Source organism: Vombatus ursinus, unplaced genomic scaffold, assembly GCF_900497805.2.
Source record: "Vombatus ursinus unplaced genomic scaffold, bare-nosed wombat genome assembly UNPS02014813.1, whole genome shotgun sequence".
NCBI lineage: Eukaryota > Metazoa > Chordata > Mammalia > Diprotodontia > Vombatidae > Vombatus > Vombatus ursinus.
The window spans coordinates 9,191,007-9,335,185 of record NW_020954591.1 but is presented as its reverse complement, the minus strand read 5'-3'; the positions used below and the strand labels follow the sequence as shown (position 1 = coordinate 9,335,185).

The 144,179-nt window shown below is 39.7% G+C and overlaps 2 protein-coding genes across 2 annotated transcripts; both read left to right on the top strand.

Annotated features, from left to right (window-relative positions):
* The first annotated feature begins 33,262 nt into the window (after window positions 1-33,262).
* MEDAG (mesenteric estrogen dependent adipogenesis) lies at window positions 33,263-66,867 on the top strand. The gene is made up of 5 exons (XM_027877561.1): window positions 33,263-34,163; window positions 53,931-54,040; window positions 60,467-60,579; window positions 62,324-62,609; window positions 64,472-66,867. Exons 1-5 carry the CDS (start codon window positions 33,850-33,852, stop codon window positions 64,603-64,605), a joined length of 957 nt encoding a protein of 318 aa, XP_027733362.1. The 5' UTR covers window positions 33,263-33,849; the 3' UTR covers window positions 64,606-66,867.
* A 16,288-nt stretch (window positions 66,868-83,155) lies between these two features.
* Window positions 83,156-114,904, top strand: TEX26 (testis expressed 26). Its single transcript, XM_027877600.1, has 8 exons — window positions 83,156-83,174; window positions 86,884-86,979; window positions 99,244-99,328; window positions 100,546-100,711; window positions 104,291-104,447; window positions 107,250-107,426; window positions 111,757-111,918; window positions 114,843-114,904. The coding sequence occupies exons 1-8, from the start codon at window positions 83,156-83,158 to the stop codon at window positions 114,902-114,904; spliced, it is 924 nt and encodes a 307-aa protein (XP_027733401.1).
* Window positions 114,905-144,179: the final 29,275 nt, after the last annotated feature.

Below are 144,179 nucleotides of genomic sequence, written 5' to 3'. Positions count from 1 at the left end.
ATAACCTCATTTGGGGTTTTGTTGGCAAAGATACTGGAATGGTTTACCATTTCCTTCTCCAGCTCATTTTACAGATGAGGGAACTGAGGCAAAAAGGGTTAAGTGTCTTACCCAGGTCACACAGTAAGTGTCTGAGGCCAGATTTGAACTCTGTTCATCCCGACTCCAGCACCAGCACTCTATCCACTGGACCACCTAGCTGCCCCATAGTGGGTCTTCTAGACTAGTTTAACTGCCTCCATGAGGGGGCCGCAAAGAACACACCTCATCTGCATTCCCCTGGCTGTTTCTGTTCTCTATTGCATTATTAGGAACATAGATTTAGAATAGAAAGGTACTTCAGAAACCATCTAGTCCCATTCCATCATTTTGTAGATGAAGAAGCTGAAATTCCAAGGGGGTTAAGCCATTTGCCTAAGGTAACACAAGTATTAAGTAGTAGAGCTAGGATTTGAATCCAGTTCTCCTTCCAAAGCACCACACCACTGCCCTTGCATTTTTTTGTATTCCAGAGTATTGGATGGTCACTTTGTAGATTTAGGGATATGAAATTTTGCCTAATACATATGGCTCTATTTACTATCTGTCAAGTGTCTATGAGCAGTAGTGTGGATGTAAGTCTGTTGTCAGTTACACATTCATCATAGGTACCTTTAATGAAAAGAGCTACCCACTGCTTTCTGGAGCAAGATCACAATGCAGCAGCATGTGTACTTGGCTCTGGTCATTGCACTAGGTCACACTCTGACAGTAAGTTAGGAAAGGAGTGTACTCCATACTCTAGGAGTTTATTGTGGATACATTAGTACACTCTTAGCACTTAATAACAGTAGATAAAGAAAATCTATGCCCTTTAGGACCAAGATAATTTGGCCCTTTTTTTGTTTGTTTTAAATATGGGAGTAGGCACCAAAAAAATAAAAAATAGTAGCAGGCAAGAAGTAACTCATTTCACAGGGACCTTAGCTTCTCACTTGAGGACTGACCAGAAAACCAAGGAAATTGATTGAGGTTTACATTTGTCAATAATGTATCAATGGAAGATCTAGAATAAGGTGGATCCAAGTAACCTAAGTAGGGTAGCTAGGTGGTCCAGTGGATAGAGCCCTGGGTTTGGAGTCAGGAAGACTCATCATAAGTTCAAATCCAGCCTCAGACTCTTACTGTGTGACCCTAGACAAGTCATTTAACTCTGTTCATTTCAGTTCCTCAACTGTAAAATGAGCTGGAGAAGGAAATGACATTATCTTTGCCAAGAAAACCCCAAATGGGGTCATGAGGAGTTGGCCACGACTGAAATGATTGAACAACAACAAGTATCTAACTCTGGCCCCATGTCATAGGACAACCAAAAGGGACTCAGTACTTTTATTACAACAATAAAAAGATACACCAAGTAGTTAAAAGCTTGGCAGCCCCTTCTCCCCACTCCTAATGCACTATAAATAGCTGGCAGAGGAAGAAAAGAAGGGTAGAAAAGAGTAGGAGGGAAGAGGTTGGCTATCTGCTTTCCCTTGTTAGTGTGTCCCATACTTCTGCACTTCTGGGTTCTCTATCCTAGGAATGCCCTCTCTTCTCTCCCTTCTCTAGACCCTCCTTCCTTATTCCTCCTTTCTCCTACCTATATATTTTTCTATCCATCTTTTGAGGTCCAACTCTAATGTCACCTTTTCCATTACCAGAATTTGTAATGACTTTCCCATTCCTAAGATTTTCCATTGCATTTTGTTTTCCATTCTGTCTCATCCTGGAACTTTCCTCAGCTCCTGAAACCTCTTTGCCCTGGAACGTCCAACTATACCTTAAGCTTCTCAGTCTAGACTATCCCTCTGTAAGGCCTGTCCTTTTCTTCCATTGGTGAATTCCTCCTGGAGACTCCATTTTTGTGGTCTTCCTTTCTCTCCCTTACCTGTCCCTGGCTTCTGGACTTCAAAACTGTATCTCTGAGCTGGGTACCTTAATCCCATCCCTTTCTGCAGTTCCTCTTCCCTACCCTAAATTTTCAGCTTCATTTTGTGTGTTATTTTGTGTCAAATTCATTAGCATATAAGCTCACTGAGGGCAGGAACTGTCTTTCTTTTTGCTTGTATTTGTATCCCCAGCACTTAGCATAGTGCCTGGCACATATTAAGTTCTTAATAGAGGCTTGTTTCCTTCTTCTCTTCACCTCTTTTAGGCACTGCTTCAATGGACCAATATATAGATATGGGCTAAACGAAGGTTCCTTGAGGGCAGGGACAGTTTCATTTTTGTCTTTGTATTTTTAGTGCCTAATATAGTTCCAGGTACATAGTGGGTGATTAATAAATTCTTATTAAATTGAATTGGGTACTCCCTCGTGTATTGTAATGGATAGAGTCAGAAAGATCTGTTTGGACATCACCCTTAGACACTTGAGAAGTTACTCTCTGAGCCTCAGTTTTCTCATTTACATTTTATGCTTCTCAGAATATATTTATATACTTGTGGCAGTGGGAGTGGGAGGTGGGGAGGAGGAGAAACAAGAAAGTGAATGTTTGGTAAGCAAGAAAACTAGTTACACCATCTTGAATAGCGTCCCTGGAGGGTGGATGACAGGATTCATTCCCAATTAATGCCCTCAGCTCCACCCCCAGTGGGGGCTGAGTTTCTTTTAAATTTGTAGGGGAAGAATAAAGGGACTGAAGGTGCCGAAGCAACAGAAGAACTACCTCTAGCCCTTGTCCCGCAGGGACTGATTTAGGCTCATTTTGTGCCTAGGGTTTGGTCTATGTCCACTTGATCTTTCTCTACCTTTGGGAAGTTATAAAATATACATCAGTAATATCTCTTATTTCTTGCAGCCTTTAAATCCTGCCAGGGGATACCTCCTAACTTCAGTAAGTTTATCAATTCCTCTCCCTAGTTAGCTCATCTCCCATTTGCTTCTCTCTTTGCTCCATTTAACCCCCAAATACAAGTGCGTGTACATGCGCACACACACACACACACATCAATATGGTCATGAACAGCAACGTGGTCTTTGAGAAAAGAGTTTCTTTTGAGTCATGTGATGAAACAGAAAGCAAACAGATAATGAATAAGGATTGGTAAAGCAGATTCATTTTTGCCTAGGGAGAGAAATAGAAGGTGGGAGGGCAGTGGTAGAAGGCGGAAGTGGGCACTCTATATCCTCTTCTGGCTTCCATTCAGCCTCTATCACAGAGTCTGTTACTGGATTCACAAAATTCTCTTCTCTATTCCTGTAGCATCATCATTTAAATTGCATTGGCATAGAGGCCACATCAGGGGTGGATGGCCACTCCTGCCTGCTCACATCATCTCTTCTGCTTTCTCATTGGCTTGGAGATGTAGCTTCTCTCTGCTGCTGAAGCTCCAGGCAACCTCTCCTCAGCACACTCACTTAATTCTCACATTTTGAAAGATTTCTGCTCTCCCCTTTCCTTAAGATGAGGGGAAGGGAGACCTTCTCCTCAGATATAGTCACAACCTCTAAAAGGTAAAGGACAGCAAGGATTTCTGTTCTAACCCATTGACATCTCAGTGTCCATTTCAAAACCATCCTCAAAGAGGGTGCTGAATATAAAATAGAGTTAATGATACCTATCAGCAATATGGTTACTAGAAACAAATGAGAATGCAGGTAGCAAGTATGCCTCTCTTAGGGCCCAGCCTACTACACTGCTCTTCAGTAGTCCAGGGGAACCTGAAGTGTTTGTTTTAGGTATCTCTCCTTTATTGCCATCAATGTAATTCCCCACTGCCTATGTTCTCCCATTTGTTGGGGGGGAGGGGCAATAAACTAGCACCTCACCTCCATTTAACCACTTAACATCAATTAGCTTTTGTGAAGAGATTTTTTTACTTCAAAGATGTAGTGAGAATAAATCTACTGACATTTCCCCTAATAACTCTGGAGCATGCACTTAACACTATCTTTGTCTCTAGTGGTGCTGACCCAAAACTTAGCCTGGCTCTTACGTAGCACTGGTCCCACCAAGCCCACATCCAGATGTGGCATGATTGCTGGATGAATCTTTCTGCTGGGCTGAAGGCTTGAAGAGATGGCTTCTTGTTCTTTGGGTTGGAGCATCAATTCTAGTCTGGCAGTAATACCTGGCCTGGATTCCAACTCCAGACCAATTCAGACATTCTCCTCTTTGCACTTATAATAGAAAAGAATGAAGAAAAGGTCAAGGTCAGAGGCTTGTTTTTCAGGGCCATATGTTCTCAGAGGGGAAAAGGTCCTGACACCTTTCATCTTAGAGTACAGTTTCTCACTGGATACCATCAGTGGAGTCACCATGCTTCTCCTTGTAAACTTTAAAGTGTTTATATCTGAATATCAAGTATTTATCAACATCATTATCATTTTATTTTTTCATTTCATTCATAGGAAGACCATCCCAGGTACTGGGAGCCTTTTTCTAGACCTTGTGCTATTATGCAGATACCAGTGGAGTACCTGGATTGTCCATATTTCTGCAACATGACTGACTCACTTTTTTTAGCCATACATCCATCTCTGTGACATCATACTTTATACTGCTTCTACTGAATAAGTTTTCATTGGTAATATGTTGCAGCCTCTTCATGTCCACTATGTGCTTTTCCATTGTATATTGGATGACCCACCACTTTAATTCTTCAGAGAGAGATGTTATTCTATGCCTTGAGGCCAAACAATCATCAGAAGAACTTTGATTTTAACAAGGACCTTTGTATCAGGAAGAAATGAGGGGTCATTAAGAGCATTATGCAATTTTCCAAAGGTAATCCATCCTGCTGTCACTCTTTTTATTCAATTTTGGCTCCAGTGCATTGTACATCCACAGTGTGTGTCCTAGATATATGTACTGATGGACCAGTTGTGTTCATTGAACTACATATCATAGTCTGAGCAATACGCATTCCTTAGCTTTTTTTTTTCTTTTTGGTGAGGCAATTGGAGTTAAGTGACTTGCCCAGAGTTACACAGCTAGTGAGTGTTTCATGTCTGAGCCTGGATTTGAACTGAGGTCCTCCTAACTTTAGGGCCGCTACTTTATCCACTGTACCACTTAGCTGCTCCCATTCCTTAGCTTTTTAGTTTCTCTCAAGTAAATAGGTCAAACTCTTCTGTGTGATTATGGACTTCATTTAGGAGGTTCTGCAGTGTTTTGGAGCTCAATGTGATCAGTACAATGTCATTTGCAAATAAGAACATCTGGATGATGTGACTGTCTATAGGGAATCCTCCCTTCATTTGAACTCTTTGCTGGACCTCCCTATGATGGTGGCAAGTAATGCCAGCAACACAGCTCTCCCTGTTTTATGTCTCACTATGAATAACTAGCAGGCCATTGGGAAAAAATAAACTCTGCAATTACATTTTTCAAAGAATCTTGTGTGATTTGGAAATGTTTCATGTACTTATATATTATTTTGTATTTGATAGGATGTATATTTGTGTATTATATTGTAGATGTATCATACTCTCTCTCCTAAACTGTAAGACAGAGATTACAGCTTTTGAAATTTTGTATCACCCTCAACTCTTAGCACAGAACTTGAATACTTTGACACTTAATAATTTTTAAAAATTGAATTGAAATTAAAAAAGGTTGATTGAGTCATTTTGGGAAATTTTGGTACTCTACTGACTTAGGCATGAGGGCCAATATGACTCATTATATGTTAGTCACATTTACTTTTTACTACTTCTAATAACACAAATATACCCTTAGAAAGGAAGTGGCTAACTAATGGAAAGAGGGAAAATGCAGAACATGGGGTACTTTTCTGAGACTCAAGATTTCTCACACAAAATTCAATCATTGCTGCTTAATGAGGGTGGAATTCAGTGCCTTCTTTTATTTATTTTCACTCATTTAATTGACTAGTTTTCATCCCAGGGAATGAGAAAAGTTTCAGTGCAAGTCCTTGAATGCCATTTCAGATGTCTCATATTGCCTGTAATGTCCTTCATGGCCTTGAGCAAATTAACAATAAAAGAGATGGATTGTTCTTGGCTTATTCAGCAGGTTCTAAGTACCTTTCATGAGGTTTATAAACACCATCCAAATGTCCATATAATTTCTTGATTTCTATCTCATAAATGAGGTACCTTTTCTGCTGCACGTGATCTTCCTGAGTTTTAAGGGTCAGTCTCCACCAGGCATCAGTATCATTTTTCATGTTGAGTGCCAAGCCAGTCATCAGGATGAAGGGCAAACAGGATGGTAATTGTGCTCTGGTAGCAGGGGCAGAAGGTTCTCAGCCATCAGAATGGGCCATAATTTGCTCCTAACACTCTAGCGGAGACAGAGAAAGCTTGGTGGGTCTGAGTGGGGACATGTGAATCTGAGTGGACTGTCCCAGCTGAGCAGAGATCAGAGGGCTGTGGAACCAGAAAACAGCTGACATGCATACACATTTCAAAGCTGGCAATGCATGTCACATACATATTTTCATGGAGCCTCACAATAACCATGTGAAGTAAGTATTACAGGCATTTTTATCCCCATTTCACAGATGAGAATACTAAAGCTCAGAGAGGTTCCAGTTGTAAATCTATGATAATATGACTCCAAGTACAGTATAAAATCTACAAAACCATGATCATAGGAGCATGGATTCAGAGAAAGAGGGGACCTTAGAGGACATGTAGTCCAATTACCTCATTTTACAGAAAAGGAAACTGAGGCCCAGAGAAAAAAATGACTTGTCCAAAGTCACAGAGGTAGCAAGCAAGTGGAAGGACTCAGATTTTAACCTTGGCCTTCTCATAATCCATACTTTCATGACAAAAGAAATAGTTATGTGTTATAATCTGGTGGAAGACTGCAAATGTTGAGCATTGTAGTATTCCGGCTTAGGGTTCACATAATAGGGGAGTGCGCGCGCGCGCATGTGTGTGTGTGTGTGTATGTGTACACTTTGCCCATGTGGGGTATGTAAATCCACGTAGGTCTGTCTAGTTGTGGTTCATAGGGAGGAATGAACAGATACCTCTAGAGTGTCTTTTGCCTACCCTTCTCCAAGTGAGACTGATTCCTGCCAGGTGGAGAGGCAAGAGTTTGGGCGAAAGGCTGGTCCCTCTGCTCTACTTAAAGAAAAGGGGTACTGGGCTAGTATTATAGCTATCTGCTCCACTACATATTGTTAGTCTAAGGGGCATAATTTTTAGGTTCAAGCTGAGCTCTTGATCACCATCCCTTAACAGGAAAAGGATACCTCCAAACTATATATTCAAGGCTTGATTCCCTTCCTATCAAATGCTAGTTATTTAATGAACATGTGTAGCAAATAGCAAATAAATTAATTTATACAAGCCTATAGCAAACAGAAATCAGAAAAGTTATACAGATGAGAACATACCAGACAATACACAATGTAAAGGAACTCTCCTACTGAGAATGAGATACCTAAGCTGAAAAGAAGAGAAGAGGAGAGAAGAGAAGAAAAGAGAAGGGGAGGAGACTGAAGGAAAGGGGGAAGTGTGTACAAGAGAGAGGGAGAGAGAGAGAGAGAGAGAGAGAGAGAGAGAGAGAGAGAGAGAGAGAGAGAGAGAGAGAGAGAGAGACTCAGATCTCACTCACCCAAGGGGAAATTCCCCAAAGTCTCTATTGTAGGAAGCTAGAGGTAGGGACCTGATCAAAGTGCCAGCTCCCCACATGTCAGCTTCTTCCCAGGCTTTGTCTGGAAACATGTATCTTCTCTTTCAAAGATGGAAGCCAGAAGACCAAGATCTCTCTTCTCCCAAGCTCTTGACAATACCACCCCTCACTCAGGTGAGGAAATTCAGTAATCAATCTCTACCAGTGAGGAGAATCTTATGCAAATGAGCATGGAACTACCTACATAGGCATTATGTTTATAGTATATAACATTAAAAAAAATTTATCTTAATTATCGGGTATTTTAGGGTCATTAAATTTATACAGCACTTCAATAATTGTTGTTGAACCTCCTGGAGCTGGAATTCTATTTTTTATGAGTCATATAAATTCGGTTTGGAGGGTAGGGTGTGTCACACTAAGGTAGTGTGCCACAAATATACACAAATCACATCTTTATCCTACGAATCTTACAAACCCAGCCTTACATGTAAGAGATGAGTTGGTGCAAGATCATAGGATTTTTTTTAAATCTAGAAGAGATCTTAGACATCATATAGTCCAACTATTTTATTTTATAGGTGAGGAAATTGTCAGAAAGATAAACTTAGTCAATCAGTCAACAAAAATTTATTAAGACTTGCTAGATGCTAGGCCCTGTGCTAAGCTCTAGGGATACAAAGAAAGGCATAAACATGGTTCCTGCCTTCAAGGAGCTTACATTCTAAAATTCAGGAGGCAACATGAAAATGACTAGGTACATGCAATCCATTTGTAGAGTAATCTCAAAAGGGAAAGCAGTAGCAGTTACAGGGACAGGTCAAGGCCTTCTGCAGAAGGTGGGATTTGAACTATCTTGAAGGAAGCAAGAGAAACTAAGAGGCAGAGGTGAAGAGGGAGAGTATTTTGGACTTGAGTGACAGCCAGGGCAAAGGCACAGGAATAGGAACATGGAACTTCATAGCCGGGGCACAGAAAGTTGGTCAGTGTAGCTGGATCATAGAGTAAATGGAGGGAAGCAAAGTATAACATTGGAAAGGTAGGAAGCGGCCAGGTTGTAAAGAGTTTTAAATGTCAAACAGAGGATTTTGTACTTGGAGGTAGTAGGGAGCCCCAGGACTTTATTGAGTGGAGGGTAGAGGGGAACAGGTCAGCCCTGCCCTTTAGGTACAGCCGAATGGAGGCTGGATTAGAATGGGAAGAGATTTGATGCAGAGAAACTGATCAGGGGCTACTTCAATAGTCCAGGTAAGAAGTGATGAAATTCTGCACCAGAGTGGCTATTTTGTGGGTGAAGAAAGGAGGATATAATACGTGAAGCATTGTAAAGGAACGAAACAACACAATTTGGCAAGGCATTCCGGGTATCGTTGAGAGTGAGGAATCTAGGACGACACCACTGTTGCCAGGCCTGGTGATGGACAGCATAAGAAGGGGCCCTTCTTAATTAGGACGGGGTTTGAGAGGGAACAGAAGGCACTCAAGGCTTCCCACTTCATAGCCTGATTTCTCACCAGAGGCCATGATCAAGGGAATCACTGATCCAAGTGAAGAGAGAGAGAGAAATGGTAGAAGCCAGCTAGGCTTTTTGAATGCCTCTGAAGCCAGTTAAAGAATCTCTTATTTACCACATGGATAGCCAGCTGGAACCAGTTACAGAATGTCTACACATGCTTCACAGTGTCTCCAAGGTATTTCCCTCACATGTTAACATATTATCATGACTTTCCCAGAATCAGGCTTTCTTTCCATTCTCTCTCTCTCTCTCTCTCTCTCTCTCTCTCTCTCTCTCTCTCTCTTTCTCACTCTCTCTCACTCTTTCTGTGTCTCTCTCTGTCTCTTATTGCTTAAGCTGATTAAGCTGATGCAATCTGTGCATGCATAAGACCCTGCTTACATTAGAGAGGAGGCAGTTTGTAGACAGAGAAGGTGGTAAATAGTGCAAAGACTGCAAAGAGGTCAAGATAGATAAGGACTGAGAAAAGGCTGATTTGGCAACTGTGGAATCATTGAAAACTTTGGAGAGTGTGGTTTCAGGTGAATTATAAGTCCAGAAGCTAGATTGCAGAGAGTTTAGAGAGTGAGAAAAGAGGAAGAGGAGGTATTTACTACAGATGGCTTTCCTAAGCTGGTTAGTAGAGAAGGGGAGGTGATAGCTATCAGTGATGGTTGGATCAAGTGAGGGATTTTTTAAGGATTGGGGAGATGTGTGCATGATTGTAAGCAGTAAGGAAGAAGCCAGTAGATAGAGAGGGACTGAAGATAAGAGCGAGAGGGGTGATCATAGTAGGTGCAATATACTGGAGAAGGCAGGAGGGAGCAAGGGTGCATATAAAGGATCTGGCCAAGATCACATGAAGTAGTAAGCAACAGCGACAAGAATCAAACCTATGTCCTCTGATTCCAAATCCAGTGCTCTTTCCACTACACTTACTTAGATGACAGATAAGACACAATTCTCCTTAAGTTCCCAGATATCAACAGAGTGTGAAGGATAATAAAAAAATTGATTCAAATGACCTTCGCAAGAGGAGTGAGTGGCCAGAAATGAACAGGGTGGGATTATTATTATTATTTTTTACCTTTTTCTTTTCCTATAACTTCATACACCAAAATAGAGTTCAAATGGAACTGAGACTCAGTTTTCCTAAGTCCCAACCCTTTGCTTAGAAGATTAAGTCAATGCTGATTCTTTCATTGTTTACTGTGATGAGAGGAGTAGCATGTGCTTTTAATTCTCATTTCTTTCTGAATGTTCTGTGCCTGATGATTTTTCTAAAGGGATTACTGGGTGAGGCCCAGTGTTCCAAAGAACTGAAGCCACACCAGGAGCTCATCAGCCACCATGTGGAGATGTTTCACTTTACAGTATGATCAATGTAAATAGCATTGTCATTTCTGTTCATTTTTTTTCTACAATTCCCAGAGGTGGTCTCAGTGTTGGAAAAATATTCAAATAATTTTTGGCTCTCGAAGTTCCAACAACAATTAAAAAGACCTCAAAATAGTACTATCTTTGATGATTCTCAAACCAGAAAGAAAACATGCTGAGTTTTCTTTTGGAAAATTTACATCTAGTGCAAGATTTTGGCAGTTTAGAATTATGCCAGGCAGACTATTGTAAATGGAAAAGACAATGTGAATGAAGGACAGAAGTCATGTCTGGCAAGATGACAGTTCTTGAATTATAGCAGGACCTAGCTGTAATTGCATTTCATCTTGGAGAGGTAATCATACTGAGAATATTTCCTCCCTCCCTCCATGTTTAACCCTTCTCATCTAATCCAAACACATTACTAAGATCTACAAAATGTCTAATTTGGAAGAAATTTCATAGGTTTCCTAGTTTCCTAGGCAGCTAGGTGGCACAGTGGATAGAGCACCAGACTTGCAGTCAGGAAGACTCATCTTCTCAAGTTCAATGTGGCCTCAGACACTTGCTAGCTGTATGACTGGGCAAGTCACTTACCCCTGTTTGCCTCAGTTTCCTCACCTGTAAAATGAACTGGAGAAGGAAATGACAAACCACTCCAGTTTCTTTGCCCAGAAAACCCCAAATGGGGTCACAAAGAGTTAGACACGACTGAATAACAACAACAACAACAGTTTCCTATATTGTTCTACTCTTGGGAAGTTAGATAATATGGTGAATAGAATCCTGGACTTAGGAAGACTTGAGTTTGAATCCTGCCACAGACACTTATTAATTGTGTGACCCTGGCCAAGTTATTTATATTCTTTCAGTATCAGTTTTTCAATCTGCAAAATTAGGACAATAATAACATCTATTTCACAGGGTTGTTGTGAGGACCAAAAGAGATACTCCATGTAAATTGATTTACAAACCTTAAAGCATGATATAAATGTTTTGTTATTATTATTATTATTATTATTATTATTATTATTATTATTATTACTAGCAAGAGTCACTTTTATATATCCATAACAGATTGGGATCTTTCTTGAATAATGCTTTGGCTTCATTATGTGATATATTTAAAATCTTAGAGGTAGCTTTATTTACCATGTTTAATTAAAAACTTTTACCTTGAGCTTCAAGCCTCCATCAACCTTCTACCCAACCATTTTCATCCTGTCTTCCACATATCATCATCAATCATCATCATTGTCATTATTAATAAAGAGGGTTCATATCTCTGGAAGGTTCCTGAGGTCAGTGTTTCCCTCAGTGCCTACCATAGTATTAGACACAATAGGGGTCTAATAAATGTTGAATGTTGAACCAGTCTATTAATGAATGAAAGAATATCCTCATCCTGTATTCTGACTGGGCAAAATTCCTTGCTCCTCTCCACATGCATCTCCTACTAGTGCCAAATTCACATGGCATACCTCTCAGCTAAAGCATCCTTATCTCTAGTCATCTTGATTCTAAAGAATATTCAAGAAATTAGTTCAAATTACAGCAAATGTCATGGAAATGGATTTGTAGGCTACTGAGGGGGTGGGGAATGTTTGTTCAAACAGGGAGGAAGTAGTGAGCTTTGGAGGGAAAGAGCTCACATCCAATGACATAAACAGGAAGTGAAATCAGTAAATTTTTCCATTTTAGTTCAGTCATGATTAAAGTTGTTTGGATTTAGTTCAGTGAGGTTGTAATATGAAGTGATCAGGACATGGAAAAACAGCCTTAGATTTCTGGGGTTTTATTTTCCAGCTCATTCCAAGTTTAGATTGCAGGAAGCTTCAAGATCACAAAAGTGGTTCTGTCACAGCCCTAGGACCAAAGTTCTGGCCCATTCTGTAGTTCGGGGTCTAGTTTAAGAGTTCAGTTTGGGATACTTAGATTTCTCTTTAACTGAATTAAATGAGCTGAGTAACAAAGTCACAAAATAATCTCCACCATTGACTTAGTTTGTAAATGACCATTTGAACACCAATCCTTCCTCAGCTCCCCAGTGCCCAGAAGCCATAGTAACGTGAGTAGTGAAGTCTACTTATCCATATTGCTCCTCAGGGTCCTCCTATGTTCTTTGCAGTGTGTAAAATGGCCACAAAGAACTATAGGGATATTACTAGAAAATAATTAGATGGTAGGAAAGCTATTTTGGTGAAATGTGAATCTTACACATAACTTTTGTGTCAGGGGTGCTTACAACATGGCAGGTCCAGGTTCCCTTTAGGGGATTTCTTATAGTTAAAACTTAGAAAATCTGGTAAAACCATGGTAAAATCTGGTAACACCACTCAGAGTGCTGACACTGATTTCTCTTGGAAAAATTGCATTTCATCAAGCTAAAGAAAGGAAAGTTTTATTGAAATGTTTTAAAATAATAACAACAAAATAGCACTCTTGGCAGAACTCTTGGGAAATAAATAGAAAAGTTCAATTGAGCAGAGACTCAGCCACTTAGATTCAGAAATAGGAAGATTCCTTTTCCTTACCTGTTGCTCAAAGCACCTGTCACCATGTGCAACATGACACAGTTCCCATGAGGCCTGTAGTTCTTCAAACTCCCAGAAGGAAGACTCAAAACTTATCTCCATTCATGATTTTGGGACTCCTTTGTTCTGTCTATTAGTCCTTCCTAAAATATGATGCCCAGAGTTAAGCATAATCCCCTAGATATAGTTTGATTAGGAAGGAGAACAGTGGGATTATCACCTTCTTAGTCCTGGATGCTCTGCTTCTCTTAAAGCAATGAATGATTACATTAGTCTTTTTGGTTGATAACATCTGATGATAGATTCATTTTGAGCTTTTGGCTCACTAAACACCCATAGATCTTTTTCATATGAACTGTTGTCAAGTTGTATCTCCTTATTACTATACTTTGAAAGTTTTTTTAACTCAAGCATAGAAATTTATATTGATCCCACCAAAGGGATATAGCAAGGATTTTTACTAGTAAAAATGCAGAATCAGTCAGGATTTTTTTTTGTTGGCAGATATACATAATAAAGGCAGGAAAGCAGACCAGCAGGGTGGCTATTGACCTTCCTTTCTTTGCTTAGCTTCATACTTGATTGGATAATTTATATGTCACTTTAGAGAAGATTTGGGGAGTGAAATGAGCTCCATATCAGAGTTCTTTGGAGTATTTTTTTGCAAAGCCTCCCCAAAATGAGTTTTGAGATGCAGCTTACTTATAATGGGTTATAAGTCAAATAGTTGTCTTGTAAAGTGAACCCCTAGACACAGGGAGCAAAAAAAAAAAAAAAAGATTTCCTTGTAGCCTAGGGTTATTGTCTCACTTTTTTTCCATGCTTCCTTACCTGGTTATAGTAGCTTATAGTTTATATTATGATTAAAATCTATCAGCTTAATGAATTTATCAAGGAGAGGTATTGGTTTTAGTAACTATTCTCTGGAAAAAAAAGAGCTGAAATGGAGAAAATGGACACCTGAAGAGATAAAGTCCAGAGACTGTCAGCGGAGAGAAGCTTAGGGACCAGGAGAGACATGTAATCAATTAATCTATGCAGAGAGCAAAGACACTACAACCAATGAAGAACATAAGAGAGTAATGTAATTAATAGGTACTTTGGAAGCGTTGTAGTGTTACAGTTGGGAATTGCCTGGCCATCCATATGCACTGGCCAAACATGGCTACCATGTGTGTGTCCTCCACATATATTTCCTGGGTGCATAGATTCTAGGTATATAACTCTTCATAAATGTTCCCTGGCCACATATATTCCTAATGGATGTGCCCTCCAAGCATGTTCCTTGATCATATATATTCTTTCCATGCCTTCTTTCCTGTGGTGATGCTTGCCTGTCTACTCCCCTCTGCTAGTGATATGATAACCTTTGATATAGCCCAGTTTCACAAGTAGGAATCTTCTTTTGTTACTTCATTTGCTATCCCATTTGAATGTGTTTTATTCAAACTGTTTCCTCTGACTGACTGGTAAAAATACAGCAATTGATGTATCTAATATATCAAATCATCTAGAACCTAGGATAGCTTTTTGGGAGAATTCACCTATAAAACACAATTGTATTAGACTTGGACCATTATTATAATCTTGAGATCTTTGGGGCTCGTGGCTCTGTCAAACATACTTTTGCTATCTTTTTCAGAGTTCTTTCACATGCAAATCAAACAAGTATGCCTCCATCTTTGCCCTCACAAGTCATTTGTGAAAAGTTTAACAGCACAGGATCGAGGACAGATCTCTGTGGTACTCTGTCAGAGACCTGTAAGTGGAAATTGGCCTATTCATGACTGTTCTTTTGGTCAGGTCATCCAATGCATTCTGAATCTCATTTGGACTCATATTCCAGTCCCAGAAATGCTTCATGAAGAAGTACAAATGGCACCAAAGAGGACAATGATGAGAAAAGTATTAGACCGAACTAAGTGTAGACTGAGGAGGTCTGCACGGGAGGCATCAGAATTCCAAGGCTACTTGGGATTGATTCTCCAAGTATCTGAAGAAGGGAAAGACGCTAAAAGTGTAGGAATAACTTCAGACCTTATTATTACCCCAAAAGACAAGTAAGAGAATATCAATAATTACTGACCCATATACTTACTTTCCAGTCTATATGAAATTTTAATGAGAGTAATCTACACACTCATTAAAGGTATCCTTGACAAGGATACTTATTAGAAGGGAATAGCAGGGCTCTCACAAGTGTGATTTGACAATAGGCCATATCTTAACTATAACACAATTGATAAATGTGTCAAAAATACAAGATGTCATATGGTTTATTATTGGTTGACCATAAAAAGAGCATTTGATTCAAGAGATCAAAACATGACCATAAGGCACTCCTTCAATGATGTATTTCCTATCATATGTCAAAATTATACATGATTCCTTGAAAGATGTAATAAAGGGATAACCTTGTTTGATGACCCTCTGTCACTAATATCAAACGAAGTGTGAAGTAAGGAGAGGTATAGCAAAGATGTTTGTCACTGTCAGGAAAGACTCTAGAGCAGAGTTCAAGTTAAAGAGGAATTCTCTAGAGCCAGTGGTCTTCCAGATGTTTCTGTCTGAGGAAGACATGGTACTGATTACATCAAGTCCCAAAATGTTCAGGGCCTTCCAAATGAGATTATAATTCTTCAAAAGAGTTTGGCCTGAAATTCACACAGGAAAAACTAAGTAGATGAATAATGATGACTGTCTAGACTCTGACGTGCAATTAGATGGAAAACCTATAGAGCTCACCTATCACTATCGATATTAGATATTATCTTAGGCACTAAAAATTCATAATGAGTTGAGTACAGAATTATACAGGAGGAGAGTTGCCTGGATCGCCTTGGGGAAATTGCAATGTTCTTTCAATGACCCCAAGTTTAGTCCTAAAACAAAGACTTTTTAATATGCATGTTTTTTGAGTGGCATATTTGACTGGGAGTCATGTTATGCTCTGGTCTCCAAGGACCTGAAGCTGATAAACACCCAAATAGTAATGGAGAAAATTGGGAAGTACAATGTAGGAATGAGCTAGTTGCAACATATTATAAGCCAGGAATAACAAAGAAGAAGAGTTGTAAATGATTCCATCAAATATATGTATAATCAAAAAAGAGGTTGAGTAGGTCATGTGGCAGGAGTTAAGCATAAGCATTGGATAGCCTACATCCTCCACTGGTATCCGCAGGATAACAGAAGAATTTGAGGCAAATTGGATGTGTTCCTTGTGGTGAACTTGTAGGAAAACATAGATAAGAGTTTATGGGATGGGAAGGTATAGATGGGTTAAAATCAGCATCATTCAGTATGCCCATGTCCATGAAAACAGAGCCATTTGACTATTCTGAATATTTGAGTAAATCTTTTACACGGCTTCTATGTTTATTCTGGGGGTATAAAGACTGTTCTGTATGCTATAAATATTGTTACCTTGAATACTTGTACAGGAACTGGGGGACCTGGAAGCCTAGACATGAGCTACACCAAGCCATATTCTGAGATTTCCCAGAGAAAACACTGAGTTGAAGCAAAAGGAGTCAAAGACACAGTAGATACAATTCCTTTCCACTGCCCTTCCAGCAAGTCCTGTCTTCCTTCGGAGATCTACCTATGCACTTCCTCAGATGTGTAGCATACTAAAAGGCAGCTAGATGGTGCAGCGGATATTGTGTTCCTCCTGAAGTCAGGAAGACCTGAGCTCAAATCCAGCCTCAGACACTTATGAGCTTGCCTCAGTTTCTTCAACTGTAAAATAATAGTACCTACCTTTCAGAATTGTTTTGAGGAATAAATGCAATAATATTTGTAAAGTGCCATTGCCTGGCACATAGTAGGCGCTATATAAATGCTTACTTCCCATACTCCCGATCATTGTATGATTTGAACCAGAGGTATCTCTCTGCCTGCAACACTCCAAGGCACCATTAAAATGTAGCTGGGAAATATTTAACAAAATAAATAAAAATACAATAGAACATAGTGTTAATATATATGACTTCCTAAGTCAATATTTGGCCCAGAGGTATCGCTAAGTTCAATTGACCCATTTCTATTTGACTTTGACACCCCTGGTTTGGACTGTTTTCAGAAGAGAAATTAACTTGTGGTTTCTAGAGATGCAGCTTCCTCAACATTCTAGTGAATCTATTTTTATCCCTAGAAACTCATACAGGTATCTGATTTGATGAAGCTAACCTGAAGCCTTGGAATCCCCAGAAAGAAAATGCTCTTAGGATTGCCAAAAGATAACCTACCTTCCCATCAGACCTGTACTGTCTAAATATCTAATAGTAACAATGGAGACAAAGGTCAGGTCCTTTGTTCCCCCACATCATGGTTTATAAGAGAAATGACATGGCGTAGTGGACAGGACTGTCCTTAGAGTCAGGCTCAAGTCCAGTCTGTGACACATACTAGCTGAGTGAACCTGGATAAGTCACAGCAGCCTCTCAGAGACCCTCAGGAAACTCTCTTAGGCTTGTAAGTTGCAGAGTGGTTGCTGATCTGTAATGGTAGAGGGAGTTGACTCATTGGGACTTCCCTAGACCAGGGAAATCACTGGTTAAAAAAGAACTTGATCTCTTGTTTCCCCTTCAACTCTGGGCACCACAGAGACAGTCTCTACTTAGGAACTCCCCTTTTTGCTAGTGAAATCACTATGGGTTTCTGTGGAAGACTGGCAGGTAAATACTCTTCATTACCCTTCCCAACCAGAAAGGGGCAGGAACAGAATCCTTGTGGACCTCTCCTATCTCCATCTGTTAGGGCTGACTGGAATGGTACCTTCTCTGTAGCCCTCTTCCTCTCATTTCCCCCAGATTTTTTCTGCATGGAAGATTAGGGGAGAATTTAGCCTGGGGTGGAGAGGGCACCTTCACACCTGGCTCTCCCAGGGAGCCACACCTGGCTTATAATGTAACAGGCTTACTTATATCCAGAGGGAGAAAGAAAATTCCCAGGTTCCAAAGGTTTTGCCTTTGGTGAGAGTTATGGAGTTATTAATAGAAACATAAAAATCAACATCAGCTTGATCACCTATGGGTGACATTTAAGCTACCCAGAGGTTCACACAGCATGTGATTAAAGACATACACAGAAAACAATTGAGGTCAGATCATATTGTTTATCTAGAGAAAACAATATTAAACACCATTACAACCTTTTTTTTTTAAGCTAAAAAGGAACAGAAAGCTTTGGGTTTAAATCTCCATCTAAAAGGAAAGAGAGAAGAGAGGGGAGAGAAACTGAGTGGAGAAAGAAGACTCTTCTTTGGCCACTTGGAGTCATTGGGGAGGAGGGGAGAAGAGGGGAAGGAAATTCACTACCTACAGAGGCTGATTTCTACTCTGGCTGCCATCATCTCCTTCTGGAGGAAGATGACACTGACCACCCCAGGGATGCCCAGATGCTCTTGACCCCATTCAAACTTCCTTTCCTTCAGTTTGCCTGTTGCCTTAGCACTCTCTACCCATTGCTACTCCCATCTTTTGGGGAAGTGAAATACTGCCTCTGTTGTTCAGCACCCACCTTTTCAGTGTTCCCTGGGGTTGCATAATCTAAAATTATGCAATCCCTCAATCCAATTTCCTGGGCTAGGAAAAGGAACAGTACTACAAGCTCTGGAATTTTTGAGGATCTAGCCAGAAAGGGACCACTAAACCATACTTAAGGATTCTTGCCTGCTGCATATTGACTTTGAAAAACCATACATTAGCATTACCTATGTTCTGTGATATTTTTATTTATTTTGTTAAATATTTCCAAATTACATTTTTTTTTTTGGCAATTGGGATTAAGTGACTTGCCCAGGGTCACACAGCTAGTAAGTGTCAAGTGTTTGGTCTGAGGCTGGATTTGAACTCAGGTCCTCCTGACTTCAGGGTTGGTTCTCTATCCACTGCACCACTTAGCTGTCCCTGTCCCAATTACAGTTTAATCTGGCTCTGTTGGCACTAGAGAGTATTGTGGGCTTCATGACACTTCTGGTCTAGACCATTCCCCATTCTCACAAGGAAAGAAAGAATCTGTCCCAAAGGTATGTTATATAACAATGCTGGATTTCCAAACTTTCAGATGTGATGGAAATAAAGGCAGTCCTCAAGAATTCTTCCTTCTCTATCTAGAAGGCTGCATTCTGGAATTTGGGATCTAAGAGTTCTCCCCTTGGTCCATGTAGGTGAGAGCATACACAACTCTTATGTGCCTCAACCCCAAGACAGCCATGAGCAATTCACAGTGTTTGGGGATTGGGCTTATCCTCTTTAGGACTGATGTGGGCTGTTAACTCTATTTTCTCTGGCTCATTCTCTAGAAAAGAAAAAGGGGCAAAATGAGGCACAAGTCTGCAATGAAGAAGAACTTTTATGAGCATAAGACAAAATGGTAGCTCTGACCCATAATAATCTAAGCCAATAAGAGATCCATAACCATCAAGACTCACTCACCCATCCTCAGTGATAAATAATTGTTCTCTATAATCCAGTGGCTCTGGCCTTCCTGCTATTCCTTGTACAAAACACACCATGCCCTTATACTGGCTGTCTCCCATTCTTAGAGTGATTTCTCTCTTCACTTCTGTGCCTCCTGGCTTCCCCGAATTCCTCCAAGTTCAAATTCTATTCTCTCTAAGAGGGCTTTCTTTCCCATTTCTAATATCTTCTCTCTGAGATTACCTCCCATTTACACTGTACATATCTTATAGATACATAATTGTTGGCATATTGTCTTCCCCATTAAAATGTGACCTCCTCAAAGCCAAGGACCATGTTTTTTAGTTTCTTTGGAACGCCACTTCTTAGTGGTGCCTGGTACATGGAAAATGCTGAATAAATGTTAGTTGACTAACTGATTTTAAGTTAGGCATATTATCTTGTTTGAGTCTCACAACCTGTATGAGGTAGGTACTACTGGTAATTTTCCCCATTTTACAAATGAAGATGATGAGGATTGCTGAGGTTAAGTGGATTGCCCATGAACATGAAACCACTAAGAGTTAGAAGTAGGATTTGAGCCCAGGTCATCCTGACCCCGAGTCCAGCACTCTGTCCTAGCCAAGTTGCCTTGTTCAACAAATGACAAAGCACCTAGATTTCTTCCTAATTATCTCACTTAAATTCCAAAAAATCTCTAAGGTGACTTGATGGGATTATTCAAATCATTCTAGGCCATTACAAACTGTACCTAAAGGGTTGGTTTGGGAAATTGTGCCCTCTCCCAGTTCTTTAGAATATAATCCACATTAGTGACTTTAAAGATAAGAATAAAGGCAAGGTCTCTGGACCAGCTGCATAAGTAGTTTCCCGCTGACATGTGCCTGTTAGGAGATGCCTGCTTAGATACTCTTAGCTAGTGCTGGGCTCTGAGTCAACAAGGCCTGATTTCAAATCTGGCCTCAGACATTTAGTAGTTGTATGATCCTAGGCCTACCACTGCTTCAGTTTCCTCAACTAAAAAATAGGGATAATAATAGGGTTGTCCTGGGAGTATTTAGAGGGAATGCCTGAGAAAGGATTATGAAAATTTGTAGACTGAAGTTCTTTTACTTAACTGTAGTTAATTTTGAAGCTAGTTTAATTGGTTATGTTGATGCTTAATGTTAAGGCAGACCTTCCTCTGATCCTGTACCATCCAACTTCTATCTATACCAACACAAAGCATTTTCCACCTTCAGCTGCTAGCCTGATCTCCCACCCCCTGGTGGAGACTCTCTGGTGTGAAGAGGACCAACTTTCCCTTGGACTTCAGGCCTTCCCTCTCCTGCTGTTCCTGTCTCTTAGAGAAGAGGAAGAGGAAAGACGATAGAGAGCAGGACTTTCATCTCTTGCGGTGCCATTCTCTGCTTAATCTCCAGTCTTTGGAGGGATGAAGAGTAGTGAAACTGGGCCTCCCATCTGACCACGTGCTTTCCATCTTCTGCCAGGCTTATCCTGCCTGATCTCAAGCCTCCTCTGGAAAGAGGAGTGGTGCCATCTACTCAAAGATGAACTTTTTCACAGCTGGTCATACCCTAACCACCTATAGGTCATCATTCAAACCTCTTTCCCGTTCCCTTTGTTCCTGTCCCACTCAACCCTCCTACCCCAAAGTTCCTATCAGATGCCATAAATCTCTCCACTGTGCCCTCTGGAATGCCTCTTCCAAGGCAACAATCTACTCTACATCCTAAATCTTTTCCTCTCTCATTTCTTCCACCTTCTATCAATCACTGAAACCTAGCTCCCCTCTGATGACATAGCCTTCCAGGCCACCCTTTCCAGTATTGGCTGTACCTTCACTCATTCCCCTTGGCTTACTGGTTGAGATGGGGAATTGGAATACTCCTCGCTCCTCATTGCTTACTTCCAGTTTTTTCCCCTGCCTCCATCACTCAGTAACCTCTCCTCCTTTGAGGTTTTTATTATTCATGTCTATCATCTATTCAAAAGCCTGGTAGCTGTTGCCTACAGAATTCTAGCTGACTCCCCTCCTAAATGAATTTGGTACCTGGCTCATAATTTTTCTTTCCTCTCTAACCCCTGCCCTCATACTAGGAGACTTCAATATATTTATTGACTCTCCCTCAAATACCCTAACCATTCAATTCTTCAACCTACTCACTTCCCATGACCTACTCCTCCACACCCCCTCAGTCATAAATAAAAATATTTATACCCTTGATCTTGCCATTATCCACAAATGTACCACCTCCATGTTCAAGAATCTTGAAATCCCTTTATCTGAACATAATCTACTGGCTTTTTATCTCTCTTACTGCCTTCCCATACCAAACTCAGTTCTTTATCCACACCAAGACCCTCCGTCCCACAATCCTCTCCCAGACTGTCATGCCCACACTAGCCACTCTCTCATCTTTTCCTCATCTTGAGCCTTTGATAAATCAGTTTAACTTTCCATTGTCCTCTTTCTTTTGAATCCCTGTCCTTTTATCGTGATGTTTGTCGATCTGATCAAGGCCTTTGATACTGTCAGTCATGAAGGCTTACAGATAATCATGTCAAAATTTGGTTGCCCAGAGAAGTTCATCAGTACTGTAAGTCAGTTCCACAATGGCATGCTTGCCTGGGTTCTGGGTAATGGATGATGCTCTCGTGCTTTCTCAGTCACTAGTGGAGTGAAACCAGGCTGGGTGCTTGCTCCTATGCTTTTTAGCATGATATTTTCAGCCATGTTGTCAAATGCCTTCAATGAAGATGAACATGGCATCAAGGTCAGCTGCCACACTGATGGAAAATTATTTAACTTGAAAAGGCTACAAGCCAAGGCTAAAGTGGAGAGAGAGTTGGCACGTGATTTTTTGTTTGCAAATGATTGTGCACTCAATGCAGCCTCTGACGCTGAGATGCAACAAAGTATGGATTGATTCTCTGCTACTTTGCTGTGCTAATTTTGGCCTAACAATTAACACTAAGAAAATACAGATGCTCCACCAGCTGGCACCACACCATCCATATGTGGAACCATTGTTTACATCAAATGGAGAAGTTTTGAATACTGTGGATAAATTCACTTACCTTGGCAGTATACTTCCCAGGGATGTACACATTGGCAGTGAAGTTGACGCATGCATTGTCAGAGCTAGCTCAGTGTTTGGGGAACTGAAGGAAAGTGTAGGAGAGAGGAGATAATGGACTGACTACCAAACTGAAGGTCTACAGAGCTGTCATGCTGGTCTCATTATTGAATGCCTGTGAAACCTGCTTGGTATACTTACCAGTACCATGCCAGGAAACTGAATTGCTTCTATTTGAATTGTCTGAGGATGATTCTGAACATCACCTGGCAGGATAAGATACCAGACACTGAGGTCCTTTCTCAAACTAAACTGCCAGACATTCAAACTCAGACTCACAAATGCCCTTTACTCTCCTCTGGTACTCCATCACCCTGGTACCACCCTCATCACCTCAAACTTAGACTCCTGAAATAGCGTGCTGATGGGTCTGCCTGCCTCAAATCTCTTCCCACTCCAACCCATCCACTTGCTTTCCTGAAGTATAAGTCTGGCCATATCCCTCCCATAAACTCCCTATCATATCCAGTATCACCCGTTTGATATCCAAAGCTCTTCATAACCTAGCATCCTCCACCCCTACCCCACCTTACTAATCTTCTTATACTTTACTCCCTCCCATGTACTTTCTAATCCAGCTACACCAGCCTCCTTACTATTCCATGAACAAGGCACTCCATCTCTCCACTCCAGATATTTTCTCTGGCTGCGCCCCATGCCTGGAATACTCTCCTTTCTCCTCTCTGTCTATCAGTTTCCCTGGCCTCCTTTAAGTCCCAATGAAAATCCCATCTTCTACAGGGAGGCTTTTCTAACTTCTTTTTACTCAAGTGCCTTTCCTCTTTCAATTATTTCTATTTTTTCCTTTATATAGCTTGTTTATACATATTTATTTGCTTCTTGTCTCCCCCATCACTTTGTGAGTTCCTTGAGTACAGGAGCTGTCTTTTACCTCTTTTTGTCTCCCCAGTGCTTGGCATGGTGCCAGGCACATAGTGGGTGCTTAATAATTTTTATTGACTGACTAATATATATATTTTTAAGGATTCACAGGTCTTCTGAGAAACTCTCCTTTGTGTTCTCTTCTTAGTATATACAAAGATGGGCTTAAACCCGGGAAGGTTTTGTCTGTCATACACATATAATAAGGACAAAAATATGGCTAAGGAAGGGGAAGACTATGACCTTGCCTCCTGTATTTTAGTCTTGTTTCTTTCCTCCTCCCACTGATTTTCCTAAGAGAGAAATAGAGTTTTGGAGTGGAGAAACTGGGGGACCTGAACCCCAGAGATCTTAGCAATTGGCTGAAGGATAAGACTATGAGGATAATGACTGGTTGTAGTTTAGCTACTGTAAATTAAACAGAGAGGTTTTCATAGACTTTCTAGCCTCAAGCTAGTGAGAGAAATATTAATAACCTTTCTAATGAAAGCCTCAACAACCAGGAAATTCTGCTCAAATAATAGAATTAAGCCCAAACTAGTTAGCCAGGAGAAACTCTGCTCTATATTCCAAAGAGCTTGGCACTTGAAGCGAAGAATCTCCTTCTGGGGAGGAAAGTCTTTTTCACCCTTTGTGGGAAAGAGCCAGGAAGGGGTTTTCCCCTTGGAAAGTTTTTTCCCCCTAGTCAGATGGCTAAGTGTGATAAGAGTTTCAGCTTTCTAAGAGACATGTTGCATGGAAAGCCTTGGGCTTTAAACTAAAAGAGTATGACAGAGCCTACTCTTCCTTTTATGAGGAAGGGATAGCACCTTAGCAAAAAAATTCTAGCTAAAAGCAGAAGCTGGAAATGAAGAGAAGCTCTATAACAATGTTTCTGTGGTTAACGTGCCCTGCAGTGGTCAAAAATGACTAACAGTGACCCTGGGGCCAGTGGAGCAACCCTGAATGACAGCTATGTAAGATCAATAGAGAGCAATGCTTCATAGCAACCATGCATCCATGTAGACTAAATGTCTGTTGAAGATTATACATCTGGAAATGATGATTAATATAAGAGCTGTAATATAAATATATGCCTATATTTATGTCTGTTTATCTCTCTATCTCTCTATCTCTCTATCTCTCTCTCTATCTATCTCTCTATCTATCTATCTATCTATCCATCTATGAGTGTATGTATATAGTGTGTATGTAACACCAGAGACAAAAAGATTTCTCATATTTCTATCTTAAACCCTCTTTTTTTCTTACTCCAACTTTATCAAGGGCTCTCTCCCCTGTAAGGGAGGTCTTTCACATTTTTTCTCCATTCTTTTCCTTTTTTGTCCCAAAGATAGATGAGGGAATAGGAGGGAACTGGGGCTCTTATCTCTGAATTTCTCTTCTGAAATTCCACTTCATTTTTCAGGTTATCAGCATTAACTTGAAGATTCCTTGGGCTATTTTGTCACAAAAACAAATCATACATTGTCTCATGATGAAAAAAAAAGAAATAAAATTTGAAGTGATTTCAAAAATGCTTTTAAAAATAGAGGTCATAGTGCCTCTGTACTCTTCCCTGGTTAGACATCTTCCAGAGTATGGTGTTCACTTCTAGGGATAACAGTTTTAGAAGAACCTTGATAAGTTGCAGAGCATCCAGAGGAAGGCAATCAGAATGGTGAAGGGTCTTAAGTCCATGTTATATAAAAATCAGTTGGTAAAACTGGGGATATTTAGCTTTGAGAAGGTACTGGTGGTGGTGACAGTGGAATGACAGCTATCTTGAAGCATTTGGAGGGCTATCATCAATCAACCAACCAAACAACGAGCGTTTATTAAATGTTCGTTATGTACCAGGTGCACTGGTAGGACTATCATGTGGAAAAAGACTTTGATTTGTTTTCTTGGCCCCAGAGGGCAGAACCAAGTATAATGGATAAAAATGATAAAGAAGCAACTTAAGAGTAGATGTCAGGAAAAGCTTTCTAACCATTAGAGTTGTGTGAAAGTAGGATGGGTTGCCACAGGAGAGAGATGGGTTTTCTTTCTTTTCTTTTTCTTTTCTTCCCCTCCACTTCCACTTTTTGGGGAGACAATCAGGGTTAAGTGACTTGCCCAGGGTCACACAGACAGTAAGTGTCTGAAGCCAGATTTGAACTCAAATTCTCCTGACTCTAGGGCTAGCTGCTCTATCCACTGCACTATCTAGCTGCCGCCTTTGGGGGTTTTCAAGCAAAAGTTGGATGAGTACTTGTCAGTATATTTTAGTGGGGATAGCTTTTTACAGAGCAGTTGGACTAGAAGGTTTCTGGGATCCTGTTCCGATATAAAACTCTATGACTCTGATCCTTCTTTGGGTCTTCCTTGTGCTCTTTGATGCCTCTGCCCCTCATAGCACCCCATATGACATAGCACCACTTATGACAAAAGCCCCAGATGCTAAGGACAGTAAAACTGATATTTCTTAGACCTCTGCTGGGGGATCAAGAGGAAGGAGAAATGAATAGGATGATGATTTGGAGATGAATGGGTTTAGGATGAGGAATGATAGAAACTACTTAACTCCCATTTTGTTTAAATGTGTAATTGAAAAAGAAGATGGCCTAGTCACAGAGAAATAATTAGGGTTGACTAATGCAGAACTCAAAATCTTGATTAAGATCCTCTCAACAATTTAAGGGGACCTTCCTCTTCTTCATGGAGGAGGCTAGGTGGTAAAGTGGATAGAGTGCTGGGCCAGAAGTCAGGAAGACTTGAGTTACATTAGTACCTCATACACTTAACTAGCTACATGACCTGGGCAAGTTACTTAACCTCTTTCTGCCTCAGTTTCCTCAACTATAAAATAGGAATAATAATATAACCTGTTTCCTAAGGATCAAATTGTTGTGAGGATCAAATAAAATCATATTTGTAAAGTACTTAGCAGAGTTCCTGACACAGAGTAGGTGCTTAATAAATGCTTATTTTCTCCTTCCTTCCTTCCTTCCTTCCTTCCTTCCTTCCTTCCTTCCTTCCTTCTTTCCTTCCATTTTTCCTTTCTTTCTTCCATCTGTGAACTTACAGGATGACACATTCAAGAATACCATAGATTGGGCAGGCATGTTGGAAGGTGGGGTGGGGAAGATGTGAACTGAATTGTTGGAGGGAGTACCCACATGGATGAGATCATAGATCCATTTGGATATTTCTTCTATATCAAAGAATGATCTTCACATTCTCACAAGAGAATATATATGGTTAGCAGAGAGCTGAAATTGAAAAGGAGAAATGGGTCCAAGTCCTGTGAGATAGTGGAAAGAGGGCTAGATGTGGAACCAGAGGACCAGAGTTTGAATCATGGCTCTGCTTCTTAGTACCTAAGTGAACTTGGGCAAATTGCCTGACGTCTCTGGGGTTTGTTTCCTCATCTGTAGAAGGAGGGTGATTGGCCTAGCTGATCTCAGAATTCTCTTCTGCAATAATAAAATCAACAGAAATCGTATGATTATCTCAATAGATGCCTTTGGCAAAATACAACACCCATTCCTATTAAAAAATACTAGTGAGCATGGGAATAAATGGAACTTGCCTTAAAATGAGAAGCAATACTTATCTAAAACCATCAGCAAGCATTGCCTTTGATGAGGATAAGCTAGAAGGTCTCTCAATACAATCAGTGATGAAGCAAGGATGCCTTTCATCACCTCTTTTATTTAATATTGTACGAGAAATGTTAGCTGTAGCAATAAAGGAAGAAAAAGAAATTGAAGGAATTAGAACAGGCAAGAAGAAAACAAAACTATCACTCTTTGCAGATGATATGATGTTATACTTAGAGGATCCTAGAGAATCACTAAAAAACTACTTGAAATTACTAATAACTTTAGCAAAGTTGCAGGATACAAAATAAACTCACATAAATCATCAACATTTCTATATATTACCAACAAAGTCCAGCGGCAAGAGATAGAAAGCCTTACCAGATCTCAAACTGTATTATAAAGCACTAATTATCAAAACAATCTGGGACTGGCTAAGAAACAGTGGTGGATCAGTGGAATAGATTAGGTACAAATTACATTATAGTTAATGACCATAGTAATCTAGTATATGATAAACCCAAAGATCTAAGCTTTTGGAACAAAAACTCATTATTTGACAAAAACTATTGGGAAAGCTGGAAAACAGTTTGGCAGAAACCAGGTATAGACCAACATCTCACACTATATATCAAGATAAGGTCAAAATGGACACATGATTTACACATTAAAGGTGATACCATAAGCAAATTAGGAGAGCATGGAAGAGTTTATGTCAGATTTATGGATAAAGGAAATATTTAGGACCAAAGAAAGTATAGACAGCATTGCAAAATGTAAAATAGATAATTTTGACTCTATAAAATTAAAAAGTTTTTGCACAAACAAAACCAATGCAAACAAAATTATAAATAAAGCAGAAAACTGGGGAAAATTTTTTCCAGCAAGTATCTCTGATAAAAACCTCATTTCTTAAGTATATAGAGAACTGAGTCACATTTGCAAAATTACAAGTCATTCCCCAATTGATAAATGGTCAAAGGATATGAACAGACAGTTTTCAGACAAAGAAATCAAAGCTATCTGTAGCCATATGAACAAAATGCTCTAAATCACTGTTGATTAGAGAAAGGCAAATTAAAAAAGCTCTGCGGTACTACTTCACACCTATCAGATTGGCTAATAAGTCAAAAAAGGAAAGTGATAAATGTTGGAGGAGATGTGGGAAAACTGGGACACTAATGCACTGTTGGAGAGTTGTGAACTGATCCAACCATTTTGGAAACAATTTGGAACTATGCCCAAAGGCACATAAAACTGTGTGTACTTGTTGATCCAGCAACACCACTGCTAGGTCTATATCTCAGAGACATCCAAAAAAAGGGAAAAGGACCTATTTGTACAAAAATATTTATAGCAGCTTTTTTTGTGGTAGCTAAGAATTGGAAATCAAGGGGATGCTCATCAATTGGGGAATGGCTAAACAAGCTGTGGTATATGATTGTAATGGAATATTATTGTGCCATAAGGAATGATGAGCACGTAGATTTCAGAAAAAACCTGGAAAGACTTATATCACCTAATGTAAAGTGAAGTGAAAAGAACCGGGAGAACATTGTACACAGTAACAGCAATATTGTTCGATGAAGAACTGTGAATGACTTAGCTATTCTCAACAATACAAAGATCCAAGACAATCCTAAAGGATTAATGATGAAGCATATTTTCTGCCTCCAGAGGAAGAACTGATATTGTCTGAATATAGACTGAAGCATGCTATTTTTCACTTTCTTTCTTTCATTCTTTTTCTTTTATTCGAGTCTTCTTGTACAAAATGACTAATATGGAAATCTTTTATGTGTTGCACATGTATAACCTACAGCCGATTACTTACCATCTGAGGGGGCAGGGCAGGGGAGGGAAGGATGGAATTTGGAACTCAAAACTTTTAAAAAAATGTTAAAAAATTGTTTTAACATGTAAGTGGGGGGAAATTTTATATATATATACATATAGAAGAATATAATATATAATATAATAAAGAATATATTAGAGAACATAATAAATATAAACGAGAAAATCTTAATAATTCAGATTAAACTTAAAAGTATGTTGTGGAGGAAAAAAAGAATTCTCTTCTGGCTCTCAATCTATGATTCCAAAAGGGGAAAGCACATTGGTTGAGATTAAACCATCAGGCCCATATGTCCTTCTGAAGATACTAAAATCACTAGTGGATGTAGCAGATGGGATTGCTGAGCTTCTCTGTTACGATGTGAAAAATCATGGAAGGCAGGAGCTATGGGACTGAGGACAGGAATATCAATGTAGTGGGGGGAGAGAGGTGCTACGGACCACAGATACAGAAAAGCGTGTGTGTGTGTGTGTGTGTGTGTGTGTGTGTGTGTGTGTGTTGTAGCTTTCTAGAGACTCCTTGCATGGCATTGGGTTGGGGGACAATTGCACTGATGCTTCTGATAGGGCTGTAGTGAGCCACGTGGCTTAAGGAAAACCAACCAAAGAACTGAGCTGGTATGTCTGATAAAATTGACTTATGTGCCAATTGGGAGACAGAGGCAAGTGGAGAGATGGTATATGGAAGATAATTTTGGAAGATCACTCTGCCTCTGTGGCCTGTTCCTCCCTTTCCTTCCTCTATGGGTTCCACTACTGATTCTCCATTAAGTCATTCAGATTCCTTCTTTGCTCTCCCTGTCAAAGTTCCTTTATGTATTGCCTTTCTCCATTAGAATGGAGGCTCTTTGAGAGCTGGGATTGTCTTTCCATTTGCTTGTACCATGTTTCACTGCATAATCATCCACTTCATAATCATCACATCCTGTTTTTTTCACTCCAAAAATTGGTTTATAACCTTTCATCACATAATTGTCACATGGTATAATTCCATTGGTCACGCAGCTTAAAAGGTAAACTTGTCAGTATATTTCTGAAAGCTGATTTTTGTGGTTTGTTTAGAGCGCTGCAGTAGTAATGGTATTGTCACTCAACCCAATGAAGAGCCATAGGTGCAAATGGTCGGGGAGGCAAAGCTGCCACGGGCAAGTCACATGATATAGTAAGACTTGCATCTTCGCAATTTTAACATATATTCACAAGTATTCCATGTATCCTAATCATGCATCAAAGACAGTTTAGTAATAAATGATTTTTATGTAATAATGGCATAATTTTTTAAAAGCTTCACATAATGGTCTCACCCCACTTTTTTGTGGAAAAAATTTGGCATAGATTTTACTATGACAATTATATGGTGAAATATGGTAATGTGTATTCCTGGTGCTCAGCACGGTACCTGGCACATCGTAAGCATTTAACAAATGCTTGTTGGCTTGTTGACTTGGGAGTCAGTAGGGGCAGAGGCCAAATGAGATTGGAGGTGTGCCTAAGCATCATAGACTGCTGATTTTGTGGTTTTTATCCTTTCTTGGTGGCCTTCATGAGGAATGGGCATCAGAGGAAGTGTGGAGTGTGTACGTCTGGTTATTGTATATGTTTCAAACCAGGATGTTTACCACTAGGGAGGTAGTATATCTGTAACTCTGGGAGGGGTCATGATGAGAAGATCAGATATGGCAGATCTGCTGTGCTATTTCCCTGAGAATGAGTGAATAAATTGAATAAGTGCCAGTACATGCTAGTATTTGTGCTAGGCACAGGAGATACCAACACAAAATTAACTCAACATTTGCCCTTAGGAAGTTTTTTATTCCATAGGCGTATATAGAACAGATAGAGGAGTAGGAGTCAGGGAAGAGAATTTGGGTCTGGGTCACAGACACTCTGAACGGAGGTGTAGAGGAGCAGATTGTCATGGCCTTTCCAGGAGCAATGACAGCACAAGATTGGACTACTGTTCCCAGGAGCAACAACAATTGGTGAAAAGCAGGGAGTAGAGATGGGCAAACAGTAGGAGGGCAAATAAGATGCCTGCCCTGCCCAGGGTAGACTCTGCTTTCCAGTTGGAGAGAACACTCTCCCTGAACCACTCCCTTGTCCTAAAGACCTGTCCACGGCAAGATCAAAGCACTCTGTTTTTTCAGATGTCAGGTCTTCAGAAAGAGCAAATTTTCCAGAAAAGGAGTGGAAAGGTATTCTTCACACTGGAGGTTGGTGAGCTTAATGTTGATTCCTGGCCAAAGTCTAGAATGCATTATTAAAGTTTTGGGAATCCCAAGGAGCCAGGATGAATCCATCATTGGAATTGGGCCAGACTAACCTCATTTCCTTTTTGTGACAGAGTTTCTAAATTGGTAGATGAGCTGGACACTGCAGACAGAGTATGTCTGGATCACAGCAAGGCATTTGAAAAAGTCTTACTATATCTTTGTGGACAAGATTTAGAAGTGTGGACTGAATCATAATGGAGTTAAGTGGGTACAGAACTGAATGAAAGGCCAGACCCAAAGTTGATGAGTGTAGTTCAGTTACATTGAATTTCAGGTGATTGCAGAAGCTACAAGTCAAACATTCAGCAGGCAGCTGGATAGCTTAGTTTATCCCACTCTGCCTTTCTTTCTATACTTACCGAATTAATGCAATGAGTTTGTTTAAGGATTAAATCTCTGCCTCTGATACATACAGATTTGTGACACTTAAACTCTCAGTGATCTAGGCAATTCCCTAAGACTTTAAGTTAAAGAAAAGGTGCTGATCCATTGGTAGAAAGGGTTTTTTCACCAGCAAGTTCTCTATACCAATGAAATCCTATTCTGAGTCCCTGTCCCAGTTCCTGTCCATATTAACGAGCATGTTAATGCCCAGCTGCTGCAGTTATTATTTATTACAAGGAAGTTGCAGCTGGGCTTAATCACTGTGTAGGAAGATGTAACACTGAGGAGAGGGACATGTGCTCTTAGAACTACATTTACTATTGCCATCTCCCATGATAACAAATGTGGAGCTGTGGAAAGAGCACTATATTTGAAGTCAGAAGAACTGAGTTGGAATCCCAGCTCTGCTACTACCCATGTTACCTTAAGCAAATCAAAGAATCTCTTTGGGCTTCAATTTCCTCACCCAGGATTCCTTCCAGTTCTAAATCTATGATCCTCTGTAAATTTTAAGAGGATGATTTTAGAGCTTTCTTTCTGCATCATAAAGAATGACTTCCAGTCAAACAAAGGAGCTCCCGAGAAATGATCCCTTTCCTCCTCTGATCTCATAGGACTTTATACTACTTGTTTGTACTTAACTCATTTAATTTTGTAATTTATAGTTATGAGTGCATGTCTTATCACCACTAATAGATTATATACTGATTGAGATCAGATATGGAGCTCTATATTACCTTGAGTATACTTAAATATGTTCGCTGTCTCTCTAGATTGAATAAAAGTCCCTTGAGGGCAGGGATCCTTTCATTTCAGTGACTAGCACAATGCCTGGCACATTGTAAGTGCTTTATAATTAGCTATTTGATTGATTGATCTTTTCCAATGCCTAGGCATTTACTAAATATTTATTGAATTACTTCTATATCAGCAAAATTGCTAGTGAGGGGCTTAGGAACAGTAAAGGGTTTGGAATTAGTTTCTTTCATGCCACCTACATTTCAGCCAGATTGGTTTACTTGAGGTTCAGGGCTCAGGGCATTCCATTTCCCATCTCTTTAATTTCCCATCTCTTTCGGATGCCTAGAATGGATGTCTTCTATAACTCTCGCGACTCCACTATTCCTTTAAATTCGGCTCAAATGCTGCTTTCTACAAGTGGCCCCCCCTCTCCCTCATAGAGAGTGCAGACACTTTGTATCTGTTCTGTGTTTGATTTTAGGCATACATGTTGTTTTCCTCAATAGAATATAAGCTCCTTGAGGGCAGGAACTGTTTCCTAATTGTCTTTCTTTGTGTCCCCAGAGCGTAGTACAAAGCCTGACACGGTCAGTGTTTGTTGAATGAATGAGAGGGTGACTTGTGTGTGGGAATGTCGTTTATTTGTTTCAGTGAAAGAAAGTTTCACAGATGAGAACTGAATCTGGGTCAGGGTGTGAACGTGAAGCCAGGGCCCGGGAGAAAAGGAGGAATGAGTGGAAAACAAACTTTTCGGCCAGAACTGAACGAGCTTGGCTCCCAGCAAGGAGAAAAGGCAGAAATCCGATTGGGACTGAATGAAGTAAATGAGCAATGGGGGAGAAGTTTGCGGAGGGAAGCGGGAAAGGGAGCAAGTTGGTGGCGAGCATTGCACCAATCATCGTTATGGGGGCGTGGTTACTTGGGTTCAGGCCAGCTGGAAAGACTCTGCCTCCTCCCGCCCGCCAAAGTCCAGATGCCTGAGCTGTGGTGCATTGGACCCGGGGGAGGCTTAGTCTCTTGAAGCCAGGGGTGGGGCCCTAAAATCTTGGGATGCTAAACTGCGGACAGGGCTTAGATGAATAACCCTTGGCAGAAAGCACGTATTGCGAGGTCAGCTTGTGCCAGGTCATAAGACCATGATAACTTGGAATCACAACATTTAGGGTCCTGCCTGTGGGCTGGGCAGGGACAAGGGGGCCGAGCTTAGCAGGGATAAAAGGACATCGTTAAGCCCCGGTCTCCTTTTTTTCCCTTCTAACTGGGCAGTTGCTTTGCGAGGAGAGGGCCAGTCTGAGGGGGTGGAGGCAGGCAGCATCTCAGCAGTGGCCAGGGAGACAGCCCAGGAGAGGCTAAGCATATCACCAAAGGACTAGAGGAGCCAGATTAATACCCCAAGACCAAGACTCCAGGAATTGAGAGCTCATCCACTTTAGATCAGGGGCAGGAAGAAAGGGGAGGGGAGACAGGGTGGGAACTAGAGAGCAAAGGGAGAACTAGATAGACTTTTATTCCCGCTGGGAATTCCTGCTGCAGGGCTCGTGCTTGGCTAGGGCGGTGGTGAGCTCTTTTAGGTACACAGAGGGGCTCGGGGTGAAAAGCGAGCAATGGCCCTGGCAGGGTGTGTGCAGCCGGCCGACTGGAGTGGGGTAGAGGAGGGCCCCCAGCCAGCCCGGCCCAGCTTGACCTCCATCTCTTCTGGGGAGCTGCGCAGCCTGTGGACCTGTGACTGCGAGCTGGCCCTGCTGCCCGTGCAGCAGCTGCTGCACATGCAGCCCAGCTTCTTCCAGTTGCGGGGAGACCAGCTCCTGGTCCTGGGGCCTAGGCCTCAGGAGGCCCCACGTGGGGGGTTCAACGTCTTCTGCGACGGCTTCGTGCGCCTGGACCGTCAACTCTACAGAGTCAGCAACTACTTAAAGAGGTGGGTGACTGAGTCTGGATACCTCCATCCCATCTTTGCTTCCCCAGAACCCTGAACCCCCTGGTTTCCAAAAGAACCTGGGCTCGCCTCTCTATTCTCCCTTCTCAGCTATCGAGGCTGAGCCATCCCTACCCTCCTGCAGCTTCTAAACCTCATGATTTCTTGCTTTGCCCAGCAGCGGATGTGCATCTCTTTTCTCCCAATAACAATTACTGTATTTTGCATTGCATTTTCGCAGGTGCAGGTCGAAGGCCCTCGGGAAAGCACTAATTCTGTGGTTTGGAAAATTGGGTTGGGTATGCGACCCAGCACTGGGGCCCCCCTCGTCCAAATCGCTGAACAAATAGACTCCTTGGGACTGGATCTGTAACTGGGATTGCTGGGATCAAAAGGAGTGAGCTCCTTTGGGGGAAGCATAGGCTTCCTATGAAATAGAAATACCTATCCTCTGCTTTAGGCCTGGGGAACCCTACGGAAATCTAAACTGCCCAGAATTTGGCCTAAGGGGAGAAGACATCAATGTTGATTCTGTGAACCAGGGCTTTCACAGGGAGCATATAGAAGTGGAATTTTGCTGTGTATAGTAAAGTAAACTCAAACCTTGTCAGCTCACTAGAAATTTACAATTTAAACAAACAACCAAGGACGGGCAGGAAGCAGTTGGACAGATGACTGACTAAATAGTGATCAGTGAATAGAATGGTTTATTATGGTTCAGAAATAGCAAGAGCTCTTTTCTAAGACAGAAAGGGCACCTTTGTATTCCTTGCCTCTGACAAATACTGGCTGTGTGATCCTGGCTAAGTCACTTAATGTCTCTGTTCCAGGCAATTCACTAAATCGCTGAGAAGCTGCTGAACAGCATTGGCAGAAGGATTTCCTCAAGGGGAGGGTGGGAACTAATGAAATCCAAGGTTCAGTCCTTGTCCTATTAAAAGCAATAGCAGAATGCATGGTCAGTGAACTGTGAAATGAAGAATAAATTGCTTGAGTAGTATGCTAGAATAGAATGGTGGAAGAAATTCATTCCAATTTAACATAAATTTATTCAGCACCTACTATGTGCCAGGCATGGAGGAGACAAAGACAAAAAGGAATTGGTTTCTGTCCTGAAAGGGCTTACGGTTTATTGAGGGAAATTACATGTACACAGATAAGTAAATGCAAAATGTAAAGAGAATAAATATAAATTGTGTGCAGAATAACTGGGGGGTGGGAAGGAAAGAAAACACTAACAGCTAGGGGAATCAGGAAAGTTCTCTTCTAGGAGATGGCAGTATAGCTAGGCCTTGAATGGAGGAGGGGTGGAAATAGGGACTCCATGGGAGGCAGAGCATTGCAGGTATGAGATAGAGGAAGAAGAGACTGTGCAAACATCAAGCCTTCTTCCACTTAGGAAACTCATTTTTACTGAAAAGGAAGGATTTTGAAATTCTAACCAATGGAAAAGAGGGTGCTTGGTGAGCTGGGAAGTGGAGAGCATTCTAAGGATCCTAGGCTACTAACAAAGAAAATTCAAGAGTAAGATGAAGGGGATGCTGAATTGTTTTGCCTCCATGCACTGAAAATGGGCCATGTTGGAATTCTGGCTCAGAAACAGTGAAGTCGCTTTCATAAGAAGTCAGTGCCTAGAGCAGGCCTAGGATGTGCATAAACTTTGGCTAGCCCCCTCCGTGACCTTAGAGGGAGTGACCACCTACCACTAACATGAGTCACTCTTCAGATAGAAATGAATGATTGTGTTGGCTCTTCTGACTAGATAAATGTTTCCTGACACATGAACATTTTTTTTATCACTGACCTATCTCTGAGTGATATTATGGTGATTGGTACTTGCAAAGAGCTATGCATGGTTCTCTCTGAAGAACCTACAATGTTAGTCTTTTAAAATAAGTTCTCCCTCCTCATATTTGTTATTTTGTCTCACTTCTGGTAAGTTCTTGTTTTTCAAAATTTTTCTTCCTGTCTCAGGAACATCTAAATTCACCTCCCAAGCATAAAACATGCTCTTCCTCCTCCCTTTCCTCCTCCTCCTTCCCCTCTTCTTTCTCCTTCCTCCTCCTCCCCCTTCTTCCTCCTTCTTTTCCTTCCTTTCTCCTCCCCTCCCCCTCCTGCTCCTCCTCTTCTCCTTTCCCTAGTCCTCTTCCCTCTCCCCCTTCCTCCTCCCTCTCCTCTTTTATTTTCTTCCTCTTCTTTCCCTTCCCATTCATCCTCCCCTTCCTCTTCTTTTTCCTCTTCCACTACCAAAGATCAGCACCAGCTTTGTACCTTACAGTCTTAGAGCAGAGGTTTTTAACCTTGTTTCTGTCACGAGCCCCATTGGCAGTATGACAAAACTTACAGACCCCTTCTCAGAATCATGTTTTAAAGCATAAAATGAAACCAGGTTACAAAGGAAACCAATTATATTGAAATACAGACCCAAATGGTAAAATCCCCAAGTTGATAGATCCCTGAAATCTATCTACAGACCTGTAGGGGGTTTATGGACCCTAGGTTAAGAACTTATGGAGTTACCTGAGGAACTGTTAAGTGACTTGCCCAGCGTCCCATGGCCAGTGTGTGCCAAAGATGGTACTTGAACACAGGTCTTCCAAAAGCTGGCTTCCAAAAGCTTCCAAAGCTGGCTGTCTAGTCACTACGCCATGCTGTCTCCAAAATGGGTTGGTAATTTGTCCAAGCTACCCCAGATAGTTTGATTATAGGGCTGGACCTAGAACCCAAGTTCTTTGGATTTAGTCCCATGTTTTCTTGGCAATATTCTGTACTGATCCCTGTAGCTTTAAGGGCATTCCTTGGGCAATACCTACCACTGTACCACAGGCAAAATCTACATTTAGCCATGCTTTCCAAAACCTAAAAACATAGATAGGGAATTTCTTTGGCTGGGGCAGCTGTTGTAAAATCTGCCTAAAATATGGACAAAGTTCTACCATTTTTGTTGAATTGATTTAACATTTCAACACCTTAACCTGCTTATGCTTAACCCTATTACAGCCATGAGGTGTGGAAGAATTATGCCATAGTCATAAGGTCAGTAACATAATCAGGACTGAGAGAGCAGGAGAGCAGCTTCGGGCATTGAGTGAAAGCCCTAATAATAAAAAGCTTCTTCCAGCTGCTACAACTCTACAAAGAGAGGTAAAGTCATGAGGAGACACACACACACACACACACACACACACAGAGAGGCAGAGAAAGAGAGAGATAGACAGTCAATGCACATTCACAATGGTGGGAGTGATGATGGTGGTAGAAGAGGGAGAGGGAAGGAGAGAGAGAGGGAGAGAAAGAGAGAGAGAGAGAGAGAGAGAGAGAGAGAGAGAGTATGCTTAGGATACAAGTAGGACAAAAGGGGTAGAGTAGCTATACAATAAAGAGTTAGCACATTCTCCTTCAAACCCCCCTCACCTGTTCAGTTAGTTTCCAAATCTTATTAACTCTATATCTATAGCCTCTATCATGTTTGTCCCCTTCTTCCTATTTAAATAGCCGTCATGCTCATAGGGCCCTTATCAGGTGGGCTATCGCAATGGCTTCCTAATTGGTTTCCTTACTTCCAATCTCTCCCCTTTCCAATCCATCTTCCACATAGCTGCTAAAGGTAATTCTCCTAAAAAACAAGTCTGACCATGTCATTTTCCAGCTCAAGAAGCTTCAGAAGCTCCCTGTTGCCTGTAGGGAAAAATCCAAAATCTCTTTGGCATTTAAAGCTTTTTACAATTTGGATCCACTCTATTTTCCTAGATATGTCACTCTGCTTCATGCAATGTCCAGCCAAATTGGCCAAATTGGTATTCTCGAAACCCAGTATTCTATCTCCTGCTTTTGTGTAGATTTGCAGAGGCTGGAATGTACTCTACCTTCATCTCTTAGAATCCTTTGCTTCCTTTGAGGCTCAACTCATGAAGGCACTCATACAGGAGGCCTTTTCTGATCCCTGTAGGTCAGGGGTGCTTAACCTGGGATCCATGGATAGATTTCAAGGGGCCCATGAACTTAGATGGGAAAAAGTTACATCTCTTATTTTCACTAACTTCTAATGGAAATTGACCACTTCCTTCAATTATTAATGCAGGCAACAAATATTTTTTTCGGAGAAGAGGTCCATAGGTTTCACCATACTTCCAGAGGGGTTCATGACACACACACACAAAAGTTAAGAACCCTTGCTCTCTTCTTCCTCAAATTATATTGTAATTATATATCTCTATAAATGTTACATCCTTCAGTAGAATGTAAATGCTTTTAGGGCAGGCATTGTTTTGTTTTCTATTTAGTCTTGTGTGTCCAGCAGCTGGCACACTAACCTGAACATAATAAGTGCTTAATGTTTGGTGATTGAATTGAACTTAAAAGTTGGTTTAAACATGATATAAACACAATAGAATTATTCTTTCATTTAAAGCTGCCTTGGGAGGTTGAAGAAGGACCTGTGTTCCCTTTGCATTTACTTTGCTCCGTATTTATTTGTATATACTTCTTATTAGCCCTGCCACATTATAAATTACTGAAAGTCAATGACCACCAAGGATCTAAGTACACCCTTACTGCATATTTATTAAATGAGTGAATGAATGAAATGAATGACTGTGATAATGGCACAAACCACTGGTGAAGATCTTTAGGTATGAAAACTGTCCCAGATGATGATGGAGTGGAGAGAAGGGGACAGGCAAGAGAGATGTTGTAGAAGTAGAATTGATAAGATTCAACAATGATTGCATAAAGGGGAGGGATAACTTAAAATTTGTAAATCCGGGACTGGAAAAATGGTGATGTCTTCAAAAGATATAGGAAAGTTAGGAAGAGAAAGTTTGACAGGAAAGAGAATGAGTTCTATTTGGGGTGCATTTGATTTGTTTTCTCCCATTTTATTTTTTCTCAATTACATGCACATTTTTTAACATTCATTTTTAAAAATTTTGAGCTCCAAATTTTCTCCCTCCCTTCTCTTCATCCCTACTCCTTGAGAAAATAAGCAATTTGATACAGATTTTACCTGTGCAGTCATGCAAAACATATTAGCTATGTTTTGAAAGAAAGCACAGACTAAAAAAAAAAAAAACCAAGAAAAATAAAGAAAGTTAAAAAAAGTGTGCTTCAATCTGCATTCAAACTCTATCAGTTCTTTCTCTGGAGATGGATAGTATTTTTCAGCATAAGTCCTTTGGAATTGTCTTGGATCATTGTATTGCTGAGAATAGCTAAGTCATTCACAGTTGACTATTGTACAACATTGCTGTTAATATGTGCAAAGTTCTCCTGGTTCTGCTTCACTTCACTTGGGTGCATTGATTTTAATATGTCTACAGGACATAGATTTGGAAATGTCCAGTTGGCAATTAGAGACACAAAACCGGAGCTCAGGAGGGATTTAGGGATAGAGATACACATGCGCTAGAGGTGGTTATTGAACTCATGGGAACTAATGAGGTTGTCAAGAGAGAAGCTAGAAGAGGATTCAGGACATATTCCTGGGGTGCACCCACATGTTGGGGACAGGACTTGTATGCTGATCTAGCAAAAGAGCTTCTGAAGAGTGACCAAACAGGTAGGAGGAAAATCAGGAGACATCAGTGTCATGAAATCCCAGGGAGGAGAGGATAGTCAACAGTGTCAGAGATTACAGAGTAGTCTACAGGAAGATGAGAAATAAGAAGATTTTTGACAATTAAGAGGTCATTGATAACTTTGGAGAGATCAGTTGAGTGGTGATGATAAGAGTCCATCACAATCATATACCACAACTTACTCAGCCATTCCCCAACTGATGGGCATCTCTTCAATTTCCAAAAGAATTGCCTTGTTGCAGTGAGGACTCAATTGAGACTAGATACCATGACTTTGTAAGGGCTCCAGTCATCAAGGTTGTGAGACTTCACATGTTCAATGACATGTGAATAAAAACAAGAAGGAAAATGGCAGAGCTAATTGGGCTAATTGGGTATTAGGGTTTGGTAAGGAATGAGTGCTGATTGATAGCTTGATCAGGCAAGGGATTTGAGAATAGAGAACAGTGTATAGCTGAACTCTGGGTTCAAGATTAGGAAGAGAGGAAAATGAAGCCAGAGCAAAAGTGATGGCCCAAGAAAGCAGAAACAATGGTTGGAGGGACTGGTGGTCATGGTCAGGATAAGAAATAGGTTGAGGGGGTGCAGCTAGGTGGTGCAATGGATAGAGCTCTGGCCTTGGAGCCAGGAGGACCTGAGTTCAAATTCAGTCTCAGACACTTGACACTTACTAGCTGTGTGACCCTGGGCAAGTCACTTAATCCCAATTGCCTCACCAAAAAAAAAAAAGCAAAAAAAAAAAGAAATAGGTTGAGGAGAAGTGAGGCACAGGGTAGGATGAAATGGTATCTATGGTCAGATAGAGAAATGTGAGTTAGTAATATCACTCATTATTATTTTCGAAGAATCTAAATAAGCACCACAAGGATAATCATTCCCTTTTTGTAGCTTCTTTCTTTAGTATTAAGGATAGAATGTTGGTCTCGGAGCCATAGAGATCTGGGTTTGCATTCTGCTTCTAACGCTAGTTGTGTGAACCTGGATGAATTAATTAGACCTCAGTTTCTTTATCTGTAAAATGGGGACATTAATAGCTCTTCCCCTGCAGAGTTGGTGTGGGTATAAAGGTGAGCTATGATTTTTAACTTCTCAGGGTCATATGGAGTACGCAGAAGCTTTTATTTCTCTAGATTATCTTGGAGATGTCACAGAGCCTGAAAGATACAGCCTTGAGGAGGTGACCTTGTTAAGTATTCTTCGTTTGTTGGAATTATAATGAAGTTCTCCTGTTTAATTCATCTGTACCTTTTAATCACTGTCTTGCCCAGGTGTTTTCCTGTAACTATGACAAGATGAAGTAGGAAATGATAGAAGGGGTGTGTGTGTGTGTGTGTGTGTGTGTGTGTGTAACTTCCACCTTCTCATCCTCCAGATGTTACCTTATAACCTGTTAAGTCACCAGCACATTTTGTCCAGAGCCCCCCAAAGCACAGGCATAGTTTTGGTCAATGGAACGTGTTATTAGTAGCAAAGAGGTTAGGGTTGAGTTGATGCTTGAAGGAGTGAACCTTGTTATATACTTATTCAGTTCCTTGAAGGCAGGGAGGGACTGGGGCTGCTTTCATTTTTGCATTCCTCATGCCCTGTCCCCTCGCTGTACATGATATATTCTCTGTGGTGGTGGTGCTCACTGAGGAAATCTGAATCACAGAGTGAGACAGCAGGAGTGATTTAGTCAGCCCTATTTGCATTACTTTTTACCAGGTGCAGATTTTAAAATTCGCTTGAAGGAGTTTGACCTAACTATTGTGATAAAAATTATCTGAGGGATCTATTAGGTATTGCTGCCAATCACTGAATCAACACAGAAATAATTATCTGCAGATTTCATTTACACTCAGAGTGCAGGCTCATCTGTAAAAAAAGTCAAGAGAGCCTAGAGCATTAGCTTCTGCAACCTTAATATAGAGTGAGAATACGTAAGCAGAATAGAAAATGGTAATTTTATAGAAAGCAAGAGGGGAAGATAAGGGTATACATGTCTGGAAACAAGTAAAGGGCGGGGTGAGGGGTGGTGGGGAAGATAAGGACACTCACCATCTGGTCAGAACAGGAGCTTTGGTTTCTTTCCCTGTCTTGATTTTGCAGGCAGTGTGACCTTTGAGCTTCCAGGAGCAACGTCTAGAAGCTCAAAATAGACACTGGGGCAATGTTCTGTTCTTATCATAACAATGGCAAGAAGGCAGAGCCAGAATTTCCTTCCCATCACAGTCTTTCTCTTATCACAATGCAGTGAGAGGCCACCAGAGCCACAGACAGACATTCTCTTGTCACACTATCCACACAGGAAAAAATAAGCGGATGAAGAAAATGTATTGTTCTGTGTGCTCCAGCAACACATATGCCAAAAAAGAATATCTGTTGTCTAGAACGGGATATGCATTTGCAGCAACAACCCTAATAGCATTGTTCTCTCAGTAAATCTTGAACAGATAGCTTAGAAAGACAGGGGACTGGGCCCAGAGTTGAAGAGGTCTTTGTTAGGGGTCTGACTGGCCTTTGAGAAATTGCTACTCCCTAAAGCAAGGTCTTTCATTTGTATCATTGATATTCTTCCAGCTGTGCTGTGTTTTTGTGAGGTCATGTAATACCATAATCCCTAAAATATTTGTATTGTAGGTTACCCAAAGGACAGTGGAAAGACACATGTTGGGCATTAGTAGGTTGCCACATATTACTAACAAAAACTCAAGAGAAGGAGTATAAAGGACACCAGAGAGCTGTGTGGTTGAGCAAGAACTTGAGTGTGTCATATAGCAAGAGAAGATAGCTGATTGAAAGTCCATGTGGTCCATTGATATCCACATGCTGTCAGAAGGTACAGCATATCGGTGGAATATTTATGAGAAGATATGCATGAGACTTACAGAGGAGGGGAAGGTATAACCTGAAGGGTCAATCTTGAATCTGCTTTCCTAAGCAGACCTCACCTTTATTCTGCCTAGGAAGGAAGAAAACAAGCACTTATTAAATGCGTATTGTGTGCACTGTGCTAAATGTTTTACAAATATTAATCTCATTTGATCTTCACAACAATCCTTTGAGGTAGGTGCTATTACTATCCCCATTTTATAGTTGAGGTAGGCAGAGGTTAAGTGACTTGCCCAGGGTCAAACAGCTAGTAAGTGTCTAAGGTAGGATTTGAACTCAGGCCTTCATGACTTCAGGCCCAGTGCTTTATCCATTGTGCCACCTAGCTGCTTCTAGACTCCAGCTTGCCTAGACTCATTCCCCAATAGTTTGCATATTCTGGCCCCTCTTACTCTCCTTATCTCTGCGATACTCAGTCCCTGCCTACTGAAGGACAACCCCCTCGTCAGCCCGCTCTTCCTGTGTATTACCTCATTCTCATCCACATCAACCCCCTATTCCAGATCTTCTTACCCCTTCCATTATGCTCCCTAATTCACAGACTCCTTGTCATCTTACATTACTTCCTCTCTTGCTCCTTCCATCATTGAGAACTGGCTCTCCCAGGATGAGAGTCAATCCCTGGGCACCCCCTTTTCCAGTCACATTGTAATGTTACATGTCATGTAGTCATGCTACACTTTCACTCCTACACCTCACCCCCTGCCCACTCATTGGTCATAACAGGGGAATTAGAATAATGCTTACTCCCCATTGCCACTTTCACACTCTTCTTTCACTGATCTCCTTTTCTGAGGTTCATTCCAACCAAATTTATCATCTAATTCTGATTCTGGTAGCTGTTATCTACCAATGTTCAGGACATTATCCTTCCTTTCTCAATGAGTTCAGTGTCTGACTCAGTCTTCCTCTTCATCTCAACTCCTCTCTTCATTTTAGAGGATATTAAACATACGTAATTTTTCTTTATAATTTTTGTCTTTTAACCAAAATCTGTTTTTTATTTTGAGTTCCAAATTATCTCCCTCCCTCCAGTCCCTCCCCCACCCATTTAAGAAGGCAAGCACATTATACCCATTTACATAAGAAGTCATGCAAAACATATGTCCGTGTTAACCATTCAACATACATATTGATGCTCTCTCAAATACCTTACTTCCCAATTACTCAGTCTACTTAACACCTGTGACTGACTTCCTCACTCTACCTCTGCTGCACTCGGGGTTACTCATATCCTTGATGTTGTCGACTATTCTCTCCAGATTCTCTATCCTACACACTGCAGCACTTGTTCCAAACCTTGTCTTTCCTCAAACCTCCCATGGCACCCCTCCCCCAGTCATCTTTGCTGTCTTCATCACCTCATACTCCACAGGAAAAACTGAAGCCATTTGCCAAGAGCTCCATTTTCTTCCCTCCTCCTCCCCTCATGTTCTCTGACTTCCCACTATATCCTCCTTCATTCCAGTCTGTGGTGATGAGGTGTACTTTCTGCTTTCCAAGGCCAACTTATATCCACCCTTAATCTCATCCCTTCCCCTCTTCTCCAACAAAATGCCTCCACTATCATCCCCATATTTCATCTTATCTTCAGTCTCTCCTTATTTACTTGTTCTTTCCTGCTGCCTTAAAACATGCCCATGTTACCCTCATTCTCAAGAAAAACCCCACCCCCAAACCAAAAATAAACCTTATTTGATCTGACCATCCCTTTTTTCCTCCCCTTCTCTGCTAAATGCCTTGGAAAGATGATCAGTTCTCCCTGCCCCAACTTCCTTGCTTCTAAACTGCCCTGAAATCTGGCTTCTGACTGCCCTCTCCAGAGTGACCAGCAGTCTCTTAATTCCCATGTCTCATGGCCTTTCCTCAATTTTCATGTTTCTCTAACTCTAGCACTTGATAGAGTTGACCACCTTCTCCTCCTGAATTTTTTCTCCTCTCTAGGTTTTCATGACTCTCTTCTCTCTTAACTCTCTTAGCTGTCTAACTGTGCCTTCTTTGGATCTTCATGTTATACCTAGAAACTGTGGCTGTTCCCTAAGGCTTTCTCCTAGGCCCTCATCTCTCTATACCAGGGATGGGGAACCTGCGGCCTTGAGGCCACATGTGGCCCTCTAGGTCCTCAAGTGTGGCCCTTTGACTGAATCCAAACTTCACAGAACAAATCACCTAAGTAAAAACATTTGTTCTGTGAAACTTTGACTCAGTCAAAAGGCCACACCCAAGGTTCCCCATCTCTGCATACTCTCTCACTTGGTTACCTCATCAGCTTCCATGAGTTCAATTATTATCTCTATGATGACAGTTCCTAGATTTATCTATTTATCCAGCCCTGGTTTCTTGCCTGAGTACCATTCCTGCATTTGCAGGGCCTTATTGAAGGCTTCGAATTTTGATATCCCACAAGCATCAAAAACTGAAGTCTAAAATAGAACTTGTCTTTTCCCCAAAACACTCCCCTCTTCAAAACTCTCTATTACTGTTGAGGGCACTACCATCTTTCCAATCACTCAACATCACAACCTAGATGTCATCCTCAACTCTTCACTCTTTCACTCACCCCCCATATATCCATCATTTGCCAAACCTGAAATTTTTAACTCTGGGGCATTTTTCCATCTGTCTTCTTTTCTCCACTCACATAGCCTTTCATTTAGATCAGGCCCTTCTAGATCATGTCTCACCTGCACTATGGCCTTCTGGTTGGACTTCTGTCTCAAGTTTCTGTTCACTTCAGTTCATCCTCAAAGTGATTTTCTTAAAATACAGGTTTAATCATGCCCTCTATTCAGTGAACTCCAAAAGCTCCTTTTACTTTCAGGATCAAATATAAATTTCTCTATTTGGCATTTAAAGCTCTTTACAACCTGCGTCCTTCATATCTTTCTAGTATTTTAACACATTATTTCCCTCCACTCACTCTGTGGTCCAGTCAGACTAGCCTGCTTGCTAATCCTCTCCAATGATGCCCCATCTCCTTGTCTTTATGCCTTTAAATTGGCCACTCCCCATACCTGGATTTCTCTCCTTCCTCACCTGTTCCAGAAACCTCAACTTCCTTCATGGCTTCTATGGTAGTAGGACTTTCCTGGGTCCCCAGGCCACTGCTGCTTTCTCTTCTAAAATTACCTTCCATCTACTCTGTACGAATCTTCTATTTGCTTATTTATGTACATGTTGTCTCTTCCATTAGCATGTAAACTTCTTGAAGGCAGAGACTATTTTTGCTCTTTCTTTGCATCTCCAGTGCCTAACACAGTGCCTGACACATTTTAAGTTCTTAATAAATACTTGCTAATTAATTGTTGGTTATAATCTGTATCCTTAGTGGGTTATTACCCACATTAATGAAATCACAGATTCATTGAAGTCAGGTTTTAATAAAAAATATGGGGTTTTCTCTAAAATTTAAGAGAGAGAAATACATTGTAGAATCTTTTTTGTTGTTGTTGTTGTCCGGTTGTTCCAGCCATGCACGTCTGACTCTTCGTGACCCCCTTTGCGGTTTTCTTGGCAAAGATACTGGAGTGGTTTGCCATTTACTTCTTCAGCTTATTTTACAGGTGAGGAAACGAGTGTCTAATACAATGACAGGCACATAGTAGGTGTTTAATAAATGTTTCTCGTTGTCTTTGGACTTAAGCCAAGCATAGAAAATTACAGCCCGAAAGTACTTTTGGACCAAGTTAAGAGCCACTTAAGAAAGACATTTTAGTGGGTCCCTCTCATCTTTAGCACTTTGCTTTGATCACTAATGATAGCTTCGGCAAATATAATAAATATTAAATACACGGAAGCAATATTTGCATTCTTAATTCAGAAATATTCACTGATTAAAGATTAAAGAATTAGTCCATAATGTAGTCAATCAATGCACATCTAAAATAACCTAAAGCATATAAATGCAGGAAGCCTAGATTGCTACAGGACTGACTTCTTTGTTCTTCTGGTCTTCATTAATGACTTTTTTCTTAAAGGTCAAATTTCATTAAAATGAACTCTAAGGGCCTGCTCACATCCTTTTGTTTCACTAACATTTTATTGTGCTGAAAATTATGCCATTGTGTGGGGCTCAGAAACCTTTGAACTAAAGAGATTTTTGTTGAATTTGATTGGTATTTAGATGGGGCATCTGTTCAGGGATTATGCAAGCTACTTCCAGTAAATGGTGATCTAGTGTTCTATTAATTAGACTTTTCTATTAATGGGCCCAATAACAAGGATATTTTCACTAAGGCCCTGAAAGACCCTGAAATGTTTTCTGAATCATCAAAGGAAGATCATTTGTATTTGGATTCTTTGAAAAAAATACTCTCTATTAACTAGACTGTTTGATTAATGAGAACAGCTCATTGCCTTTCAGCCATGCCAGAAAAGAGATGCAATTCCATTTCCATTGAATTGAGCCCCAAATAGGGGAGGCATATCTTGGTATACATTAAAATACATTCTGATTAAGAAGCATTCCATAAAATACTAGAGGGAAATGGATATTCTCCCACCTTCTGATAATTTCTTCATTGAGATTTACCATGTTTTATTCAGCAGAGTAGGTTCAATTTTATCTTTTTCTTCTAAGCTGTGCTTTCATTACAGGGGGTCCTCCTTTTTTTGAGTCCTTATGGTTAGGCAGGTGCACTAGTGAAAGTTACAGGTGTGGGGGGGAAGCCTCCATATATATATAATCAGATTCTTGAAGTATATCATGGGTTCACAAGGCCTGGGAATCTAACCATTTATGCATGATATTGGGAAAGATGCATTCTATGTTTCAATGAACCAATTTACAAACAGACTTTTGGGAATACAGGAGCTTCATAAGTTAGAGATTTCTTTTATTTCAAAGTTCTGATAGAGTAGAAGTCAAGGGGTGTTTAAGGATAGCTAAGAGTCAAGTTTAAATACACACCAAATATTATGAAAATCAAGAAAGACATATTTAATGGGAATAGAATTCTGATGAAAGAAATGGATATTTTAAAACCAAACTGGAAAATATGGCAGCAGGGGCAACCTTGTTCTGACATGGGGGCTGGTTTTTCTCAGCTGCATTGACCCAGAGACCCGTCCGTGAGAGCTGTGTGGGGGAACATCTCTTCAAACGAGCTGAAGGCTGTGATTTTCACGTCCAACCCTGTAAAGGCAGCCAACAAGAGGCAAATCATTCCAAGCTTTCTCTGCCCATGTTTACATGTGGGGAACAAACTGGCTGCATCCCGGCCAAGGAGAGTCAGCGTTGGTGGCCATAGCCAGCCTGATCCATGTAGCCGTATGCACTCCAGTTGGATCAGCCATATGGGGAACTCCCTCAGTGGGCTGGGATGCACGTCGGCCAACCATGCCCATGAATGTGTAGGGGAACAGTCTGTTTGGTTCCATGCAGATATGGCTTATTTAGGGAATCATGTCCAGAATAAAAGCTATAGACAGAGCTAGGTGGTATGGTTGATAGAGAGAAGGACTAGGCAATCAGGGAGACCTGAGTGTGAATTCTGCATCACTCACTAGTTGTGTGACTCTGGGCAAGTCACTTAGCCTCTCTCAGCCTCAGTTTCCTCATCTATAAAAATGTTGATGATAATAGCACCCTAGCTTTCAGGTTTTTTGTGAAGATTAAATGAGATAATGTATATAAAGTGCTTTGCAAACCTTAGAGCTATATAAATGATAGCTATTATTATATAAGCAGTCCATTCTTGACCCTGTTCTGTTCAATATCTTTATCAATGACTTGGATTAGTGAATGGATGAATAAGCCTTTGGTAAGTGCTAAGCATGTGTCTAAGTATGGTATACAAATACCACACAAATATAAAGAGAGAGATAATCCCTGTCTTCAAAGTATTTAAATTACAATATGGGAAAACTGTATTGTGGCGGGGTGCGGGTGGGGAAGTGGAAGGGGTTGGTCAGGGAAGGATGTTTTGGTCTGGGGAGCTGAAGAAATGATGAGTTGATGTATATTTCAGAATTGGTACTATACTGATTTGATGAATGAAGACAAATGGTATGGTTATCCTTTAAAGAAGACAGAAAAGCTATCACAAACACAGAGATGCCCAGTTTAACATCATTCATCAGTTCCTTTAAAACATGATGAAAGTATCAGAATCGAGGGGGACAGTTTATTCCATTGGAACAGAACTGATCCAGTTGGAAGGGAACCCTCTAAGTAGGAATACTGAAATGCATAGGATATAGGGCCGAGTGGGAGAGGAAAGGTCTGCTGATTTCAGCAGATGGTCTGAGGTGTTTCAGTGGGGTTTGGCTAGCAGAGTTATTGTGCAGTGGTGTTGGTTTTATGGGAGGATGTGGACAAGAGTTTCACAGGATAAGTAGCTTGGATGGGTTGAGATTTTAGATGGGTTGATGAGATCACAGATCTTTCCAAGGATGAATGTATTGGTGGTAGTAAAGGCAATTTGTATGCATATAAACTGGATAACAGAAGTGTTCAGTTGCCCAGTGGTCCTTGTTGTTGTTGAGTTGTTTCAGTTGTGTCTGACTCTTTGTGACCTCATTTGGGTTTGTGTTTTTTTTGGCAGAGATACTGGAGTGGTTTGCCATTTCCTTCTCCATTCTTCATTTTACAAATGAGGGAAGTGAGACAAACAGGGGTAAATGACTTGCCCAGGGTTACACAGCTAGTAACTAGTGTCTGAGGCCATATTTGAACTCAAGAAGATAATGAATCCAGGCCCAGCACTCTATCCACTTGGCTACCTAGCTGCCTCCAGCTTTTCCCAAACAGTCTTTTTTTTCTAGAATGGAGTGGCAGGCAAGCTTTACTGATTTCAGACATTGTACCAGATAGAATCAGCTTCTGTAGGTTCCCCTGTCCTTGCTTGCTATACTCTAATATACACTTTCCTGGGTACTAAAGTAAGCTCATGTGAATCTTTATGACACTATAGCAGGTGATCCCAGATAAATGGCAGCCCCATTCCCCAGCCTCTTCTAGTCCAGAGCTCCCACATCTCAGTGCCCTTCCTCTCAGTAGCTGGCACTTTTATGTCAAGGCTGGTTTCGTGCCCATCACCTTTCTCTATAACCCAACAGCCGGCCTTCTCCCTTTGCACCTTTAAATTCTCCCTCGCTAGCTTCAGTTCAGACAGGCGTGAGAATTGGGCTCATGGGAATGGCTATAGCCATATCTCTCTTTTCCATCCCCATAAACAGCCAGTTTTTTTTTTTTTACAAGAATGAAGATTTTACAAGAACTTAACAGGTTGATATGATGAGCTCAAATGAACAAAATTACATGCAACAGAGATACTTCTGTATCTAGGTTAAAACCCAGTTGTATAAAACAAGATGGGGAAACATCTGGATTAATAAGCACTTTATATGAAACACACATGCATGTGCATGTACACACACGCACACCTTCACATTCCCCCATGCTTATGCTTATACCCATGTCAAATCTCTCACATCCACAAACCCCCATCCCTACAGACCCTTCCCCCCTTCCCCACACAATCCACCATCACCACCATCACCAAAATCATTTACAGGTTTTAGTTGACTATGGACTTATTATATGACCCAAAAGGCTGCTGGGAAAATGAACGCAATCTTAGGCTGTATTAACAGAAATATGATAACCAGATCAAGGAAGAAGCATTTATTTAGCACCTACTCCGTGCCTGGCACTGTGCTAACCACTTTACAAATGCTATCTCATTTGATCTTTACAATCCTGGGAGGTAAGTGCTCTTATTATCTCCATCTTACAGCTGAGAAAAAACGACTTGCCTCGGATTATACAGCTAGTGTGTGTCTGAGGCTAGATTTGAACTCAGGTCTTCCTGACTCTAGGCCTTGTGCCACCTAATCATTTTTTCACTAGTCTACCACTTAGACTATGGCACTTACCTTCAGTATCAAATGTTAACTCTTCTGTTTAGCATTTAAAGTCCTTCATGTCCTCATCCCAATCTATTTATCTAGCCTTATTCATATACGCTGTGGTCCAGCTGAACCGGCCTTGTTATTCCTCACGAGTAACATTCTATCTCCTGTCTCTACTCTTTTGCAGAGGCTGTCCCCTATGCCCAGAGTATGCTCCCTCTCACTCCGGTGCTTAAAATTCTTGGTTTCCCTAAATGCTCAGCTGTAGCCCCAGCTCCTTCATGAAGCCTTTCCTGATGCCCCTGTGGTACTGCTTCCCCTTCTTCCATGTACCGTGTATTTATTCTGCACGTGCTGAAATATAAAGATGTTAGACGAGAGACTTTCAGATTTTCCCTTGTATCCCCAGCAATGCACATCGTGGGTATTTAATAAATGTTTGTTAATTGATTGATTGAATGATCTACTGTATTTTGCCCTGGAGTATTTATCTTGTCTGTGTGGAGTAAAGTGTTGGATTCAGGAGTGTTATTTTAAGAGCGATGTTGGCTGTGTGACTGCACAAATCACTTAACCTCTCTGTGTTACCCTTTTTTCATATTTGAAATGAGGGGGTTGGACCAGATGGTCACTAAAGCCCTTTCCAGCTCTAGGTTAAATCTTATGAGCCTTGGCATGCACCAGCTGAGAAGAGTCTGTAAATGATGTCATTTGAGGAATAGCCAAAGGGACTAGGAGTATTTATCTTGACCGAAGGTGGATCGTAATTGCCTTTAAATACATGAAGAATTGTCATATAGAACATAGATTAAACTGGAAGCAGAGAATCTTTTTTGAGGCAGCTTGCTAGTGCAATGGACCATCTGAGTGAGAAGATCTGAGTTCAAATCCTTCCTCACGCACGTACTAGCTGTATGACCTTGGGCAAGTCGCTTAACCTCAGCCTTGGTTTTGTCTTCTATAAAATGAGGATAATAAAAGTACTTAACTCACAGGGTTATTGTGAGGATAAAATGAGATAATATATGTAAAACATTCTATAAATATTAATACACCATTTGTAGCTAGCTATTAACTATTTTTTTCATTAGAAGTCATGTCCAGAAGACTCTATCAGGTGGCAAACTGTCTTAAACAGTGGAAATTATGTGGATCGAATAAACGTGTCAGACTTTTTCCCATGATGCATAGGTTCAAAAGCAAAGCAAACCAACCAAACAAAAGATGTCAGTCACAGAATTATACAGAGTTTGAGATTTGAATGGAGCTTTAGGGGCTATCTTGCCCAACCCCTTCCTGAAGGTCTCTCTACTATTACATATTCTTTATATTTATCCAAAACATTTTTTTAAAATGTGAAGCAAATACAGTTTAATTCCTTTAAAAAAAAACTGTTGCATTCCTGCTAGTTTGTGAAAAAAATTAAATATGATATAAATATAATTTAATGAAATTTTTTAAGGGCAGCTAGGTAGCTCAATGGATAGAGTGCAGGGCCTGAAGTCAGGCAGATTCATCTTCCTGAATTCAAATTTAGCTTCCGATACTTACTGGCTGCGTAACCTTAGGCAGGTCACTTAACCCCGTTTGCCTCAGTTTCCTCATCTGTAAAATGAGCTGGAGAAAGGAAACGGCAAACCTCTCCAGCATCTTTGCCAAGAAATCCCCAAATGGGGTCACAAAGAGCCAGACGTGACTGTAAACGACTGAAGAACAAAAATGAGTTTGCTTGTTTTAAAGCGGAGAACTTGGTGTCTGGCTCCAGCGCTGTTGTATTCGGCTTTGATCGATCCTCTAAGCCAGCGTCGTCTTCTAGTCATATGTCGAAATGCTGATTCACAGCAGGACCTTCACATTGCATAATGCTCAGTTTGAACAGTAGAACTGAGTGTAACGGTATTCATTGAGCTGGGTATAATTGTGTCACAAGCCTTCTGCCGGAGGTGAAGGAAAATAAAAAGGGGCTGTTACTCAAAATCTCGTGAAAATCACAACCGTTTTACTCAACCGTAGATCTGTAGGCACTGCTACAGGTCTTTGTGTTTTTTAGGCAAGTATGCTTCACCCTGAAGGACGCAAAAATCTGCATGTGGCCTGAGGCCTGAAGGTTCCCCCTCAATGGTGGAGACTGACGCTCTGTATATCCAGAAACCTGGACTAAGAGTCAAGCCAGCTAGGTCCTGGGGATACAAAGAAAGGCAGAAACTTAGTCCCTGCCCTCAAGGTGCTTACATTCTAGTGGGGGGGGGGAGAGGCAACAAGCAAACAACTGTACATGCAAGATAATACGGTGTAAATAGGAGGGAATCTCAAAAATAAGGCTGGGAAGGGGGGAAAGTGAGGGTGGGGAGGGACTCTACCAGGAAAGGTCTCTTGCTGAAGGTGGAATTTCATCTGTCTTGAAGGAAGCCAGGGAAGCTAGGAGGTGGAGGTGGGGAGGGAGAACATTACCCTTTCCATGTGAGGAGGTAGCAGTGAAAAGGTGTAGGGAGTGGGAGTCGTTGTTGTTTCTTCTTTGTTCTGGAAGAGGACCGTGACCTGGTGAAGGTGATGCCATGACTTGCAAGTGAGTTGGATTACAGTGAGGCAGGACTGTGCAAAGTCACCAGCCTCACTTTCTCCTTCAGAGCTGTCTGGGTCCAGTGGCCAGGTATGGATCAGGACAACTTGAGATGACCCCTCCCCCCACCCCACCGGGAGTTGGAGTGTCTTGTTTGAGGAACAAGGAGTTAGCTGCTGGATTATTAGAATACATGGAAGGGAGTTATATGCAAAAAGACCAGAAAGGTAGGAAGGAGCCAATTCTGAAAGGCTTTAAAAGCTAAACGGGGGTTTTTTATATTTGATCCTGGAAGAAACAGTGAGCCACAGGAGTTTATAGAGTAGGGGGTGACATAGTCAGACCTGAGCCTTGGCAGCTGAGTAGGGGTGGAAGTTACGGGGATACAGAAATTTGACCCCAGAATAAGAAGAATATCCTAAACATTACAGCTGGCTAGGCTGCATGTTGGGGATACTGTAGAAAGATTCCAATAGTGGGTAGGAGCATCCCAGTGGTGGAAGAGGTGATCTCAGAGGTCAGTCAGTCATTAAACAAGTATTTCCTAAGCCGTTCCTATGTGCCGGCTTTGGGGATGTAAAGAAAGACGAAAACAGCAAGGTCCCTTCCAGCTCCAAGATTACAGGATTCAATGAACTTTTTAAAATCCTTAAGCAATATTTCCGTTTCTTAGACTATAACGCCTCTTATTAGGAATAACAGTAAGTTTTTCCAGTTTTGCTTTTTTTTTTTCAGGGGTGAAGGAGGCCAAAGGAAAAGTTTCTTTTCCCTAATTAAATTTCTTGTCTTATTCTCAGCACGTTCAAGTTAGGCTAAGTTACTCACCCTGCCTTTCATTCAGTGTCAGTGACAAGAAGTGTTTCATTTTAAATCATTTCTACCTTTTCTTTCTTTGTTTTTTTTCAATAGGTACGTGGAACTGAGCAACTTTTGTGATTACAAAGACTACCGGGAAACCATCTTGAGCAGACCGATGCTGTTCTTTGTTAACGTCCAAGCAGAAGGAGACTCCTCAAAAGGTGGGTTGGAGAGACAGACCAAACTTCATCCCTAACTTGGGTCCCATCATTCTAGGCCACCAGATGCAGTGGAACGTGGCTGGTCAGGTGGGAGAACTGCAGATACTGGGGTTTGACACAAGCCTCCCGTTGGCACATTGATGGCTTACAGAGTTGTCCAGAGATCAAGGTAGGGGCCAGGGAGTTAGGATCTGTTGTGGTCATAAGGAAGGGAGAGGCCTAAGAGGAGAGCAGAAGGGCCATTGGAAGGTAAAACAATCATGAGCAAAGCGCACCGAAGGGGTCCTACAACAGGAGCTGTTTGTTTCTTTCTCTACCCTCCTCTTTTATCCTATCTGGGGTAGCTAGGCAGTGTAGTGGATAGAGTAATGGCCCTGGAGTCAGGAGGACTTGAGTTTAATTTATATCCAGCCTCAAGACACTTACTGGCTGTGTGACCCAGGGCAAGTCACTTCATCCTGTTTGCCTCAATTTCCTCATCTGTTAAACAAGCTGGAGAAGGAAATGGCAAACCACTCCAGTATCTTTGCCAAGAAAACATCAAATGGCATCTTATGAAGGGTCAGACATGACTAATTGAAGACCAAAAACCAAAACCTGTGCCTCTGAGCGAAGGGAAAATGGACCCAACTGGTTAAGGAGAGATTACAGAAAAAAACAACCAGCAGTGAGGTTTTGATAGGTTCTGTGCTGTGGTTTTCAGATTTGTTCTTTAAACAGTTCTACATATTGCCCTTGTTGTGGGCCAAGTTGATGAATTAGTTGACAACCATGTTAATTAGAATTCTAATATAGAAAATCTTTCTGCTTTTTCTTCTTCAGTTGCTATCCCTCCCAGGGTCTCTTGATGTAAGTATAACATAGGATCAAAAATAAATATTTGGAAGGGAATCAAGAGTTTTATCTAAGCTGACCTTGTCATTTTACAGATGAGGAAACTGAGGCCCAGAGAGCTTAAGTGTTGTTGTTTAGTCACTTAGTTATATTTGTGACCCCATTTGGGGTTTTCTTGGCAGAGATGCTGGAGTGGTTTGCCATTTCCTTCTCCAGATTTTACAGATAGGGAAATTGAGGTAAATAGGGTTAAGTGACTTACCCAGGGTCACACAGCTAGTAAGTGTCTGAGGGTGGATTTGAACTCAGGCCCTCCTGACTCCAGGCCTGGCACTCTATCCTTTGCACCTCTATCCATGGTCCAAGGTTAAGTGACTTGCCCCAAATCCCTCAGCTACTAAGAAGAAGAGCCAGGATCTAAACTCGGGGCCTGTGACTTCAAACCTAGCACTTTCCATAGCTTCCTTGTTTAAAATTCCAAGGTGGACTGCCTCAATACCTTATACTTACTTTCAGATTGCCATTTTACATTTGGTGCAAGGTGGAAAGGGATGATCTATCACTTCTGAATGAAACCCATGAAACATTCATTCTCATTGAGATTCTCGAGACTCTCCATTTCATAATTCAACACTCTAATGCTCTCTCTGCTGGAGAGACATCAGAGGCAGGGGAGAGAATCCTCTATAAAGAGCAATTTCTGTGAGCAGAGCTTAGTGGCTGAGGCTCTTTGGCTGGATGATGACCAGAAAGCCAGAGATTTCTATCGAGCTATAATTTACAGATATATCAAGTCCACCCCTGCCTAACTCTCTCCAGGGGAGACAAAAGGACAAATAAGAGGCCTTTGCCATGTTAGCATCAGCACTGAAAGTACAGGCAGAGATATATAAGACCTGTCAAAAATGCAGAGCTGTGTGAAATCTTGTTGGAGGAGATTTAGAAATCAGGGTATTGAAGGAGCGTGCTGGTCTTTTTTAGGGATTGCTCTAGGAAATTAATGCACTGTGAGAAATCACTTAATGACTGACACATCTTTGTGTCCACCTGGGCAGCTCAGCTGAGTGAACAAGGCAAAGGAGACAGATGCTGCAGTGTGGGAGAGCAAGAGTTCTCAAGCTATTAATCATTCAAATTTATTGGCTATTAATCATTCACATTCATTGGGAAACTTGAAGTACTTCAAATGGGTATATCTGGCCCAAGAACTCTGGCCCCAAACAGAAACACCAACTTCCAAGGCCTCTAAGAACAGATAGGCTATATGTATCAGATGATACGGAGAGTATGTTCATCCTCTTTAAAACATACTCTAAATTTCATTTCTTAAAAAAAATTCTGATGGTTTGAATTTAGATTTGGAGTAAGCATTTTCATTCAAGGAGAGAGGCCTAAGGGCTTGAGGGACAGGCTGATGTAGGGGTTTGGGCACTTAGCTAATTCTGTAACTACTCAGGATTTACTTTATTATCCATGTGAGACATTTGGATAGAGAATTTTTTTTCAAGAAACACAAAGGTTATAAAATGAAGACATTCCTAAATTCCTCATTTTAAAACCTTAGTGTCTGAGCAAAATGTAGTAAGCTCCTTGGGGGCAGGGAAATTTTCATTTTTTTTTCTTTGCACCCTCAGTACTTAGTACAGTATCTAGTATGTAGTAGATGTTTAATGAATACTTGTTAAATAGAATGGAATAGAGCAAGATTTAGTCTTTCCTCGATTATGTCGCCTCCTAAGTACAAGAATCAGCTACAAATTCTTAACTAAGGTCATAGACTTCAGCCTTTAAAACTGTAATTCCTAAACCTCATTTTCTTTTTTTTTTTTCTTTTAATACAAAATGAGAAAAGAGAAAAAAAAAACATTGATATGTACACAGTAAAACATAAGAGAGCATTCAATATAAAAGAATAAATTGCCATTTCAAGAAAACCTATAAAATAACTACTACACATTGTTTTCAAGGCTGCCTAGCTTTCCTTTGCTTCCTTGTAGGTTTTCTTTTGTTTTCTGCTGTGCACTTTTCATTTTATTTTTCCCCCTTCCTTCCCTCTCCCCCTCCCCCCAAAGAATGCTACAATTAAACCCGGATACATACATACATGCAAATATATATACACACATATGTAGATATCTATGAATATACACATATATATATAAACATATACACTCATACACATATATGTAAGACCATACTGTGCTTATTTTTACTTGTCATCTGTTTCTCTGAAGGGGGATAGTAACTTCCTTCATAAGTCCAAGTCTTTCCATGTTTTCCTAAATCAACCAGCCCATCATTTCCTACACCAGAGCAATATTTCAGCCCAATCATTTTCCCCCAATTTCCTGTGTTCCTTCTATTCTTGGCTATATAGGTTTTAATTTATATAAGAATTTTAATTTAAAATAATCAAAACAATCCATTTTATACTTCAACAGTGCTCTCAAAGATTGGATACTACGGAATCCCTTTCCTTTATATCTTTTCCCCTAATTTCTTTGAAGTTCCTGACCTTTTGTTCTTCCAAATGAACTTTATTATTATTTTTTCTAACTTAAGAGAATTTTTTAGTAATTTAAATGGGATGGCATTACATAAATAGATTAGTGAGGTAAAATTGTCATTTTTTTTTATTATGTTGGCTTTACCTGCCCATGAACAGTAACTATTACTTCAATTACTTAGATCTGACTTTATTTGTATAAAAAGTGTTTTATGTTTCTGTTCATATAGTTCCTGTGTCTGTTTTGGCAGGTATATGCACAGGTATTTTATACTATCTAGTTATTTTAAATGGTCTAAAACAATATTGGATAATATTGTTGATGAATAGTATAGTTTCCCTATTTTTCTCTTTTGATTAAATCTATTTTAGCTTTAACTTTGTCTGAGGTCATGATTACCAACCCTGTTGTTTTTTACATAATAAAGTCTACTCCTGACCTTTATTTTATCTTTGTGTTTATCTCTCATTTTTATAGCATTTCCTGAAAGCAACATGTTGCTGAAGTCAAATTTTTAGTCTGCTTTCAGTTTCCATTTTATGGGTAAATGCATTCCATTCCATTCTAAGCTATAATTGCTTGCTGTATATTTTCTTTCTTCCTGTTTTTCCTCACCATCTTTCTCACCCTATTCCTATCCCTCCTCACACCTCTGTTCTACTTCTACCTGATACCTTGCTCTCCCATTCCTTAACTTACCCACTGCAAGAGTCCCTCCCTTATCCTCTCTCCTCACCCTATCCCCTTGCCCTCTTACTTCTTTCTGAGTTATATGTATATATATATGTATATATATATATACATATATATATATACACACACACACACACACACATATATATATATATGTTGTTCCCTCTGTAACCCATTCTTGATGAGAGTAAGATTCCAGCACTACTTGCCCTCACCCTTACTAGTGCCTTCTGTATCAATTTTTCCTTTTATGCCTCATTTGTATGAGATGATTGATTCTTTTTATCTTTCCCTATACAGTTTTATTTTTTTAGAATCACCCTGTCATACTCAGCTCAGCCTAACCCTTTCTTTCAAACTATCCAAATAATAATGATAGTCATCAAAGAACTGTTATTATTTTCAGGAATAAGAAGTAGACAATTTGACCTTATTGAGTCCCTTATAATTGGTCTTTAATGTTTACCTTATATTTCTCCTGGATATTATATGTTGAGTTTTCCCCTAAGTTCTGCTATTTTGTCACAAATGCCTGAATGTCTTTCAGTTTATTAAATATCCATTTTTTTTCATTAAGGCTTATACTTAACTTTGCTGGGTAAGTTACTCTTGATCATAATCTTTTGCTCTATGAAACATAGTATATTCCAAGTCCTTCAACATAGTAGCTGCTAGGTCTTGTGTAATCCTTATTGTAGCTCCATGATATATAAATTTTTTTTTCTTGTTGCTTCTGATATTTTCTCCTTAACCTGGGAGCTTTGAAACTTGGCTATGATATTCCTATTAGTTTTCCTCCTGTGATCTCTTTCCAGTGGTGATTGGTGGATTTTTTTCTATTTTTGCTTTGCCTTCTTGTTCTAGAACTTCAGGGCAATTTCCCTCAATAATTTCTTGTAATACTGTATCAAGATTCTTTTTTTAATTGTAATTTTCAGGTAGTTCAACTTTCCTTATATTATTTCTCCTCAAACTGTTCTCTGGATCAGTTGTCTTTCTGATAAGATGTTTCATTCTCTTTTATTTTTTCATTCTTTTGATTTTGTTTTGTTATTTCTTGCTGTCTTAAAACATCATTAGCTTTTCTTTGCCCCATTCTAGTTTTCAAGGAATTATTTTTCTTCCTTAAGTTTTTGATTCTTTATTTGAAGTTGGTTGACTTTCTTTTCATAATTTTCTGGGATTACTCTTATTTTTTGCCCTAATTTTTCCTCAATCTTTCTTACTTGATTTTTAAAGTCCTTTTTAAGTTCTTCCAAGAACTCTTTTTGTATTTGGGGCCAAAAAAGGAATGACTTTTTTAGCTCCATCATCCTCCTCTGAATATGAACTTAGATCTTCTGAATCACCATAGTAGCTATCTATGGTTGGGTTCTTTTTCCTCTGCTTACTCGTCTTTATTTATTTGTTTTTGTTTTATTTTATTTTTAGCAACTAGTAGTGTAATCAAATTCTAGTCCTGAGGTATGGGAAATGATGCCCCAAGCCTCAGGTCCTTCTTACTGTTATTTTCTGAGGTCTTTCCTGGGGCTCAACTTCTCCAATCTGAAACCACTGCTAGGGCCCCCTGCCATGCTGTCCCACAAATGATCTTGCTCTTTGCGGTCCCTTTGGTAGCTGCAAACTACAGCTGTCCTCTCTGCCCCAGAAGTGAAACCAGGGACGCTGCTCTCCTCCAAGTGCCCACAGCCAGCAGGGTCCCCGGCTATCTGCTACTGCACTTATCAACAGTGCACTAGCTCCTTCTTCCTCGAAGGAGCAGCCCAGCCTGGGTCACATCTGGTCAGCATAACTGTGCTTGGCATCCCTTGACAGTGGAAGGTCCTTGAATCTTTTCCTCTTCAGCCATCTGATCCAGACACTGTCTGTGAGATGAAAGTTTCTGAGGCTGAGGCTGCCTCCCAATCCCAGCTGCCCCCAGGGCTTGTTGTTTGTTGATTCTACAGAGTTAGCCTGGAGGTGCTTGCACTTCACTCAGGCTGAACCTCTGCCCCTGGAGGTCAGGTTTTTCCTGGGGGTCTTCTCAAGTTGCCTTAGAAGAACAACTGCTTTGTCCTAACTTTTGTTTATTTCTACTGCTCTACATTCCCTCTGAGGTGATGTTCTCTCTTTTTTTGTGTAGGAAACTTGAAAAGCTGAAAGTTTTCTGACTCCCTCTACCATCTTCCCTGAAACTTTATTTTTATGCCTCCCTGGTCTGTCTCAAAAGGTGTCATGGAAATCTAAAGGAATATTAATTTTTAATTAAAATACATTAATAATGTCACACAGAGTAGGGTGAGGGCATCATACAACTACAAACCCATTGGGAAAGATGGCTTGGTAGGTTGTGAAGGAACCTGCTTAGGTAAAAGATGAGAAGTCAACTCTAAACTCTGCTTCCTACTTTTAGAAAAGACATATGCATTTCTTGTGAATACACGACACCCCAAGATCAGAAGACAGATTGAGCATGGGATGGATACAGTCATTTCCTCAGTGATTGGAGAAAGCTACCGACTTCAGGTAAGTTTGGAATTGTCTGAATTCATTGCTACTAAGAATTAGAGACAACAGACCGGGAGTCAGGAGGACCTGAGTTCAAATCCAGCTTTGGACACTTACTAGCTGTGTGACCCTGGGCAAGTCACTTAACCCTGTTTGCCTCAGTTTCCTCATCTGTAAAAAATGAGCTGGAGAAGGAAACGGCAAACCATTCTAGTATCTTTGCCCAGAAAACCCCAAATGGAGTCACGAAAAAGAGTTGGACATGACTAATTGACAAAACAAGATTTAGAAAGAGAGAGAATGCAGTTTGTAGAAATAGCAAAGGGTTGGTTATCAGGAGGCCTGATAAGTCCTAAGGCCTTAACTTATTATATGGCCTTGGCTCAGTCATTAATTTTCATTATCTCTATTTTGTCACCTAAGATTGGGGGTGATAATTCCTTTCTACCCAACAGAAATCACATGAGCTTAAATAAGATGTGGACATCTTAAGCAGTTAATACTTCTTTGAAGAAAGGTGGTATGAATTTTAAAAAAAAAACCAGGTTTTTAAAAAGCTGAACAGAAGGAAGATGGGATGTTAACACCTGCCACTATGAAAAGCAAAAAAGAAATTCTAGTACTGTGTAGTAGACTTAGTTTTAAGGACAGTGCAAGCAGGGAAAACACATTCTTAGGGATATGCTTTCCTCCAGTAAAATGCATTTTTACCTTCCAGGACACACTTGATTCTGATAACAAAGAACAATGAATAGCCAGGAGAGTAGCATCACCTAATTAAGAATCATGTCCTCAGAACCTGACTGTATTATGATAACTGATATTTCCGTAGGGTTTTATCATTTACTAAGCACTTTCTACAGCTGATCTCATTTGATTCTCACAGTACCACCCTTGTGACGTAGATGAGATAGGTAGTGTTATTGTAATAATTTTACAGATGTGGAAATGGAGACTCAGAAAAAGCTAAGTGATTTGTTCAAGGTCACGCAGCAAAGGAGTAGGAGAGAGGGGCTTTAATAAAATTAGTAATTAACATTTGCAATGGGCTTTACATATGTTATCTTCTCTGGTCCTCACGACAACCCTCTTAACGTGGTTGCTATTATTCTCTCCATTTTAGAGATAAGGAAACTGAGGTCCACAGAGGTTGAAGGACTTATTTTCTATTAGGTAGAAAGGAATTATCATCTTCAATCTTATGTTGGCAAAACTGAGGCACAGAAAAATTCAGATTTGAACTCAGGTCTTTCTGACTTGAAATCTAGTTCAACACACTGTACTACCTAAGAAGCTACATTTGCACCCCTGGTTTTCTGATTACAGATCTGGTGCTCTTTTCTCTACACCACAGACCTTAATATGAATTTATATGGGAATTAATGATGGTAATAATAAAAATGGCACACAATACAAAGGCTAGATAAACTGGTATTAAGTCATAGCATGATAGATGGTTCAGCTACATGGGTCTAATCCTCTAGTCTCCTAACACCTAAATACTATGGTAGTATGGTCTAGTAGAGAAGGTTTTTTGCTTAATGCAAACATCCCCAGATTGTAGGCTTCCAAATTCTTAAGAAATGAATCAACAGGGACACATACACAGACTGACATTTTAAACACCCCAAATTATGGGAGAATAGAGATAATGTATTTGCATGTGATGTTGTTTTACTGTTTTTTTAAACATCTTTACACATCAACATTTGGGTGGATATTCGTGGAAGTTAAAGAAATATTTTTCTCTCTTTTTTTATAGTTTAATTTTCAAGAAGTGGTCAAGAAGTTTTTTCCTCCAGGAAATGAAGTGGTTAATGGAAAAGACTTGAATTTTGTGTATGAATTCAAAGCTGATGCCTTATTTGATTTCTTCTACTGGTTTGGCCTCAGCAATACCACAGTTAATGTTAATGGGAAAATCCTGAATTTGTCTAGTACTAGCCCAGAAAAGAAGGAGACGATAAAGTTATTTCTGGAAAAAATGAGTGAACCTCTCATCAGAAGAAGCAGTTTCTCAGATAGGAAATTCAGTGTTACTTCCAGAGGTATGTTAGTAATCCTAAGACCAAGTTTTATTTTTTACCTTTTGGGATTTTAAAAATTACATAAAGATGAAACCATTGTTATGGGTAATGGGAACCAATTCACTGGAAAAAAAAAAGCAATGCTTATTGGCTGGAGGGAAAAGCATGATACAGAAAACAAGAAGTAGGAAATGTTTACTCTCTAAAATGGAAGTGTACTGTCTTTCCTTTTCTCTTTGTAAAATATTTTGTATTCCATTCCCTTGCCTTGCTGGTCACAGTAGTATTTTTCCTTTCCTAGTTAGGAGAGGTAGGGCTGTTGTAAGTCTTAACAGATCCTTCCTTTTTTCCCTGCAAGTGTAATATACAGGATAAGACAGGAGGGGCTGGCTGGCTAGTGGAGAAAACTCTGTCTTCATGGCCACTCCAAAATGGATCAATTCTGGAAAAGCTGCTCCAGTGTACCATGACCCAACAGCTATCATTTATAGATGCCATAACTATAACTGAGAAGGTAGAAGGGAAGAGAACAAGCCTCACAGTCAGGAGGAAATAGGTTCTAAGTCTTCCCTCTGATACTTACTGGATATTTGACTCTGGGCAACTATCTTGGACTAAAAAGGAGGAGAAGGAAGGCATTTATATAGTGCCTACTATGTGCCAAGCACTGTACTAAGCACTACAAATATTATCTCATTTGATCCTCATAACAATATGGGAAGTAGGTGCTATTATGATTCTCTTTTTTAGAAAGAAGAAACTGAGGCAGACAGAGAAAAAGTAATAATTTGTTCAGTCATTTTCAACTTTTTGTGACCCCATTTAGCGTTTTATTGTTAGAGATACGGGAGCAGTTTGCCATTTCCTTCTCCGGTTCATTCTACAAATGAGGAAACTGAGGCAAACAGGGTTAAGTGACTTGTCCAGGGTCACACAGCTAGTGTCTGAGGCTGGATTGGAACTCATGAGGATGAAGCTTCCTGATTCCAAGCCTAGTGCTTTATCCAGCGTGCCACCTAGCTGCCCATAATAACAATAACAATAATAATAGTTAACATTTATATACTGCTTGCTATGGGCCAGGCACTGTGCTAAACGCTTTATAATTATCTCATTTGATCCTCACAACAACTAGGTGCTGGGAACTAGGTGCTGTTATGATCTCCATTTTATAGATGAGGAAACTGAGGCAAATGGAGGTTAAGTGACTTGGCCAGGGTCACACAGCTAGAAAGCGTCCGAGGCTGGATTTGAACTCTGGTCTTCCTGACTCCAAGTCCAGTACTCTATCCATTGTGCCGTTTAGCTGCCTCAATGTACTATAAGGTGATCAGCATTAGTAGAGGGAGTTTCCTCACTGGAAGTTTCTTATACCAATGAATCAGTTCTGGTCCCTCACCACAAAGTCACTAAGAAGTAATTTGTTGCTTCAGCAGGTGCACAAAGTCTTAAGGTCCCTCACCCAGTTTGAGGACTGTATGGAATCAGGTGAAAATTGTTCAGTGAGCACCTTTGGGGATGAGTTTATTGCTCTGGGCTACAGCTGTGAACAATGCTCCCAGTCCCAGCTACCCTTCTCAACAAAGGGCGTGCTTTCTGCTCACCAGGCAAAACCTGGTGACAGAGTGTGTCTAACCCATTTGTTATAAATCCATCTCTGCCACTGAAAAAATTATCACAAGCATGTGCTCTCTTGACCAGACACGTTGTCTTTGTCCACAAAGGAGAGAACATTTTTTTAAATTTATCTCCTGGGTTTTTCAATAAGTCTGGGTCCCTCTACTGTTGCTTCAAATTACTGTCACATGGGGCGTTTTGTAAGGCGTGTTTCTGTGTCCTCAGCGTCTGTACAATAAAACCATGCCTCCCTTGCTATTTTTCAGGCTCAATAGATGATGTTTTTACCTGCAATCTGTCACCTAGATCATCTTTGACGGATCCTCTTCTAGCAGAATTTCCAATTTCAGCAGTCCTGGAATCCGAAGAGAGACCCAACAAATTTATCCGATTTGTGTAAAACTGTCAGAGTTTGTTTTCAAACTGAAAAGCATGTGCCTAGACTTTGGGGTCACAGGTGGAGGTGGTGATAAGAGAGGACCTTCCTCCACTTTTTATTCTCTTTTCTTTCCTTAAGAGGGGTCAATCCCTCTCCATCCACCTGCATTAGACCCCCATAGGGGAGCTTTTTAAAAAAAAAATTTCTACAGGATGTGATTATCCAGCAGCTCGGACAGCTAACTCATTTTAGGAATGTGCTCACTAGAGCTGAAGGCATTCTCCTTTAGGCCTGTGGGGGAAGCTGTGCTTTTGGCAACCACAGCCTGCTTTTCTACCTTGTGGCCGAACAACCAGGAACATTTTCTAACTTGTTTTGTGTAAATCATCAGAGCTAGGGGCATTCCTGCCATGCCAGACAAAAAGAGCAGTGGGTTTGACCAGTGACTGGGAACATTCCCACCTTAATCTCAACCTAGCAGACTTATGGTAACCACTATAGCGATTGGTGCCCTGGTCTTATAAACCCAGGAGTGTGATAAATTCTTTAGCACCAAGAAATGAGAGTTTGTCTTCCATGTTGTTCATGTAAAATATCCAAGCTGATATTCTTCTGGAGGGTTAGTTAGTTTGATGGAGAAGGTAACTGTACCCGTCTGGAATGTGAACTCCTCAGACTTTCCCAGGTTCAAAGTGACCTGGGTAGTCCGAGAGGTAGCATAGTAAAGGGAGAGGAATGTTGGGTTTGGAGATGGAAGACCTGGGTTCAGGTCATAACTCTGCTTCTTACTGTTTGTGTTGTGACTGTCTCTGAACCTCACTTTCCTCATCTCTAAAGGGAGGAGGTTGGATTAGGTGGCTTCTAAGAACCTTCCAGCTTGAAATCCTATGAAGCTGGGTGACATCCAATACAGAGCTATGAAGGTAACGAATACTTTAATTTCCTCCTTCATTCACAACAATGCATGATTGCTATTTTCGTACTTTGAAAGAGCTTGTAGCAATCTAAATATTAGAAACTGAAATGGAAGAAGAATCATCTTTACCACGATGCTTTTTAACAGGAAAAACAAACAAAAAACCCAAACCAAACAAAAAAAATTGCACTTTCTAGCCACCTTGAGACTTTCAAGAGTTAAGATCATTCCAATCCAATAAACATTTATTAAGCACCTACTATGTGCCAGGTACTGTGCAAAGCACTAGGGATACAATTAATAAAAAGAAACAGTCTTTGCCCTCAGGGAAGTTACAAAAGAGGGAGACAATAGACAAAAGGAGGCAGGTATTGGGGGGAGGGCAGGAAACAACAGGGGGCACTTGGTACAAAGGCATCTTGTTCTATAGAATTAAAACCAGGCAGGGCCACAGATGCAAAATGGAGTGATCTGACTTTCTGCCCTCTACAAATGAAGACATTGGGAGGAGTTTGGTACTCTGCCTTCTAGTCAGAGGGGAGAGAAGGATGAGGGAAGCACTGTTCATCAAGGCTTGAGTTAGCAGCACGGTGGTGAGATTAGAAGGGAAGAGTATCTTGGGAGGGACTTGAAACCAGGCAGAGCAGACGATGCAACCATCTTAAAGGTTAAAAAAAAATCATCAACAACTGCATAGATAAATATTGTTACAGAAGCTCCTAATGAAAAATGCTTGTGTTCAGGTCATAATTATGTTTTAAAAATTTTCTATAATCCATTGGCTTTCTTTTGCCAAGTTGGACACTCTGGATAACATTACTGATAGGATTTTTTTGTTGTTGGTACTTTAAATGCCCTCATCTGAATGCAATTAAATGATTTTTCTTAGCACTTGATATGATAACCATTAAATTGATTGCCCTCCTTCCCATTGGATTGATTATTTAGCAAATATCTACTGAGTGCCTGTTACGGGCAAGGCAGTGTATTGGTGACTAGCTTACTTACCCCTTCAGTGACTTGATCAAGCTCCATGTGTTTCTTTGTGGTTCTTGAACAGTTGGAGACCTTTGTGACTTGATGGGAAATTAAACAACCAGGAGAAACATTTTTCCGATATGGGATTAGCAGGTAGAAGCAAAAAAAGATTTGGAACTCCATGATGATGGGTCTTCAGGGGAAACTGAAAGAAAATGGTATATAATAACCAAAGGGGATAATTGCTCTTCACAGAATTCTAATGGAATTGTACTTTCATTTGTTTGCTGAAGTTTGAAGTCTTTAGTACTTGAGAAAAAAACAGAAGTTTCAATTTAATTCAACAAGCATTTATTAAGAACACAAAAAAAGAATATACTATGTGCTGGGCACTGTTTTAGGCACTGGGGCTACAAAGGCAAAAATGAAACAATTCCTGCCCTCAAGGAACTTATATTCTACTGTATGGAGCAAAACATAATCTAAAAGTGATATATTCATTATTTTCATGTCCAGTTATCCAATTACTATAATGATGAAAGCTACCTTCAGTAAAAGGTAGCTTTGAGAAATTTAAAGAAAAACAGCAAAAAAAATGATGATCATTGATTTAAAGATACCAAGATCTTTATGTCCAACCCCCTTCATTTTGCAGAAGAAGAGGAACAGCCAGGTACTTTACAAATATTATCTCATTTTATTCTCACAAAAACCCTGTGAAATAAATACTATTATTATCCTCATTTTACAGTTGAGCCTGAGCCTGGAGTCAGGAAGACTCATTTTCCTGAGTTCAAATCTAACCTCAGACACTTACTGGCTGTGTGACCCTGGGCAAGTCACTTTACCTTGCTTGCCTCAGTTTCCTCCTCTGTAAAATGAGCTGGAGAAGGAAATGGCAAACCACTCTAGTATCTTTGCCAAGAAAGCCCTGAATGGTGTCTCAAAGAATCAGACATGACTGAAATGATTGCATAACAACAAAGCAACAAAAAGTCAACAGTGACCTTAGTAATATCCAAGTAACCTACCTAATACCTTAGTCTCAAAAATCTGTAATACGTGGGACCTGGCACAACATATCATCAACCTCGCAGAATATATTCTAATCACCTTTACTGAGGTCATTAGATGTTACAGCAATAGGCTGACAAGTGAGTTTGGATGGCCCACTTTTTCTCTGTATCTATACCAACCATACAGTAATTGACTGTTACTGAATTCAGTGACCAATTGTTCATTTTTGAATGTATATTGTATCTTGTGTACTACTTATGATTAAATAATTAAATAAAAATTCACATTCCTTTTTCACTTGATTCAGAACTAACCTTGGTACCCAAACAAAGGGAACACCTTTGGACTCAAAGCTCAGATATTTTCCTTTTCTTGTTCTCCTGGAGATAAAGAAAGCTCTTGAACGACTATTGAAAGTCAGATGAAAAAGAAACAACTAAAAAGCTCCACAATGTTCTATTTTAAAACTGCACTAAGACTTTTGGGGACATACTGTATAACTGATAGCTACTAACAGGTGGCAGATCCTGGGTTTTCTGATGCTCTTAGTTCATCGCTTTTACAGATACCATGCTACCTGTAATCAGGTAGCTGCAGTTCCACTGCAGAGATTTACCACCTGTGTTGTACACAGCTAGAACAGCTATTCTCATTTGGACCTTCCCTCCATAGCTTCTTAACAGGTTGTGCTTCAGTCAGGCTACATGAATCTCTTTGGTCCTCAGTTATCTGTAAAATGGTGGGATCAAATTTGGTGATCTCTTAAGTTTGTTCTTGCTCTCAATCTGTATGTATATGAACCTTGCTTTCCCCTACAGAATCATCTCATCCAGCTTCATCACCCATTTCATTCATCCAACCTTGTGTGAGTTACTTTTGGCCATTTCCAAAACTTAAATTCATCCTTAGTGGATAAAGATTTGCCTAGTAAAAAAAAAAACAACTTTTTTTAAATTCAAAAGTCCTGGACTCTGAGGATTTTCCCCTCCCCTCCCTTTTCCTCCCCTCCCCTTCCCTTGTCTCCCCTTCCTTCACCTCCTCTTCCCTTCCCTTCCCTTATTTCCCCTTCCGTGCCTGTCTCCCTTCCCTTCTTCCTTCCCTCCCAGCCTCTCTGAGAGAAGCCTAATTCCTCTCCCTCACTTAGGTTTTAGGAAAGGGATGGGGTTGGTGGGGGTGGAGCTTTAGGTTCGCGTTTAACTCCGTTTCTATGTATTACCAACAATGCCCAAGTCCAAAGCTCCTCTGCTGGGCTGACAGCAACATCTCACTTGGGAATCCTGGCTCCAAGGTCAGTGTGACTCAACCTCCCTGGTCTAAGGATTCCATAACATATCTGCACTGAAGGCAGTTTCAAAAGGTGAATTCTAAAACGATTTGATCAATGACAGTTATCACAGGGATATAACCTTACAAGGAAGCTGCTCAGAAAGGTGTAATGCTTTGGATGGATACATTTCTGTGTTTGTCTAAAAAAGTCAGACCCAAAGTCCTATACTGTACATACTCACAGCAAGATAACATTATGAACCAATAAATGCCATGCCTCACCATTGGTAGCGTCAAAAAATCAAGTCAACAAGAACTTATTAAGAGAGTTTCTAATTTGTCAAGTACTGCACTAAGTATAGGAGACACAAATACTAGCAAAAACAAAGTCCCTGCCTTCAAAGAGTTTACATTCTAATTGGGGAAGACAACATTTAAAAGGGAGCTAAAGTGGGGGATGGGGGTAGAAGGAGATACCCATGTAGAGAGCATGGTGAAGTCCAGAGAATGGAAATTGGTTGGTCTGGCCCCTTTCTTAAAACGGAGGTTCTGGGAGAAACTCACTAATGGGACAAAAGGGCCATAGAGGAGGAGAGAGAAGGCATGGAATCCAGCCAAAGGGAAGACAGAGACTCCTTAGCCACAGCTGTTGGGGTAAGGTTTCATGAGACAGAAGAGGTTCGAAAAAGCTTGAAGAAAATTTTGATTTCATATGTTAGATACAAACAGGCTTGCTTTGAGCTTTTTTATTAAAGGTAATTTTAATCAATTCAGAATTAATTAAACTACTATTCAGTATCACAGAGATAGAGCTGGTTTATTAACAATCAATTTGTTACTGTATTTTACCCTATTAAACGTACTATAGTTGTACTGTATCCATATAGTCTATCTTGATCTTGCTGATTTTTTTCCCTTCTCAATTCCCAACTCTCTCTCCTGTAGTCTGTCTTGAGATGAACTGAAATGGATGTTTGAGTGTGCCAAACTTTAACTGGCAAATTTCTGACTCAGTTCAATGAACTTAAGAGCTCTCCTTGAAGTGGGTTGCATTTTTTTTTAAATTGTTTACTTGGCTTTTAACTATTACCATGAGGTAAATCTCCATCCCCATCCAAGTGATTGCTAAATAATCTAGATATACGTTGGATAACCGTTTCATCCATTGATCAGAAATAATAATTGTGTCCTTCAAGATTCATTGCTGAGAGATAATATTGAAAAAAAACCATTCAGTCCTCATTTTCTCAGATTGTAAAAGTGACATAAAGAATTCAAAGTCTTGAAATCTGGATAGTACAACTAGAAACATCTACTGCTTTAGCACTATTGGCAACTCTTCCCCATCAGTAACTTAGGAAATATCAGTGATCCCGTGGGATGTTTCTTTTTTAATGAAGGTGTGTCATTTCATCAATTTCATTTCACCTGAATTGGAATGACCCTTTATTAACGAAATCTTGCTTTGAACTTTGTGTAGAAAGTGGTAGAACGTGTATCTCATGATGGGTGTTGGGACGCCTCAGTTCCCTTTTTAGTTAAGGTTGTCTCTTAGGCTGTTGGACTGGACCTGGGAAGTTTGTGGACATTTAAGATATGGCAAGAAAGGACATTCCTTTCTCTTGGATCATTTAGTGACACCTTAAATAGAGGCAGGAGGTCAAAGTACAAAGTTTAGATTCTTTCACAGAAAATAAGAGGTTAATGATACATTTCTCCATGTAAATAATAAACAGTGCTACAAAAAGAAGAGAAATCTGATGAATAAAGACACTTTGTGAATTAGAAGTGCTATGTATTAAATAAATGCCACTATAATAGAAATTCATGGTTGGGTGCTACTCAGCCACTCTCAGTGTGATATTTCCAGAGCATGAAAACAAATGACCTTCATTGTTTAAAGGGGTTGCCTTGGACAACCAGATGACATATGCAGAAACAGTCCTCAGATCACAATAGAAAGGGCTAACATGATGCCCTCATATAAATATTGAAATAGAAAAGCTTCTTCAAAGGAATGAACCACAGAATAGTAATACTGTTTTACAAATGCAAGCTATTATTAACAAGCACTCTTTGGAAATTCTATAGACTTCCCATTCATTTTAGAATATATTTTTCATTAATGAAGCCATTTTTACTAGTTCTATCAATTTCAGAAGGGAATCTGTTGTGATGATTGCTATCTTATTTTAGATGCTAATGTAGACTCATAGGGGCAGCTGGGTGATGCAGCGGACAGAGTGCTGGACTTGGAGTCAGGAAGACCTGAGTGAAAATCTAACCTCAGACACTTACTAGCTGTGTGATCCTGGGCCCTTAATTCACTTCACCTTGTTTGCCTCAGTTTCCTCATCTGTAAAATGAGCTGGAGAAAGAAATGGCAAACCACTCCAGTATCTTTGCCAGGAAAAGCTCAAATAGGGTCACTGACAAGTAGACTGAACAACAACACAGAACAGGGCCATGAGGATATATCCAAAGATTCCCTCTAGACTCCCAACACCTTTTTCCATTGATCACATTTGAAATGATCCCATTTCTAGTCTGTGTGTTGATTTAGGTGAGAGTACGGTTCAATTGAATTGAACCAAGAACCTCAAAACCCTGAGCAGGCTGAGAGTTTTAGTAGAGAGTTGGTGAGCAATGGAAGTGGGGACAGCAGTGTCACCTCCCCCTCCCACTAGTCCCAACACACACATATACAGCCCACTCCCTCCCAACCCAACTGTATACTCCAGCCCACGGACCACTAGCTCAGGAAAGCTCACTGGGACACAATGCGCAGTGATCGCGTGGTGCCCACGTCGAGCTAGGTCTTGGGGACGTGTCCCCGAGTCTCCAAGGTGACGGGTCACAATAAATGCGCGGGACCCTGTCTTCCGGCCCCCAGATCTCAGCCGGCTGCGTAATGAGTCCTGGCAAAGGATCCTAACGTCCGAAGCCCATCTAGCAGAAATACACAAGCAACTGGTGACTGAAAGGAAATTTTGTTTCCCAACATCTATTCCAGCTATGTACGGGCCAGGTAAGAGAGCAACCGAAAAAGGGAAAGGGGCAGGGCGGAGAGGCTAGATAGGGAGAGGGAACTACCTGGAAAGTGGAGCCTCCTGTGTAGCTTAAGGCAATATCCCTCCCAAGCCAGTGCAGAGAGAGAAAGAGACAGACAGAGACAGAGACAGAGAGACAGAGACAGAGAGACAGAGAGACAGAAACAGAGAGAGACAGAGAGACAGAGAAACAAAGAGACAGAGAAAGACAGAGACACACAGATAGAGAGACAGAGACAGAGAGACAGAGAGAGACAGAGACAGAGAGACACAGAGAGAGAGAGAAAGGGAGAGAAAACACAGAAAGGGAAACGGAGAAAGAAAGAGAGAGATAACTCGTGTGTGCATGGCTCATTTAGTAGCCACCCTCCACCTGGGATCCTTTTCCCCAAAATATGCACTTAACTGCTTTCAGTCCCTTATGATGAGTCTAAAAAAGGACAGGACCGGGTCAAGCCGATCAGTCGAACAACGAGACAGGCAGAGCAGGGAAGAAGTCAGGCAACTTTGAAGAGAGAGTGGGCATAGACAGCATCCCGGAATCCATCCCCAAGGGAGCATCACACCCTTCTCTTCGACTTCCCTTCCCCCCTGTCAATTTGCAACTGTAAAAACAGCTGAAATAAGTCCAACGTTAGCGCATCAGTAAAGGGAAGGAGGAGGAGAATGGTAATGAAAGCACTTGAAATCACTGTGGTCGCGGTCATTGAAAGCAGACCTGGCTTTGGACACCTGTGGAGACTTTAATATGTGGTGGAATGCAAATAAATCCCAAAGCAAAGGGTTTCTGTTTCACAGTGGTATGGACGCAGGACGGCGAAGCTAATTTTAACCTTGGCTGGGGGGAGGGGAGACTGTGGTTATTAAAAAGTAAATTTGTATGTAACAGATGTGGTGGTGTTCTTAGTACAGAGTATGCATACATATGCAGCAGCTTTCCTGAATTTAGCTATTTGATCTACATGGAGTTGGGGAGGAGAGAACCTCCTCCTGCAGTGACACTAGTGGCTGATTACTGTGCTTTCAATTCCATTCTTGCCATTCTAATGACCCAAAATACCCAGTCGCAGTTGTCTTGCTGTGTAATTGAGGCTCCAACATCTATGGAGCTGTGGGATGTTGTAAAACTTTAAGTTAACAGAATTGTGGACTGGAGCATGAATGAAACGTATATTTCTATAGCCAAGGGACAGGAGTGGTGGGTTTGTGGAGAAATCCACCTCGTTATTCCTAGGTCACAAATTGATTTAGAACTGGAAGAGGAAACTGAGACCAAGAGAGGGGAGGAGATTTTTCCTAAGGTCCCGTATACAGTAAGTCACAAAGCTAGAATTTGAACTCAGGTCCTTTGACTTCAAACTCAGAGCTCGTCCCACAGCACCGAGCCTACCTCTTTGGATTCTTGTGTTGTGGAAATATTTGAGAGAGGAAACAACCTTTATCTTCAAGGCCTTTGCTGGGAGTATAATTTCAAAGGCCCTCTCCCAATCTTCTTGTTGAAGCCTGCAATTACCTTATTAGGGTACAAAGGCAAGGTATAAGAGGCTTGAAACGTCAACAATAGCTGGATAGAAGTCACAAACATATTATTTACTGAACCTCATTCATGGTGAAGTGTAATCAGTTAACCTATCTGTTAAAAGTAAATAAATGCCAGATATAAGATACCCAGCTGGCCACTGGAGTTAGAGGGCAGGGGGCATTCTGGAATTCTGAAGAGGCAGGAGAGGAGGAAAAAAGAGTACAGAGCAGGGTTTAAACCATAAACTTCATTTAAAAATGTATTTTGGTAACTATTTCAGTATAATGGGTTTCTTCTGTAATTCTCTGTACTTTATTTTATGCATTTAAAAAAATTATTCTGAGAAACAGTCCATGAGACTTTTCCACAATGCTAAAGGGGGTCTGTGACATAAAAAATAGGCCAACAACCCCTGGTGTAGAGAGAGAAACTTCACTGACTCAACAATTTTGCTTGCCAGTAGGCCTTGTTTATGTCCAACTGTGAGCAGATGAAAAAACGCTCAATATTTTTGTCCCAGGCAGCTTATGAACTAGCCCACCTCAGCAGAAAGTTGTCACTAAGCTGTGTAACCCACAGACATTACTTTGTACAATTTGTGAAGTCATTCTTTTCTTTTTTAAATTGTTCTTTTCAAGTAACAAGTTTTTAAAAATAAATGTGTCCCTTCCACTATCCTCCTCTTTAATTGAGCAAAATAAGAACAAAGAAACAAACCCCCAAATAGACAAATCCTTCAACACCTATCTACAGAGTCCTGCAAAATAAATCCCCACAGTAACCATGTCTGAAAAAGTATGTTTCTTTCTACATTCTGAGTTTATCACCTCTCTAGCAGGAGATGAGTAGTAGATTTCATCTTCATTCTTTTGGATTCATGGTTTATCATTGCATTGATAAGAGTTCTACAGACTTCCAAGATTGTTTTTCTCTATAATCATTATAAAAATTGTTCTCCTGGTTCTGCTCGATTCACTCTTCTCCCATCAGTTCTTAAAGGTCTTTCCAATGTACTCCGTATCAGCCATTTCATTTCATTATTTCTCATGGCACAGTAAAACTCCATTACATTCATATTCCACACTGTTCAGTCTTTTCTGACTCTTTCCATATGGATTTTTATTGATGGGATTTTCTTGGCAAAGATACTGGAGTGGTTTGCCGTATCCTTTTCCAGTGTGTCTCCATTTTACAGATGAGGAACTGAGCAGCAAATAGAGGTTAAGTGACTTGCCCCAGGGTCATACTAGCTAGTAAGTGTCTGAGGCTGGATTTGAATTCAGATCTTCTGGACTTCAAGCCTAGTGCACCACCTTTGTTTAGTCATTGCCTAATAGGAGGACATGCCTTTAATTTCCAATATTTGGTTACCTTAAAAGGAACTGCTATAAATACTTTCGTACATATATATCCTTTTCCTCTTTAATTTCTCTGGGACATAGACCTAGTAAAGGAATATATTGCTGGTTCAAAAGGTATGCAAAAATTCAGTAACTTTTTGGGCATAGTTTCAAATTGCTTTCCAGAACATCTGAATTTTCCAGCTACATGAACAGTGCCTAGAGCACCTGCTTTTCTCAAAGCCCTTCCAACATTTGTCATTTTCCTCTTTTGTCAACTTTGTTCAGTATGATAAGTATGATGTTAGAACCTCAAAGTGACTTTAACTTGCATTTCTTTTATTTATTAGTGATTTAGAACATTTTTAATATAATTGTTAAGATCTCTAATTTTTTCATTTGAAAACTGCCTGTTCATACCCTTTGAGCATTTATCTATTGGGAAATGATTCTTAGTCTTATAAATTTATGTCATTTCTTATGTATCTTGGAAATGAGACCTTTATCAGAGAAACTTGTTGCAAAGATTTTTTTCCCTCAGTTACCTACCCATTTTCCTTCTTTTACATTAAATTTATTTGTGCAAAACTTAAGTTTTATCAAAATTGTCCATTTTATCTTGTCTCCATTATTTCTTTAGTCATGAACTCTTCTCCTAAATATAGATATGAAAGGTAATTTCTTCCTTGATCCTCTAATTTTTTTATGATGTGATGTTTATATTTAAGGTCTTGTATCCATTTGGAGAGCCTATCCTGGTGTTGGTCTAAACCTAAATTCTGACAGATGGTTGGTTCCCTGGTTTTGCCAGCATATTTCTATGCTATTGGGTTTGTTTGATTCTGAATGTCATGTGCCTAATTTGTGTTCCACTAATTGGTATCTCTCACTCTTTCTCTTTCTCTCATAACAAATTGCATTAATGATTACTGCCTTGCAGTACAATTTGAGATCTGGTGCTGAGAGACTTTTTTCCTTCCCACTTTTTTTTCTTTATTACCTGTAACATTCTTGATCTTTGGTTCCTCCATATGAATTTTATTATTTTTATATCATTTATTTATTTTAAAATTAATTTTTATCTATGTTACTTCATTATAAAGGAACTTAACTCCCAGGGAATTCATTTACGTTGGTAAGGAATGTCTGGAAGTAATCTTAATCAATCAATTGAACATTTATTAAACACTTACTAGGTGCCAGCAGGCACAGTACCAAACACTTGATCATCCAAAGAAAAGTAAAAACAACTTTTACCCTCTGGGAACCCACATTTTAATGGGGAAGACAATATTGGCTATTCAATCCAATGGGCATTTGTTAGGCATTTAATAGAACTAGGCAGTTTGCTAAGTACTGAGGCTATAAATAAAGGCATGAGTCCCTACCTTCAAGAAGCTCATATTTTACTAGAGGAGATAACATGTGTGTGTATACATATATATATATATATGTATACACACACACACATATATACACACATATATATGATAATATCAGAGGGAAGAAACTATCAGAGGGTTGGAGATGAGGGAGGGGAACTGGGAAAGGCCTTGTGCAGGACATGAAGTTTGATTTGAGTCTTAAACGAAGCAAAGGAAGGTCAGGAGTTGAAAGAAAAGAGGATTGAACATTGTGATAATTTAAAAATTCCAAGAGACATAGTTTCTGGGTAATTTAATCATTTTCAATAAGGCCAGCATGTTTATTAATAAAAGGATGGCCATTTGGCCATCATCTCTCTTAGACCAAAGACTCCTCATGGCTGTGGGCTCACAGTTTATATGCCCTTTGAAGAGTAAGTGTTACTGAAGGGTACCAGCCAATTCTGATTGGTTAACAACAATGGGAGGTGGGCTATATTAAAATGAAGGTCTTGGGGTACATGACTTGGGTCACCCAAATCTTGGTAAAAAAGACTTATCAATTTCCATATCACCTGTCTACAAAAGAGAGAATCAGCACTTCCCCAGACCTGTCTGAGCAAACATAATGAGGAGGAATACACCCATTAACCCAAACTTAGAATTCCTTTTACTGCCTGATTAGATCTTGGCCTGGGTAAATCTTTCAGAGAGATTTCACACATTGGTTGGTTTCTGGATGAGGAAGTAAAAAAGGGAAAATCCTTGGTCTCCTAATACAATAATTAGTTGTTAAATACAAGAGAGAAATATTTCTCACAGCATTCCAGGTAGGGGGACAGCCAGTGAAAAGGCACTGATTCAGGAAATGGAGCATTATGTATAAGAAACAGGAAAAAAGGGGGGGGCATAGTGTCACTCAATCTTGGAGGAGAATAGATTGATTTTTTTTTTGAGGAGAATAGAGGAAATAGAGTAAGAAGATTTGAAAGATAGGAAGGGGGCCCACATTGTAAAGGACTTCCAGATTTTGAAGTGCTTTAAATGCCAAAGAGAAGAGGATTTTATATTAGGAGAGGATTTTGTATCAGATACTGGAGGACATTGGGAGCCACTGGAGTTCATTGAGTAGAGGGAAGAGGGCGACAGAGTCAAACCTGTGCTTTTGGAAAACTACTTTGGTAGCTGAGTTGGAGGATGGACTGCAGTAGGGAAAGACTTGAGGTAGAAGGCCACCCAAAAATCTATTAGAGTAGTCCATGGGTGAGGTGATAAGGGCCTGATGAGAGGGTATGGGTTATGTGAGAGGAAAGAAGAGAATAATGTATAGGAAAGATGTTGTGAAGGTAGAATTCGTCAAGGTAACCAAGAAAACTAAGGGCAGGGAAATCTTTCCATATATAGTTAACTAGGGTAATAATTAAATCATTTGGGGGTGCTTCAGACTTCCTTTTGGCTTCTACCTGAAAAATGTCAGTAGTTAACATTATTATTCTATGAATCAAGTTTTGATAAGATGAGATTAATGAAAACAGAAGACAGGGTTTCAGTTAACCAAAAAGTTGCAGAACGAATGGCCCTGATCCCCTAACTATACATAAAAGAAATTTGGGCAATTCCCCTCTTGCAGGCAAACATAAACAACATTATGAAACATAAAAGCTAAGGTAGTCCAAAAGTAATCACCAATATTAAATAACATCAAGTCTCCTTGTAGTCAACTCCAAATGTTATATTTAATCAGAAATGGCACTTTTTTACTTTTTTATGTTTTATTTATTTTTAAAAATTAATTTATTTTTAGTTTTCAACATTCACTTTCATAAGCTTTTGAGTTTTAAATTTTCTATCCCTCCTTCCCCACTTCCCTCCCCAGGACAGCTTGCAATATGATGTAGGCTCTACATATACATTCCTATTAAACATTTTCACATTAGTCATGTTGTAAAGAAGTATTAGAACCAATAGGAAGAACCACAAGAAAGAAGAAACAAAACACAACAGAAGAGAAAAAAGAAGAGCAAATACTATGCTTCAATCTGCATTCCAACTCCACAGTTCTTTCTCTGGATATGGATAGCATTTTCCATCATGAGACTTTAGGAGATATCTTAGATCCTTGCATTGGTGAGAAGAGCTGAGTCTATCAAAGTTAGTCATCACACAACATGGCTGTAACTGTGTACAATGTTCTCCTGGTTCTACTCACTTCACTCAGCATCAGTCCATATATGTCTTTCCAGGTTTTTCTGAAGTCTGCTTGCTCATCATTTGTTATAGCACAATAGTATTCCATTGCATTTATATACCACAACTTGTTCAGCCTTTCTCCAATTAGTGGGCATCCTCTCAGTTTTCCCTTGGAAATTCTGGAATAGGCCTCATTCTCAGGGCAGCTTTGGGAGGGGGCTTCTCCTAATATATCCGCTTCTCTGGTTCCAAGTCACTTTTGGAGATTCCCTAAATTTTTGCTAAAATCTGCCAGTAACAAGGACTTAACACAATTTAGTACAATCTCCTTAATATCGTTGTCCAGTAACTAGTTCATATGGTGAAAACCAGCCCAAATCTTATGGAACAAATCCTATTAACAACAGAGCTATAAGAGGAACACAAATTAGGAATCCATATTCACCTGAAACTTCAGAGAATTTCAGTTTTTGCATATTTCTTGCTCTTTCTGTCTTTACCTGAAACCTGTACCCAATATGGACAATGTAATCAACAGTCTGAAGAAAGAATCTTAAAAAGATCCTTGAAGACCTGACTTGTAAAAATGAGTCCTTCTGTCTTTTTATATTATCAGAGACTTAAAAATAGGAAAAAACCAACATGATTAAAAAAGTTTCTTTATAATTATTAATGTAATTTTATATGTAAAATCCTTAATCCAGTTTTGAGAACTTATTACTAAAATATACTCAAAGCCTGTATACTCCATTAGAAATGTTTAGAAGCCAAATATATATATATATGTATATATGTATACTATTAATAATCTAATATCATCCAGATTTAAAGAGAAATTACTTTTCTAATGATGTAATTGTGTCCTCTTCTGGATATCATTTTTCATATTAACAGCATTTTTTATACAATGGCTTTTCAAAATTTGCAATATAAGAAAAATTAGAAACCTAACAATAACAAGAATATCATGGATTTTTAAAAATCCCATAATACAAAACATTTTGCCAGTCAAATAATATAAATTCATTTGAATGCATTTCTGAATCCTCTTATATAAAAAAATCAACATCTATCAATTTGGCATTCTATAGTAAATTACATTAAAAAACAAGTATAGAGTAATTACACTTATTAAAAATACTAATGGTGAGCATTTATATAGCACTTATAATGTGCCAGGGACTGCACTAAGTGCTTTACAATTATCATTTGATTCTCACAACAAACCCTGAGAGGTAGGTGCTGTTATTATCCCATTTTATAGATAAGGAAACTGAGGAAAACAGAAGTGAAATGACTTGTTCAGGTCACACAGCTAATAAATTTCTGAGGCTGTATTTGAACTCAGGTCTTCCTGATCCATGCAGTTTCCAAGCATATATCACTTTAATTCCAGATATCAAATGTATTTTAGCATTAAGTTCTTTTTTTTTTTTTTTTTGCTTAGGCAGTTGGGGTTAAGTGACTTGCCCAGGGTCACAGAGCTAGTAAGTGTCAAGTGTTTGGTCTGAGGCCAGATTTGAACTCAGGTCCTCCTGACTTCAGGGCCTGTGCTCTATCCACTGTGCCACCTAGCTACCCCAGCATTAAGTTCTGATTTACCACAATTATCCTAATATGTGAACACTTGTCGATCAATCATTGCAGTTGTGTTAGACTCTTTGTAACTCAATTTAGGGCTTTCTTGGCAAAGATATTGGAGCTTGTCTGCCATTTCCTTCTCCAGCTCATTTTAGAGATGAAGAAACTGAGGCAAACAGGGTGAAGTGACTTGCCCAGAGTCACACAGCTAGTAAATGTCTGAAGCTGGATTTGAACCCCTGAAGATGAGTCTTCCTGACTCCAAGCCCAGCACTCTATCACCATGCCAACCCAGCTGCCAGTATGTGAGAACACATCTCATTGTAAATGAGACCACATTATGATCTTGTTTCAGGACAAACCAGCTAAATCAAATCTCAATTTACAACAAATGGTAACATTGAAAATCTCAGTTTTCCCAAGGACCATAATCTTCGAACCAACTGCTTTCAGCTAGCTCACCTTCAAAGACCTGGTGGCAGTCTCACATTCCCATCACCCTCTTTAGGATCCCATGAGGCTCTAATGATTTGTATGTCCCTTTCCAATGGTCCTTCAAGGACAGATTGCTGCAGATTTATTTCTATGGTTTCTATTTGGTAAACATTATAATTTGATAAAATATTGTCTGTCTGAAATTAACATGCATTTTCCCCAGAAGTTTCTCATATCTTTATCTGGATAGAATCAAAACCTCCTTAAACTTCTTTCCAAAACTCCCAAACCCTTGACTTTCCAACCCTCCCTTTCAGTCAGTGAAAACAGACTCCAGCTTTAACTCTCCACCCATTCTCCTTCTATCTCTACTTATTTAAACTTTCCTGTGTTTTTTTTCTTTTCAGTGGACTTTGATTAAAGCCTACCAAGTTCAAAATTGACCTCTCATTTTCATTCTGATTCCTCACTTTGCTTTACCTTTATTGCTTTTCTTAAATCCATCTCATCTTATTTCCCAATCACATTCTAGTGTTAACATTTCCTGTATGGATTTTCTTACATAATGCCAATTAACTGCTCTGCTTTTACTTCTTCAGTTGTATAGTCTATTTTAACTCTGGTGACTTTTCTACTAATTTACATAAACAAATTATGTTAAATCATTTTGAACTAACTTCAGTCCTGCTTATTCTTTAGCAGGTAAAATCACCACCTATTAGAACAAAATGCATCTGTCACCCTCAAGAAAAGGGGAGAGAGTAAACAGAAGTATGTGTGTGCCATTTACTCTCTTTATCTCTGCAACCTGGCCAGAGTTGTGAAGGCAGTGAGAAAGAAAGAATCTTGCACTGAACTCCCACTAACTAAAAAGGACAGTGAAAGTTAAGTCTTGTGAAGGCAGTGAGAAGGAAAGAAAGTTGTACTAGACTCCAACTAATTAAAAAGATCAGTGGAAGTTAAGCTCCTGCTCAATATGTTTTTGTTTTTTGTTTTTCATTCTTGAAAAGAACTATGATATCAGAGAAGCAATGCCATGACATAGAAGTGAATTGACCCTGCTTAATATTGCAAATAGTTGGAAAAAACGTTTTGGTGTTGAGATTCTTTAGTCTTTTCTGTGCCAAGGTTTTTTTTTAGGCTCTCCTACAGCAGTTTTTGTGAGTGGCGAGGTGCTGTTCTCACAAGTTCTCCGTGGTAAACAAAAGCTTGTGAGCACAAGAGAATTTTGGAAGTGGAAGCCCCCAACAAACCCCTGACCTCATTGCCTGCCGGTTTTCTCTAACTAATCCTAGGCTCATCCTAAATAAATGAGTGTGAGAGTAAGATATACAGGCACAAATCACCTGACAAAAGTGTTACGTATGAGTCACATAGGAATCATATGAAGGGAACTCAAAACATAAGCTTGGGTGGACCTAAAACAAGACCTGGGTGTGGGTACTCAAAGCAAGAATGCTTTGGGTGGATCCAGGACCAGAGGGAATCCAAAATTCCTCATACCCATTTCCAGCATTCCTAAAGAGTTACTGAAGTCAAGCAGACCTTTTGGATGCAAGCAGCCTCTAATCACATAAAGTTGGATCCAAGCATCATTAATAAATGAGAAATAATCACAGAGTAAGGCAGATAGGAGGAGGCAAACTAGGTGAGAGCAATGTCACAAAGACCTAGTCTAGCAACCAGGATATCTAAGAGAAGATAGTGATCAACTGTGTCAAAGGCTGCAGAGAAGTTAAGAAGGATGAAGAGTGAGAAGAGGCCATTAGATTTAGCAATTAGGAGATCACTGGTAATTTTGTAGAGAGCAATTTCAGTTGAATGATGAAGTTGGAAACTAGACTTCAGAGAGCTTAGAATCCAGTCAGTGGAAAGGAAGTGAGTGCTGATTATAGACAGTTTCTCAAAGAGTTATTCACAAAAGGGAAGAGAAATAGATATAGGATGATAATAGTAGGGATACGGGAAGAGCAGGTGAAGGTTTTTAGAGGATGAGGGCGACATGAAAGGGTTTGCAGGCAGCAGGAAAATTGCCAGAAATAGGAAGAAACTGCAGATTAGTACTAGTCAGAAAGTGGGGGTATTAGACAGGGCAACCTGCTGGAGAAAATGAGATGAAATGGGAGAAGAATGGAATGAACAGAAAGAGAGTTTTGTCATGACAAGGAAAAGGGTTGTCTTTTCATGTGAGACAAGGATGGAGGAAGAGATGGTGGGGGGAAGATGTATGAATGATATGAAATGAAAAAGAGAAAAGAGGGAACTCTGTGAGAATGGTCTCAATATTTTTGGTGGTATGAGGCAAGGTCCTCAGCTAGGAAGGTGGGAGGAAGGAAATGTCATGGAAGACTTGAGGGGGAAATGAAATGTTTTTGGAAGAGACTATATGGTGACTGGTATAATTAATTGATTAGGGAGGCTTAAGAGGATTGCCATGCTTTGGAGAGTGCCTAGTTGATATTATGGAACATAATTGTAACCCAGACAGCATGGTATTATGCTTTTCACTAGGCTCTGTTCAGAGCACAGGTAAGGTTTGAAGGCAGTAGATATGGTTGGTTGGTTGGTTGTTGTCCATCGTTCTTGAAGATGACTAAAATGACATCACTATGTTAGAATCAAGTTACAATGTGTTCGACTGTGGCTTTTCAAACCAAAAGAGCTCAAAATATTCTACTACAGGCTGGGTGCAAATAGACCATGTGAACATTTGGGGTGGATTCTCTAAATTAGCTCATCTCGTGTTTCTTTTGAATTTCAATTCTGCTTTGCTCATAGAGCGCAGCACCTTCTCTGATGAGGGCATGCCGTGCTGGGTGGTGCTATGCCAGTTTCTCTCATGTCATACAGTCAATTCCAAAGTTCTTAGGAGAGACCTTAAGAGTCTCTCTCTATCACTTTTTCTGACGAACATGTCAGTGCTTGCCCTGCGTGAGTTCTAGATGATGGAAGTAATTCAAGGTTGGGGCTTGGCAAGACATGATCAATGGTGTTAGAATAAAGGTGGGCAATGGACTCAAGTACAGAGGAAAGTATAGAAGATGATTGGTGCACCAAGGAGTCAAGATATAGGGAAAGAAGAATGTATTCAGTACAAGGCTGATGACCTGGGAAAGAATTGAGGGATGGAGGAATTAAAGGTGATGGTGAGGATAAAGAACAGGATTGGGATGGGGTGGGTGGGAAGACAGAGGTGAGGATAGACCGATAAAGGAATTTCAGAGCTCATGAACGTGGAAGTGGAACACTTATGAATGATGGCAAGATCAAGGGCATGGCCATCTGTTTCTGTGTGTAGCTGAGGTGGGGTGGAGGAGGAGGAGGTGATGAGAACTGAGTAGATTTAGGAACCATGAAGTTAGGGTGTCTGAGGGAATATTATCAATCTGTGTGTTGGAGTCCCATAATATGAGGAAGGGAGTTGGGATAGAGGGAAAGACAGTGAGCTAGTCATTGGACTTAGGGAGGAAAGAAGAATATCCTGGGTGGAGGGATGGCGGTAAATAACAGCTACCAGAATATTGATCAGGTAATAAATTTGGATTGAATGAACCTCAAAGGAGATGTTGCTGATAAATAGAGATGATGCCATGACATCAGGAGAGAGCTGGGACTTACAGGGACCAGAAAATGGAGGGAGGAGTGGAAGAGATTTAAAGTGAAAGCACACTTGTTAACTGTGGAGTTGGCATTTCCGAGAGTACAGTAGAAGGAGCAGGCAGATCTAGAGGGGGACATTTGGAGGGCAAGTTGAAGTAGAGAGAGATTGGGATATGAGAGTAAGGGAATAGGCAACTGGGGATGAGGGATGAGGTTTGTATAATAACGGTTGAGAGTTCCAGAAATATCAAGACAAGGGAGAATATGATAAGATAGGAATATGTTAACCATTGAGTAATGGGGCCAGACCAAAAAATCAATTTTTGACAAAATCATTTGAGAGAGGCAAGTTATTAGACTGTTCATAGCCTTCCTTCAAGGTCCAGCCTTAGGATAAGTAGTGATTCTGTGTTTTGTGAAGCACAGGGAATACTGCCTCACAGCAAGCAAAGTTATGGCTTGGGGGAGTCCCAATAGGAGGTAGGAGCTGGAAATTTTCTGAGGAGAGATGAGGAGGCAGTGATAACACTTCTAAATTCAATCAGCAAACATTAAGGTCTCCTCTGTGTCAGACACTGTTCTGGGATCTGAGGAAACTAGGACAAAAAAATGTTTCTGGTTTCCAATAAGATCTTCTATTTGGGAGGAGGAGATGGGAATCCTTTGGTCCCTTGGAGCTCGCCTGAGTGCCTTAGAAGGAGAAGAAAGGAATGGTTAGCTTTGGAAATTAAAATAAAATAAAACATAATAAAATAATAAAATAAAATAAAACAAGATCCTCTTGTTCCTCCTCTACTCACATTTTCTCTCTGTGACCTCATCATCGACTGATCGAAAGAAGGCATTTTAACCTGGAAAGACTTATGTGGACAGAACCAGGAGAAGATTGTACACAGTAACAGCAACATTATGCTATAATCAGCTATGATAGACTCAGCTCTTCTCAGCAATACAATGATCCAAGATAATTCCAAAAGATTTATGATGGAAAATACTGTCCACATCCAGGAAAAGAGCTGATGAAGTCTGAATGAAGATCGAAACATACTATTGTTCACTTTTTTGTTGTTTTTTGTTTTTCCTTCCTTGTGGTTTTTCCCTTTGGTTATGATTCTTTTTTCACAACATGACTAACATGGAAATATATGTAACATGATTATGCACATACAACCTATATTAGATTGCTTACTGTCTTAGGGAGAGGAGGAGGAAAGGAAGGGAGGGAAAAAATTTAGAACTCAAAATCTTATAAAAATGAATGTTGAAAACTATCTTTATGTGTAATTGGAAAAAAATAAAATATTATTAAGTAAAAAAAAAGACATTTTAGAGAAAAAGGAACCAAATCATGGTGTCAAATTTTTGGTGTGCAGTGTAGAACATCTCCTTTAATAAGACTTTAAAAAAGCAAATGAATGCCTGGATGGGGTAACAAATACACAACTCATTTATGTTGTAGTATAAACAATCTGTTTCCTATGTAACAGGATGTCCAACTTAATACTTCCTTCTGATGGTAGAAGGAGATTCCTGAGATTCTGGAGAGAAAGGAAGAAATATAGAAAAGATAGATAATGATAAAAAAACTTCAACAACATGACAGTTTGCTTGCAATTGACCCTATTTACTTCCATCTATATATGGACAAAAAAGGAACTCAATATTTTTGTGCCAGGTGCCAGTATAAGTCCAACTTGGCAGGAACATTGTCCCTATGTGTTAATACACCAATACTGATTCTTTGTAGGATTTATGAATTTTTGAAAATTGGACTGACTCCACTCCTAAAGAGCCCAGTGGCCCAATGTGAAGAATCCTGTACTCAAAGGACCTGGATTTGAATTCTGGTTCTGTTGCTAGTTTTATCTGTATGACCTTGGAAAAATCACTTAATATTTGAGCCTCTGTTTCCTCATTTGTAAATTCGAGGGGCTTGGAATAGCCAGCCTCTCCTGTTAGTGCATTTCTTAATTTGTTACCCTATGATTCTATGATCTATACAAGTCATTGATAGAGGTCAGGGAGATCTGGGAGCCAATGGAGAAAACATCTCAACATACAGTTATTGTTATTTTATGTGCTAGTGCTCGGAGCTGGGAAACACAAAAACAAGGCAGTCTCTTGCCCCAAGGAGTTTATCTACTTGGGAAAATGGTGGTGGTGGTAGAAATCTCTTGATACTTTTCTTAAGATTCTCATGCAATTGTGTCATTGGCCATAACCAGCCCTTGGGCTAGAGGTTAACCACTACTGCCTTAAAAGAAGAAGAAAGGAATGATTAAATTTGTCTAGTGAGAGATTTAAAAAATAAAGGACTAGAGTTGTTGTTTGTCCTTCATTTTTGAAGAGGACCAATGATATCATGAGGTGATGTCTTGACTTGCATATGAATTGGATTTAAATGAAGCAGAGTTGCAAAAAGTTGTCAGCCTCACTCTATCTTACAGAGTCATCTAAGTCTAGTGGCAGGTCAAAAGTCAGGACAACTGGTGATGGTCTGGGATGCAGTGGATGATGACCTTGATGTCTTTGATGTCTGACCAAGCTCTAAGCCTTCCACAGCATCTACCTCAGCCTCTTTCTTTTGGCTGTTGTTGGAACAAATTGTTCTCATCCACCCATTCAGGTAGGAGTTGAGGTAGTCTTCCCATGCTTGAGGTAGACATCCCCTTAACTCACTAGTTTGAGGCCTGCTGGTTACCCTCAACCTGTTTTAGCCCATCTGCTGAGATGGTTTTACCAGGCTGTGGCTGTTGTGCATGCTGTATAGCTTTTTGGAGCCACTGGTGAGAGCTGGGTGACCAGTTGGGACACCAAAAGTGGATGAGTAGCCTTGGCAAGCCCTCACACCAGAGGTGTAACACCCCTCACACCCAAAAGGACTAGACTAGTAATTGAAGAAAAAGAGAATCAAGCCAGGATGTACATTTTCCAGGGTCTTGTCTCCTTTAAGTAGAAAAGTAAACAATGCTTAGATGAGGTAACAAACACCCACCTCTTTCATATTATGGTGTAATAATTCTGTCTGCTCAATAAAAAGTGGCTGGCAAGAGATCTTTATCTCTTTTGAATATGAAAAAAATAGTTAAAGACTTCCAGATGAATCCCAGGATTCTGCACCCTAGGCTTATAGAAGGTCAGGAGTGGGGGCAAAAGTATAGTTGAACTTAACTGGGTATACGTAATTATGTGGATGGGACCCTGGGTTTTCAAAACCTCTGCACAAGCTTTGGGCACTTTAAATTTAGGCCTAGGGATGGATTGAATAAGTTTGGATATAGTCTTAACAGTTCTCAGAGATTGCCTCCCAGTTCATAGAGCGGTTACGGTGTTGGTTAGAAGGAGTGAAGGAATTACAACCAAGAAAATAAAGGGTCCTTAAACTATTGGCACATCGCGTAATTAGACAGTTTTGTGTGCTCTCTTAGGAAGTAAGATCATAGGTTCATAGATTTAGAACAGAGATTTGGAACCTTTTTTTGGGTCTTTTTTTGGTCTTTGGCAGTCTGGTAAATCATATGGTCTCTTTCAAAGAATAATTTTTTCTACTTCTTTATTCTTTATTTTTTCATTACATGTAAAATATTTAACATTCATTTTAAAAATTCCTTTCTTCCTCGTTCCTTGAGAATGCAAGCAGCTTGACATAGTTATACATGTAGTCATGTAAAACATATTTCCATATTAGCCTATGTTGTAAAAGAAAATACAGGCAAAAAAAAACCCAAGAAAAAATAAAATAAAAAAGTATGCTTTGATCTGCATTAAGACTCCATCAGTTCTTTCTCTGGAGGTGGATAGCATTTTTCATCACAAGTCCTTTGGAATTGTCTTGGATCATTGTATTCCTGAGAATAAGTAAGTCATTCACAGTTAATCATTGTACAATATTGTTAGTGTGTACACTGTTCTCCTGGTTCTGCTCACTTCATTTTGCATCAGTTCATGTAAGTCTTTCTAGGTTTTTCTGAAAGCAATCCTTCTTGTCATTTCTTGTAGCATACTAGTATTTCATCACAGTCATATAACACAATTTGTTCAGCCATTCTCCAATTGATGGTCATATACCCCTCAATTTCCAATTCTTTGTCACTACAAAAAAAGGCTGCTATAAATATTTTTGTACATATATGTCCTTTTCCTTTTGAAAAAAATCTTTTTGGAATACAGATCTAGTAGTAGTATTGCTGGGTCAGAGGGTATACTGGATTTTATAGCCCTTGGGCATAGTTCCAAATTGCTCTCCAGAATGGTTGGATTAGTTCACAACTCCACCAACAGTGCTTTAGTATCTCAATTTTCCCATATGCCCTCCAACATTTGTCATTTTCCTGCTCTCTAGTGTTTTTCATATGACTCTAGATAACTTTGATTTCTTAATCTGAAAACTGCTTGTTCATATCTTTTGACCATTTATCAATTGGGGAATGATTCTTATTCTTATAAATTTGACTCATACATATTTGTATGAGTATGTACATTGACTCTCTACATATTTGAGCAGTGAGGCCTTTATCAGAGAAACTTGCTGTAATTTTTTTCATAGTTATGATTATTGTGTATTTCCTTCTATCCTATTTTCTTTCATTTATCTCTCTCCTTTTACCCTGTAGTTTCTCAAAAGTATTTTGCTTTTGAGCTCTGCCTCCCCCAATCCAGCCTATCTTTAATCGACCCCACCCCCTTCTGTTACCCCCTTCCCCTCCTCCTACTTCCTTGCAGGGTAGGATAGATTTCTATACCACACTGAGTATGTATGTTATTCCCTCTTTGAGTCAATTCTGACGTTGTTGTTGTTTGTCCTTTTTGCTCAAAGAGGACCAAAATGACATCATGATGTTGGAGTCAATGTACTGTGTGTCTGGTTGTGGCTGATCAGACAATATGAGCTTGAAAGACTCTTACCACAGGTTGGGCACAAATAGTCCACGTGATCATTTGGGAGGAAAATGTCTCTAAATCTGTGCATCTCACGTTTCTTTTGAGCTACTACAATTCTGCTTTGGTCATAGAATGTAGTGCCTTCTTTGATGTGGCATGCCATGCTGGACAATCCAGTGCCAGTGTCTCCCATGTCTCACACTCAATATCAAAGTTCTCCACAGAGATCTGGAGAGTGTCCTTCTATTTATTGCTTCTTCTTCTCACCGTGTGAGTACCTGCCTTGTGTGAGTTCTTCACAGAATAGTGTTTTAGGCAAATGTATGTTTGATATTTGAACAATGTGGCTAACCCATTGGAGTTGTGTTCTCACCTGTAGAGTCTGAATGCTTGGCAGTGCAGCTTGAAAAAGGACCGCAGTGTCTGGTATCTTATCTTGCCAGGTGATCTTCAGAATCTTCCTAAGACAATTCAAATGGAAGTGGTTCAGTTTTGTAGCATGGTGCTGGCATACTGTCTGGGCTTCACAGGCATACAACAATGAGGTCAGCACAGTGGCTCTATAGACCTTCAGTTTGGTAGGCAGACTAGTGAACTTATCCACAGCATTCAAAATTTATGCATTTGCTGTAACCAATGGTTCCATGTATGGATCGTGTGGCGTTGACTGGTGGAGAACCTCTATTTTTCGATGGTGTTTGGCTAAAGTTAGCATAAGCAGCAGAGAATCAATCCATACTTTGTTCTCAGACTTAAAGACTGCATTGAGTACATAATCATCTGGAACAAAAAGTGGAGCACCAATTTCTTCCTTTTTAGTCTTGGCTTGTAGCCTTTTCAAGTTAAATAATTTACTGTTAGTGTGATAGTTGGTCTTGAGCCATTTTAATCCTTGATGAAGGTGTCTGACAGCATCACTGAAAACATTATGCTAAAAAGCATGGGAGCAAACACATAGCCTTGCTTCACTCCAGGTTCATCTTCCCCTTCGTTGTATAAGCTCTTTCATGTCTCTTTTATGTGAAATAATTTATCCCATTATACTTCTCCTTTCCCCTTTCTCCCAGTGCATCCCTATTTCTCACCCTTTAATTTAATTTTTTAAGTATCATCCTATCATAGTCAATTCACACTCATGCCCTCTGTCTATGTATATTCCTTCTAAGTGCCTTAATAATGATAGGGTTATTGGGACTTCATCTTCCCATGTAAGAATCTAAACATTTTAACCTTTGAATTCCTCATGATTTCTCTTACTTGTTTATCTTTTTATGCTTCTCTTGAGTCTTGTGTTTGTGGCATGTAGAATTCCAAGAGACAAAGTTTCCAGGTATTAAAATCAATTTATTAATTAGGGTAGCCAATAATCAATAAATTGATGGTCAATGATTTCTCTTGGTAATCAAAGATGCTAAGGGAGAGTCTCCCACCAGTATAAATCCAGGTCTGTCTTCCTGACAGCAAATTACTGGGAACTCCCCTAGGAAGAGAAAAAGCAACCCTGATTGGTGGATATTACGTGAAAAGATGGGCTAAGAGTTCTTAATAACTTCTACTGAGTACATGGATTGGTCATGAGACCTAGTAGCCGCTAGCAATTTGGGCAGGGAAAGCCATTTCAATCTTGAGTTCTCTGGCTAATTTTCTCCTTCATGAGCCAGGCTGCCCTAAACTCTGATGAAGGGAACAAGGACAGAAGCTCTTCCCTTTGGGGCGTGTGTGTGTGTGTGTGTGTGCGTGCGTATGTGTATGTGAATGAGGGATCAAACTTAAGCTGCCTCCTATTTATAAACAGAGCTCAGATTCCCAATTGGGTGAGGCCCAGCCCAACCTAGTTAATGAACAGATGCCTTGAGAAGAGTTGGAGTGAGATGACATTCCTTAGCTAGAAAAGAATATGACAAATTAATAATCAAATGATACAGCATTAAAAATTAATTTTCCTCATAATTTGAAAGTCAAATTTTCTATTTAACTCTGGTCTTTTCATCAAGAATGTTTGAAATTGTCCTCTATTTTATTAAATATCTATTTTTGCCCTGAAGGATTATACTCAGTTTTGTTGGGTATGTGATTCTTGGTTGTAATTCTAGCACCTTTGCTCTCCAGAATATCATATTCCAAGCCCCTCTGAACCTTTAATGTAGAAGCTGCTAAACCTTGTGTGGTCCTGATTGTGACTCCATGAAATTTGAATTGTTTCCTTCTGGTTGTTTGCAATATTTTCTCCTTGACCTGGGAGCTCTGGAATTTGGCTATAATATTCCTGAGAGTTTTCATTTTGCGATCTTTCTCAGGAAGTGATTGGTGGAGTCTTTCAATTTCTGTTTTACCTTTGCCTTGATAATTTCTTGAAAGATGATGTCTAGGCTCTTTTTTTGATCATAGCTTTCAGGTAGTTCAATAATTCTTAAATTATCTTTCCTGGATCTGTTTTCCAGGTAACTTGCTTTTCCAATGAGATATTTTACATTTTCTTGTATTTTTACATTATTTGAATTTGTTTTATTTCTTGATGCCTTAAAGAATCATTAGCTTCCACTTGCCCAATTCTTAATTTTTAAGAAATTATTTTCTTCAGTGAGCTTTTGTATCTCCTTTTCCATTTGGCCAATTCTGCTTTTTAAGGAATTTCTCCTCTCCAGTGATTTTTGTGCCTCTTTTTACCATTTGGCTCATTCTGTTTTTTAAGGTGTTATTTTCTGTTATTTTTTGTGCCTCCTTTAACCAAGCTATTGACTCTTTTTTTTTCATGATTTTCCTTCTCACTCTTCTTTTCCCAATTTCCATCTACCTCTTTTATTTAATTTTTAAAATCCTTTTTGAGCTCTTCCAGAAATTTTTTTGGGGGGGGCCTGAGACTAATTCATTTTTCTCTTTTTGAGGCTTTGCATGTAACTGTTTTGACTTTGTTGTTTTTTTTTCTTCTGAGTTTGTGTTTTGACCTTCCCTGTCACTATAGTAACTTTCTATGTTCAAGTTCTTTTTTGTTTGTTCATTTGTTTATTTTCCAGCCTATTTCTTGACTTTTCACTTGTTAAAATTAGGCTCTGCTCCTAGGGTGGAGGGAGCACACTGCCCCAAGCTTCCTGTTTTTCATGCTGCAGTTTTCTGAGCTAGTTCCAGGGGTCTGTAAGTTTTCTGTACTTCCAAGGTGGCATGGTCTAAGGAGAGGTATGGTCACTGCTCTCCTGGCCTGTGCGCTGTCTGTGAGTGACCACAAGCATTCTTTTTCACCCTAGAACTGTTACCAGGGGCCCCACTCCTTTTTGGCCACAAGTTCTAGTGTGCTAGTCTAGTGCTTCTCTCCACCCTGGGACTGAGACCAGGAATCGAGCGTGGGCAGTGCGACAGAATCCTAAATGCACGGTGTCAGCCAAGGGGCCTATGTCCAAATCCCCTTACTTCTGTGGGCTGAGAGTTTCAAAAGTCACCGCTGCTGCTGATTCAACCGCCCCCAAGGCCTGTGCTAGACAGTGCTCCATTTTCATCCCAGTGAGGCAGACTTTTCCTACCAACCTTCTAAGTTGCTGGGCTAAAAAATTGCTTCACCCCATCTTTTTGTTGGTTCTGCCACTCCAGAATTCATTTTGAGTCATTATTTTAAAGTTGTTTAGAGGGAATTTTGGGAGAGCTTAGATGAATCCCTGTCTTTATTCTGGCTGTCTTAGCTCTGCCCCTATAAAGAATAATGTTTCAAAATGCGTAGAATAAAATACTTAGGGATTACAAAGGAAAGCAATTATATTGAAATACAATTATATATGGGTAGCTAGGCAGCACAGAGGATGGAGTGCTGGGCCTGAAGTCAGGAAGACTCATCTTCCTGAGTTCAAATCCGGCCTTAGACACTTACTAGCAATGTGGCCCTGGGCAAGTCACTTAACCCTCTTTCCCTCAGTTTCCTCATCTGTAAAATGAGCTGGAGAAGGAAATGGCAAACCACTCCAGTATCTTTGCCAAGAAGACCCTAAATGGGGTCACAGAGTCAGGCACAACTGAAAACAAGTGAACAACAAAAAGCAATAGATTCATACACCCATATCTATACCTGTATCACAGCCCTCAGGTTAAGAACCCTTAATTTAGAGCTTGAAGTAACCCTCAAGAGGTCATTTACTCTAATGCTCTCATTTCATAGACAAGGAAACTGAGAACCCTGTGACTTGTACAAGGGGCAATAAGAGTCAGAGACAGAATTTGAACTCAGGTCCTCTTGCTCATCTGTGCTTTGTGAAATTCAACAAAAGGTAGACAGAGGCACATTTTCTCCAAGCAATATAGTAGTGTATTAACAGGGTACAAATTTATCAAGTAAGTCTAATTACTGCCTCAGTTTATTCAAAAGACAAAGAATTGAAGATGCATTTCCTTTTTTTATAAGCATAGAACAAAGAATGCACAGAGTAGATGAGGAAATCATACTATTGGTTATGGGGTTGGCAACATCCTGGGGGTTGAGGAATCATGATTGGTTACATTAAGGGATGGGATTTACACACATGTATGACTAGGACCACCCCTCTGTTTTAAAGGAATGCTATAGATTTATGGGACCCAGCTGCATCCCAAGGCTATTGAGAGTGAACCAGGAGTAGTAGTTCACTGGTGCCTGAGAATGAGATAAGACCACCTTTAATTGGGCAATGATGGGCTAAGCTGGGGCCAGGTCAGCTTGTGTGCTCTCAAGGATAATACAAATGTCGTGGGGTTTCTCAAGAGATGAAATTATGAGGGATAACAAGCTTCTTTGGCACACAGTGATTTGCAGATGGTTCTAGGATAACAGTTCCCTTAGAATTAGAGTGTTTTGTGAGAGTATTGAACCTCCAACCTTTAGCTCAGAGTTTTCCTTTAAGTAAAAGTGATCAGTAAGGAGAATAAACTTTAATATTCAACTGTGAGAGAGGAAGACTGAACTTTTGAACTCATGAGCTTCTACACTCAGAGACAAAGAAAAGGCTTAGGTTTGTTACACAGAATGCAGATAAGATTACAGAATAGAATCAATTGCAGAGTGAAATCAATTATAAAATACAGATCAATAATTAATTTTCACAGCTTTTTCTACTGTACCATGATGCCTCTTCCACTGTAGCAGTCTTCAAGTAGCCATCGTACCTCAAATAACCCTTTCCAGTTTCCTCATAATCATAATAATAGCTCATATTTTTAGAGTTTAGATATTCACAAAGCAATTTTCACCCAATTTATAAAAAATTCATCTTTGTTGTTGTTGTTTGGCTATCACAGTCCTTTCTGAGCATTTTTTACTACAATTTTTTGAATAGTAAGATGGGAACATTAGGATTTGCATTGTCCTAATGTTCCCATTTTATAGATGAAGAAACTCTGGCACAGTGAGTTCAATTGACCTTCTTAGGGTCATATAGTTCATGTTTGGTAGAGTAGATGGCTTTGAATTCAAGTTTTCTACCTCCAAATCCAGGGCTTTTTTCACTATACTATAACCAAATGTCACCAAAGATGATGACACCACCCTTTTGAATATTATTTTTGACTTTGCTCTCAATCACCCCCTATTATTTGCAATCCATCAATCCATTAATCATGCTGTTCCATTCTTTTTAGTTTCTCTGGGTTCACCTCTTCCTTTCTATTTATGAAGAAACTGTGACCCCAACTTCTCATCCGTGGATGGAGATAGTGCATGTAAAGAATTTAAAGTGCTCTATAAGTGAGAATTAGTTAACTGGCCCCCTTCTTCAGTGGATCCAGCTCTAATGATCTCCTTCTAACAACTTTTTATCACATCACTCTCCTGATGAAGACCCTTTCGTACTTCCCTGTTGCGTGTTACAAAAAGATTACAGCCCTGGAATACTATTTGAGTCTCCATCAATTGCTTTTTCCATCTCCTTCTCCCACTTCAACTTTCTACCCCTCCAACTTTACTTTCATATTTTGATGGATCTGGGATAGATGTGGGTACTTGTTCCAGCAATATAAATTACAACCCATCCTTGCCCCTCTCATCCTGATTATGCAGTTGTCCTGTAGATCTTCCATAAAGAAGCCCACTGTTCTGGCTCATCCTGGCATGTCTTCCCAGCTATGACTCATTCCCATCTCTAGGTCTTGACTCATGTAACTCCTCTTATCTGCATTACCCCCACTCCCTCACCTTTAAAATGAAACCATCACTTGCTTTAAGCTCGGCTCAGAATCTATTTTCATCAATGAACTTTTGCAGACCGGCTACTAACAAAAGATCACTCAAATGAGAGAATGGATTTGAAAGGGCTGGGTAAAATTACATATTGAGGATAGTTAACTCATTGGATTACAGTCAGGATGCAAAATAATATTGGTGGATAGGTGGAGTCAAGATGGTAGAATGAAAGGAAACGTTAGAGTCCAGATCTCTTTCCACACCAGGTAAAGCAAAACAGAGAAAGAAAATTATAAACCAATTTTCCTAATTAATATTGATGCAAAATTTTTAAATAAAATATTAGCAAGGAGACTACAGCAATTTATCACAAAGATCATATACTATAGCCAGGTTATATTTATACCAGGAATGCAGAGGTAGCTCAATATTAAGAAAATTCTAAGCATAATTGACCATATTAATAACAAATCCAACAAAAATCATATGATTATTTCAATAGATGAAGAGAAAGCTTTTGACAAAATACAACCCCCATTTCTTCTAAAAACCACTAGAAAGCATAGGACTAAATGGAGATTTCTTTAAAATGATAAAGTAATATCTATCAAAAACCAAGAGCATACATTATCAGTAAGCTAGAAGCTTTTCTAATAAGACCAGTGGTGAAGCAAGGATGTCCATTATTATCATTAATATTCAATATTGTACTAGAAATGCTAAGTATAGCAAGAAAATAAGAAAAAGATATTGAAGGAATAAGCATAGGTAAAAAAGAAACAAAACTATTTTTTTTTGCAGATGATATGATGGTTTACTTAGAGAACTCCAGAAACTCATCTAAAAAACTAACCAAAACAACTACTTTATCAAAGTTGCAAGGTTTAAAGTAAACCCATGCAAATCATCAGCATTTCTGTATATTACCAACAGAACTCAGCAGGAAGGGATAGAGAAATTCCATTTAAAATAACTACGGACAGTATAAAATACTTGGAACTCTACCTGCTAAGACACACACAGGAACACAATTATAAAACATTCTTCACACAAGTATAGGTCTAATAGTTGGAGAAATATTCGTTTAGTATGGGTACACAGATGCAATGTAATAAAAATGACAATACTACATTGAATTACTTTACTTATTCAGTGCCATACCAATCAAATTACCTAAGAATTACTTTATAGAGCTAGAAAAAAAATAACATAATTCATCTGGAAGAACCAGAAAGTCAAGAATTTCAAGGGAATCAATGAAAAAATGAGAAGGAAGGGGGCCTTAGTAGTATAAGATCTCAAAGATGTGATTGTCACAACAATTTGGTGTACTAGGTAATAAATAGAAAGATTGATCAGTAGAACAGATTAGGTACACAACATACAGAAGCAAATGAATGTAACAGTCTGTTGTCGTACAGTTGTTCAGTCACGTCCAACTCTTTGTGACCTCATAGACTTGTCCACGAGGTTTTCTTGGCAAAGATACTTAAATGGTTTGCCATTTCCTGCTCCAGTGCTTCCCCATTTTACAGAAGAAAAACTGAGACAAATAGGGATTAAAAGTGACTTGCCCAAGGTCACACAGCTAGTAAGTGACTAAGGCTAGATTTGAACTCAGTCTTCCCAACTCCAGGCCCAGTGCTCCATGCACTGTATCACAATAACCTGGTTATTGATAAACCCAAAGATCCCAGCTATTGGGGAAAAATACCTCACAATTCAACAAAAACTGTTGGAAAAACTGGAAAGTAGTCTGGCAGAAACTAGGTATAGACCAACATTTCACACTGTATAGCAACTTAATGGAATGTGGAAAAATTACTTGTCAGATCTATGGATGGGGAAGAAGTTTATGACTGAAGATGAGATAGAGATGTTCACAGTATGTAAAATGAATAACTTTGATTACACAAAATTTAACAGTTTTGCACAAGTAAAACTAATGCAGAGAAAATTAGAGGAAATTTGGAAACTGAGAAAAAAACTTTTGCAGCAAGTTTCTCTGATAAAAGTCTCATTTCTGGACTATATAGGGAACTGAGTAAAATAATACAAGAAAAAGAACCATTCCCCAATTAATAAATGATCAAAGATATGAGCAGACAGTTTTCAGAGGAAGAAATCCCAGTTATCAACAGCCATACGAAAAAATGCTCCAAATCACTAATAATTAGAGAAATGCAAATTAAAACAACTGTGAGGTACCATTTCGTACTCATTAGATTGGCTAAGATAACAAAAAAGGAAAAATCACAAATGCTGGAAGGCCTGTGGGAAAATATAATGCACTACTGTTGGAGCTCTGAACTAATCTAACCATTCTGGGCAGCAATTTGGCACTATGTCCAAAAAATTATTAGAGCTATGCATCTCCATTGATCCAGAAATAAAGCTACTAGGTCTACATCCCAGAGAGATCAAAGAAAGAGGAAAAGGACCCATATTTATAAAAATATTCATAGTAGCTCTTTTGTGGTGGCAAAGATTTGGAAACTGAGGGGGGATGGTCATCAATTGAGAAATGGCTGAACAAGTTATGGCATATGAATGTGATGGAATAATACTACTATGCTATAGGAAATGATGAAGGGGATAGTTTTAGAAAGACCTAGGGATATTTATATGAACTGATGCAAAGTGAAATTAGTAGAACTCAGAACAATTTTATACAATAATGGCAATTTTGTGAAGATAATCAACTTTAAACACTTGATAACTCTGGTCAACACAATGACCAAACACAATTCTATAGGACTCATGATGAAACATGGTGTCCACCTTCAGAAAGAGAACTGATGGTCTCAGAGTGCTGATGATATATAATTTTTTTCGGATGTGGCTAGTCCTGGCATTTATTTTACATGATGATTATACATATCTACAATGCATTTTGTTTTACTTGCCTTCTGAATGGGTAGCAGGGTGGAGAGAGGAAAAGAATTCAGAACTGAAAATTAAATAAAATTGACTTAACAAAACAAAGTAATCTTGGTTGGCTATAAGGCTCAGCAAACCACAGCTTGAGGTTCAGATCCAACCATTCTTAGTTTATGGTTCACACAAAAATAGTCTGTGATGAAATTCAGCCACACCTGGGCTAGAATAACACTGGGATGAGATGAATTTATGAAGATGAAAATTAATAGGGATAAATGTAATGTACACTTGAATTTAAAAAAATCAACTCATAAGTTCAATATGAGGGGAGGATATGTGGCTAGAGAGTAGCTTTTCTGAAAAAGATTTGGAGATTATAGTGAGCTGTAAGTTCAGAGTGAATCAACAGTGTGAGATAGCAGCCCAAACAGCTAATACAACCTTAGGCTGCAGAAAAGATATAAAAGTACAACAGTATTACTAGAGGATTAAGAGTTCTATTGGACTTTGCTCTGGTCAGATCATATCTGGCATATTGTATTCAGTTCTGGGCTCTACATTTTAAGAATGGCATTGGAGAATAGCTTAGCTGGAGAACATCCAGAAGAGGCCACTGGAATGGTGAAGGGTCTTGAGAATCCTCCAAATGCCATCTGAGGATTGGTGGAAGGAACTTGAGGTATTTAACCTTGAGAAAGGAAGACTTAAAGGGAACATGATAGCTCTCTTAACCTCAAGGATTGTCATATGGAAAAGAGATTATATTTGTCCTGCTTGTGTCCCAGAGGGCAAGACTAAGAACAGAGGGTAGAGGTTATAATAAGACTTATTTGGGCCCGATAATGGAAATAGTTCCTAACAGTTGCCTGTCCAAAAGTGATGTGGATTGCCTTGGGAGGCAGTGAGCTCCATCTCCTTGAAGAGTTTCAAGCAGAAAGACAGGATGATGACTTGATCCAGGACCAGGTAAGTTATAGAGGGGATACTTGCTTAGATATGGACTAAACTATAAATGGCCTCTGCAGTCTCCTTCAGCTTTGTTATTCTGCAATTCTGTGGCTGTCTATTGAGGCGAAAAAACTTAGAGAGTCAAACAATCGGCCAAATTCTTATAAAGGAATTTCTTTCAATGGGCACAGATAATTTGGATGATCCAAATCCACATCTCATCTTTTTCTTAATAACAGGATTTGATGACTTGTATTATCCAGAGAGTTGACTTAATTCATGCATAGGATTCTTTACAGTTATGATCCTCTAATTCATTACCTATATGTGCATAGTCTCCAAACAACCAAAGAAAAAGCTTTCTACCCTTTTCTCTTAACTATTCTGAGCCTATTTCTATTAGTTAAGGGGCTACATTTGCATTAGAAAAGTTTCCTTTATAGCAAAACTGTTCTTATGCCAAAACATTTTCCTTGTTGAATTGATGCTCTCAAACAGTATACAAACAGAAACTAACCTATGTTCATCAAGTCTGAAAATGCTGTGTTATGCTTTCAGCGGGAGATACCAATTGGAATTCCTATGAAACGACAATGATGCATGTGTACACCCCTAAACGAATAGAAGTTCCTGACCCAATTCGGTGAGTTATGTTTTGATATAAATACTTCTGACTAGCTCATTTTGTTTTGTTGTGTAGAAACAAAATTAAAAAAAAATGATTATCAGTCAATAACAGCATCACTGAACATCCACTGTGTGCCCAGCACTGTTTGTTCTAGGTGTTATCAGCACTGAAAAATGGAAGGAAGAGCCATCCATATGTCTCCTGCCCTCCAGGATTTATAGTATAATTTGGGAGGTTGAAGAGACAGACAAATAAATAACAACAATGGATGGGATGGCCATAACGTAGCATCAGATATCATAAAAGTTTTGTAATTGGAACCAGAAGACTTGGATCCAAATCCTTGCTGGCTACATCACGTGTTTGGCCCTGGACCAGTTACTTCCCCTCTCTGGAACTCAGTTTCCTCATCTTGAAAATGAAGGGGGTTGGACATGGTAATAACTAAGGACTTGTCCAACTAATAAAAAGATATAATCCTATGATCCTGGGAAATATGAAATATATAATATTTATATCTACATGTAAGATAAAATATATATAAAACATAGAAACATGTGCATGGCTCATTAGAGCTATCCCAAAGGGGTTGCCAAGAGGATTTAAAAAAAACTACCTGGGGATTCAATCTAAATTTAACCCATAAGAAGACATCAAGAAAGGTTTAAGGTTCTATAGAAAATTGCTCTAGTCTGTGATTTGACCACATGTAAGATAATTAATATATTTACACAGTTCTCTATCATCCCAAAATGTTTTCTAATACATTTTCTCATTTGATTCTTAGAACAATCCTATGAGGTAAGTTATTCCAAATACAGTTTCCATTTTAAAGTTGAGGAAGCTGAGGTCAGAGAGATTATGTTTTAAAAATATATATTTATTTGGCTTTCCTGTAGATACAACCTGAATTTTCTCAACAGTTTGTTGTGTTCAGTCTTTTAAAATATATGAAAATACTTTTATTAGAATATGGCCCCTCTCCTCTTTTTTTGTCTTTCCAAGTCTGGCATACTTTTGCAGACAGCCATCTCAGAGGATTGTTTATCCTCAAGAAACTCTACAGAGTTTATTATATTTGATCTTGTCTACCTGGTCCTGCCTATCTTTAAAAGTTGGAAGTTTCTACCAGTATTTCTACCAGAAATACTTCTGGTAGAAGTGCTTGGCATGCTTTGTTGTAACACATGGCCTCAGATTCCCTTTTACAATTTCTAATGTGTTTCTTACAGTCATAATGATTTCAAAAGGTTAGGATATTCATACAAGCTCAATGATCCTATCGGCAACCAAACAGTATACAATGAACAGTATGATTGGAAACCGTACTCTAGAGAAGAAATGATAAATACTGCAACATCTTTGGAAGGTATCATCAATAGGCCCCATCCTAGCAAGGTAAGACTGATGTAAATACATATAGATAAACCTAAGTAGAATTTCATTGTATAGCAATAATGAATCTGAAAATGTACAAATACATATGTCTCAAAGAAACTTCAAATGCCACTCTGAAGACCGTAGTTTCAAGTAGCATCTCATTGGAATAAATGTGAATGGAATCTCCTAATAATAAAATTCCAGGGTTAATAAGTGTTATTGTGATGTCTTAGGTATGGGTTTACTTGGAGGAATTTGGTATAAATAGTCTTTCCTCCCTGTCACCTCACATTTTCTTTGTATTTTCTTTTGCACTATTATTTTTTGTGTAGAGTATTCACCATGTCCCTTCTGAGTAGCAGCTCCATGCCAACCTTGTTTCCACACTCTTTGTCATATCCCCTCTAGTGTCTAGCAGTGTTTAACATGTAGTAGGCTCTCTCCATAAATAGTTATTGAATCGATTTGAAATGCATAACATTGAGAAAACATTGTCTAGAATTTTGCAGATTTTTTATTGGCCTTCTTAATATATGTAGACTGGGGTAGAGTGGTATACAGGCTGTGGGCATGAACCCAGGTCAGCAAAATGGAGAAGGGAACAGTAGGTTGCTGAATTGCAACTTCAAAATTTCAGGAATTTGGAAATCAAAGACTACGGGGATGATTTCTTTGATGGAAAAAGGCTAAATGAAACATTTAATTTTTTTGAAAGTGAAACTTTGAGGAAAGTACATTGGTCCTGATTCAGGGCTCTCTTGGAGTTTATATATGATGACTTTTACTTATTTCCAAAGGGTTGTGAGGTCATCCTTAATCCCCCAAAGTTCAAAGGAGTGACCTGGTCAGACCTGAATTTTAGGAGTAGTACCTGAAGAGAGCCAAATTTCCCTTATTCCTTGGAAGATGAAGAGTGGAAGTGATTTAAGATAAAGAATTTGTTAACAATAGTAAAGATTCCAGAAGTCATAATGGAATGGTGTGATAGAATGGGATGACAGAGGACAGGTTAAAAGATAATTGGAAAAGATAATGAGTTCTACTTTGGAACATGAAGTTTGAGATGCCCATGGGCTGAATCTCTGGGTTGAAATGTCCAATAGATAATTAGTGATATGTGAGACTAGAGCTTAGGAGAAAAGAAACTAGGAAGGATATGTAGATTTGGAAATCATCTCCAAAAATATGGTAACTGAACCCATGGGAACTAATAAGGTAGCCAAGTAAGAGTGTAGAAAGAGAAAAGAGGAGCAGTTGGTGGTGCAGTGGATAGAGCACCGGCCCTGAAGTCAGGAGGACCTGAGTTCAAATCTGACCTCAGACCAAACACTTGTCACTTACTAAGCTGTGTGACCCTGGGCAAGTCACTTAACCCCAATTGCCTAAAAGAAAAAAGAGAGAGAGAGAAAAGAAGGCCTTTGACAGAGCCTTGGGGGGAGGCGGGGCAAGGTATGTCATAGGGTCATGGGGTCTAAAGCTGGGCAAGACCTCTCAGAGACCATCCCAGCCAACACCCTCTTTTTACAGACAGAAAAAACTGGGGTCCACAGGAATTTAAGAGACTTGCATAGGGTTACATAGTCAGCACCAGAGACTGGATTTAAATGCTTACTAGCACTAAGCATTCCAGGACCAGTGTTGTTTTCACTGGGGTGTGGATGATTCAACAAAGGGCACTGAGAAAGATAGATAGGAGGAGAGTCAGGAGAGAGCCGTGGCATGCAAATAAAGAGAGGAAAGAGCGTCCAGAAAGTTAGAAAGAATATTCTACAATGTGACAGAGAGGTCAGGAAAGGATGACAACTGAGAAAATACCAAAGAATCTCGAAGTTAAATTAGTAAAGAGAGTCCACCAGATTTGAAGTATATTTTCCCCCTTTCTTTCCCTCTGGAGAGGTTTTAGTTTGGCACAATCACTAGGTGTGGGGTCCCCTCCAGTTGGTGCCATCTGGCCATTTTTTCCCAGTGCCTTTTGCTGGATTGTCCATACTGCAATGGAAAGAGCCTGGTCTTGGAATCAGTAAAGTGGGGTTTAAATCCAGTCTCCAGGGCTGACTCTGTGACCTTAGACAAGTCACTTAATCTTCTGCAAACCTCATCTGCCAAAGAAGGAGGGCATTGAATAAGATGGTCTCCGAAGTCCTTTTTAGCTTTAGACCCATGAACTAATGAGATGTCTTGACAGGGAACATCTTGGGTAAGCGTCTTTAGTGACCAAGGGAACTACAAAGTAAAGGCCTCCTAAAGGGGTTGGAGTAAAATCACCTGGACACTGAGCTAAATTTATAGTCACCACCTCTGTGAAAGGTAAGTAACTGGGGAGGTGGGGTGGAGGGTGGGGATATCTAAGGACTGAAATGGCTGTGAACTGAAGTTTCAGTGATAATAATATGGCCTATTTTTATATAGTGTTCTATACTTTATAAAGTGCCATACTCACAAAAATCGAAACCTGTGTTGTGAGGTAGGAGTGTGCTGGAGGTAGCTGAACTAGCTCACTAGATGGTTAAATTTTCTCAGTGTTAGCATTCATACTTTGGAAATAAGTTATAAATCAGGGCTTGGTTTATTAGTTTTCTAATTGTCTTAGAGCCTTAAGAAAGTGATAGAGAAAATATTAATAATGCAGATTAAATATAAAAGTATATTGGCTGTTCATTTTTCATTTTTCGAAAGCTGGTTGCAAACATTTACCAACACACACCTTCCTACAAGTATTATTGTTCCCATTTTATAGATGAGGAAGCAGAATCAAAAGGGTTGTTACTGACCTTTGGTGGCATAGCTAGTTGGTGGTGGAGCTGTGATTCAAACTCAAGTCTTCTGGCTCCTATCCAGTCCTCTTTCCATTATACCATTGCCAAGAAGTCAAGGCCAACTAACTCTGTGTATAAGGTTTCTACATACAGAAGATGACTTTCTAGCTGTGGCGGCACGTATATAGCTCAGGGATGCTGAGCAGATATCTCCAGGAGATTTTATTTGTACTGCTAATACTCATTTCTCAGGGGAGCTCTGGGGAACTTTCCAACTTACTAGTCCAAATAGGGCTGTAAGAAACCCCAGCAGTAGCCCCTACATATCAAGAGTCCTAGATGATCATGATGTGAAAGATAATAGAAGGAAAAATAAAGACTATGAATTTATAAGAAATGAATAGATAACAAAATTATATATACATATAGGTATATATTACACACACATACACACATATATTCATATACATTTACATATACATATACATATATATGGCAGTTAGGTGGCACAGTGGATAGAGAACTGGCCCTGAGTTCAAATCTGACCTCAGACACTTACTAGCTGTGTGACCCAGGGCAAGTCACTTAACTCTGTTTGCCTCTGTTTCCTCAACCATAAAATGAGCTGGAGAAGGAAATGGCAAACTACTCTAGTATTTTTGCCAAGAAAACTCCAAGTGGAGTTACAGATTGTTGGACATAACTGAAACAACTCAATAAATATATTTATTTTTATAATAAATAAAATAAATATATACATATGTGAAATGCTGAGTGGTATACCAGCTGCATTTTTATTGGAAAGGATGACTATTTCTAACAATTTTGTTTGTATTGATAGGAATTTATGATCTGGAAACTACCTCGGCAATTTTCAAATATGCAATCAGACTGTGCTTCTCCATGGAGAATTCCTGCTACACTCAAAGAAATTCGTAAAGCAATAGCAGATCAGTATACCTCTAGTTTCCGAGAAGACTACTTGGACAAATCAAAATGTAAGCCCCCCGGTTTTCCTTGTTTCCTGCATGGGAAGTCATGTGTTGGATTCCATTCTTCTCTTCGTACATAGAGATTGATTGCTCCATTTCTCCTCTGAAATGTAGGGGAATTGACCAGCAATTAGCCCCAGTCTCCGTCTAGGACTAATGACTGGGATGGGAGCAGTGCACCAAGATTTCACCTTAAGGCAAACAGTATAGAGCCTGGGTGCCCCCTTCTAGACATGCTAGGCCTTTAGAAAAGCTTACTCTGCAGAATTCTTAACTAAACAAGGGATAAAGGATATCACAAAAGGCAAAACAGATAATCTTAACTATATACAATTAAAAACATATTTGTACAAATAAAATAAATGATGGAATAATTAAAAATATGTAGGGTAGGGAAAATATTTTCATCAAGTATCACTGTTAAAAATCTGTTATCAAGAATATACAGGGAAATGATACATATATAAATGTTATACAATATATAGATATATGTCCCTCTATTGAGCATATATTCCAAGGAACTAAAAGAAAAACAAAGCTCTTGTACATACCAAAATATTCACAGGCAGAGCCCTTTGTGGTAGCAAAGTAGAAACAAAGAGAATGTTCACTGATTGAGAAATGATTGGAAAAAAAAAACACATTACACAAATATAATGGAATAATACTGTGGAATAAGAAATAGCAAAGAGAAGGAATTCAGAGAATCATGAGAAGATTTGTATGAATTCATGGAGAGCAAAATAAGCAGAGCAAAGAGACTAATACACACAATGACTACAACAATGTAAATATAAACATTGTTAAGAGGTAATCAAATAAAAGAAAATAAATAAATAAATAAAAGAATAAAATAAAAGAAAATACAAATAAAGAAATAAAAGAAAATAAATAAATAAATAGAAATAAATAAAAGAAAAAACAAATCTTGGAGAGGAGATAATAAAACATTCTGACTCTCTCATGCTGGATAGGTGGAGGATTACTTGGACAAACAATATATTTATGTAATGTATGTATGTATACACATATACAAACATTATATATAAGTGATATATGTACAGAATTATACATGATATATAATTATTTGATATATGTGTATATATAAACACATACATATTATGTAAATATGTTTCTGCTAAATTGCTTTTCTTTATCACAAGAGAGTTTGATCTAGAAGGGATACTGGAAATAAACTATGATGTATAGGCAAAAGACATAAATAAAATATATTTCTTAGAAACCGATGAGCTACCCCAAGTTTAAGGTACTTTCTAGGTCCACATACACTCAACAACACCATAGCTAATGAGCCCCCACTGATATGTTTACTTTTAGTAGTCAACCACAAGAAGTGATTAGTTCAAAGCAAAGGTATTTAATAAAATGGAATAATAAATAGCAGTAGAACATTCCTCTCATGTATTCCCACAAATACGGACGTTGGCAAGAAGGGCAAGCGTGTAGGGATCATGCATGAGGACACAACCACAGGAGAGGTGTGGCATTCGCAGATAAAGAAGAACATGAAGTAACTATGTGTGGTTTATACAGAGGTGTGGAATGTCTTCTGATATTGTCATTATACTGCTCAGGATTTTGCTCGGAGAAGCAGCTGAGCCTGGCAGAATTTGACAGCTACCAAAGTCTTAGCTCTATGGCTTAAGTTCATTGGGAACACAAGCCAACTAGGCAGCTAATTTCACCCTAATGACATTTAATTTTTCTTTTGAACTTATTTCCTTCTGCTCATAGAATCAAAGCTCCTGTCTTAAACCTCTATCTGATCTAGGGATAGGAAGCCACTTTTAACTTTAATTTCTAATTGTCAATAAGCCTTTCCCTTCAACTCATTTTTATGAGACCGAATTCCAAATGTCAGTAAATATTCATTAAACACCTATGTGCCAGACATCCTGCTAAATGCTTAGGGATACAAAGAAATAGAAAGGCCACAAATGGCTTTGTGGATCTGAGGAATTATGTGCCCCTCCCAAATTTCTAGATCTCTCATGCAAAAGAAAGGGGAAAGGGAAGACCAGAACAAAAAAGGCTAAGGGGAAGTTGGCTATGAAACCATCACCTTCAAATCTTTTGTTCTAAAATATTGCCTTTCACATGTAAATATGTATAGCAACAAACTTCCCTGGTTTTGATGTCACTGTATAAAAATTTTCCTCAAGGAGAGAAAACTCTCTAGTTTTTGAGCAATAGCACACATTGCAGTATAACTGGCCAGGCTGAAGACTGCAATTTGGAATTATATAGTAGAACAAAAGAACTAACTGACACATATGAAAATAAGTCCATTATCTTGGCCTGATTAGTACTATGTTCCTAACCAATCAAGCCAATCAGCCTCAGACTCCATGTTTCCAATAAAGGAGCAGATTGCTTCTTCTTGTTTGGTCATTTCAGTCATGTCCAACTTGTTGTGATCCTATTTGGGGTTTTCTTGGCAAAGTTACTACAGTGGTTTACCATTTCCTTCTCCAGCTCATTTTGTAGAGGAGGAAACTGAGGCAAACAGGGTTAAGTGACTTGCTACTTAAGTAGCAAGTGTATGTGGTCAGATTTGAACTCAGGTCTTCCTGACTCTAGGCCTGGCACTCTATCCATTGTGCCACCTAGCTGCTCCAGATAAATTCTTGGTTATATAGTATTTGTAAATCAGAGATGTCACCTCCATCTCTAAATATGGGGAGCATATTTCAGTGCAGGAAATAGTGAAAGGCAGAGAAAATGGGCTTAAAATGTTAATTCCACTAAGTTAATTAGACATAATTGGTTACTTTCCATTCTTTCTAGTAATAAAACTGAAACAAACTATACAAGTGCCTCTTGATTGGAAAAAATTACTTCCTCGGCGTCTAGAAACTGAGTTTAGGCGTAATTTCCAAGTCCCAGTGAAGATACCTGAATTACGAGACTTGACTTTCAGATATGGTTGTAATGCATCATTACCAATTGCTGCTTATGGACCTGGTAAGGATAAATTTGGTCTTTAAAATAGTGTTGAAGGCTTATCTTCCCAGCTCTAAAAGAACTTTCCCTCAAGAACCACTGACAGGCATCACCATTAAAGCTACATTTGGGGGTGGGGAATCAGTTGTCTCTGTGTTACACATCTTGATTGTGTATCTATTTTTGTATACCCCTATCAAGCATTTAAAAACTTATTCACTTGGGAGCCTTTATATAGGAAGAGGCAGGAAGTACAAAAACCAGAAGGATACAGTGTTAAGTATCACTTCTTCAAGTCAATATGACCACTTTGCAATTAAAAAAAGGTATATTTGGGGCAGCTAAGTGGCGCAGTGGATAGAGCACTGGACCTGACGTCAGGAGGACCTGAGTTCAAATCTGGCCTCAGACCAAACACTTGACACTTAACTAGCTGTGTGACTCTAGGCAAGTCACTTAACCCCAATTGCCTAAAAAAAAAAAAAAAAAAAAAGGTATATTTCACTGCTTGAACACTACTGAGGTACTATGAGCAACCTTAATCTGTGGAATTAGGCTTTAATTCTAAATGCAGTGGATCCCTGTTCTATTTCATGCATAAGTCTCATGTCATCAAATACTACCACAGGATATGATATGTGTTGTGGAAAAGAAAAGGGTTGCTCTAATAGGAAAAAACAACAACAGGAACATCTTTTATCCCAACTTCTCCCATTCTTTTGGGCTCTATGATAGCTTTTCATAAGGTAAATGTTCAGACTGATGACATTTAAGCTCCAGATTCTGTTCTCATCAGATATATTCTTTCATTTTATTTTTAGGTCATAAATTCAGATAGCTTTCATATATTGGATGTCTTTGATAATTTATGGTAGAATCCAGGATTTTGAATAATGATATTCTGGAAATGCCTGGATAATCTAAAGGACATGTGTTCACATTGAACATTGATGCAATAATTGTTTATGTGGAAGAAGGAGAAGGAGAAGAAGAAGGAGGAGGAGAAAGAGGAGGAGGAGGAGGAGGAAGAGAAGAAGAAGAAGAAGAAGAAGAAGAAGAAAGAAGAAGAAGGGCGCACACACTATTCATATTCTTGTTCTTTTTGACATCACACTCCCCTCAATTGACTTTAAGAGGGAGCTTTAGCAACTCAAATACTAAATACTTAGCCATCTTCCCATTCCAATGAAAGACAGAGAGAAAACCTCGCATCAATCTGGGAAAGAGGCCAATTTGGCTTGGGCATGGGTTGAGACTCCCAGAATCACAGAATTTGAGGACCTCTGCAGCTCTCTAGCTGAAACCATACACAAAAGTATTCCCCATTATAACATAACTGCCAAAATTAATCCACCTTCTGCTTATAGGCTTCTAAGGAGGAGGAACCACCTACCATCTTTCAAGGCAGCCCATTCCACTCACTCCACTAATTGTTCTAATTGTTAGGAAGTTTTTCCTGTCATCAAGCCTAAGCTAGTCTCTGCAGCTTCCAACTATTGACTCTGGTTTGATCTCTGGGACCAAACAGATGGAGCCTAATCCCTCTCCTACGTATAACAATCCAACAAATACTTGAAGATAGCTGGCATGTCCTCCTTGAATCTTCTCTAGATTAAATATTCTTAATTCTTCAACCAATCCTAGTGTGACATGGACTCAAGGTTCTTCACTAATCCTGCTAGCTCTCTCTGGACACCCTCTGGCTTATCAATGCCTCCCATAAATTGAGGTGCTCAGAACTGAATACAATACTCTAGGTGTGAGGTCTGATGAGGGCATAGTGGGAAGTTTAAAGATCATTTTTGATAAAGGAAAGTGAAGCAAAACAAAAATTGGACAGCTCTCCCTTCCCTCTCTGTTGTCTATTAATGTCCTTATCATCCTCATTTCTTCTTTAAAGCCTCCCTTTTTCTCTCAGAATATTAAAAAAAATGCCTTTATTATTGATTCTACCATCTCTGCTAGCTATCATTCCAAATCTGCTCTGCCTCTTGTGGCTAAGTTCTTTGAGAAGACCTACAATACTTCCTCTCTCTTTTCTCAGCTCTTTTCATTCTGGCTTCTGACTTCATATTACAACAAAACTGTTCTTTCCAAAGTTACAAACGATCTTTTAATTGCCAAAGCCAGTGACCTTTTCTCAATCCACATCCCTCTTGATCTCTTTCATCAAAGCCAATGCTGCTTTTTCTCAATTCTCATCCCTTTTGATCTCTTTTTAGCTTTTGACACTGTCATGCTAATATTCTCTTCTTTCTATGGTTTCAGGATAATACTCCATCCTCGTTCTCCTACCTATCTGACCTCTCCAACATAGTCTTCTTTGCTATAGCTTTTTCCAGTCGATGGCCATTAAGGTTCTATTATTTCATTTTTAGCTCCCATGGATTCAATTATCATCTCTATGCTGACAATCCTCAAATCTACTTATCCAATCCTCACTTTTTTGCTGACTGCAGTCTCATATCCTGAATTTAGCTTCTTTGTCTATAGTTGTTTGCATGTTGTACATCCCCCATTAGATTGTGAGCTCCTTGAGGGCAGGGGTCTGTCTTTTGCCTTTTTAAAAAATCTCTAACACTTAGCACAGTGCCTGGCAAATAGTAAGCACTTAATAAATGCTTATTGACTTTTGTCCTTAATCTTATTTACAACCTCAGAACTTTATCACTCCTTAAATTTCATGTAGGACCATGCCATACATTTAAAATTCATCTTTTATTACCTGGCCTTGTTTCCATCTTCTGCACATCCATTTAAAAATTAAATTAGTTGGTGAGTTCCCTATGTGTCCACATCATTCTTTTCAGACAAATCCCATTTGTCCTCCAGTTTGGAACTTTTAACTTTTGTACCTTAAGTATTTCATTCTTGAACATTTCCCATACTTCATGGACTGACTTCCCCTGTATAACTAGTAGTTCATTAAATCCTACCCTTCCTTTCTCAAAACTCTTTAAAATGTGCTTTCTTATAATAGAGGGTACATGTCAGACTATTCCTGGACTTCTCTTTTACAAACTCTAGAAGGGGATGGTCACTTTCCCATGAATTTCTGTCATTACCATCCTAGCAACCACTTTCTGTTAATGAGAATCAGACCCAGAATAGAATTTCCCTTTTTTTGTTCCTCTGCCTTTCAAAGGATGAAATTGTTATTAACGTAATTCAAGAAATTATTAGTTGCTTTATTTTTGGTAAAGTCATTAGTCAGATGTCTGGATAAATGAGGCACCTTATCACTACTCTATTATGACCCTGTTCCAGGATTATTATTTGTTTCCCAAACTCCTCATCTATTTCTTATTTCTGTCTAGAATGGTCTATTAAATAATCTGGTTGAAGGAGATTGTTTTCATCCTTCAAATTTTTCCTTAATTTCTCTTCTCCAAATTCAACCTCTGGTCTTCTTCACTAGAGAAAACCACTCCAAATGACCTACACAATTTCATTATTCTTCTTAGTCAAGGAAAGTCATTCTTTCTATAACTTTCTCTGCATGGAAGCCAGAAGCAGTACCAGACAAATCTTTGCAGTTGCTTTGTTTGAAGTGAATCCCCAGATCTTTGGACACAACCATATTCTAATAGAAGAACCAAAGCACCTTCCCAAACCAAGCTACTTATAAAGAGTACTTATAGACCTTATTTCATTTGGTCCTCATAGCAGCAGGATGAGGTATTTTTAGCCTCATTTTACAGAGGAAGAAACTGAGATACGGAAAAATAAAATGCTCAAGGTCATAAACGTACTAAAACAGTGGAGCTGAAAACCATATTCACGTCTGACTCCAAGCTGTGCTTCTGAGGTTCTATGACTGCCATGGTCTGCCAACTATCAGCCTTCAGGACTCAATTTGATTCAATGAGCTGTCTTAAGTGCCAGACACTGTGTTAGGAAATAAGGGTACAAAGACAAAAATGAAGCAGGCTTTCTTTTTTTATTTAAAATTTTTTTCTGAAAATTTTCATAATTGATTTTTTTTCCAATTACATGTAGAAACAATCAGTCTCTACTTTCAAGAAGTTTACAATCTGCTATACTCATACAATTTCCCAAGTCCCGATTGTAGAAACTCAAACCTGGATTTCTCTTACATAGTCTCCCATCATTGCTCCAGTAATAAACCTGCTAATCTTGTGACTCTATACCTCCCTCCAGATTTTCCTGGCTTGGTTATTTAAAGAGGTTTCATTTAAAATGGTAACTTAGTTCCTCACATCACTGAGGATGCAGATTCAGCCCATCATGGGGATCCATGGCTTCCAGTGTAATGTCAAGAGATAGTGATGATTATTTGCTTACCCATAGGCTTTCTTCCCCTTGACTTTTTTCTCCTTTGTCTTCCCAGTTCCTTCTGTTCTGCTTAGTCACATTTGGAATCAAGAACATTCAAAGAAACAGAGTACATATGAAAGACATTATGGAAAGGAGTATTTAGATTTTGTAATGATTTTGAATTCTCTCAGTGAAACTGAAATCAAGAAATACCTTGAGAAAGTTCCAGAGAATGGTAAGGTGATAGACATACTGAGATACAATTTGGTCCCTTGGTAGAACAAAACCCATTGGGTCTTCATCAAATAGGAACTGTCCCACTTTATGGTCTTTCCCCATCACCCTACCTTGCTATGCTTAATTCTCTGAATTGATATTTCCCTTGAAAGAGGCCCTAATCATAATGTTTCTGTATAGGAAATGAGCTACATGGTCATTTTTCTTTTTTTCTTCTGTCCTTCTTTTGGCTGTTAGTTAGTGCCCTTAAGATGGCTACGTCAACCAATCAGGGATTTATTATGTCCCTAGCACTATGTTAGGCATTGAGTATACAAGGCAAAAAACATACAATGTTAGAATGCCAAGTCTGGAGTCCGGAAGACTCATTTTCCTTTAAATCCAACCTCAGACACCAGCTGGGTCACCTTGGGCAAGTCACTTCACCTTATTTGCCTTAGTTTCTTTATCTGTAAAATGAGCTAGAGAAAGAAATGGCAAACCACTCCAGTATCTCTGCCAAGAAAACCCCAGATGGGGTCATGAAGAGTTGGACATGACTGAAATGATTGAACACCACCACTAGGATCCCTGAAGTTCATAGTCTTTTCTAAAACTATTTCCATCCTTCAAATAGAAAAAAATCAGCTCTTATTCCTCTAGCTCTCTCCTCTTACTCACATACCTCTAGCTCTCTTCTCTGGAGTTACATCTCAGGAATTCCTTTTTTTGGGGCAAAAGTAGGAGTTGTATACTCCCTGAAGGCTGAGATGAAGCTCAAGATGAGGGAAGAGGGAGGGCAAGGAAGGGGATAGGAGAGAGGGAGGAAGGAGATGGAAAGTGCATAGCAGAAAGACTTTGATCAACACAAAAGAATGGGTTTAAGGCAAGGGCTTCAGACCAATGGAGAAAGAGCTGGAATAATGTCCTACCTTGTTCTCCTTTCCCCCTTCACCGTGTTCTTCCTCCTCCCCAAGCTTAGACTAAGGACACATGTAAGAAGCAGATGTGCTACCTTACTTAAAGTCAGGAAGGGGCCAGATCCAGTTGTCTGGGCACTTGGACAGTTGATAGCTCTCAGCCAGGGTTTGACAACTTCATAAGCAAGCTATCGACCTAATAGTTAGCTTCACTGGATCCAGCTGGTTTGCTTTAAATCCTTCACCTTGTCAATTTCCTTCAGCTTTATTTTAGAGCTAGAAAGCCATTTCCTAAAATGTTTAAAAACTAGATCTCTAAGTCCATTGGGGTGGGGACAGAGAAGAGGGAGTCTGCAAGAGGGTCAGAGTCGCCACCAATGCAAAATGCAATAGACTTTTATTATCTGAGTGTTTTAATCTAATCCAGAGGAAGGCTTGAGACTTAAGGGGACATCCAAGGCTGGGAACACAAGAAGAAAAAAGGCAGGGGACATCAAGGAAAGGCTATAAGCAGAGTGGTCATCAGGAGATGAAAGAGGTTCAGCTACTGTCCGTGGATGTGGGCTGTCAGGTTCAGCTATCTGTTGTCATCCCCTAATCATTGAGGGAGGGGGACTGGGAGCCTATTTTTTCCAACAAATGGGGGATGCCAACCTCTTACCCTGGAAGCTGGAGCCAATATTTCTGACACCAGGGTTATAAACTGAGTTCCCTCAGATACCATGTGTACTTTCCCCCCATACTAGGTCCACATACTACGTCCACAGGCTGATCTCTCATGCTAGGGCCAATCCATGTACTAAGACAGCAGAGGGCTGCTCATTTTTGGGAGCAATCCCTTAAAAAGGGAACCCAGCAGTTTTGCAGGGTGTGGGGGAGGATCTCATTTAGGCACATCTGATTGGTTCCCATCTCTGATGTCTCAGGCAGTCAGATGCCATTTAGCAGATGGAAGTTTCCAGGCATAAAAGATTCTAGAAAAAGGGAAGAGAGGGGGTGGTATTTGGAGCAGGGACAATTTGTAAGAAAGGTCAGTGAAGTTTTTTCCTTATCTACCAAGGAGATGATAAAACATGCTAAATAATCAAATTTTACTATTCACACGTAACTTTATAAGGCAGCTAGGTAGGCACAGCGGGTGTGAGTGTTAGACTTGGAGTTGAGAAGGCCAGATTTCAGATTCGGCCTCAGGCACCTGCTAGTTGTATAATCTTGGGCTTAACTGCTTAACCAGCTCAAACTTAGTTTCCTGTAAAATGATAATAATAATAATTTGTTATTGTAAATATTATCATTATTTACAATAATACAAATAGTTAGTAATAGCCCCTAATTTATTATTGTAAATATTCTCGTTATAATAATATAAATATTTAATAGCCCCTATTTAACAAGGTTATTTTGAGGATCAAATATGTATAGTACGCTGCAACCTTAGAGTGCTATTTAAATGCTGGATATTGTTACTATTTTTATTAGGGGCTCCTTTCTATGAATGTGGTTCATTGTCAGTGGCATCTATTTTTAATCAATTGTGGTTGATATTTGAATTAAATCAGCAACTTTTTCTAAGTTAGTCACATTAATTGAAATATAGTAATGATTTTATAATGAAATAAATAATGATATGTGTATTTTTCCTTACTTGTGTCTTATTTTTCAAGGAGAGGAAAATAATTCATTAAATTAGCCAGTTTGGCCAGAAAAATAACTCTTTTCCCCTGCAAAATATTAGTGACAATAGCCTAAGATATTTGCCACTGTTATCCATATGGCCTAAGCTGATTTTCCAAATACTAAGTTGACTCTTGCCAATCATTAAATAATTATGTCCTCTTACGTACATAGGGATCCTGTCCTCTTAAGGCACATTGTTCTCTACCTGTAAGATTACTGTGTAAGTCTTACATTCCTTAACATATTCAACTTTGTTAAAACAATGGTATACATTACTTGCTTCTATTCTAGACTCTTATTTTAGCATTCTAAAAAATTAAACAAAACTTTTCCCCCTTATTTCCAGAAAGAAAAATTCTTCAGAGCTTCATTAATGAAAATTACAATAGTGGCAACAAGCATAAATAAGTAAGTTTAGCCCAGGTCTGTGGACATCAAACTGATGCTTAAGGAGCAGATTCGTACTTCTGTCAATATTGGAAAATAATAAGATGGTTGTTAATGTGAATGTGTTGTCTTAAAGTTCTTGTGTTAGTCATAATAAGTTCCTCATGTGTCACTCACCTCCTCAAAAACCTTCTGGGGCTCCCTATTGCCTTTAGAATAGAATACACACTTTTCAACTTTGTATTTCACCTTTCTGTCCTCCTTTCACTTTGCTCCTCTTCGTGTCTTCTGTATGCCAATCAAACCAGACGATTAGATGTTCCCAGAATCTGACATAACATTTCCACGTCTGTGTGTTTGTGCAGGCCTCCCCCTGCCTGGAGTGTACTTTCTCCTCGGCCCGGCCTTTTACAACTCATCCCTTCTATCAGGGTTCATCTCAGGTGCTACCTACTGCGGGAAGTCTTTCTTGAACCCTGCCCCCCACCCCCAGCTGAAAGTCTCCTCTCTTTCCTTAAATTATCTTGGAGTACTTTGTCTATCTCTCTCCTTTGTCCCTACCATCCCTCCCCACTTTGTATTATACTTATCTATGTTCAGGTCATATTCCTTTTCCCCACAATTGAAATGTAAGGTTTTTGTATCTCCAGCACCCAACACAGTGCCTTGCACATAGTAGGGGTTTAATAAATGCTTGTCTAATGCAATAATGAATTTAACAGTTCATCATTTTAAAGTCACTTAGAAAAACTAAAAATATAATCTTAATTTGGTTTTTCCTTTAGCAAAATTATAGACTGATTACCTCATCCTACTAGCCTTTTTAAAGGGAGACAATTCTTATTTGATGCAAACTTCGGTGTAAGAGAAGAAAGTGATTATTTCCTACATACATGTACATACCAGGTAACCTGAAAAGAGCCTCAAAAATGGTGGTTAGACCTACAAAGCCTCATTAGAAGCATGTTATTTTGCAGAACTTTCTGTGTTAAATACCAGAAATGAGCACTAATGAGTGTGACAAGGAGATGTGTTGCTTCAGAAAGCACTTAGGCAGGAGATTCTGTATAAAGTACCAGAAAACTTGCAAGCTAAAGACATTGAGGTGCATTTCAAAATTGTGCCTCTCAGTAGTTCATTTCCATTTGGAGGTATGGCAGTACAAAAGGCCATTGCTATCATATGCAGGTCCAGTCACAGCTTTAACAGAGATTACCATATAGCTTTCCTGGTTTTAATAGCTCCAAAGTCATGGAGGGTATCATCAAAATGAACACATACTGGGTAATATCAAAGAATCACAATTTGAGAATAGGAAGGCATCTCATTGGTCAACTAGTCCAGCCTTTGATACCCAAAAGAAACGCCGCCCCCCACTATAACAACCTAACAAGCAATCATCTAGCCCTCTGATTGAAGACCAATGGGTTGAGGAACCTAACACCTCCCCAGGCAGCTCATACCATTTCTGCACAGCTCTAATTATTGGGAGAAGGGTCAGCTAAGTGATGCAGTAGCTAGAGTGCCAGGCCTGGAGTCAGAAAGACCTGAGTTCAAATATGGCCTCAGACACTTACTCATTGTGTGACCCTGGGCAAGTCACTGCTTGCCTCAATTTCCTCTTCTGTAAAATGAGCTGGAGAAGGAAATGGCAAACCACTCCAGTATCTTTGCCAAGAAAACCCCAAATGGGGTCAGGAAGAATCAGACACAACTAAAACAACTGAACAACAATAAAGCTGATGATTCTCAAATCTACTTATTTAGCTCTAATCTCTCCATTGACCTTCAGTCTCCCATCTCCACTTGCTTATTAGGCAGCTCAAATTGGATGTCCTACGGATATTTTAAACTCAACATGTCCAGAATTGAGCTCATCATCTTTCCCTCCTCAAACCCACTCCTCTTCTAAACTTCCCAATTATTTTTGAGAGCACCCAGTGTCACAACCTATATGTCACCCTTAATTTTTCAGTCTCTCTCAATCCTCATATCTAATTAGTTACCAGGTCCTGTCAATCCTACCTTCACATTTCTCATGTATACCCCTTTCTCTTCTCTGATACTGTAACCACTCTGATGTAGGTCCCTCATGCCTGAACTATTGAAGTATAACCTTCTGGTTCACCTCCCTTCCTTGTCAAATCTCTCCCCACTCCAGTAGAGACTATCAAATGGATCTTTCTAAAATTCAGGTCTGACCATATCACTCCCTTATTCAATAAACTCTAGTGGCTCACTATTATCTCCAACATCAGATAGAAGGTGTCCCAATTACTGCAGTTTTAAGCTTTGATAGCTCTCTTTGGCTTTTAAGGTCCTCCATAACTTTGCCCTTTCCTATCTTTTCCCTCTGGGATTATTTCCAATTTACTCCTTGTTTGTACATAGTTGTTTACATGATGTTTCCCCCATTAGGTTGTAAGCTCCTTGAGGGCAAGGATTGTTTTTGCCTTTCTTTGTATTCTCAGTGCTTGGTGCAGTGCCTGGAACATAGAAGGAGCTTAATAAATGCTTTTTGACTTGACTTGACTTTCTTACTCTTTTTTTTTCTTATTTAGGGGTCGGGAAATCTATGTGGCCTCATGTCCCTGAATAGCCACTAGACTTAGGAGAGTTTATCATTTGTGCTTCTCTTTTCAGAAATAATTGTGAGCCTAATATCTTTAGGATTATTGTTAAATATTTTTATCCTATGTTACATGAGTAATTTTTGATAGATTTATACGTATAACTCTGATGTAAGACTTCTCCTACAGTATATTTACTGATAAAAGAAACGAGTTTATTAAGCACCTATTTATGTTCCAGGCACTGTGCTTAAGCACTTTGAAAACATTATCTCATTTAATCCTCACCTCAACCCTGGGAGGTAAGTGCTATCATCTCTATTTTTTGTAGTTGAGGAAGCTGAGGCAAACAGAGTTTAAGTGACTTGCCCAGGGTCACACAGCTAGTAAGTGTCTGAGACAAGATTTGAACTCAGGTCTTTCCGACGGCAGACTCAGCACCCTTTCCACTGAGCCACGTAGAGGCCCTTCATAATGAGCCCTATTAAATAGCTCTCTTTGTTTAGCAAATTTGTGTAGTGATTTTGTGCGTCCTGAAAGAAGCCCAATGTTCCTGTCTCCTGATAGATTTGGAGGGGTGCAACAAATTCCATGGCTGTAAAGAGTTGGCTCTTCTGCCTTTTCCAGCAGGCTGCGTGAAAATGAAACATTGCTGCAGTAAGCAACTCTTATTCTCTGGCAGAATCAGCAGTGATGATAGGCAAGGTAGGCTGCCACCCACTTACAACACAGAATCCTGGGATAAAGAGGCTTCAGACAATCCAACTCTCATTTTATAGATGAAGGAATGGGGAGGCCTCATGAAATGAAGTGACTTCTCTAAAGTCTCACAGAATCTCAGAGTTCAAAGTGACCTCATCAACCATCTGGTCCAACCTATACACCAAAAAGGGACTCTCATGTTAAAATACCAAAACAAGTTATGATTCATTCTCTGCTTGAGATCTCTAATTGGGAGGAAATTTATTCTGACATCAGACCTAGATCTGCGTCTTGGAAACACCCTCCCAATGACCCTGATTCTGCCCTACTGGGGAAATGCAGAATAAATTTTCTTGGGCCATCTTTTCCATATGACAGCCCTTCAAATGTTTGAAGACAGCTATCATCCCACAGGCAGCTAGATGGCTCAGTGGATAGAAGGCTGGACCTGGAATCAGGAAGATCTGACTTCATAGTACCCTGGTCAAGTCACTTAACCTCTGATTGCCTTAATCCACTGGAGAATGAAATGGCAAACCACTTCAGTACCTTAGCCAAGAAAATTCCATGGTTAATATGGTTCATAGGGTCATAAAGAGTTAGACACAACTGAACAACAACAAATCATCCCACCCTCCCCCTGCATCCTCATATCTCCTCTAGGTTAAATATCCTGTCTTTCTTCAACCAATCTTGTATGGCATGGACTTGAGGCCACTTCGCTTTCTCTATGTACTTTCTAGATTATCAATACCCTTCCTAAACGGAAAACTCACCTATCAAAACCCAGGGTCCCAATATATCATTTTGTACTGTTGATTTATATTAACATAATATTAATTACGTAATTAATATATCTATAAATTATAAATATTATAATTTATATAATATATAATTTCTAATATATAATTATAATAATATAATTTATATAAATTATAATATAAATATAAAATGAATTATTAAATCACAAATTAATATAATAATAATATAATTTATATAATTTATATTAAGCTTGCACTAAACTAAACTGTATTAAACTTCCACTAAACTCCACTAAGATCTTTTTTCAGATAAACTTCTGGCTAACTACATTTTTCCCCAACTGGTACTTGTGAAGGTGATGTCTTGAAGCCAAACATCAGACCTTCCTTTTATCCTTATTAAATTCCATCTGACTTTTATTCAGCCTGATATTCTGGCTTGTCAAAATCTTTTTGGATCTGACTCTGTCATTGAGCATGTTGGTTATCTCTCCCAGCTTTGTGTCATCTGTAAATGTGACAAGTGTGTTTTCTATGCTTTTATCCAAGTCAATGATAAAAATGTTAAAATGGTGTAAGTCCAATCACAGATGCCTGGGCAACTCCACTGGAGACCTCCTTCCAAGATGACATAGAATCATTGATGACTAGTCTTTGAGTGAGGTTCTATCTTTATCTAGCTGTACTATTAGCCCACATTTCTCCATTTTTTAATAAGAATGGCATGAGATAGTTTACAAAAAGCTGTGCTAACATCTAGGTAAGTTAGAGCTATGTCACTTTTTGGGTCTACCAGTCTACTAGCCCCTTCCAAAGAGGAAATAAAGTGAGTCTGGCATGGTTCTTGCTAAAGCCTTACTGGGTCTTTGCAGTTGCTACTTCCTTTTCTAGACATTCACTAACCATTTCTTTAATAATACATTCTAGAATTTTGCCAGAAATCAAAGTCAACCTCAGTTAGCTGTGTAGTTTACAGACTCCATTCTCTTCCCTTTTTTGAAAATTGGAACATGTGCCCCTCTCCTGAGGTATTTCTCCCAGTTTCTACATCTTTGAAATATCACTTGCAGTGAATCAGCAGTTACATCTTCCAGGTCCTTTGGTACCTGAGGATGTAGTTCATCTGGGCTAGGTGACTTGAATTCATCAGTTAGGTATTCTCTTAGTAGCTCTTTGTTTATATTGAATATCAATTTCCTATCTGTCATTTTTGTTCTATTCCTCCAGTCCAAAGGTCTTTCATTATTCTTGACAGAGAAGACAGCAACAAACAGGTAGTTAGTAGAACTGGTCCAGCTTCCAAATACAGAGCTTTTTTTTTACTGGACCAGATACAGTGGGTGGGGCAGCTAGGTGGTGCAAGTGTATAGAGTGCTGAGTCTGCAGTCAGAAAGACCTGAGTTCAAACCCAGCCTGAGATACTTGCCAGCTGTATGACCCTAGGCAAGTCTCTTAACCTTGTTTGCCTCAGTTTCCTCACCTGCAAAAATGATCGGGAGAAGGAAATGGCAAAGCATTCTGGTATCTCTGCCAAGAAAACCCCAAATAGGGTCATCAAAAGTCGGACACGACTGAATCGACTGAAGAACAACATACAGTGGGTACAACACATGCAAGGAATATGGCAAAAGGTACTTTTGAAAAGTATTTTCAATGTCAGAAAATTGCTCCTCTCTGTGACATGCATGTATTTCTTTTGTGATAAGTCATCATATATGAATAATGAAACTCCATCATAATACAACCTTCTAAGCCACAGCACAATGAAGAAAAATAGACTATTTAAATTTCCTTATATTGAATACTTCCCAATAAAAATGGCCAGATGCAAAAAACTGTAAGTTATACATACATATATATATATATATGAGTTATACTTTGTTGCTGTGTATTTTATATGGAAAGAAAAAAGCTAACAGTTCCATTCAGCAGAATATAGTGTGCATAAGTGACATATTTGGTCAGGAATGCAGTGTATTATCTTTATTAGAGGAATTATATATATGTAATGTACATATGTACAAGTAATGTTGCTCCGCATTTTCCTCCTTCATCTTCAAACTCAAACCAACCGAGGATGCCAAATAATTAGGGGGAACAGCACCTTTTAAAACATCAAGTCCATCACTGATTTAATACCACTAATTGTCCTCCATCATTACTGGCAGAAATATGGGGTCACAGGAAATAAATCTTAAATGCTCATTACTGGCTATCAAAGGATGAATGCTATTCTTGACCGAAAAATCCCATGGAAGTGAAGTGGGGTTAAGTGCTAAATCAAGATGGGCTGTTTTCACACAAAATCTTTGCATTCTGGATAATTTATAAGGTAAGTAAGTAGAGAGAAATCATTTCCTTTTCTCTCCCTTCATATAATGAGATAGTCCTGTTGGGTATATAACATGGCATCCAAATAAATGTCCATTGTCAGAGTTTTCTCTGGGGGAATGGGTAGTGAGGGAAGGGAGAAGATGGTGTAAGAGGTATTCATTGATTATTACAGTACTGGCAGAAATAGTTAATCACAGATGACCCTAAAAAAAAGTCCATGTATATTACATAGACTTCAAGAATGAATCATCTTCAGGAAGGACTAACACATCCAGCTATGATTGGCTTAATTAATAGCCAGCCACCTATGAGTAGTTCTGGGTTGAATCCCAAGGTAAAGATGCTCTCTTCAAAGCAAACCAAGGTGATGTCTATTGCTGTGTGGACTATATAGTTTTACAAGTGGTATTGCAATGGAAATTTAGTAAACAGGAGATAGATGATGTATTGCAAATGGGTCTTTGTTTTCTTTTCAGTGTCTTCAGCAAACAAAACTTTTTATCAAATCCCTCCAAAAATAATCTGGCTAGAAAGTTTGCATTCATTAATAAGGGATCACAAGAATTCACTGGACTTTTTTTAGTTCAAAAACCAATCTGGTAGGGTTACAGTGATAAAATTAAATCCCTTCATAGTGGGATCTTTCTATCTTGGAACTGGTAAACCATAACACTGACAGATGATTTCGAAGAACTTCCTTGGTTCTATAAACTAGAATGAACTAAATTAACTCAATAGCTTTTCTGGGCATTCTGAAATAATTTGTAAGACCAAGAAATAAAAATAGTTTTAATTTGTTCTTTGACTATACCCACGATGTTGCCCACCAACACAAGAGAGCCAAATGAGCTGGTATTATGAGACAGCTATGTGGTACAGTTGATAGAGCACTGGACCTGGAGTCAGGAAGACCTGAGTTCAAATCAAACACTTTGTGACCCTGGGCTAGTCACTTAACCTATGTTTGCCTCAATTTCCTCAACTGTAAAATGGCAATAATAATAGTACCTGGCTCCCAGAGCTGTGAGGATCAAATAAGATAATATTGTAAAGCACTTAGCACAGTGCCTGGCACATAGCAGATGCTATGTAACTGCTATATAAATTTAGTATTATGGTGTGACAGCATTACTGGTAGAAAGAAATAGAATAATATGAAATACATTCATGCTTACGAAAAGACTGAAGGGTTTGCGATCACAAATTCTTCATCAGTTGGGACTGGATGAAGATTACATTGAAATGCAAGAGGCTAAGGGTGTGAAAATACAGAAGAAATTTCAAGCAAATCAAGAAAACATGCTTCAAAATATATTTGCCAGATCTGCGCCATGTGGCCCCGGTAGTCTTAATCTCCAAGGCATCAATTGAGCCTGTTTGAATAATGCAGCTCTTGAAGTTTCAGGAACAGAATAAAACCTTTTAACGTTTTTTTCTCAAGTTTTACCAGCTTCTGGGAAATGTTAACATGCACAGATAGCTCACAGAATATGTTGGTTTTTCCAAACAAAAGCTCAGGGGTTGTTAGGCTTACCAGTAGCAGAAGTGCTAAGGTGTTAAACGATACTGTTGGCAATATCTTGGCAAATCCAAAAAGGATTTCTACGGCCTAAAATTTTCTCCACCAAAGAGATTTTTTTATTTTTGTGTGCACTGGTAAGCTGGAATAAAATTCTGAACCGTGCCAGTGAAGTTAGCTGAGCATTGCGGTCTTAGGATATCACAGTCTTGCCAACCTTAAAAATCTAAGTTAGATTGAAGACTGTGTTAGAGTATTATGTGAATCTGTAGCTGAAAGAATCTCATTTATATTAAGACAATTGCCAGAGAATTGGGCATTCCCATGACATTTCTATCAAAGAGACAATAAAGAAAATGAAGTAAAAAAAGTTTGATTTTTTTCTGCAAAATTTATTTTTATATACGGGCAAAGGAAACTTGTGATTTTTCTCTCTTCATAGTTGACATAAGTCCAGAAAGTGGTTTTGCAAGGAGCTTCATTGGATGTTGAATTCCTTTATAGTTCTACCCTCACAAATATTGAATTGACTGAATTTAAAACCACTGCCAACAGTTTAGCTATGAAATATAACCAAGATCTTGCCACTTTGAAATTCTGTAGAATTCTTCAAGCATCAGGCATAGAGTTCTCCCATGGTTCAATGCAAAGAGGATTAAATTTAAAGTCTGAGATGATGGGTACAAATGTTGACTTTGCTGCTTACTATCAATATGGCTTGGCATAATAATAGTAACAATAACTAAAATTTATAAAGCAAAGAGTTTCACAAATATGATCTCATTTTATTTTCATGATAGCCCCAGAAGGTGAGTGATGAGGGAAACTGAGGAAATTAGAAGCCAAGTTACTTACTCAGAGTCACACAGTCAGTAAGTGTCTGAAACAGGATTTAAACTCAGCTATTCTTGACTCCATGTCCATCCTCTTTCTATTCATGGTGTCGCTTAGTTCTCTGGTAATTAATTTAACTTCTCTGAGTCTCTTTTCTCATCTGTAAAATGGGTTTGGACCCAATGATATCTGAGGGCCCTTCTAGCTCTGAATCTATGATGCTATATGAAATCAGCAACTATTCTATCTTTGCCAACTAATACAGTATAGAGCTTTTGGGGTCTGCTCCAAACATAAAAATAGTTTGAGGAAAGAGGAAGAGGAAAGTTGGTGGGTAGCAGGACTTCTGTTTTCTGATGCACGGGTTCTATTTCCATCACTTGCTACATCTTCTCATGCTTAGTTTCCAGCCTTGGAGAGAAGAGGGGAGGGGAAAAAAGGCTTCCCATCTGATCATGTTCCTTCTATCATCCTGAGTATGGCTCCTGTCTGATATTCAGCATCTTTTGGTGAGAGGAGTGACACCTTCCACTCAGTAACGAACATATTCACACTTATTCATAGCGTGCACATCCCAGTGATTCTAAACTCATGTAGGTCATCATCTGAATCCCATTTCCTATCCCCCACCACTCAATTTTTTATTCCCATCCTCCTCAATACTCCCACACCAAAGCCCCAATCAAACACCACCCAGCCTTTCCATTGTGCCCTCTGGAATGTCTGTTCCATAGGCAACAAACTTTCCTTCATCCTAAATCTTTTCCTCTTCTACTCCTTCCATATTGTAGCATTCACAGAGACCTTCCCTCACCTGGATGACATAGCCTCCCTGGCCACCCTTTCCAGTACTAGCTGTACCTTTACTCATTCCTCTTGGCTTACCAGTCAAGGTAGGAGAGTTAGAATACTTCTTGTTCCTCATTGCCCCTTCCAGGTTCTCCCCCAACCTCCAACACTCAGTATACTTTCCTCCTCTGAGGTCCACACAAGCTGCATCTTCTAGCCAATTTCTTAGTAGCTACAGATATCTAGGACACTACCCCATTTCCTTCCTCAGAGTTCAGTAGCTGGCTTACAATCTCTCTCTCCTCCCCAACTCTTGCTCTCATACTAAGGGACTTTGACATACTTATTGACTTTCTCTCAAATACCCTAACCCCTCAGTTTCTCAACCTACTTACTTCCCATGACCTATTACTCCATCTCCACTTCAGTCACACACAGAATGGTCATATCCTTGATTGTGCCATCACCCATAAATGCACCACCTTAATGTTTTAGAATTCTAAAATCCCCTTATCTGACCATACTTTATTGGCTTTTCACCTCTCCCTTTCCCTTCCCATACCAAGCTCTACTCTTTGTCCACACCATGACCTCCAATCCCTCGATCCCTCAATTCTCTCCCATACTATTACCCCTGCGTTAGCCACTCGCTCCCCTTTTCCTCATCTTGACCCCTTGGTGAAACAGTTCAACCCTATACAATCCTCTTTTCTTGAGTCCCTGGCCCCCTTATCATCTCTCCAATTAAACCCTGCCAAGCCTCAGCTTTGGATCACTTCGACCATCCACTGCCTTTACTCCAATATATGTCTTGTTGAGTGAAGGTGGAGAAAATCATAAAACCATTCTGACTGGATTCACTACAAATATATGTTACACAACCTCATCTGGGCTCGATAGGCAATCCTTCTACACTTCCCTTATCAACTCACTCTTCAGCGGCTCTTCTGAACCTTTTTATTCCTCCTCAAACTTCCCATGGCTACCCTCCCCCACTCTCTCAGCTGAGAACCTTGCCTCAGATTTTACAGAAAAAAAATTGAGGCCATTTTCTGTGATTTCCCTCTTCTCCCCTAATTCTCATTTTCTAACATTCAGATACTTTTTTCCACTATCCCCTCCATTCTCCCACATGAAGAGACATTCTTACTCCCTACCAAAGTAAACCCTTCTACCTGACTCCTTCATAACATCGCTGCCTCTGTCATCCCCAATCTATCATTTATCTGCAATTTCTCCCTGACTACTGGCTCCTTCCCTATTGCCTACAAATATGTCCATGTCTCCCCCATCCTCAAAAACCCCTCACTTGATCTTCCTATTCCCAACAATCATCATCCTATATGCCCTTGAGAAGGCCCTCTACAATACGTGCCTCCACTTTCTCTCCTCTGTGTTTTTAATCCCCTACATTCCAGTTTCCAACCTTATCATGCCACCAAAACTTTTCTTTCTAAATTTACTAAATGTCAAATTGTCAAATATCCTAGTTGTTCAATCAAATGGCCTTTTCTCAATTCTCATTCTTCTTGACCTCTCTGCAGCCTTTTATGCTATTGATCACCCTGTTCTCCTTACTGCTATCTTCTCTCTAGGTTTTTGGGATAACATTCCCTCCTGGCTCTCCTCCTACCTGATTGCTCCTTCTCAGTCTCCTTTGCTAGAGCTTCATCCAGGTCATACCCACAAACATAAGTGTCCCACAGGGCTCTGACCTGAGCCTTGTTTCTCTTCTCCCTCTATATTACTTCACTTGGTGATCTCATTAGCTCCTATTGATTTAATTATGCCGATGCTGTTCTGATGATTCTCAAATCTGCCTATCCTGCCCTAACCTCTCTGCTGACTTGCAGTCTTCCATCTGAAGGTGCTTTTAGACACCTCAAACTTGATGTTCTGTAGACATCTTAAACTCAACATGTCCAAAACTGAACTCATTATCTTCCCCCCTTCCAAACTTCCCTATTACTGTTAAGGACAACATCACCCTCCCAATCCCCCAGGCTCACATAGGTGTCATCTTTGACTCTTAACTTTCCCCCAGTCCCTACCCCAATATCCCATCTGTTGCCAAGGCTTGTTGATTTCACCTTTGCAATGTCTGTCGAATACACCCCCTTTTCTCCTCTGACATTGCCACCACTCTAGTGCAGGCTTACACCTGGACTACTGTAATAGCCTGCTGGTAGGTTTACCTGCCTCTAGCCTCTCCCCACTCCAAAGTGATTTTCCTAAAGTGCAAGTTCAATCATATCACTTTCTCCAGCGTCTTCCTATCACATCTAGGGTCGTTGTTTGGCATTCAAAGCCCTTCATAACCTTTCCTATCATCTTCTACCTTGCTCCCCACCCTACATACTCTTCAACAAGTGACCTTGCAGTGGCCAATTTGCATTCCCATGAACAAAATATTCCATCTCTCCATTCCAGGCATTTCCCCTAGCTATTCCCTATTCCTAGAATGTTCTCCCTCCTTATCTCCAACTCCTGGTTACCCTGGCTTCCTTCAAGTCCCAACTAACATCTCACTTTCTACAGGAAGCCTTTCCCAACCCCTCAATTCTAGCACCTTCCCTCTATTAATTATTTCCTATTTAACCCATATATAGCTTATCCATACTTGTTTGATTGTTATCTTCCCCACTAGATTGTGAGGTCCTTGAAGGCAGGGACTATCTTTTACTTCTTTAAGGCAAAGTACAATCCCTGGTACACAGTAGGCACTTAATAAATGCTTCTTAACTGTCTTGTCATGGCAAGGGGCTTGCATAACTCAATGAAATTATGAGCTGTGCTGACAAAAGATGATCCACTGAAGAAGGAAATGGCAAACCACTGCAGTATCTTTGCCAAGAAAACCCCATGGACAGTGCTAAAATGATAAAGGAGATGACACTGGAAGATGAGCCCCTCAGGTTGGAAGGTGTGTGATATGATGCTGGGGAAGAGTGGAGGACAACTACAGTAGATCTACTATCAATGAAGCAGCTGGGCCAAAGCCGAAGGGAAGCTCAGCTGCAGACTCCTCAGAATTCCAGAGACTAGCAAGGAGAGAGAATGTTTTCTTAAATGAGTAATACGAAGAAATAGAAGAAAGCAACAGAATGAGAAAGACAAGAGATCTCTTAAAGAAAATTAGAAGTATCAAGGAAATATTTCATGCAAAAATGGGCATAGCAAAAGACAAAAATGGTTGGTTGGTTGGTTAGTTGATTGTTGTCCATGCACGAAGAAGACCAAAATGACATCACTATGTTGGGATCAAGATACCGTGTATCTGGCTGTGGCTGATCAGATGAATATGAGCTGCTACCCCAAGGTGCTTAGGAAAGTGCTTGGGAAGGTGCTACCCCAAGTCAAGCTCAAATGGTCTATGTGAATATTTGGAGTGGAGATATCTCTAAATTTGTGCATTTATTGTTTCTTTTGTGCTACTAAAATTCTGCTTTGCTCATTTGCTCATAGAGCACAGTGCCTTCTTTGATGGGGGCGCACCATGTTGGACAGTCCTTTGCCAGTATCTCCCATGTCTCACAATCAATTCCAAAGTTTTTCAGGGAGACCTTGAGAGTGTCCTTATATAGCTTCTTCTGAACTCTATGTGAGTACTTGCTTTGTGTGAGTTCTCCATAAAATAGTCTTTTAGGCAAACGTACATTTAGCATTTGAACAACATGGCCAGCCCATTGGAGTTGCACTCTCTGTAGTAGAGTTTGAATGTTTGGCAGTTCAGCTTGAGAAAAGACCTCAGTGTCTGGTACCTTAACCTGCAAGTGATCTTCAGAATCTTCCTCAGACAATTCCAGTGGAAGCAATTTAATTTCTTGGCATGGGCTAACATACCGTACAGGTTTCACAGGCTTGCAACAATGAGGTTAGCACAACAGCTATGTATGCTTTCAGTTTGGGGGCATCTAGGTGGTGCAGTGGATAGAGCACCAGCCCTGAAGTCGGGAGGACCTGAATTGAAATCTTGTCTCAGACCAAACACTTGACACTTACTAGCTATGTGACCCTGGGCAAGTCACTTAACCTCAATTGCCTAAAAAAAAAATACTTTCAGCTTGGTATGCAGCCTAATGCCTCTTCTCTCCCACATTTTCCTTTGGAGCCTGCCAAATGCTGAGCTAGCCCTGGCAATGTGTGTGTCACCTCATCTTCTATGTGTACATTCCTGGAAAGTATACTGCCAAGGTAAGTGAATTTATCCCCAGCATTCAAAATTTCTCCATTTGCTGCACCTGATGGTGTCACGTATGGATGGTGTGTGCTGGCTGGTGGAGAACTTCTGTTTTCATGGTGTTAATTGTCAGGCCAAAATTAGCACAAGCGGCAAAGAATTGATCCATACTCTGTTGCATGTCAGCCTCAGAGGTTACATTGAGTGCATATTCATCTGCAAACAAAAAATCATGCACCAACTCTCTCTCCACTTTAGTCTTCTTTTGTAGTCTTTACACTTTAAATAATTTACCATAAGTGCAGTAGCTGACTTTGATGCTGTTTTTGTTCTCATTGAAGGCATCTGACAACATTGCTGAAACACCATGCTAAATAGCATGGGAACAAGCACACAACCCTCCTTCACTTCATCCGTGACAGGGAAAGCACAAGAGCATCATCCTTTATATAGAATTTGAGCAAGGATGCCTTTGTGAAACTGACGTACAATACTGAACAGAAGCAGAAGAGATTAAGAAGAGGTGGCAAGACTACACAAAAGAACTATACAAGAAAGATCTTAACATCACCACTAATCATGATGGCGTGGCTACTGATCTAGAGCCAGACATCTTGGTGAATGAAGGCAAATGGGCCTTAGGAAACATTGCTAACAAGGCTAGTGGAGATGATGGAATTCTAGCTGAGCTATTTAAAATCCTAAAAGATGATGCTGTTGAAGTGTTGCACTCAATACACCAGCAAATTTGGAAAACATAACAGTGGCCACTGGATTGGAAAAGATCAGTTTATGTCCCAATCCTAAAAAGAAGGGCAATGCCAAGAAATGTTCAAATTGCTGAACATTTCACACACCAGGAAGGTTATTGCTTAAGATTTTGCAAGCTAGGCTTCAGCCATACGTGAACTGAGAATTACCAGATGAGCAGGCTAGTTTTTTAAGAGGCAGAGGAGATAGAGACCAAATTGCCAGCATTTGCTGGATTATGGAGAAAATAAGGGAGTTCTGGAAAAACATCTACTTCTGTTTCATTGACTACTCTAAAGCCTTTGGTTGCGTGAATCACAATACCGTATTTATTTAACTAATATGCATAGTACACCATGCAAAATATCGGGCTGGATGAATCAAAAGCTGGAATTAAGGTTGCTGGGAGAACTATCAACAATCTCAGATATGCAGATACCACTCTGGTGGCAGAAAGTAAAGAGGAATTAAGAAGCCTCTTGATGAGGGTGAAAGAGGAGACTGTGAAAGTTGACTTGAAGCTTAACATCTAAAAAACTAAGATCTTGGCGACTGGTCCCATCACCTTCTGACAAACAGAGGGAGAAGAAATGGAAGTAATGTCAGATTTTATATTCTTGGGCTCTCAGATCACTGCAGATGGCAACTGCAGCCATGAAATTCAAAGATGCTTGCTCCTTGGAAGGAAAACTATGGCAAGTCTGGATAGCATACTAAAAAGCAGAGACAGCACCTTTCTGACAAAGGTCCATACAGTCAAAGCTATGATTTTTCCAGTAGCAATGTATGGCTATGAGAGTCAGGCTATAAGGAAAGCTGAGCACCACAGAATCAACACTTTTGAGTTGCTGTGCTGGAGAAATCTTTTGAGAGTCCTTTGAACAGCAAGGAGATAAAATTAGTTAATACCTAAAAAGAAATCAAGCTATTCACTGGAAGTTCAAATATCAAAGCTGAAGCTTAAATATTTTGGCTAGGTAATGAGAAAATGGGATTCATTGGAAAAAACCCTGATATTGGGAAAGATTGAAAGGAAAAGGAAAAGTGGATGGCAGAGGATGAGATGGATAGATAGTGTCATAGAAATAATGAACATGAACTTGGACAGACTTTGGGAGACAGTTGAAAGAGCTAGGAATGTTTCAACTGGAGAGAAAAAGACTAGGGGCAAATAGGGAAGCCGTGAGAGCCATGATAACTGTCATCAAAGATTGAAAGAGATGTCACGTGAAAAAGGATTAGATCTGTTTTGTTTGGTTTGATGTCAGGAAAAACCTCCCAATAGTTATTGTTCAGTCATTTCAGTTGTGTCTGACTCTTTGTGACTCCATTTGGGATTTTCTTGGTAAAGATACTGGAGTGGTTTGACATTTCCTTCTCTCAGCTTCTCCTGGGGTAAACAGGGTTAAGTGACTTTCCCAAGGTCACACAGCTAGTGTCTGAGGCCAAATTTGAACTCAGGAAGATGAGTCTTACTGACTCCAGGCCTGGCACTTTATCTACTGCACCCCTTAGCTGACCCTCTTCTAATAATTAGAGGTATGCAGAAATGGTATGAGCTGCCTGAGGAGGTGATGGGTTCCTCAACCCATTTGGAGGTCTTCAAACTGGATGTTTGCTTGTTAAATATGTTATAGAGAAAGTGAGAGGTAGAATGGGGTAAATTATCTCACAGAGAAGAGGCAAGAAAAAGCTTTTACAGAGGAGAGGAAGAGGAGGGAGGTGAGGGGAAGTGAGTGAACCTTACTCTTATTAGAATTGGCTCAAATAGGGAATAACATACATACTCAATTGGGTATAGAAATCTACATTAGTTACCCTACAGGAAAATAGAAGAAGAAGGGGATAAGAGAAGGAGGAGGTGACAGAAGGGAGGGCAGATTGGGGGAGGGAGTAGTAAAAAGCAGAACACTTTTGAAAAGGGACAGAGTGAAAGAAGTAAGAGAATAGAATAAATGTCAGGGGGAATAGGATGGGGAGAAATATAATTAGAAATAGTAATTGTGAAAAAAATTTTGAAGCAAGTTTCTCTGATAAAAGCCTCATTTCTCAAACATATAGAGAACTGAGTCAAATTTATAAAAATAAGAGCCATTCCCCAATTGATAAATGACCAAAAGATATGATCAGTTTTCAGATGAAGTAATGAAAGCTATCTATAGCCATATGAAAAAATACTCTTAACTCACTATTGATTGGAAAAATGCAAATTAAAGCAATTCTGAGGCACTACCTTATACCTATTAGATTGGCTAATAGGACAGAAAAGGGAAATGACAAATGTTGGAGGGGATGTGGGAAAAAATGAGATCTTAATGCACTATTGGTGGAGCTGTGAACTGATTCCACCATTCTGTAGAGCAATTTGGAACTATGCCCAAAGTCCTGTAAAACCATGCACATCCTTTGACCTAGCAATACTGTATCCCAAAAGAGATAAAAAACAAAAAGGAAAAGGACCTGTAAGTAAAAAAAAATATTTATAGCAGCTCTTTTCTGGTGGCAAAAAGTTGGAAATTGAGGGGATGTCCAACAATCGGAGAATGGCTGAATAAATTGTGGTATGTGATTGTATTGGAATTTTATTGTGCTATAAGAAATGATGAGCAGGATGCTCTCAGAAAAACCTAGAAAGACCTACATGGGCTGACGCAAAGTGAAATGTACTGTATACAAAGTAACAGCAATATGATGATCAGCTGTGAAGGACTTAGCTATTCTCAGCAATACAATGATCCAAGACAACTCTGAAGACCTTGTGATGAAAAACGCTCTTCATCCCCAGAGGAAGAACTGATGGTGTCTGAATACAGATAGAAGTATACTTTTTTTAAACTTTATTTTTCTTGAGATTTTTTTCTTGTCTATGTTTTCTTTCACAACATGATTATTATGTATATGTTTTGCATGACTATGCATGTATAACCTATATTGAACTGCTTGCCTTCTCAATGCAGTGAGGCTGGGGAGGGAGGAAGGGAGAGAATTCAAAGTTTTAAGAATGAATGTTAAAATTTGTTTTTACATGTAACTGGGGAAAAATAAAATTAAAAAAATGTTATAGTGGTGGGTTTTTTTGGGTATCAATGGTTGGACTACACAACTAATGAGATGCCTTCCTACTTTCAAATTGTGATTCTTTGATAGTACCCCAGTGTGTGTTCATTTTGATGATACCCTCCATGACTTTGGAGCCATTAAAGCCAGGAAAGCTATATGATAATTTCTGTTAAAGCTGTGATTGGACCTGTATATAATAGCTATGGCCTTTTGTACTGCCATACCTCCAAATGGAAATGAACTGCTTTTATAAAAAGTAAAATTGTGTGGGGGCAGAGGCACAATTTTCAAATGTACATCAATGTCTTTAGCTTGCAAGTTTTCTGGTACTTTACACAAAATCTCCTGCCTAAGTGCTTTCTGAGGCAAACATCTTGCCCTACTCATTAGTGCTCATCTCTGTACCACCTAGCTGCCCAACATAGAGATGATAATTGAATCCATGGGAGCTGGAAGCTGATGAGATCATCAAGTGAAGTTGTATAGAGGGAGAAGAGAACAGGTCCTAGGATAGACTCTTGGACAACCATAGTTATCAGGCACTACTTGGATGATGACACAGGAGAGAGACAGACAGACAGACAGACAGAGACAGAGACAGACAGAGACAGAGACAGAGAGAGAGGAGTGAGAGAAGAGAAGAGAAGAAGGAGGAGGAGGAGGAAAGAGATGAGAGAGAGAGAGAGAAAGAGAGAGAGAGAGAGAGAAAGAAAGAGAGAGAGAGCTTGTGACTGAAGAAAAATCAGGTCTCTGCTTCTTGACTAAGTTCCAAACAGAGTAAAGATCTAAAACACTAAGCAAGGCTGGGCAATGTTATTCCCTTGTGGCTGGTCAAGAGAGAAGTAGCCTAACTAAGAACTTGACATTCTCTTTTCCCCTTAAAAGGGAAGAGAGTAATAGGAGCAGCACATAGGGGCAACTTCCCTTATTGCCTTCCAAAAGGAAGAAAGAAATAGGACATGTCACAGGAATGACCAGAGTCATACTCCCTCAGTCACCAGAAGGAAAAGGAGAAATAGATGCATTGCTAGGAGACAAGAAAGAGATGCACAGAAAGTATAGTCAAGATCCCAACTTCCAAGAGCCTAATTTTCTATTTCTTGTCCAACCAGGTACATACTTCTAGACATGTGCTCTCCTTCTAAGGAGACTAAGGGTATACTTCAAGTCTATCTCAATACCCAGAAAGAAGTCATTTATGAATTTTATTAGAGTCTAATCCTAAGCTCCCTTCTCAGGCTGGTCCAAATGATTAATAGGTAATCACAAGATTGACTGAATAAGATCCTAATCCATTTGAGAATGGAAAGTTGCTCTCTAGTCCAGTGACATTTTGGGGGACATGTGGAGATGGAAAGGTCACTCTACCAACCCCTTAAGATCCAGACATCTAGAAGGTATTTGCTCTACATTGTGATACTGTCAAGTCTGAGATGAACTAATGAGATCCCTCCTTTGAGGGATTGCCATTGCATGTAGGTAGATTTAAAATCAGATTTTTCCTGTTTAATGTGTAAATTTGATAGCACAGACTTGTCTGTATCTTCACTTGTGGTGAGTGTTCTGACAAATCTCAGAACAATAATATGTCTTATATATATATATTGCTACCAAAATCAAAACAAACATCTTAAACCTGTTTCCCTTAGAATTCAATTGTTAGGATTATGGAAAGCTAATTAAATTAATTAGTATCCTCTTTCATGTTTTGTACTCATAGCTAAGAAGAAGAAGAAGAAGAAGAAGAAGAAGAAGAAGCTCAGAGTATAGCCAGATCAATAGTCTGAAATGCCAGGATCCCATCATAGTTAAGTCTGACATATAAGTTATGTTATGGTCAGTGTGGATGTTTGCCAAGTCAACTTGGCTAGAAGAGTCACATCCAATATGATGGATGCTCCTTGAGGGCAGGGATCATTTTTGTCTTTGTCTTTATATCACCAGGTCCTAGCATAGTGCCTGGTACATAGGAGGCGCTCAATAAATGCTTGTTGGCTTGAATTTAATTGAATAAGCATTAATCAAGGTTGTTGTAATGGCCAGATTGGCCTGGTATTGCCCAGGTATCTAAAGAAATGTAATTTATGTTATTTGGTGGAGAAGATGAGCTAGTGAAAACAAAAACAAAAATAAAGCCAAGCAAAATGAAGAGGCATGTAGATAGATATGGATGCTGGTGTGTATAACTGTTTTCTTTGTTCAACAGGTGAATATTTTAACACTTTTAGAATCTGTGAGTTTAACCGTTTGGATGCTGCATCTATTGATGCAGATGACAATCCTTCCCTGCATTAGTAAGTGAGTTGCTTTGACTGAAAAAAAATTACCTAGTGGGCAGTCTTCCGATGATGAACCCCTCTGAAACTTAGCGGGTCTTCTCTTTGTTCACCAGGCCCATACTCAGTATTTCCAGTCTAGGAGGATCTGCTAGGGTTTCCTCTTTAGTGACATAGTCTTCCAGAACCTAAGGTCACTTCCCTTCCCCTGGTAGAAGACTAGATTTCTTAAGTTTGGATTTTGACTTTACTTTTTATGTCTCTTTTCCTTCTACCTTGTAATGAGACCAGTTGCCTCGTACCAGTGAATTTACCTCTTCCTTCCATTCTGGTGGCTGAGCAGTAGGACCCTCCAAGTCAGTCCACTCTGACTTGTCCTTGAAAGTATATAAGTAAAGGCTTGATGAGCATCCGTTGGGGATATTGTTGGATGGAATCATCTATCAAGTAGTGAATTGTGCTAGATGACTTTAGAGCTGTATTCAAGCTCTAGGAAACTAACATAATTATGGTTTTTTATTGTGTTCACTTGGATTTTAAATATGCCATGCTGTGGAGGGAACAGGAAAACACAGAGACCCAAACGCTTCAAGGGTTTTCTTGAGTCCAACAGTTACTGGTTATTTTAATGGTCCAGAGGGTTAATCAGTCACTCTGCCTCCTCAAGGACTAATGACAACTTCTTGAGGCTCACTGAAAAGCAATCACTAAGTCCTTTCCTCCCAGCAGCTTTAATTTGAAGGGGAAATTTACCTATAAGGAATTGAAAGACTGATCTGATTAAGTTTAAAGAGCTCTTGACTCCTGGTAACTGCCTAGGCTAGGGACAGTAAGAACCTTTGGAAGCTCCTCTTAAAAGCAGTTTGGGGCAGAGGAAATGACTTGGAGTTCGGAAAGACCTGACCTCTAGCTCTGACACTTACTAGTTGTGTGAGTTTGAGCAGATCACTTAACCATTCTTGGCCTCAGTTTCCCCATTCTATAACATGGGAATAACAATATTTACAGTACTCCCCACACAGGGTTGTTGTGGAGAAAGTGCTTTGCATAATTTAAAGCACACTGTACCAAAGTGAGTTATTCTTACTTTGTGAAGTAGAAGAGGCAACAAATCAGAATTCCCTTAGCAACAGGGGAATAACTGGACAGTATCCCTGAAGTGTGTGGCAGGTGAAAGATGAAATGACTGAGGAAACAAAGGTTTGAGCTTCTGAGCATGTCCATTTATTAAGTGACACATGCCAATTGCATAACAAATTGGGACCAGACCTCCTCAGCTTTGGCATTGGACCCCGAATACAAGGGGAAGACAGATTTTTATGTATTAGAAACAATTAATCAAATAAGACCAGTTAATTAAAAGAAAATGTTTAACAGGGTACAAACCCGGATACAAAATTAGGTAATCTGATTTCTAATTAGAGGGGAAATGAGGGGATTTCCAAATTGGGAGGGGAGAGTGAACAGGTGCAATACCCTAAAATCAGAAAAAGAATTGAGTCACTCCCCCCAAGTGTCTGTATTCAATGAATGGAACATGGAAACAATAGCCAATTGACCAATACAGATTCAGTTTTCAGATAAGACATAAGGGTTACTTGAGATGTATAATGTGAGAAAACTCCTTGCATCCATCTTCAGATCTGATTGGGTTTCCAACTGAAGATTTCTACTCTCCCATAGGAAGACAGGACTGGAACTCATGGTTATTGATGATATAATCTGGAATGATACCCAGATGATAGTGTTTGGAGTTTCATGGGATCTCCAAGGCCAGAAAGCTTGAATAGCTGCTGTCTGGAGCAGTGTTGCTAGGCCAGGAATGGTAGCCTGGGATCAGTAGGAAAGGCAGGGGATATGTTGATACTTGAGTCTTGGACTCTAGGCTGACTCCCAGATGTTACTGGGGTCAGAGTTTAGGTCCCTGGTGGGAGCTAGAAACAGAAGGGTCTTCTCTCTGCAGTTCTCTCTTTCTTTGTAGGGGAGTAAGCCTAGCCAACTTATCCCACCAGTTGCTTCTGACAAGAGCTGTACAGATCTGTGATTCAGGTCCAAACTATTCTGAGATTCAGCCTGTTTTCTGGTTTCGGGTAGTGATAGGACAGGGCAGATCCAGGATAGCCTGGTTCCAGAGACTAGACAGGTTAGATCCTGGTAGTGTATACTGGGAAGATATTTGGACAGGTACATATAGTATTCAAGCCCACTTAATAGATAGAAGGCCATAGGGAAAGGTTATTAGCATCAGTGTGGCTGTACTAGGAGTCACATTTGTCAGAGTCCTCTACCATGTAAGTTAGGCTAACTTTTTTTTCTCTAAAAAGCAGAGAAGCCATCTCTGAGACTTGATGAGTACAGAGCTAAGTGTCCATGGATTGATGTTGCTTCCTGGTTCCCTAAGGGCTAAAAGAGGCCAGTCTTTGAGAAAAGTCAGTGCCTTTCAGACTTGATGGATTTTCCATAGCTGATTGAACCAACTCATTCTACTAGATCAGTGCTGTATCCTTGCTGAATATTCTTTCCATTCCCTAGCTAAATATATCATCTTTTGTTAAATGTTAAATGGTCTCATTTTGTTTGAATTTCTAACCTGAATGACTAGACCAGCCTGAGTCAGGCCTGGCCTGCTACAATGATACAGCAGTAGTTCACTGGTGAGTTCCATGACAAGAGGTTAAGAGTATGTTGTCTAGGAGGAGGGGGGATATTTGGTGACAGGCCAGAGGCTCTTCAAGTTAGGAAACTGCAGTGGGTCCAAAGGATGTTTGATCAGGATGGTGAAGAGACTGGATACTATGACATGCAAAGATCTGTTGAAGGAAATGGGGGTATTAAACTTGGAAGAGACAAGATAAGAGGGGTCATGGATACTTTGAGGGCAGCTATGAGGTTAAAGGACTTAGATATGTTCAGTTTGGCCCCAGAGATCAGAGGGGAGAGGTAGGAATTATGGGTGGGAGATATGCCAAGAGGCAGGCTATAGCTGCATATCAGGAAAAACTTCCTAACAGCTCTGACTTTTCCAAAAGTGGAATGGGCTGATGAATAAAATAGATACTTCCTTCCTGGATACCCATTTGTTGGGACTTTGTAACCAGGAGTCTTATTCAGGTGCAGTTGGATTCTTCTTCTTCATAGTTGGTCCGTCTGTGAGGTTGGCAGATGTCTCCAGCGGCAACTGTTACACTGATGCTGGTATCCGTGGCTCAGGGCCCATGCTGTTCTGGCAGAAGGCGATCATCCTCATGCAAGATGTGTTCATGCAAGGGACATACTTCCACATATCTGGGCATTCCCTCTTAGAATGCAGGTCCTCTTCATGACTCAGTGCTACAACCCCAACCTTTTCTGCTGCACTGGATGTATAAGACTCTCACAGCCCTTTCCCAAGAGAAGCACACATAGACACCCTGCCTCCAGCTCCATTACTTAATCTTGCCAACTGAATTAATATATATATATACATATAAAATATAATAATGTATTAAATGTGTTATATAACAGTATATATTGTATTAATAATTAATATTATATTAATGTTTAATTATATATACAGAGAGAGAGAGAAACTATTAAGTAGGTGTAAGGTATTATGTTTAGTACTGGGGATACAAGGATAAACAGTCTCTGCCTTCAAAAAACCTACAATCTATCAGAAAGATAAGAAAAAATACCTGAATGACTCCAAAGGACTCATAATGGAAAATCCTGTTCACATCCAGAAAAAGAACTATGGAGTCTGAATGCAGATCCAAGCATATTATTTGCTCTGTCTCTCTCTTTTTTTTGTTTGTTTCTTTTTTCTCATGGTTTCTCCTATTGGTTCTAATTCTTCTTTACAACATGACTAATGTGAAAATAGGTTCAATATGAATGTATATGTAGAGCCTACATCAAACTGCATGCTGTCTTGGGGTGGGGGGAGGGGAGAGATGGGGAAAAAATTTGGAACTGAAAATCTTATGGAAATGAATGTTGAAAACTAAAAATAAATAAATTTAAAAAAAGAAAAATACTTGAATGAACTAGAATACCATTTAGAACATGATTAAGGATGGGGAGCATAAGAATGATATGAGAGATGGGAAGCACAGTACATAGTAAGCACTTAATAAATTCTTGTTGACCAGCTGAAGAGGGGGTCAATTCCCTTTGGAGGGAACCAGAAAAGTTTTCACATAAGACATGGCCCCTTCTGGGTCCCAGCCTTGAAAGAAAAGAAGGATTTCAATAACTGGAGATGGAGGTGGGACATTGCAAATAGTAATACAAAAGCACAAGATAGAAAAAGTAGGATGAGCTCCTGGCACCATAAAGAGTAAGCCACAACCCAAGGCACCTGTTGACAGTTACCGGAATTGTGAGACTGGGCTGTAGGAGGAAGCTGGGTCCAGATCTAGAAGGATGCAGCTTTCAAATTCAATCTCTTTAAATGAGCAACCTTCAAGTACAGATCCCAGAGCTGATTAATTAGGTTCTCATCTGAACAATGATCAACCTAAAGCTGGGAGTAGAAAGAAGTGTTATTAGGCACAATGGATAAAGTACTGGGCCTGCAGTTAGGAAGACTTTATCATTGAATCTGGCCTCAGATAGTTACTAATGGTGTGACCCTGGGCAAGTCACTTAACCCTTTTGCCTGAGTTTCTTCATCTGTAAAATGAACTGGCGAATGAAATGGCAAACCACTCCAGTATCTTTGCCAAGAAAACCCCAAAATGAGGTCAGGAGGAGTTGGACACAACTGAAATGACTGAGTAATTCTGATGTTAGTAGTTGTCTGTGAGATTTTCTGGTCTAACTTCCTGCCGGAAGGAGGAATCCCCTCTATGGTATCCCTGACAAGTGATACAGAATGTTGTGGTTAAAAAAAGAAAAAGATACTAAATTTGGAGTTCTGAGAGAACTAGCTTCAAATCTTAACTTACTAGCTGTTACTAGTTATAACTTCTCTGGGCCTTAGTTTCCTCAACTGTAAAATGGGAATAATAATAGTACCTACCTTCCAGAGTTGTTATGAAGATCAAATGAGATAACATCTGTAAAAGTGCTTAGCAGGGGGTGTGGGGTTGAAGCGGAGTGGGGAGGGGCAGCTAGGTGGCACAGTTGATAGAGCACCAGCCCTGGAGTTGGGAGCACCTGAGTTTAAATCTGGCCTCAGACACTTGACACTTACTAGTACTGTGACCCTAGGCAAGTCACTTAACCCCATTGCCTAGCCCAAATGAAAAAAGTGTTTAGCTCAATGCCTGGTACATAGTAGGCACTGAATAAGTGCTGGTCCTTCCTCCTTCCTTGTTCTAACTCTGTACTCTAGAGGTAAGCAGAATAAATCCTAACTGCCTTCTTTGTGACAATTCAAAGATTTCATTGCCGTGGAAGAGAATCGAGGAGGGTAGAGTAAACCATGGGTGAGCAAGACTAGAGAATCAGGTGATACGCATTGGAGGACAAGGGTTCATTTTTTTCCTCCTGGCATTTCTTCCCCCTTCCTCCCCCAGGTTCACATGGGAATCAATTACCTTCCCATGTGATGTTAAGATGTCCCTGGGGAGGTGAGGTGGAACGTCACTCCTATTGCAGGCGCAACGTGACAAACACTGGAGCATAGAAAAAAAAGCAACAGGTCCTGGTGGCTCCTCTCCTCTGGCCCCAGGGAGCAAACCACCACCTCTCCATTGCATTCCAGATTTCTGCTCACTTGGCTTTTGCTCCAGGGTCTCAGGTGCATCTAGATTCTAGGGCCCCTTAGAGAAACCGTGAAGAGTTCCAGTCTTGTACCATGACTCCAAGAAACAAAATGCGATCAAGTTCAGCCCTGGGAAGGATGGAGACCTCGAAGGACCGGAGGTAAGGAAAGTCCCTTCAGAATCACCTGGCTCTAGTCCTGACTTCCTGAATTTTGCAGAATGCAATAAAATGTTGGGGGCCAGGAGAGGCCCAGAGTCATTTCCTGTGGAAACGGGTGCTGGGGGCAGTGGAGGGGTAGCAGAGGACTGTTTACTGCTGTCAAAGAAGTAGACTTCGTTTCCCAGCAGAAAGGGAGTGACCTGCTTGTTCCATTTGTTCACGGTGTTCTCATGTTGCCTGTTGGCATGGGCTGTGCCTTGATGTATAGGGATGAATTGGTCCCTCTAGTGCATTGACTGAACTGGCTGTTGCTATGGAATTTGTAAGCTTGTAATTGGAGTGTCTCTTTTGATAAAGTGCTGCCACAGAAAAGGCTAGCATATGCACTAATAAAAATCTTAGATAGGTATAACAGCTATAACATAAGTACTAATGAGAAAGTGAAAATTAAAGTTGGTTAGTAAATTGTGGGTAGAAAGCAGTATTCGGAGCCTTACTGGAAGATCCCAAGAAGTGGTAGATAGAATTCTTAGAACCTAAGCTGTAAGTTTTTATATTTCAAAATACTGAGAACCTTACCAGAAATACCTAATATGATTCTGTTCAACCTTTAGAAACACTGACTTTGAGATTCCTGTTTTTCCTTCCTAAGTTCCTGTTGGTCAGACTAGGTTAGGGACCTGTCCTTGTCTCTCACTTTTATCCTCTCATGCTTTCTCTCCTTTAGTATAAGAATGAGAGCCTCCAGTGTTTTCATCTAAGTTTTTAACCTCACCCTAGTTATTGTCCTTGGTGCTAATTAAAAGTGCTTCAATTTTTCTGAGATAGCTGAGATCAAAAGCCCGTTTGATCTTGCAAAATCCTGAAAGGAAATTTGACTCTAAACTAGGTATCACTGCAATATTGAGATTGTTCCTCAATCTCAATCTGAAGTCTGAATAGTTAATATTTCTGAAAATAGCAGCTATTCCTTTTACTGGCCTTCTGATTTCCCTGGAAAAATAAAAGTTTGTTGAAAGGGATTAATTTGATTAGTTACCTGGAATTAAAGAGCTCGATAGAATAGGCCTGTAGCTAAAGATGAGAGTGACTTTTTCGATGAATTGTAATTACATTAACCGAGCCATAGCACTCCTACGTGTTATGTTTCCTGAGGTGTGTTTGGTAGAAAACATATATTTTAGCATATGCCAATTTGAGATGGGAGGCTAATGGGCACAGTGGATAGAGTGCTGGCCCTGGAGTCAGGAGACCTGAGTTCAAATTCAGCCTCAGACACTTACTAGCTGTGTGACCCTATGCAAGTCATTTAACCCTGTTTGCCTCAGCTTCCTCATTTATACAATGAGTTAGAGAAGGAAATTGCAAACCACTCCAGTATCTTTGCCAAGAAAACCCCAAATGGAGTCATGAAGAGTCAGACATGACTGAATCAACTGAACAACAACAGAAATTTGAGATGGGAAGCTAGGTAGGGTCCATATATGGCTTCTTTTTTCAAGGGGTGGAGGAGCAAGGATTGGTGCAAGTGTATCTTGAATGGGCAAAGCAACAAGAGAGTCTCTTTCTTCTTATAACTATCATATCCACTTCTGCAGAGTTTCTTTAAATATTATTATCCTCATCTTCAAGGATGAAGAAACTGAGGCTCAGAGAGGTTAAGTCAAGTCAAATCAGCAAGCATCTATAAAGCCCTTATTATGTGCCAGGCCCAAAGAAAGACAGTGCTTGCCCTCAAGGAGCTTACATTCTAATGGGGGGAAAGACAACATATAAAAGGCATAAAGGGAATCGAAAAAGGGGGATGGCGGGGTAGCAGAAGGTACCTGGCTTGGGGGCAGAAAGTCAGGAATGCTGCCTAAAGAGGAAGGAAGACATGGTTGCCCAGGGTCTCCTTAAAAATGGAGATTCTGGGAAGAACCAACCAATCAGAAGGAGAAGCCTGAGGGGTTCCAGGGAACTTCCAGTGTGAGAATAGTCCAGAAGTGGAGTAAGCTTCTAGAATGAAGAAGTTTCTATGGTGTGGTAGGGAAAGCTGAGGTTAAATGACTTGATCAAGCTTGGCAGAGATAAGCCTGGAATACAATTCATCTAGCTCCAGGTCTACTTTTTCTCTTATGTCACAGCTACTCCACCATTTTCTGGGCTGTAACTCTAGTCCCTAGCAGTGATACCGTGTTATGATCCTTAGAATTTCCTTAGCAATGCCTCGAAAACAGAAATGTACATTTCCCTATAAAAGTCTGTTGAAAGAATTGAATTGATTAGTTACCTTGAATTAAAGTGTTAGATGACAGCCGACCTGTAGTAGAAGGTGGGAGTGACTTTTTGATACACTAAAGGCTTCTAATTACAACAAATAAACCATTAAGTCAAGAATCAAGTGGCAACTGCAGGTCTGTTGTACTAATTAGCTAGTGCCTGGCCTTCAGCTGTGACAAAGGGAGAATAAAGATAGCAGAGATGTGGTCCTGTGGACTCTCATCCATTTTAACCCCTATTTGAAAAGTCAAGGCCAATTTCAAAATAAAGTACTTCCCTCCAGATCCATCCACACTCACCTATTGTCATCCTTTATATTTAAGAGGCTAGTGACCTACCAAGCCACAAAGAGCTGTTGGTAGCTTATATAGTGCACAAGAGTCAGGCACACTTTGGAAGTTGAGGTCTGGAATCTTGCAGCTAGAAGCAAAGAGATGGCAGTGGATATTGGAAGGTGCATGAGACTCATAATCGAGGTGGGGAAGGGTAATCATTTTAGTGGAGGCAACTGCTGAACGATGGATCCATAAAAAGATTTTTAATTCTTCTGAGAGGTGACATGATGTTATCATGTTCCAACTCTATCAAACCTTCCTCCACCTTATCACCTATTACAATAGCCTAAATGGTCTCTTTGCTTCAAGCCTCTCTCTACTTCTAATCTATTCTCCATGCATCTGCCAAAGTGGTTTTCCTAAAGCACAAGTCTGATAATGTTCCTCCTCGCCTTATTCAATAAACTCCAATAGCTCCCTATTACTTCTAGGATACAGTATAAAACACTCTGTTTGGGACTTAAATAAGCCCTCTGTGACCTGGTCTCTTCCTGCCTTTCCAGTATTTTAACACATTGCTCCCTTTCATGCATTCTACAGACTAATTAGACTTGGCTACTTGCTGTTACTCACACGTGCTTCTCAATCTCTCTCTGTGCTGTGTACTGGCTGCTACCCCATGCCTGGATTTCATTACTGCTTATCTCTGCTTCATAGATGGTGTTATAATTCAAGACTCAGCTCAAGCACCACCTTCTACAGGAGGCTTTTCTTCCCCCTATCTTCTCCCACCTTCCCCCTCCATCTGCTAGTGCATTTCCACACAAGGCTGCCTTGTGTCTGCTTTGTATGTGTCTCATATCTATCTATCTATCTATCTATCTATCTATCTATCTATCTATCTATCTATCTATCTATCTATCTATCTATCTATCTGTGGTGAGTATGCTCTGGACTCCTGTCCAAGAGCTAAGCAGCAAAAACCAGAGGTCCATTTTCAAGAGGCTACATGGTTTCAGAGGTGACAAGATCCAAGGACTCTTCCCTCTCATCATTGTGTCTCTCATTTGATGCTGCCAGCAATGGTATCAAACCCACCAGAGCACAACCAAAGAGAAAAATGGTCAAGGCTTT

Bases quoted from the DNA above. Each gene is read 5' to 3' on its own strand.
- MEDAG (XM_027877561.1), top strand. From the start codon at position 33,850: ATGGCCCTGGCAGGGTGTGTGCAGCCGGCCGACTGGAGTGGGGTAGAG. The intron at 54,041-60,466 runs GTGGGTTGGAGA...TCCTACTTTTAG, and splicing joins AGAAGGAGACTCCTCAAAAG to AAAAGACATATGCATTTCTT. The intron at 60,580-62,323 runs GTAAGTTTGGAA...CTTTTTTTATAG, and splicing joins GAGAAAGCTACCGACTTCAG to TTTAATTTTCAAGAAGTGGT.
- TEX26 (XM_027877600.1), top strand. The intron at 86,980-99,243 runs GTCAGGAGTGGG...TTATGCTTTCAG, and splicing joins GCACCCTAGGCTTATAGAAG to CGGGAGATACCAATTGGAAT. The intron at 99,329-100,545 runs GTGAGTTATGTT...TGTTTCTTACAG, and splicing joins GAAGTTCCTGACCCAATTCG to TCATAATGATTTCAAAAGGT.